The sequence below is a fragment of the Molossus molossus genome, unplaced genomic scaffold (genome assembly GCF_014108415.1).
Source record: "Molossus molossus isolate mMolMol1 unplaced genomic scaffold, mMolMol1.p scaffold_m16_p_11, whole genome shotgun sequence".
NCBI classification, from domain to species: domain Eukaryota; kingdom Metazoa; phylum Chordata; class Mammalia; order Chiroptera; family Molossidae; genus Molossus; species Molossus molossus.
In genome coordinates, this window is record NW_023425346.1 from 19,786,790 (window position 1) to 19,930,968 (window position 144,179).

A 144,179-nucleotide genomic window follows, 5' to 3' on the forward strand; every position below is an offset into this window, starting at 1 on the left:
CCCCTTCAGTCCCTTGGCTTCAATTAACGTCAGGGTGCTGATGACTTCCAAATATGTATCACTAGCCAGTACTCTTTCCTGGGTCTCCAGGAGATTTAAGAGAAGCCTGTTTCAGTTCCATTTTTTGAGGCTTCCAGCACATTAAAAAAAATTTTTTAACGCCAAACGGTGACAGAAGTTATAGTAATTCTTTTAACACATACATGATATTTACAAGGTTTAACAAAACTGCTTATTGCTTATATACTGTAGTGTATCTAAGATTGTATGTATTACCTTATTTGAAGGGGATGGGAACCGAGGCTCTGTATCCCTCAGCTCTTCACCAGCTCCAGAATCTGCCTGTCTGCTGGACATCACCACTTATACTTTAGGAACTTCAAATTCAACATGCTTCCTGATGTTCACAACCCTCGTGCGCTAAGAATGGGTCCAGGCCCCGTGGAAGGGGCCCAGTTGTTTGAATACCATCCCTATGTACACGGAAAGGTTGCCGGTGGGTTCCATTCCTGGTCCAGGCAGGCACCAAAGGCAACAGATTGATGTTTCTCTCTTTCTCTCTCTCTCTCTCTCTCTCTTTTTTTTTTTTTAGAAGTGCATATATCTTTTTAAATTACTGTTTTGGATTTCTTTGAATAAATGCCCAGAAGTGGAATTGATGGGTCATAAGGTAGCTCTATTTTTTTTTTTAAACTCATCTTTATTGTTGAATGTATTACAGATGTTCCCCCTATTTTTCCCCATTGACCCTCCTCCTCCCCAATCCTGCCCCCCCTTCCCCATCTTCCCCACACTACTGTCAGTGTCCATTGGTTATGCATATATGCATAGAAGTTCTTTGGTTTATTTCATCCCACCCTCCCTCCCCACTTCCCTTTGAGGTTCATTAGTCTAACAACCAATTTGTACTTCTTAATTCCTTCATCTTTTCACCCATCCCCCTACCCCACCCCCCATCTGGCAAGCAACAAAAAGTTCTCTGTATCTATGTGTCTGTTTCTGTTCTGCTTGTTTGTTTTGTTTGTAGATTCAAATGTTGATAGATATGTATTCATTGCCATTTAAAAATATTTTTTTCTTTATTGATTTTTAGAGAGAGAGAAAGGGAGAGGGAGAAATAGAAACATTGATGAGAGAGAACATTGATTGGCCGCCTCCTGCCATGCCCCCCACTGGGGATTGGGCCCACAACCTGGGCATGTGCCCTGACCCAGGAATCGTACTGGGACCTCAGTCCGTGGGATGACTGACACTCAGTCCACTGATCCACATTGGCTGGGCTAAGAAGGTTTCTTTTCTTCGTATGTTTAGGATAGATTAGGGCAGCAGAAACAGATTGAAGAACTCTCAGAAGAGATAGTGGGGAAGCCTTGGGAGTAGATGCAATCACAGAGAACATCCGGAGAAAGAGAAGAAGGCAGGTCCCAGCATGAAACCCTGGGGAATACCAACATTTAAGGGGATGCTGAGGGAAAAAATGCCATGAGAGAGACTGGGAAATTACAGCCAGAGAAATAAGAGGAGAATCTGCAGAGTCAAGATAGCTAGTTGTTGTCAATGGTGAATGTTGGAGAGAGATCAGGGAGGGTAGAGACTGAACATGGTGGAAGGGGTTTCAGGAATGTGGACAGGCGGAAGTAAGATTGCAGGAGAGTGGACAGAGTGAACGGAGGTGAGGAAGCAGTGACTAGCAGCCACTCTTTATTAAGTTGGGCTGCAAAGAGAGTAGATTGTGAGGGACCTGCCCTGCTCTGTCTTGGTTGAGAGGCCCTTGTCACTAGCTTGGGTGCTTTTGAAACCATTGGCTAGTGGAACAAAGGTGCAAGGAGAAAGATATCCAGCCAAGTCAGTAGTTTCTTCCTTCCTCTGTTAACCCAGAAGAAGAGGGGAAGACTACAAGGGCCCCAACTTGTGAGAGAATGAATGTGTGCCTCATCCCAGGGAGGCCTCCTGCTACTCCCTCATCCGCTTGTATAGCTGGGGTCACTGCCTGTGGTAGGAAAGGTCAGGGCTGTTGAGATTCAGTTCTCTACCAGTGCAGCCCTTCACCCTGGAGTAAGGAGAACTTTTTTCCACAGGGAAATCAGATGGGCTAGCAGCTTCACTGAATAGATAACCCTTCGCTTTCAAAAACTTGGCCTTAGCCATTCCCACGTCTCTTCAAAAGGCAAATACAGGGAAATCTTTTGCTCTACAGAGATGTATGCAATAAAGGAGTATTCACTTAGAACTTTGCACTGGAATCTAGTTGTATCTGGAAGGACATTTCGAAGGCCAAAGTGGCATAGCTTAAACAGTTAAGCACATGAACTCTGGATTTTAATCCTGGCTGCACTACTTACGTGATCTTGAGTATGTTACTTAACCTCTCGATGCAATGGGTTTTTATAGGATAACAGTAGTACCTGCTAATATGGCTGTTGTAAGGATTAAATAATGTGTGTAAAGAACCAGTTTCTACTCCACCAATAGTACCTCAGAGTTCCTGCTCTCCATCTTATTGCAAACAATAAGTATGTGTGTCATCATTTCCAGTTTGATATCTCACTGGTGTTTCAGTTGGATGCCAGGGAAGATGAATATGTTGAAGAGATTAACTTTTAAAAAGTTATTTGGAAAAAGAGTTTCTTAAAAGATTACTGACATTGAAAGTACAGCACTTATTTGCTCTAGGGACAAGATGGCATCATGATCCATGAGAAAGAGCGGCAGCCACCAGTCCAACTTTCTGGGCAATAATTAAGAGCCTGGTGGCTCACTTTAATTGAGCAAGGTACAGACAAACAATGATTTGAAGAAAGAGTGGTACAAAAAGGTATGACTGCAAACATTCACTTAAAGGAAAAATAGTTTTAAAAAAGTCTTAACATGTTTCAGCTTGAGTTGAAGTTTTATTTCAGAAATGCTCTTACTATAAATAAGTTAAAGAGCCCTGGCCGGTGTGGTTCAGAGGTTAGAGCGTCGGCCTGTGGTCCAGAGAGACCCGTGTTTGGTTCACGCTGAGGGCATGTATCTCGGTTGCATTTTGTCCCCGGCCCTGGTTGGTCGTGCAGGTGGCAGCCACTCGATGTGTCCCTTTCACGTCGATGTTTCTCTCTCTCTTCCTCTTTCTCCCTCCCACTCTATCTGAACAAAAAATGGTAAAAAATGTCCTCGGGTGAGGATAAAAAAAAAAATAAGTTAAAGAGAAATGGAAAAAATCTGAAATGTAGAAAGTTATGCAATATAAGAGATGATCCATGACAGAAGCCTCAATACAAATTTGACTCTACCCTAGCAGAACCCTTGGCTCTCCCCCATGCAACAGCCAAAGAGAACTTCCTATGGAGCCTGCTACCCTTAGCCATTGCAAATGTCAACAACTTAGTTTGAAAACTACTGTGCTGGGAGATAGACCTACTCATTGTTTAAATATGATTTTCTTTCATATTATAATCATCTTCTTCAAGATGGTCCCAGTGAATTTACATGTGAAAACCCCTTCTATGTAAACACATGTCAAGAATGGACAAAAATAAAATAAGATATAGGCAAAATATTTTGTAGGACAGTATGATAAAGAATTTATTGAAAGGCATAAATGATAGCATATCTGCCACCAGAGAATGTAAGAATAAAAATAGACATAAATGAAATAAGAAATTTTAGAAATAAAAAATATAGTCATTGAAATATAAGACATAATAAAATAGAGGCCCAAATTTAGCTAACTGGAGTTTCAAAAAAAATGGAGAAAATGGTAAAGAAATAATATTTGAAGAAATACTTGCTGATAATTCTCCATAACTGAAAACAAATGGGGGTCCTGGGCAAGAAGAACACTGAGCAAGGTAACTGTTGACTAGATCACAAAGAATTGGTAGACTATAAAAGATAAAGAGGCACTTAAAAGGTTCCATGGAAAGAGGCCAGATTATCTACAAACGAAAAACAACTATACTGACAGCAAACAGCTCATAGGCAACAAGAGAATTTAATGGTATAATATTTCAAAGTGCTAAGGGGAAATAATTGCTAGCCTAGAATTTTATTCTAAGCCAAACTATCACTCAAGAGTACAGAACACTTTAGAGTTTATAATCAACAGACCCTAACTTAACGAAACATTAAAGGAGGTACTTTAGTAAGAATAAAAGTGAACCCAGATGAAATGTAAAGATATAAGAAACATGTCTAATAAAACAGTAATAATTTTAAAATTGGAGAATAGACACAAAAAGATGAGATTAACTTTTTAAAACCATACTATGAACATTATCCCATTAAATACAAAATTTTCTGTCTCAAAAATCAGGCTGTAGGCCCTGGCAGGGTTGCTCAATTGTAGAGTGCCATCCTGATATGCCAATGTTGCATGTTCTATCTCTGGTCAGGGCACATATAAGATGCAACCAATAAGTGCATAAGTAAGTGGAACAACAAATCAATATTTCTCTCCCTCTAAAATCAAACAAACAAACAAAAAACCAGGCTGGTATGCCATAGATATCCAAAGTGGAAGAAAAAATATATAAAAAAGAAAATTATGGTTATAAACATAGATATAAAATCCTTAAATATAAAATTAGCACCTGTAAGCGGACTAATTTTAAAAGTTAAGAATGCATATTATTATAATCTCGAGAGTAAGCACTAAAAAAATTTAAAGAAGTTTAGTTAAAATGCCAATAGGAAAACTAAAATAAAATTCTAAAAAATATTTAGTCTTTTATTTATTTCTTTTTCTTTTTATTTATTGATTTTAGAGAGAGAGGAAGGGAGAGGGAAAGGGAGATAGAAACATCGATGAGAGAGAACATTGGCTGCCTCCTGCCTGCTCCCCATGGGGATTGGGCCCACAACCTGGGCATGTGCCCCGACTGGGAATCGAACCGGTGACTCTTGGTGCATGGATTGGTGCTCAACCACTGAGCCACACCAACTGGGCTAAAAAATATTTAGTCTTTTAAAAGAAAGACAGGAAAGCAAAAATGAGGAACAAAAAACAGAGGAGGCAAGTTGGATACAATAAAGTGATATATACAAATCTAACCATATAGATAATTACATTAAATCTTTTGGAATCAACTCTTCAATTAAAATGTAGAGATTATCAGAATGGACAGATAAGACCCAACTATATGCTGTCTGTAAGAAACTCACTTAATATAAAGACACAGATAGGCTAAAGATAAATGAGGGAAAAAGATATAACATGCAAATAATAAGCACAAGAAGATGGGAATGGTTATATTAAGATCAGATAAAACAGATTCAGGAGAGCATTACCAGACTTACAAAGGGGCATTTTATCAGACAAATGGGCCAGGTCATCAGGAAGACTTAAAAATCATAAGTGTATATGCCTAATAACAAAGCTTCAAAATACATGAATCAAAAATTTACGGAATTAAAGGGAGAAGGTTCTGAAAACATCTGTCCAATTTGAGCAATTGATAAAACTAGACAAAAACAAACAAACAAACAGCAAAGACACAGAAGTTCTGAACAACTCTATCATCACTATATTACTACACTTAACAAAAATAGAATACTAATTCTTTCCCAAAGCACATGGTTAGATTTACAGAGATGTGATTAACTAGTTAGTTACATAGAACACTGAAAATTACAACACATTGCAAAGGGAAATTAAAGAAGACCTAGAAAAAAATAGGATAATATTTCATATCCATGGATTTTAAGACTTGATATTGTTAAGGTGGCAATTATCCCCAAATAAATCAATAGAATCAACATGATCCAAATTACAACCGTGGCAGGATTTTTGAACAAAATGATAATAAAAATTTAAGTGAAAGGCACAGGACTTAGAATAGTTAAAATAATCCTGAAAAAGAGGAACAAGATTGGAGGACTTATACTCTCTGATTTCAAGATTTACTTAAAAATGCAAAAATCAAAACCCTGTGGTATTGGTGCAAGAACAGAAATATAGATCAATGGATTAGAACAGAGTTTAGAAATATACCCAAACTGTTTACGGCATACCACCTGAACGTGCTCGGTCTCTGATCTCGGAAGCTAAGCAGGGTTGGGCCTGGCCAGTACTTGGGTGGGAGAAATATACCTGTATTTATGTTGTCACCTTTTCCATAAAGGTACCAAGGTAATTCAGCAGGGAAAGAATAATCTTTTCAACAAATGCTGCTGGATCAATAAAATACCTACATGGGGGAAAAAAAGAATCTTGACACTTACAAATACAAAAATTAACTTGAAATAAATCATATACCTAAAAGTAAGGGCTCAAATTATTAAAAATATAGAAGAAAACATAATGGAAAATACTTGTGACATTGGGTTAGGCAGAGACTTCTTAAACAGATCACAAAAAACACAACTATAAAATTAAAAACAACTCAATAAAAGAAATGAGAAAAAAAAAATGAAGACACTTCAAAGAATTTACGAATGGCCAATAAGCACAAGAAAAGATGCTCAGCATCATCAAAGAATTTACGAATGGCCAATAAGCACAAGAAAAGATGCTCAGCATCATTAATCAATAGGAAAATGCAAATTAAAGTCTCAAAACAAAACAATCGTAAGAATAACTAAATATAAAAGACTGATATTTCTAAGTGTTGGTGATGATGTGGAGCAGCTTAAACTCTTCCTGCTGGTGGAAATACAAAAAGGTTCAGTTACTTTAGAAAACAGTATGGCAGTATCTTATAAAGTTCAACATCTACTCATATAACCTAGAAATGTCACTCCTAAATATCTACCTAATAGAAATGGAAACATGTCTACACAAATACTTGCAAACAAATGTTCATGTTTACAGTAGCATTATAGGTTAAAAACTGATGCTACTTTTGCCCTGGCTGGTGTGGCTCAGTGGATAGAGCATCAGCCTACACACCAAATAGTAGCAGATTTGATTCCCAGTCAAGGGCATGTCCCTGGGTTGCAGGTTCAGTCCCTGGCGCCTCTCAGGCTGCATGTGGGAGGCAGCCAATCAGTGTGTTTCTCTCACATCAATGTTTCTCTCTCTCTATTGCCCCCCTCCCCTTTCTTCCTTCTACTCCCTCTTTAAAAAAAAAAAAAAATCAATGACAAAAAGATATTCTTGGGTGAGGATTAACCAAAAAAACAAAACAAAAACAAAAACAAAAAAAACCAAACTGATGCTACTTTTATGTCCATCATCTGCTAAATAGATAAGCAACTTATATAGCATAATCTATTCTCTCAAATACTACTTATTCAGCAATAAAAAGAAATACACTATTATACATACAACAACATGGATGAATCTCAGAAACATCATGCTTTTTTTTTTTTTTTATCCTCACCCGAGGATATTTTTCCATTTTTGTACAGATAGAGTGGGAGGAGGGAGAGAGAGGAAGGGAGAGAGAGAGAAACATCGACGTGAAAGGACACATCGAGTGGCTGCCACCCGCACAACCAACCAGGGCCGGGGACAAACTGCAACCGAAGTACGTGCCCTTAGCGGGAACCGAACCCGGGTCTCTCCGGACCGCAGGCCGACGCTCTAACCGCTGAGCCAAACCGGCCAGGGCAGAAACATTATGCTTAAAGAAAGAAGTCAAACACAAAAGACTATATGTTATAATGTTCCATTTATATGAAACTAGAGACAAAAGTAGATCTTTGGTTGCCAGACATGGGAACAGACAGCAATGGAAATGTGTAGTTTAATCATGATAGAGGTTACCTACCTGTATAAAAGTGCTGTATATATTAGCAAGTTGAATTCAGTAGTACATACATAAAATAATACATAATGATCATGCAGTATTTATTTCAGAAAACTATCAGGAATTTCTACTATTGTAATCCACTATATTCAAAATTAAAGAAAAAAAATGTAATTTTAAACACAGATAAAGTATGAACAGATTCAATAGTCATTTGTAACATAAATGCTTAGCAAAGGGAATCTTCATTAACCTGATAGAGGGTATCTATTAAAAACCTACAGAAAATATCACACTTAATCTTGAGACTTTACAAGTATTTAAAGTTAAATCCCAAACAAGAAAAGCATGCCCTCTTACTGCTTTTATTCAATATTCTACTAGAGGGCTACTTTACTTATGCAATAAGTAAATACTATATAAAAAACCTTAACTCTCCTAATATGCCAGACATTATTCTATGTGAAAGGAACTGTTTTAATCCTCACCTGAGGATATATATTTTTCCTATTTATCTTCAGATAGAGCGGGAGAGAGGGAGAGAGGGCGAAGGGAGAGAGAGAGAGAAAGAGAGAGGAAAACAAACATCAATGAGAAGAGACATATCGACTAGCTGGCTCCTGCAATGACCCTGACCAGGGCTGGGGACGAACTGCACCAAGGTACAAGGTACATGCCCTTGACCAGAATCATACCCGACTCATGGTCTGAGGGCCGATGCTCTAACTGCTGAGCCAAACGAGGCCATTTCACACTTTTTAATACCTACAGCAGTCCTATGAGATAGGATTATGCAAATAAGGAAAGTTGAGGATAAGTGAGTTAGTCATACTGCTAGTAAATAGCAAAATCAAGATTTGATACCAGGCAGTGTAGGCACAAAATCCATACTTTTTACTACGATGCTATCCTTCCTCACATTTATTTGTCTACTTTGAAAATACAAGATACTCATTTACAAATAAGAGGTCAGGATTGTTGCTGCATTAAAAAAAAAGCAACATATAAAAACTGGTGTTCTTTTTTTGTTGTTGTTAATCCTCACTGGAGGACATTTTTCCATTGATTTTTTTTTTTTAGACAGAGTGGAAGGGAGGGAGGGAGAGAGAGAAACATTGATGTGACTAGGGCCGGGTATTGAACCTGCAACCCAGGTACATGCTCTTGACTGAGAATTGAACTTGTGACCCTTCCATCCCCCAGCCGACGCTCTAACCGCTGAATCAAACCAGCAAGGGCTAAAAACTGATGTTCTTATGCTTTATTAGCAAACAATTTATTTTATTATTATTTTTTAATCCTCACCCGAGGATATTTTTCTGTTTATCATCAGATACAGCGGGAGGGAGGGAGAGAGAGAGACAACGACGTGGAAGAGACACATTGACTGGCTGCCTCCTGCAAGACGTGGCCACTGCTGGGAACGAATCACAACTGAGGTACGTGCCCTTGACCAGAATCAAACACACGACTCTGGTCTGCTGGCCAATGCTTCAACCACTGAGCCAAACTGGCCAGGGCTTAACACACAATTAAAAAATGTAATAAAAAATATTCCCATTCCCAGTTTAAAAAATTGTAAGTTATTCTAGCATAAACTAAACATTAAAAAACAATTTCAAAAGATATTAAGGAATGCCAATATACTTTATAATTAAATAAAAAGTACCAAAAAATGAAGGGACATACAATGTTCATTCATTAGAGGTTTAAAGAGAAGAAAACTCAAAGTCTTTTCCAATTGTTTTATAAATTCAAAGTAATTCCAATAAAAATCCCAGAATATATCTATCAAATAAATCTTCAAAACAGCACTAGACAATGTTCATAGAAACATAAACATTTAGTTATTGTGTTACCCCGCGGACCAGTGAATCACAGGTTCGATTCTAGCCAAGGGCATATACCTAGGTTGCGGTTTGTCCCTGGTCTTGGTCTGAGTTGTGTAAGAGGCAACCAGTTGATGTGTCCCTCTTACGTTGATGTTTTTCTCTCTTGCTCTCTCCCCCTCCCTCTCACTCTATCTGAAGATAAATGGAAAAATATCCTCAGGTGAGGATTAAAAAAAAAGTAAAATATTAGAAGCAAATATAGCCTGGCCGGTATGGCTCAGTGGGTTGAGCGTCAACCCATGCACCCAGAGGTTGCCAGTTTGATTCTTGGTCAGGCTGCATGCCCAGGTTGTGGGCCCGATCCTCAGTGTGGGGCGTGATGGAGGCAGCTGATCGATGTTCTCTCTCATCAATGTTTCTCTCTCTCTCAAACCAATTAAAAAGAAAAAAAGAAGCAAATATAACAATGTTAAGATTTTCTAAAGATGGTATCAAGTGCAGGGGTATCTGTTTTGTCATGCTCCAATCTGGTTGGCATGTTTGAAATATAATAAAAATAATAAAAATAATTGTATTATTTTAAGACTGTAAACCATTTATTTTGAAAGAAGTTATAGTTCTATTAATTTGAGAAGCATAGGTTTAGGGACATTTCATTTGACTGTTTTAGGGCCTGGGGATTACACAATACAGGAAAAGATTAATGGTAGTCCATTTTATTCTTGTGTGGCTTAAACTTATTAAACACTGTTGGGGTGCCTACTATACTCCAAAACTCTGGTAGGATATAAAAGATATTAAAATTGTATCTCCATTTTCAAAGAGCTTATAATCTAGATGATGAAATAAATAACTTTGAAAAATAATGAGCAGGTATTTACTGTCCAGGGGTAAAGCCCTACCTTTCTGGGTTATTTTTCTTTTCCTGTAGGAAAATACTTGTGTTACATTGTTTTCTTCCGGCTCATTCTATATTGAGTCACTGTAAAATGAACATTAGCATCAACATATTTAGTAATTTAGAACAGGGGTGGGGAATGTCTGGCCTGTGGGCCATCTGAGGCCCTTGAAATCATTTGGTTTGCCCTGCCAAGGCAACCACAGGAGGGACTCGCAATTCAATAAATCTAGGAGCTTTTTTCAGAGCAACATAAATTTATACTAAGTGAATTATAATAATAACATAAATTTTAAAAATATGTTTTTATTGATCTTTTAGAGAGAGAGGAAGGGGCATAGAGACAGAAACATCTATATGAGAGAGAAACATCAATTGGCTGCCTCCTGCATGCCCCACACTGGGCATCGAGCCTGCAACCTGGGTATGTGCCTGACCAGGAATCGAACCAGGACCTCTCAGTCCATGGGACAATGCTCAATCCACTGAGCCACACCAGCTGGGCATAACATAAGTTTTGAGGGACAAGCAAGGAATGTCCATGACGGGATAGATGGGACATATACGAGTACATGATGGGACAGACACATAAGCTTCTTGTCAGCTGCCCTTGGCCTGTCTGCCTGTATTGTGGTGACTCAGAGGACAGCTAGTGCCAGGCAGGCTGGGAGCGTACATGTTGCAAAAGTGTTAACACACTGGCAAAACTACGGCAATCCTGTGATGATGAGCCCAGATGCGATGAGTTGATTCCTTGAGACGTTGATGACCTTGCCTCTGATGATTGACCATGATGTTGTCCGCTTCTTTGTTAACACAGATGATAACTCCAATTCACCTTAATCCACATGTCTATGATCAACAATCCTTGCAAAAACGGAATCTTAGAGATGAAGATTAAGGGAATTACAGTACACAGAAAAGACCTCAAGAGTCCATGATACAAATGTTGGATATGCTCCAAATCCAAGACACAGGATTAGAACAGTGATCAAAGCAAAATAATCACGTAGCTGGTGACACACACACTGGATAGTTATTAAAATTTAACTGGTGTGACATCCTACAAATGGCGACTACAAAGAAAAGTTGATTCATAGTGTCAATCTTTCCAAGAGAAATGGACAAATGATTCTTTTTTTGTTGAAGTCAAAGGCAAACCCGTGTGCCTACTTTGTGGCGATATGTTAGCAGTAATGAAAACCAATTAGGAGGGTCATTATAGCTCAAAACATGCTGAACTCAATGAATCGGGAGGCCAAATGCATCTGGATAAAATCAATGCTCTTTGGCGGAGTTTAGAATCACAACAAGCCGCTTTCACTAGGCCTCGTTGTGACAGAGATGTTATTCAGATGAGTCATATACTGAGCAAGCTAATGGCAAAGAAGCTGAGGCCTCATGTAGAGGGAGAGTTTGTGAAAGAGTGCATGGTGGCTGTTGCAGAGTTGTTAGCGCCAAAGTAAAATCATTTGAGTGTTACTTTGTTTTGGAGAACCACCTCAGGTCAGATTATTGACTTAGCACAAGATATTGAAAAAACACTGAAGGGTTCTGCAGAAATCCAATTTTTCTCTCTGGCTTGTGACAAGACAACAGACATAACAAATATACCCTAGTGGCCATTTTTGTTCGTGGGATAACTGAAGAGTTTGACACGTGAGAGAAACTGCTGTCACTGGAAGCCATCCATGCATGACACTACAAGAAGTGAGGACTTGTTTGAGAGTCTTGTTTGATCAATGTAAAAACTTTTCATTGATAGTTCAATGAGCTAACATTTGAAAAGAGGTCTTGCTACAGATGGAGCTCCAGCCATGGTTGGTTCACAAAAAGGGTTAATTGCATTTGTCAAGAAAGAACTGAATCGTCTCAGTCTTGATCCAAGTGATTTAATTATATGCCACTGCATCATACACCAAGAAAGTCTCTGCACAGTCGTTGCGGCTCAACAATGTGATGTCAGTAGTATCATACATAAATTTTGTCAAAAGCAGAGGGGTTTAACAGCCGCCAGTTTGAGGAGTTACTGAATGATCTTGACTCTTGAGTATGGTGATTTTATCATGTGACGTGAGGTGACTGAGTCGTTCCTCCTGACTGTGCAGGTGGATGATTCGGTGTTTGGCTGGGGTCTTTGGCAGAAGCAAGGAGCTTGAAAGAGTCCTATTGAGGTTTGGTTCCAGTTGTGGAAGGGAGCTGAGAGTCGTTACTCCCTCATTGAGAAGCAGTTTGCGGCCGTGTACGCAGCCCAATTAGCCAGTGAAAGTGTCACTGGTCCTTGTCCTGTCACAGAGCAAACTACCCACCCGGTCAAGGGGTGGTTACAGTCTTGGGCTACTCGACCACGCACAGGGGTGGCTCAAACTCCCACTTGTTATAGCCAGTGATAGAGGAACTAATTTTACAAGCCACTTGGTCCAAGCCTGGGCATGGGACAATGCCATCGATTGGCAGTTACATGTCCCTTATAGATCTCAGGCTGCAGGCATGGTAGAGAGATTCAATGAGCTCTTGAAGGAAAAATTACGAGCCCTAACACCACATTGGAGGCGTTGGAAAAGACACCTGCCCATAGCGGTGAGGCTATCGAATGAACAGCTGCAGAAAATAGGTAAAGCCCCTCTGGACAGAGTCACCGAGGGCACTACCCACATACTACGGGTGTCACCTGGAAAGGAAACTGACTTAAAGCTCTCCCTGAGTGGAGGTGCCATTATTTTACCTGCTCCCACGGCGGTGGCTCCCGGACACGCAGAACAATGGATGTGGCCTTGGCAAGTAAAAACCTCTGAGGCCCCCTGGATAGCTCTGATACAACCCTGGGGTTAACGAAAAAGGGCTCTCACTCACCCTGGTTAGGACGCTGGCCCCTGACAGTACTGGCCACATTGCCTCCTGAGGCGAAAGTTTCCCTCTTGCGTGGTGCACCAGCCATTCGCCTGTGGCCCACACCTTTATATTTAGTAAACATGGAAGAGGAGCCCATGCCCTCTATGCCCAGACTACAGGTGTGGTACCATCAGCTGGGAGGGGCCCCTCTATAAGTTACCATCCTATCACAGGACGAGCAGGTAGCATGCATCTTACCAGAGGGTTGTGATCTGCCAACGATGGTTTCATTATCTGCTTTGTCTTACCGCCCAGGCTGACCACTGGGAAGTTTGCTGTCCTGGGCACACACCTTCGCCAAGGTGCACAATGTGTCACATTGCTGGGTCTGTACTGAGCTCCCATCTGACACTTCGGGCAACCTTCCCTGGCGAGTAGCTAGAGCTACACTTGAGAATTGGATGACCCTCCGCAACTGGAACCGCACCAGCACTGAATGGAATGCCTGCCTCTGGGTGCCTGAGACTCTTTTGTGCCAGACTTATTACAATGAACGTCCCTTACTCGAGAAAGCTGTATACAATGGTTGGGGGTGGATGATGGGGACCCATGTAGAATTATTGCAAGTAGCTCCTTTCTGTATAGAGCAAGTGAATTACTCTGTCCCTAATCATACAGTAGTTGGATCCTCAAGGAATTGTGTCAGAATATCTCCCGTAGAGAGAATACCAACTACTGGTGGGATGGGAGGAAATTAGTGGGCACTAAGCCTACCGACTTTTTGCCAGACGATGCTTTCTGGATCTGTGGACGCTATGGATGGCCCTACCTTCCTGCTCCCTGGACAGGACAGTGTACCTGGGGGTGCCCCTTTATACAGGGCTGCCCCACACCCACCTTAACCGAGACCCGCTAACTGGGACCCTGTTTGTCATAGATGGCACCGAGAGAAAAGAGCTGCCTGGTGGTTCTACCCCTTGGCTTTGTTTATACCTGGGGGTGGGACAATAGCTGTAGAATTGCAAGTAGCTTTGGCGCAACATATGCCCAAGTCTTGAAAGTTACTCGCACATCCCTAGCTTTGCTGATAGACGAAACTACGCAAATGCATAAAGTGTTACAGACCAGGATGGCTTTAGACCTCCTGACTGCGGTCCAAGGAGGAACTTGTGCCCTTTTGCATGTTGAATGCTGTGTTTATATCCCAGACCATCAGCAGCAGATACAGGAAGCCCTGAAAGAAATGGACGCTGGTTTCAGCGATACAGGCTCTCCAGGAAGACCCCCTGACACAATGGTGGACCAAGCTGGGGAGTTCCTGGAGATGGGCCCTACTGCATCTGGCAGGCCTCACTGGAGGTCTCTGGTTCTGTGCTGCAGCCTGTATTGCAGTTGTGGGCTCTGGGCGCAGGGAAATGCTTTATGGGTCAAGTCCTGACACCCCAGCCTCTAGGGGGTGGAGTGTTAGGGCCTGGAAGCCTGGCCTGTTGTTGATAGAGGCCATGGTTCAGGACATAACCCCAGAACTGGCTGCGCAGGCGCTGACCACGTTACCGTTATATAAGTATGACACAGCAAAAGCTTAGGACGCATGACCACGCACGGTCTCTGCACTGCCTCCCCCCCCCAGTGTTCTACCGCACGCGTGTAAAAGCCACTAGCTGTATTGAATAAAGCTCCTGCCGTTTGTTGACCCTCCTGGTGTGGGCTCCACATGCTTTCTTTACCTTGGGTCTCTCACCGCCGAAACCCCCTGGAAACCCCCAGTCTCTGGTTTAAGTTATTTACATAAACCAGTTACATATTTTTTCTTTTCCCAAATGATAAATGCCAAGAACCAGTTATAAAATCTGACTGCTGTGAAGCTACACAAAGACAACTATAATTAGTTTTAAAATTTTATTGAAATTCAGGTTTAGAATTTAACAATTTAATACAGTATTATGTTGAATATTTTCTAACCAGTATTCTCACCTGCTTCACATTATTTCTGGACACAACTTTTAAGAATTGGTACTTTCTAATTTTCCATATGCCAGTTATACATTCATTCATTAAAATCTCAGATACATACCTAAAATTGTTATCTCAATGTAAGAATTAAAAAAAATAAACTCAAATGTTGAAAATTTAAGACACTAATATTACAGCCACTGTAATATAGAAAATAAAAAATTTTACAATCTTAACTGTTTAAAATTGTTAATTTTATTGTAGTAATGCAAATATTAATTTTTAACATAATCATGTGACTTTTTCATTAAAATGTTTAACTATTTCCTACTGAAGCATGTCCAAAGTTATAAAAATCTTTTCTTTTAAAGTAACCTATATTGAATTAGTCCAAAAGTAATTGTGGCACTTTAGATAAGCATATTTTAAGTACCCAAGGTGCTGCCTGATCAATAGCAGGTTACTGGACAAAATATAAAGCATGGGTTTCTTTAAGGAGTGAGTCGTTTGGGATCACGGGGGAACATTGAGGTCTGACGAACATTGTGCAATCCCAAAAACAGCATAGTCACTCGTTCCAACCCTAGGGAAAACAAAATAAATATTAATTCTTTTTCTGAAAACCTGTCAGAATCTTTCTTATTGAAAACTACCAACATAATATCGCCCATCAACAAAATACTTTTCCTTGTTAGGAAGGAAAATGACTTCTATTATTTTGAGTTTATTTAAAATGAAATGTTTTTAGCCCTGGCCAGTTTGGCTCAGCGGTTAGAGCGTCGGCCTACGGTCTGGAGAGACCCGGGTTCGGTTCCCGCTAAGGGCTCGTACTTCAGTTGCAGTTTGTCCCCGGCCCTGGTTGGTTGTGCGGGTGGCAGCCACTCGATGTGTCCCTTCACGTCGATGTTTCTCTCTCTCCCCCCCACTCTATCTGTACTGAATGGTTTATATATAGTATGCTACAATCTATATAAAAACATATTTTTAAAAGTGTGTATATTTTTGATTATGCAAAGACTATTTTGTATAGAGAGGTGAACACACACTCCTCTATACCCTTTTAATGTGAAATTTTTGTAAGTATATTATCTACTCATCAAAAAACCCCCAAACAACAAACAAAAATTCAACAAAACTATAAATTCAGAATTCTGAATTTTTAAGAGTATTTGATACAGACATCTAAAATCTGAGTTAAATATTTACTCATTTTAAATCACGGAGCAGTAGATTACATATACTCTAGAGGTGGTCCTAAAAGTCATTAAAATGTTACATTTCTACAAAAACATTTAGCAGCAATATGAGCTTATTCAAAAGACAGCTTTAATTTGGGCTAATTTGAATGAACTCATAGATGAAAGAAAACAGGGTACTGAATGTATAAGACATTTTGTTTTTAAACTATTAAGACAAAAAGAATGGCTAGAACTTTATTACAATACTTTATTTTTAAAAATATTTTGGTATGTGCCCCTAGCAGGAACCAAACCTGGGACTCTCTGGTCCGTAGGCCGATGCTCCAACCGCTGAGCCAAACCGGCCAGGGCTTTTATTTATTTTATTTTTTTATTAATTTAGAACTCACTAGTTAGATGTTCATTTTGTTCTTTGGAAATCAAATTTTTATTTAGTCATAACTCATTTTAAAACTTCTTGTAATTCAAATTTGTATTACACTTAGCATTTATGGACTTATTTATAAGCAATAACAATATACAAAATTTATTTCTTGTACTCTAATGCTGAAGAAATTTAGTTAGAATTGAATGAACACTTTGCCAAATGAAATCTGGGTTGGAAATATTATTGTCATAATATTAAGGAATATTACCAATGCCTCCACCACCATGAGGCGGGGCGCCAAAGCGGAAGGAATCGATGTATGCCTTAATTTTCTCCAAATCTAAAAAAACAAAAGCATAATTTATCATCTTATTTAGCTTTAAAAAGGTACAAAAGCAGCTATTGCTAAATGAAGAGTTAAACAAATGACTTTTTACCAATTCCGTGATGTAAGGCTCTCTCTGTTAGCAGCTGAGGATCATGTATTCTTTGAGCTCCAGACAGTATTTCTTCTCCTCTCATGAACATGTCATAAGAGTTGGACTGTTTCTGCAGGAAAAGCAAATAAACCAAAAACATCACGTTTTGAAAGTGGCTATCATTCTATTTCCATTACACATGTGGAGAAAAAAATCTCTGTTGTATGAACAGCAAGTTCATTTTTTCCTACAATTAATGATGTAACTACTCCAATGTACGTAGTTTTTAAAAACATTTTTAAATTTATTGATTCTAGAGAGAGAGAGAAAGAAACATCGATTTGTTGTTCCAACCATTTATACATTCATTGGTTGCTTCTCGTATAAGCCCTGACCAGGGAATGAACCTGCAACTTTGGCATATTGGGATGAAGCTCCAACCAACCTGGCCAGGGCACCAGTGAACATATTTTGTTTCAGTAAAACAGGATTGAATTAGTGAGGGCCGAATAATAACTTCTTCCTTGCCTCCATCAGATTTTATGCTCCCCTTCTCCCACGCTTTCCAATATCAAATCAGAGCACCATACCTAACTTATAAGATGTAGTGCTGATTCTTACTTCCCTTTATCAACAGTAATGTTTTGAAGTGGGTCACTTTTGGAACTTCAAATTATCAATTAAAATTTCTTTTTTATCTTAAGGGAATCAAATTATACATCAATTTACCATAGCTTAACCATTCCCTATCAGGTTTTAATGTACTTTCCCTGTCTTTCAATAAACCAGTGGTTCTCAAAGTGAGATTCCTGGATCAGTAGCCTCAGTATTACCAGGAACTTGTTAGAAATGCAAATTATCAAGCTCTACCCCAAAGCAACTAATCAAAAAGTCTGGTGATGGGGTCCAAGGGATTATGATGCACACTAAAGTTTGGGAACCACTACAACGGAAAGATAGTAAAAGGCCACAAGACATTATTTAGATGAACTCCCAGAATAGAATGTGAAGTCTTAGTTCAAGGTCAATAACAGATTTTCTAATGTCTGCAATCTAGTAATACTATTTATTATTTTATATGGCGCTTTTCACTCATAAATCTTCAAAAAATGACACACAAAAATTATTTTTAGTGTAAGTTTCTGGAACTAATTTGCTAGAATATTCAGATTTCACTTTGACTTCAATTGACAGAAACTAGTAGTAATCCATGTAATAGGACCACTGAAACTGAAAATTACTAAAAACCATTATTCCCACTGTGCAATTTGACATAGCGACAATAAAGTTTTCCCTCTTCCCCAAAACAGGTTATTTAAAATCAAATTACTTACAGAATTTCTTGGGTCTGGCATGGTATAGAAAGGTCTTACAGCCAATGGGTATTTATCAAGAATATAAAAATCTGTATCATACTATAAAAAGAATAAACATGATTAAAATAGATTTTAAAAAAGTTTAATTAAAAGTAAAAAGAAGGCTAACATTTTGGTAATTAACTGTCCTTTATTTATAGTTTTGTGCTTCAAAATTACTATAATTACACTGTATATACACTAAGTATTCTGTTTCTTTCAAGTAATATCTGTAGCCTATAGTGTTTTTCCATAATGTTATAAATTCTTCCAATACTTTTTAGGAGCTGCTGACTATAAAATCATAGTTCAGATGTTCATTTTTCTTTTCTAGGGGAACATGTAATTTCTCTCTAATTTCTCCCACATTGAAAATTATACTGCAATAAACTTCTTTGATTTTCATTTTTTCCTTTGCTATTCTAGTTCATTTAGTGTTTCGGATGCATTTTATAGCTGTGTATGTTAAATTATCCCTAATATATTTGAGTTTTACGAAGAGTAACAAAAATTTTAAATCTATAAATTATTTTGAGAAAACTACCTTTATAATATTCATCTTAAAAAAAAAAACAACCTTGATTACCTTCCCAATAATTAAAATCTTAGTTTAGATATCTAAAAGAAATTTGATAGTTTTCTTCGAATGAAAACTATAATAGAAATAAGTAACATTAACATGAAATTATGACAGTTTTTAGAATACTTACTATGTGACCTAGATATAATTAAAAAGAAACCAATCACATTTCAACCGTTTTGATGTTAAACATTTTTGCTAAAACCGGAATGTAGAGGGAATGTCAATAAAGCTGACAAACTGAAAGTGGCTCTGCTGAAACAGCATTTCAAAGGTATAACTTCAATACTGTGCAGTTTCAGAAATATACTTTAGTTTCCTCAGCAGTTTAACAGTTTAGATGAAACCAGCAGGAGGCGTTCTAGGACTGTTTGCATTTTTATACACAATTTTCTTAATTTAAACACCATACTTAGTTTGTATTTATTCTGGAATCATACTACCCTAGGAAAATTAGTCCCCTCTGCAACTAGCAGGGACTAATAGTACTAGGATATATTTCAGATTGAGAAAAAGAAATCCAGCGCATGTACAAGAGGCCTACCTTTTCCTTTACCAAACGACCCAACAGTTTTTCATTTGGCGTACTGGAACAACAACAACATGAAATCAGGTGTTGAATTAGCTCATAAAGGGTTAATAAAGCACTTCTTCTATTTGGAAGTTCCCAAAGAATAAAAAATTCAGCAAAAATACACAATTATCTACCCTGCTCCTTTTAAAAAAGGTAAGTATTACTGAAAACTACTTATAAGTGCACCTGGTACAGTGACTTGCATTTAGTAGGTGCTGCTCAATAATATTTAAATAAAACCATAAACAGAATTTATTATTTCACTGTTCAGAAAGAACATGAGTGAAAAAATTTCCTACAATCACATATAATAAAAATCTACTATACGAACTTAGGCTATTTTTGCCATTAAATGGTTCCACTTTAAAATGGTCTCTCCTTTTTGTTACTTTTATCAAAGGTTTATAAAACAAAAATCAATATTTGAGTCTTTAAAATATAATAGTGTTTATATAAACCAGTTACAGTTCTATATCCAAGGGGTTGCTACTTTAGCATCTACCCTATTTAAGAACAATTTCCAAAATACTTACAAAATTATTGTCTAACTTAAAGTAATTATAGAATGTATGGTTTGCCTTAGATAGCAATGTAGGGTATGTGTAAAATCATATATATATATAGATATATCTTTTAAACAAACAAAGTAGAGTTTTGAGTGAAATGTTTTTAAAAAGCCCTAAAAATGACAATAATCATTCCTTTCCCTCTTACAGCCATATGAATTGTTGTGATGCCTTAAATATTTTAATGTAAGGACCCTAGAATAAAATATAAGTAGATAATAATAATTTGATATCTTTATTAAAGTATATAATTTGTTTCAAAATTATGAGTTGTATGATCTGAATTTAGATAATATAGTATTGTACATCAAATAAAGAATAGTGATTTTTATAAACTTTTGGAGATGTTAACAGTTTTATGCCCTAATCCTGTGTGGGGATGGATTTAGACTGCTGTTTAACTTTCTCTAACACCACTGACTGAAAAAGAGGTAACATATTAAAAGACAAAATCACAGGCAAAAGTCTCTATATTCTTTAAAGCATTACAAACTTGAGGGGACAAAAATGGTGTTTACTGAAGCTTAGGCAAATCACATTAAATCATTTTTTCAGATCACATATTACTCAAAAGGTAATAAAATTAAATTTTATCAGCTGGGTAAAAAATTATCATTAATCAATATATATTCAGTCTTGCATATCTTAAATGTAGTTACTATAGTTTTAAAAATCACAAAGACAAACCTCAGATCTTCTTCATCTCCCATTTCAATTCCAGCTTCCCTTAGCATAGCCAATGCTTCACAATACTCTAGTCTTAAAGTGGGCTCCAAAAATTTGAATGGCTCACATGGGAATTGCTTACTCACCGTCTGAATTTCAGTTTGAAACCTATTTGAATAATGATTTAGTTAATAATAATGTGTGAGACAATGTTTTCCCCACTTTCCCCACAAGAGGTCACTGTGACAATATGCTAAAAATCATTAAAAAAAAATTTTTTTTTTTTTTTACACCAATACTGGTGAAATAAGGAACATATATAGATAGCTTTTACTCTTCCACACACTTGCTACACATTTTTTTCTTTTAACAAAAACATTTTAAATATTTCACGGAAGTTGCCCTGGTCGGTTTGGCTCAGCGGTTAGAGCGTCAGCCTGCAGTCCAGAGAGACCCGGGTTCGGTTCCCACTAAGAGCGCGTACCTTGGTTGCAGTTTGTCCCCGGCCCTGGTTGGTCGTGTGGGTGGCAGTCTTATGCTGTTTGTCACCATGGTGGTATTAAAGGATTAAAACTTTCTTTATAACTTGTATCAGCTAACATTGTTAGAAACATAAACTACCCATTTCATAAGGCATTAAAAAATCTGACTCTTTAACTGCTGTGAAAGTAACATAGGTTCTGTTTCTTGAGATATTCAGAAAGTCAGTATAAAGGTAAATATAAATGTAGTTAGGCTGTTCACAATCGGGTAAATGTCCTCACCAAAATGAGGTTAAATAGCTGAAGCCACATGGACTTGGATCCTGAACAGTATGTTGAGTGTGGCTTTTTTTCACTAATCAACTGATTACCTAACTAGCAAGTCTATATATACACATTTTTAATAGAAACTTAGTTTACACATTTCAATTCAAGAATTGCTTTATTCTGAAGAACCCAGACTGATTTGAAATTAAGTCCAATCAGGAATATCTATCTATCTATCTATCTATCTATCTATCTATCTATCTATCTATCTATCTATCTATCTATTTACCTTTCTTGAAGTCCTTTGAATATTTGTACTAATGTGTCAGCAATTTCTTCCACAACTTCATGGTAATGGTAATTAAAAGCCATTTCAATGTCCAAACCAACAAATTCAGTTAGATGTCTGTGGGTATTAGAGTCTTCAGCTCTGAATACTGTAACATTAATAAAAGGAATACAGAAAAACAATGTTTTAAATTTTGGAGAAATTGGGATTTAAATACAACATTCTATTTACTAGTACTCAAATGGTACTATTTTCATTATCATTATAAGGTTGGAAAGACCTTTGACAAGCCATTTGTTTCAGCATTCTCTTGGATGGCAAGTTTATTACAAACTCTTACAGTCACATAGTAAAAGCTGTAACAATGTAAATTAATAAGTGAGATTCACAAGAACCCTGAGGGAATGCAAGATCCTGAGGTGCCGTCTCAATAATTAAAAATATTCCATATAGTGAGTTCTCAATTTTATTAAAACTTGACTCAAGCTACATGCAATCTGTACAAATGAAGCAATGTTATACATATTTCAGCCATTATGTCAGCCCAGCTCTTACTATTCTCACTGCACTTTCTTCCTTTCCAGTCTTCCTGACTCTAGTCCTGTTCCATCTTTCTTTCATGTTCTCATAATTGAATCCTACACTATATTTCCAATGTCTCCTTAATACCAACTAGTCTTATTTTTATTTTCTCTCATGTTAACTAATCTTACCTCTTCTGACTGGATTGCTATCTCCATTGTCTTTATCTCCTGCACTGTTCTTAAAGCCCATTTCAGTTTGAATTCTTTCATAGTGACTCTAGCAAATTTCATCTTCTTTCTCTTTTTTATACTACCTATACCACATAATTGACATCAATCTGCTGACTGTATAGCACAATCAGATTATACGCTGTGAAAATCAGTTGATTATTCCCTGTGGCTGCTATATGTATGCATATCTTGTGTCTTGGGAGCAGGGCAATAATAATTCCCTTATCACCTAAAGCATGGTCAGCAAATCAGTAGCATCAGCAGTACCTGGGAGCTTATGAGAACTGCAGAATGTCAAGTCTTACCCTAAACCTCTTGCATTTTAACAAGATCCCCAAGTGACTTGTGTGCACATTAACATTTGAGAAGCGTTGGTCGAATCTTCTTTTATATACTAGGTACCTAGCACAAGGCTATATATGCAGCAAGGGTTCAACAAATAATTGTTTAATAACTTCAGAATAAGACATTTAATGATCATACCAGTCCCTCTATTACCAGGCATTTATAATTGATCTTAAGCTAACATAAAACTTACAGATATAAAGTAATTTGGTAAGTTTTAAAGGATGAAGTAAAGCTAGTTTTTTGCTTATAATTAGCTTCATAAAAGAATATGCCTCATGATTGTGTGTCTGTGCTTGACTTTTAGCAAATATATCTTTAAAACCAGGTTAAAATACTCTATTAAATCCAGATGTTTGTTAGTAATTTCTAATGGACTTTAGCATAGTATCAATACTAAGGACAGTACAAATAGTAATAGTAAAAAAGAACGGCTTTGGGAGAAAATTGGTAGTAAAGTATACAGAAGTACATTTGTAAACTTACAACAGCAGTAAGGAGCTATCAAGGACAATAAGATACATTACTTGGAAGACTGCAACTACTTCTTCTTTAATATTGATGGAGAGTAAAAAGGACAGTCCAAATGGGAGCTAATTCTAATTACACTTAAGCATACTAAATAATATACTTAGATATATTTCAGAGGGTGTATATGTTTAAAGCGTGCATTTTTAAAATGAGATAGTCCCAAGATACAAGTTTTTTAAAAAAAATTTTTGTTCTTTATTGATTTTAGAGACAGAGGAAAGGAGGAGAGAGAGATAGAAACATCGATGAGAGAGGACATCGACTGGTTGCCTCCTGCATGCCCCCCACTGGGGATCGGGCCCACAACCTGGGCTTGTGCCCTGACCAGGAATCGAACTGGCGACCTCCTGGTGCATGGGTCGAAGCTCAACCACTGAGCCACATCAGCCAGGCTTCAGCATTCTTCTCTAGAAATACATAATGCTTATGATTCTATTCACATGAATGATGCTCAACTGCTTACAGAGTATTGAACGTACTATTTTTTTTAGATATATCTATCCAAGCAATGCTGTCATTTTTTACCTTGAAGTCCAGTGTTTATGTAGTCAGTATATAAAAAGATTTAGCTTTAAAAATGTCTATGTAAAATGTGTTTCTAGCCCTGGCCAGGTGGCTTGGTTGGTTGGAAAGCCGTCCCATACACCAAAAGGTTGCAGGTTTGATCCCCAGTCAGGGCGCATAGGGGAGGCAACCGATTGATGTTTCTCGCCTCAGTGTTTCTCTCTCCCACGCCCTGAAAAAATAAAATCAGTGAAAACATGTCCTTGGTTAATAATAAAAATAAATAAAATGTGTTTCTAAAACCCTAACTGTGGTACAACGAATGAATCCTGAGAAAACCTTAAGTACCAAAAGCTTACCTGGTCCAATACAGAAAACTTTTTCAAAATCAGCACAAATACACATCTGCTTGTACAGCTGTGGGGACTGAGCCAGATATGCATTATTTTTAAAATATGACACAGTAAATACATTGGCTCCTCCTTCACTGGCAGCTGAAATATAAACATTTATGTTACTATAAACAATTGTAAGCTTATCAATGCAAACTTCTAGTAAAAATAGTTTATACTTTTGATTCAAGTACTTCACTTAAAAAAACAACACACACACTAGAAAATAAAAAATTGCAGAGAAACCATAGTCTATGTATGCTTTATATCTGATTCTAAACAGTTTATATTTAGGGAAGATTTGCATCTTTGGCTATACCTTCATTTTACTTCTTTGGATATATACTCTCCCTTTGTACATCAATTTCAAATCTTTTTTTTTTTTTTTAATCCTCACCCAAGGATATTTTTACATTTATCTTCAGACAGAATGGGAGGGAGAGAGACACACAGAGAGAAACATCGATGTGAGAGAGACACATCGATTGGTTGCTACCTGCATGACCCCAACTGAGGCCAGGGACTAACTGTAACCAATGTACATGCCCTTGGCCGGAATCAAACCTGGGGCTCTTTGGTCTGCAGGCTGATGCTCTAACTGCTGAGTCAAATGGGGCAGTGCCAATATAAAAATCTATAAAAGCTATTTAGAGTTGTAAAAACCTTTTTACAAAGGAAAAAAACAGTCTTAATATTTTTCTAATTATCAAGCATTTAATGTTCAATTTTTTTCAACTAAATGCCATTAGCAACATACTTTTTCGTGTTATTTAAGCAACTCTGAAAAAGGTAAAATAATTAAAGTTCTCATATAAGAATGAGAATTCCTGAGATTTTTTTCCTCTCTGCAGTATTTAGTATTGATTTTACAATGCAGTTCATAAAAAACAAAATTGCAATACCAATTTAAAAAGAAACCTACATAATGAAAGTCATTTCTGGTGTAACTTATATAACAACAATCTTGCTTTATGTGTTATTGTCTCACTTTATAGTCACTATCACATAATGATTCCTGAAATAAGGGGATATCATATTATTGATATTAGTGAGATGATGATTGCTGCTATATAGCATCGTCTTTGTAATAAATAGCCTCAGAGCAATAAACCTTGAGGGATACCTGGGATTCTCAAATTAAAAAAACAAAACAAAACAAAAAATGTAATAGTAAGCAACCTGGGGGAAAGCAGATTATTATTATTTTTTCACCCTCACCAGAGGACATTTATGCATTTATTTTTAGATAGAGCAGGAGAGAGAGAAGGAGGAAGAGAGAGAGAGAGAAACACTGACGTGAGAGAGACACATAGACTGGTTGCCACCTGCACTGGGGCTGGGGACAAACTGCAATTGAGGTACGTGCCCTTAGTGGGAACCGAACCCGGGACTCTCCCATCCACAAGCTGATGCTCTAACCGCTGAGCCAAACTAGCCAGTGTGGAAAACAGATTATTTTTAAAAATTAAGAGAAATATGTTAAAGCATACCTGAAATAATTTTAGGAGTTTGAATTTCCACAAAACCTTTGTTAACTAAAGTTTCTCGGAAAAGATGGCAGATGCCAGACTGGAGACGGAAGATTGCCTGACTAGTTGATGTCTATAAGACAATAATAAAATCCAGTTAAGTCAATTTGACACATGAAGGAAGTAAATAAATGATATCTCCTACGTGGTGCAGGGCTTATTGAGAACATAATGCCCCATCTAGAGTGCTACCTGGCATTGCTATGAGGGCCCAGTATTGCCAGATTCATCTTCACTTTTAAAGGAAAGCCATTTAGATCTAATGCGAAAACCCCCATTTTCCAATGGTGACAATAAATTAAAAAAAAAAAAAAAAGATGTGGGTCAAAGAAAAATACTCTCTGGGCCAAATTCTACAGGCAAAATCAGTAACTTGTGTGGATAAATAGCATAGGCAAATACAGTATGATGTTTAACTGCTGTGGCCAAAATTATTAAAACCCTGAGGTTTCTAGGCAGTATATAGAGGACTTTTGATTACATCTAGCGTTTTCTATCTACTACAAATTAATATGGAAAAGGTAAGAGTAGACAAAAAGCAAATGATCAGGGGAAACATGGGTGTATGATCAAGGGCAAACCTGTATGATTGCAGAAAAGTTGTAAAGAACTTACAAGGTGACAAAGAATTTAAGCTTTAGGTGGAATATGTTATGTAAAGGAGGAAGATGTGGTCAAAACATTAAGAAAGAAAGATGACATTGGTTTTACTACAATGATGAAACCACTGAAATCTTTCAGTTGCAACCAAGCCAGAAAGGGAAACAGACCCTACGAAATTACTATATAAACCAAAGGGCCAACCAACTACTTCTTCATTAATTCTGTGCTCAGATCAAATTCGGAGGATTGAGGCTTTAATCTTCACCAGGTTGTTCTAAAACCTGCACATAATTTCTTTCAAAAATTTGTAGTGATATTAGTGGTTATTATGTTTCTACTTGCTTACTAACTTATCTAAAACAGGTATCACCTGGAAGCAAGCCCTTTTATTGGCTTCATGTTCCTTTGTCTTTTTAAAATTATGCAAGTCAATATCCTATGAATTACTACTTGACTGTCCTTGTAGCCTGCAATTATTTTTTGGAGAAGGGTAAGTTGGAAACATAAACTCTCTTTCTTGTATTATCATACTTACATATAAGCAAACAACAATCAGTTCTACTGGCATAATCATGTCACTTAATAAATAAATGAGGCATACCCTAAGATCAATGACTCTGTTGTCTAATCTTGTATCCTGGTTAACAGTAGCTCTTCCTTCCTTAAAAAAAAAAAGAAAAAGAAAAACAGATTTTACTAAAACACTTCTAGAAGCCATGTTTACTTTTAAGTGACAAGTGTGTTTATGTGTTAATATTATGCCCCAATCTAGATCCAAAAAATACGAAGTAGGTTTAGGGAAAAGTTACCGTTAAGAGAGAGAAATGGAAAGAAGAGAAATGAGAATGAACAGGGATTAATGCTTTCTTTCCATTTCACCCCCCAAAACCTTGCCTCCTTATTGAGATATTAGAAAAATTAACCACCTGAACCTTCATTGATTCCTGGATTTTACCTTCTAGTTAAAGACTGAAGGAACAGATAAAAACTGATAGAGGAGTAGTTCTCACTGTATGTTCTGGCTACCAGTGAGACACTTTCATAGAGTCCATTAAGTCAACCTATTTTTCATAACACCTTTTCATTCTCATTTTCTCCTTACTATACTGTCTTCCAAAGGCTTCATAATGTGTGCTACCACAACAAAATTAATGCAGAGACAAATATGAGAATCTAAGTGTTGCCTATTATGCCAGGCATTACAAAGATCTGTAGCTGTATTTATATTATTGTTACTTTTAATAAATTAATATTAAAATTTTTGTTTTAACGTCTAATACTGCAAATATTGACAAAAAACAAAAGCTTGTGAGGTCTATTATTTTTAAGAGTGTAAAAAGATTCATAGATCAAAAAGTTTTGAGAATTGCTGATGTAAGAATACATTTAAATAAAAATGAAGCTCATATCATCAGGTATTCTTCATATAAAAGTAGGGCATCAAGTTTTTTAATGTTTTGCAAACTAAACATACAGAGGAAGCAGTGTTGCAAAAGTATAATTTTTACCTCTTCTCCTTCTATCTCAGGCCGAATAGCATCATCCAGCTGCAGGGGCAAACGGGGTTCAGCCAAACTGATAACATAAATCTGAAAGTGAGAGATCACAAAGCACACAACCTGTTATCTTTTGCTTAAACAAACAAAAATTCTACAAATGACTTAAACATGAAGCAATATTTGCGTACATCTTCAACTAAAACTAACGTGCTAAAATCAAACAATATGGTACATGTTTTTCACCTATAAAATGGGGATAATAATATTTCTTGTCTACCTCTCTGGGTTGTTGAAACAATAAAATGAGACAACATACATACAAGTACGCTGTAAACTCTAAGGTGCATGCCCTTGTGATAAGTAAGTAATAACTGGATTTGAGGAGTCTTGGATTTAAGGCCTCACTTTGTCAAAAAAAGTTGTTAGGCAAATCACTTGACATCAGAACTTCAATATTCTACTATGTGAAATGATTTCTGAAGTAAAAATCAAATGGAATAATGAATATAAAAACACTTTGTTCATATGAAGGGGCCACTAACAAATAAGTTGTTATTATTAACAGCATTTAGCTATTTGTACCACTAAAACTAAAGTCAGCCCAACTCTGCTGTACCTCTCCTTCCTTTTCTATTCTTTTTCCAAATTATCCCTTCATTGCCTTCTTTCATTGAACATGTTATTATCTCCTTTCCTGCTCCTCTCCTGGTTGGAAGTACCAGAGAGTATTCCTTTATGGTGTTAAAATACCTCAATATCCACTCCCATTCCCACATTTTAGTGCTAAAAAGCAGTTAGGTCATAATGGATTAGCTACCCTTAAAAAACATGTTACCCTATTAATAATTATTTCCAGCTATACCTGAAAAACCTGCAAAAGTACAAAAGGAAAACAGACCTTATTTAGTTAATTCAGGAAATTATATTCTTCCAGTTGGTAGATCACATTTAATATTCAGCTGAGACACTTCAAGTGTCAGGATACTCTAGTCCTCCTCATAGTAAAATACTTGTCACCATCTCCTATACCCTAGTTGTAGTACTTGCCTTTGATAAGTTAACAGAAACTTGATCTGTAGTGCAAAGGTGAAGAACAGAAAAGCTACCGCTTATATTTTGTAAATAAAAAAAAGTTTTTTAAATTGACTTTAGAGAGAGGAAAGGAGAGAAAAAGAAACATTGATTAGCTGCCTCCTGCACACTCCCTACTGGGGATCGAGCCTACAACCTGGGCATGTGCCATGACTGGGATTCAAACCCATGACGCTCAACCAACTGAAGCACATCGGCCAGGGTTTGTTTATTTATTTATATCGATTTATTTTTGTTACAGATGTTTGTCCCCCACCCCAGACACCCTCCTCCCCATCCCACCCCATGACCCCCCTAGCATTGTTGTCTGTCCATTGGTTATGCATACATGCATGTAAGTTCTTTGGTTCATCTCATCCATCCCCGCCGCCCCCATCCTCTGAGGTTTTTCAGTCTGAACCATACTCCTTTCTATGTCTCTGGGTCTATTTCATTCATCAGCCCACCTTGTTCATTATATTCCACAAATAAGTGAGATCATGTGGTATTTGTTTTTCTCTGATTGGCTTGTTTCACTTAGCATAATACTCTCCAGGTCCCTCAACATCATCTCAAAGGATAAGAGATCTTTCTTTCTACAGCTGCATAGTACTCCATTGTGTATATGTACCATTGCTTTTTTATTCACTCATCTATTGATGGACACTTGGGCTGTTTCAAGATCTTAGCTATTGTAAATAGTGCTGCTATGAACATAGGGGCACATACATCCTTTTTGACTGGTGTTTCAGGCTTCTTAGGGTATATTCCTAGAAGTGGGATCAGTGGGTCAAATGGCAGATCAATTTTCAATTTTTTGAGGAAATACCATACTGTTTTCCATGGTGGCTGCACCAGTCTGCATTCCCACCAGCAGTGTACTAGAGTCCCCTTTTCGCCACACCCTCGCCAACACTTGTTGTTTGATGATTTGTTGATGATGGCCATTCTGACAGGTGTGAGGTGATACCTCATAGTTGTTTTAATTTGCATCTCTCTGATGATTAGTGATGTTGAGCATTTCTTCATATATCTCTTGGCCATTTGTATGTCCTTTTTGGAGAGGTTGTCTATTTAGGTCCTCTGCCCATTTTTAAATTGAGTTCTTTGTCTTCCTTTTGTTGAGTTGTATGAGCACTCTATATATTTTGGAGATTAACCCCTTATCTGATGTATCATTGACAATTATGCTCTCCCATATAGTGGGTTCCTTTCCATTTTGATGGCTGTTTCTTTTGCTGTGCAGAAGCTTTTAAGTTTGATTTAATCCCATGTGTTCATTTTTTCCTTCGTTTCTGTTGCCTTAGGTGATGTATCAGTGAAAATTCTGCTGCATATGATGTTTGAATCTGTGTTGCCTACATTTCTTCTAGGATTTTTATAGATTCACAAGTCACATTTAAGTCTTTTATTCATTTTGAGTTTATTCTTGTGTACGGTGTAAGTTGATGGTCTAGTTTCCTTTTTTTGCATGTAGCTGTCCAATTTCCCCAACATCATTTATTAGAGGCTGTCTTTACTCCATTGTATATGCTTGCCACCTTGGTCAAATATTAATTGAGCATAATGTCTTGGGTCAATTTATGGGTTCTCTGTTGTTTCATTGATCTATATGCCTATTCTTGTGCCAGTACCAGGCTGTTTTGATTACAGTGGCTTTGTAGTATAACCCGATATCCAGTATTGTGATCTCACATACTTTCTCCTTCTTTTTCAAGATTGCTGTGGCTATTCGGTGTCTTTTTTAGTTCTGTATGAACTTTTGAAGTATTTGTTCAAGTTCTGTGAACTATGTCGTTGGTATTTTGATGGGGATTGCACTGAATCTATAGACTGCTTTGGGTAGTACGGACATTTTAATGATGTTAATCCAATCCACGAACAAGGTACGTGCTTCCACTTCTTTATGTTTTCCTTTATTTCTTTTTTCAATGTCCTGTAGTTTTCCACAAATAGGTCCTTTACTTCTTTGGTTAAGTTTATTCCTAGGTATCTTAATTTTTTTGCTGCAATGGTAAATGGGATTGCTTGTTTAGTTTCTCTTTCTGTGAGTTCATTATTCGTGTATAAGAATGCCGTTGATTTCTTGATGTTAATTTTGTATCCTGCTACTTTTCCAAATTCATTCATTAAGTCTAGTAGATTTTTGAAGTCTTTAGGGTTTTCTATGTACAATATCATGTCATCTGCGAATAATGACAGTTTCACTTCCTCCTTTCCAATTTGGATCTCTTTTATTTTTTTCTTCATGTTTGATTGCTGTGGTTAATACTTTGTTAAATAGGAGTGGTGAAAGTGGGCATCCCTGTTTTGTTCCTGTTCTTAAGGGAAATGCTTGTAGTTTTTTCCCAATGAGTATGATGCTGGCTGTAGGTTTTTCATATACAGCCAGGGTTTTTAAAAAATTACTTTTATACCCAGTAGAAATTCACAGTTTCCTTCACTAGGTTGTGAGCACTCTGATCCCCAGAACCTCACACAGTACTCAGCACAAAGTATATTTTCAGTAACTGCTGGCTGAAAAAAATAAATAGGTGAAAAGTCACTGCTTATGATAAAATTTTATTTAGTATAAAATATTTATGCTTTGTGAGATACTTTATTTTTATTGAGAGAAAATTTGTAAGCTCTCTGGGCTTCATATTTATTATTAACATTTATTAAGTTTATACTAAATGCTAGATTATCAGAATGTTTTAGAAGTACATTTATTTGCTCTAGTCACTAAAATTTTATTTACTAAAGTACTGAAAAGCTATGTTGCTTGGAAGGTAGGGGTTTGTTTTCCTTGGACAGCATACTTTTACATTTATTTGCCTTTGCTAGGTTACAGACTTCCTGGTAGGGTTGGTTTAAAGTGAGAATTGCACAAAGAGAACAAAGTAATTTGGCAAGTTAGGCCAGAAAAAATACAAGCTACCATAAGTTTTGAAGAGTTCCATGACAATCAGTTCCAGTTAAATAACCTTATTCCCAAGTAAGTGTCATGTGTGAGTCTATCTTTTTGTATCATCTGTCAGTCAGTCTGCCTGACTGCTCTATCTTACATATGCCACAGGGTGTGTGCGCATGTATGTGAGCATATGTAAGATAGAGCCATTAGGCAGACTGTTTAAAGAGAAATTTAATGATGCATTTTGTAGATACAAACTAGGCCTGGAACTGAGAACTGTAGGTTCAAAATTACAGGGTTATTTCAACAGCACTAAATATATATATATTCACTTATCGTATTTAAAAAATATTTTAACTATGTTTTAAAAAAAATGTTTTTATTGATTTTGTAGGAAGAGAGAGACAGAAACATTGATGTGAGAAACATCCATCATCTGCCTCCTGCACGTCCTCTCCTGGGGATCAAGCCTGAAACTGAGGCATGTGCCCTGACTGGGAATTGAACCGAGATCTCTCAGGCCATGAGCCACTTACAGTATTTTAAAAGGTGATGATAATGACCACTTCTAGTTTTTATGTCTGAGAAGAAAACAAATGTGAAATAAATCTTGTACAAAAAGAAGTTATTGCTAGAATGTAAGACCAATATGGTACTGTCTCTTGATTTTTCTATATTGTACAATATTAGAAATAAAATAATGATTAAGAATTAGTATAATTAATCAATGTTTAGAAGTATATCATCATAAGAAAGTTCACAGAAAAAATAGGTTCATAATAGTAAATAAAACTTTTCCATGTGTTACATATTTTTCCCTATGTGACTATGGTAGATTATTTGCAAAAATGGCTGCCATAATTCCTTCTGCTCCTGAACTCATCTCATTTTCCAATAACATTGCCTTTCCTACCATCAAAAGGTGAAATCTATATTTCCATCTCTTATTTTTTATCCTCAACCGAGGACATTTTTCCATTTTTTGTACAGATAGAGTGGGAGGGAGAGAGAGGAAGGGAGAGAGAGTGAGAAACATCGACGTGAAGGGACACATCGAGTGGCTGCCACCCGCACGACCAACCAGGGCCGGGGACAAACTGCAACCGAAATACGTGCCCTTAGCGGGAACCGAACCCGGGTCTCTCCGGACCACGGGCTGATGCTCTAACCGCTGAGCCAAACTGGCCAGGGCTATATTTCCATCTCTTAAACCATGTGACTTGCTTTGACCAATGAAATTCTCAGCAAACGTAACCCAAGCAGAAGCTTGAAATGTGTTTGCACACTAAAGCTTTCCTCTCTTGCTGCTGGAATACCACATCAACAAGCCTGAGCTAGCTTGTTAGATGGAGGCCACCAGAAAAGATGTTCCAGAAATATCAGTGAGCCCAGTTGATGACACATAGAGCAGAAGAGCTAATACACAGAAAAGTGAGCAAATAAATGTTTGTTGTTAAGTCACTAAGTACAGGGTGGTTTGTTATAAAACAAAAGCTAATTGATTCAGTAATCAATTTATAAGTCTCAACATTCAATATCAACTCTATTAAGAAAATATAGCTTTAACATGAATAGTTATAAGAACTATTCAAATCTATTTCTGTACACAATTTTTTATATATATAGATATATATATATTTTTAAAATATTTTTTCTTTATTGATTTTTAGAGAGAGAGGAAGGAAGAAGAAGAGAGATATTGAAACATCGATGAGAAAGAACATCGACTGGTCCCCTCCTGCATGCTCCCCCACTGGGGATTAGACCCCACAACCTGGGCATGTGCCCTGACTGGGAATCAAACTGGCAACCTCCTGGTACAGGGGTTGATGCTCAACCACTGAGCCAAACCGGCCGGGTCACAATTTTATATTTTGAAAAAAGTTACCTTTTGAATATGTAACTCTACATCTTGCTGTGTACAGCTTCCAATTTTCTGATTCACTTTTCTTACAACACCTTCTACATCTACGATGCTCTCTTTGTTGATGCTGTCAAAAGAAAAATTTCCCAACTTTAATCTCCTCAGATATCAGAACTCATTTGGTGTTTCAACAGTAAAGCAGAATACACTAGACTCTTCTTTAATAGGGTAAGCCACTTGAGATAAACCCAGTCTATTTAAGAGTAAGCTATTATGCAGCACACCTTGTGAGATTCCTTGAAGAGATGATTTTCTAGATGCCATCATTTAGTTACCATTTATAAAATATTCTGGACATAAAAGTTAATAGGACCAGCACTAAATCATGAAAAGTAGAAAAAAGTCTTACAATTATTTATTAAAGAACATTTCCTTCCCTGTAGTTGAAATTTACTAAGATCAGCATTTCCTATAACAAGAAACACTGGCTTCAATAAATGCAATTACTGGTATGTAATGGAACTAAATAATAGAAGAAGGTCACTAAAAAGATTTCAAGGTAATAAAAGGACATTGGGGTGCTGCAATGAATTCCTCACTGTCCACTGTCATTGACTGGATTTATGGCAGATAGCCTACTGGATCATGTAATCCCATTTAAGAATGTCTATATGAAGCTTAATACTGTATACACTAAAATAAATGCATCTTCTGGGAAGTTTAATTCTATAGCAAGCTTGAATTTTGTATAAAAGACACTCAAATTCTGAAATATAAAATTTATGAAGTAGCTTATTAAACTCACCAATTGATTATTTTTTGATCTGTCATACATAACCAAAAGAGAAAGGGTGTAATCCAAAAATGTGGTTCCCATATAAAATGTATGAGTTTTACTTTTGTGTATATTCTTGTACTGATAGAATGTGTCCCAATATATTTGTGAAAATGAGTAAGATTTAACTTTCAGGTCTAGGACAGTGATGTCAGCATCAAGGCGGCTCAGCTCATATACAACTATCAATTAAAACTCTCAGGTGTTAACTGGAGCTTCAGAGTGAGGTGAAAAAAGAAGGAAGGAAAATACAAGTGTGACAACTGGGAAAGAGTAGATTTCCTGGTCAGCTAGAGTAATAGAAATAGCAAACATGTATTAGGAAAACCTGTCCTGGACTCCCTGTTTATCTCGTTAACTTTTGTATAAACCTCTCGTGATTCAATTCCGTGCCCAGACTCATACAAAATAAATGATCAGAATCTAAACAAAACAAAACAAAAGAGATGTAACTTTCTTTTCTTTTTTTAAAAGTTTTTTTTTTCTTTATTGACTTTGAGAGAGAAAGGAAGGGAGAGGTAGAGAGAGACAGAAACATCAATGAGAGAGAACACTGATTGGCTGCCTCCTGCATGTCCCCCACTGGGGATTTGGCCCACAACCTGGGCATGTGCTCTGACCAGGAATCAAACCAGTGACCTCTTGGTGCATGGGTCGCCCCTCAACCACTGAGCCACACCAGCCAGGCAAGAGATGTAACTTTCATAGTAAAAATTCTATTTATTCTGATAAGGTATTGAGTCCTTAGTAGTTATGGTGCTATTTGACAAGATTCCAGAAATCCAACAATGCTTATTTTACAAAAGAGAACACATTACAGTCCATTTCAATGAACATTTGCTCAGGGTTGGAAAGGATTAAAATGAGAATAGTAAGAAAAAAAAATGTTTATTTCACTTTGCCACCCCGCCTAAAATTTCATAATGTCTACTACCAACTACCTTTTTTTGTTCTTCTTTTATCTTCAGATAGAGCGGGAGGGAGAGAGAGAGGAAGAGGGAGAGAGAGAGAGAGAGAGAAATGCGAGAGAGACAAATCGAGTGGCTGCCACCCACACGACCCCAACTGGGGCCGGGGACAAACTGCAACTGAGGTACGTGCCCTTAGCAGGAACTGAACCCGGGCCTCTCAGGTCCGCGGGCTGACGCTCTAACCGCTGACCCAAACCAGCCAGGGCAGCAGGCTAATTTTTAAGTTGATAATTTTGCATGGCCCATGAATGATATTATAAATATCCAAATGGCCCTTGGCAGAAAAAAAGGTTTCCCACCCGTGCCCTAGAGGGAGGCCTTTCAGACTGTCTTCTTCAAGCCAACTCAAATCAAACACATCTACTCTCAAGAACTGAGCACTAAGCTAATATCTTTCCAGAAAGAAACTGAAATGTAAAGATTCCCCCTGCCTAAGGCTAGCTAAAGTTTCAATTGAAGAAAAATGTTTCTCTTCTTTCTCCCTCAAAAGTACCAGATAATTCCTTGTATACGGGACCTAAAACTTGGAACTAAGTTGACCTTTTGTACTTTATTTAAATCAGTAGTATTTCAAAAGAACTTCTGAAAACCTGACCTATTTCTTAAACTAGGGCCAGAGTTAAACTTCTTTGATCACAAGTCCATACACTGAATCAATTAGAAAGAAGGTAGGATTAATCAGATATACAGGATGCTCACAACTATTTATTTTTTACCATTCCAATCTCAGTATTTCTCCTTATATCTAGCACCTACATGTTGTTAATAGAATAGCCTATTTAGATATTAGTCAAATCATTCCATTAATTTTTAAATCTTAGGTAATTTAGCTGAGCCAAACCGGCTAAGGCTATCTGTAATATCTCTATATCTACATCTACATCCGCATCTGTAGAACTATCTATCTCTGTATTTATATATCCCTATTTATTTATAGACATAAATAAATTTAGAAGAAAAAAAACATTAAAACAAAAGAGTCAAATTTGTTTTAAAGGGTCAGACTAGAACTTGCTGGTTAGAACTAAAAGTTACAGTGTGTATGCAGTAGCTTATTCAAGTATTTCTGATAAGGTATTGAGTCCAGTATTAGATAAAATTCCATTTTGAAGAAAAAGTCTGAAGATTTTTACTAACATTGCACGTCACAATGGCTTAATACTTTATGGTCGGTCTATCTATCTATCTATCTATCTATCTATCTATCTATCTATCTTGACTGTTACCATAAAGAAACCCTATTAAGGTTTCAGTTTTACATTTTGAAACCAATACGTGACTATGTCTATATTTTGAAAGAGGGTTATGTCTAACAGGCAACTAAAAGCCTTGGCAGGAAAAAAACCCATGGTGGAAAGCAGAGGAACTCCTGGGAACTATTTTATTGTAGGAGAAATGGATGAAGTAAATAAAACACATCTTTTCAAGAGTCAAGTCAGCTATTTTTATTATTACCACTGCCTCCCACAACACACTATTACTGCATTCTTTGATACATCTTTCATTTCCCTTTGAGCCTAGATATAATCAATCACTCTACAAACAAGATGAATTTGTATAACCTTGATACTGAAAATGCCCTAATAGGCACTACAGACTTCATGTCATCCATTAGAAACTGTCAACTGTCAATTTAATAGTTAACTTTTAACTTAAACCGTCTTTAGAAAATAAAATGATAAAAAGTACCATTCTTTACACAAAGTTTTTTTTTTATCCTCACCCAAGGACATTTTTGCACTTATCTTCAGATAGAGCAGGAGGGAGAGAGGGAAGAAGAGAAACATCGATGTGAGAGAGACACATTGACTCGTTGCCACCCACAGAACCCCAACCGGGGCCAGGGACAAACTGCAACCGAGGTACGTGCCCCTAGTGGGAACCGAACCCAGGTATGTCTGGTCTGCGGGCTGACGCTCTAATTGCTGAACCAAACCAGCCAGGGTATACACAAAGTATTTTATAAAAATATTTAGAGTTGGCTATCAAGTTTTTAAAAAAAAAAACAAATGATATAATGTATGAATAACTCAAACAATTACAAAACATGCAACTTGGGAGAAAAAAACAAACAGTACTTAGTTATCTGAAGGAATAAAATCCCATCTTTCCAATACAAGTACCATACAGTTTACTACTAGGGCCTCACTAATAACCTTAGGGACACTTTCATTATCTATAGTTCTCTCCATCTTGATTAAAACGTTTTTCATGTCTATAGTATATAAGCAGCAGCAAACTAAAAAAAAATCTGGTAGAACTATTAGAAATAGATACCATAGTTGACTGCTGAATATATTTTTTTAAAAAGAACAAAAACAAAAACAGGAAAGTGGCAAAGAACCACATCATTACCTAGCACAGTAATAGATATTCACAATGATGGCCTGTCATTAAGAAAGTTAAGAATTTTCGAGACTTCCAGTCAAGATGGCGGCGTAGGTAAACGTGGTATTGCGTCCTCACACAACCACATCAAAGTTACAACTAAACTACAGAACAACCATCATTCAAAACCACCTGAAATCAAGCTGAATGGAAGTCCTACAACTATGGAATTAAAGCAGCAGCAGCCACATCCAAACTGGTGCCCTGCTCAGGGTTCCAGTGCCAGGAAGAGAATCCCCATAACTTCTGGCTGGAAAATCCAGCAGGAACTGAGGCTCAGGGAAGCTGAAGCAGCTGGAGCCCCAGGCAGCTCCTTAAAAGGCCCGCAAACGAACTTATCCGACTCTCTCCCTCTAAGCTTGGAGGGGAGGCAGCTCGAGGGGCACCAGAGACATATAGGGAAGAACTGAGCTGTTTGGCACTGGAGCGAGGGCTGGAGAGGGGGCTTTCTCCGGGACAAACGTGTTGTCAGAGGCCTTCGTTCCTTTGGTGAGCCCTTCCCTGGGGCGGCAGACAGAAGCCATATGTGGGACTCCAGCAACCTGGCTCACACTGGTAGCCCCGCCCTGGTGACTCCCTGAGGCCCCACCCCGCCCCACCCAACTTTCAGGCCCACCCAAGCTGTTGCCACTTGCTTAACCACAGGACTGGCCTCTCTTGGATCCTGCTTCAGGTTTTTCCTAAATTCTTTCAAACAAGCAGCATCTGGTCTCAGCTAGCCCCATAGCGCTCGTTAAGTAATACACAGAAGCAAACACAGGGAGGCAGCCAAAATGAGGATACAAAGAAACAGGTCCCAAATGAAAGAACAGAACAAAACCCCAAGAAAAGAACTAAGCGAAATGGAGATAAGCAACCTAACAGATGCTGAGTTCAAAATACTGCTTATAAGGATACTCAATGAACTCAGTGAGAACCTCAGTGAACTTAGTGAGGGCCTCAAGAGCATAAAAAAGGACCAGTCAGAAATGATGGATGCACAGTCAGAAATGAAGGAGGCATTAACTGAAATAAAGAATAATTTACACAAATTCAATAGTAGAGTACGTAAATCCAAGAAGCAAACCATTGATTTGTAATATAGGGAAGCAAATAATGCCCAATCAGAACAGCAAAAAGAAAAAAGAATCCAAAAAAATGAGGATAGTGTAAGGAGCCTCTGGGACAACTTCAAGCATGCCAACATTCGCATCTTGGGGGTGCCCGAAGGAGAAGAGAGAGAACAAGAAATCGAAAACCTGTTTGAAACAATAATGGCAGAAAATTTTCCTAACTTGGTGAAGGAAACAGACATACAAGTCCAGGAAGCACAGAGAGTCCCAAATAAGATGAACCCCAAGAGGCCCACACCAAGACACATCATCATCAAAATGCCAAAGGTTTAAGACAAAGAGAGAATCTTAAAAGCAGCAAGAGAAAGGCAGCTAGTTACCTACAGGGGAGTTCCCATTAGGCTGTCAGCTGATTTCTCAAAAGAAACTTTGCAGGCCAGAAGGGAGTGGCAAGAAATATTCAGAGTGATGAAAATCAGGAACCTACAACCAACATTACTCTATCCTGCAAAGCTGTCATTTAGAATCGATGGCCATATAAAGAGTTTCCCAGATAAGAAAAAGTTAAAGGAGTTCATCACCACCAAACCGTTATTATATGAAATGATGAAGGGTCTTTTTGAAGAAAAAGAGAAAATATATGAACAAACAAAATGGCAATGAATACTTATCTATTGACAATGGAATCTACAAACAAAATGAACAGGTAGAACAGAAACATTCTCATAGATAGAACATTTTGCTGGTTGCCAGATGGGAGGGGGATAGAGGGAATGGGTGAAAAAGGTGAAGGGATTAAGAAGTACAAATTCATTGCTAGACTGACAAACTTCAAAGGCAAAGGGGTTGGGGGTGGTGGTGGGAAGAAATAAACCAAAGAACTTATATACATAACCAATGGACACAGACAATAGTGTGGGAAAAGGCGGGAGGGGGGCGGGAGTGGGGAGAGGGCCAATGGGGGAAAAATGTGGAACATCTGTAATACATTCTACATTCAACAATAAAGATTTAAGAAAAAAAAGAAAGTTAAAAAGGAAGAATGTGTAAAACAGACTTCAAAGATTCTGTTAAAATTGTCAAACTAATTCCAGTACTTGAAGGAAGTAAGCTTCATAGCCTAAAATAATAAGTAATGTCTTATTATTTAATGTTTTTGAAAAAAATGTCAAGTTCTTAGCATACCTCTGTGGTACACTAAGTTATTTGTCCCAAGTCTTCATTCCCCCGTGGTAGTAGTAATCATCCACAACTTTACTGTGGCTTCGAGGTAGACAGAAGGTACTTCTCTGCCCCTAGAATTTGGATTTGGACATATTACTTGCTTTATCAATGAGATATCAGCAACTTGACATGTACTTGTGCAGTTGAACTGCCCTTCAGCATTCCTGATTTTCTCTTGAGAAGATGATGCTTAGGTAGTTGCTGGTCCAAGGAATCTGAGAAATATAAGTAGCAGACCAGGACCCAAACCACAGCTTCAGAACAAGTCTAGATGAGCCAAACTCCGACCCACAGAAGTGTAAGCAAGAAATCAAAGTTTATTGTTGTATGCTGCTGTTTTATTTTTAACAAGTTTTTTAAAATTATGAAATACGTAATACATAAAATTCACCATTTTAGCCATTAAGTGTACAACTCAGTGGCAGTTACAATGTTATTCAACCATCACGACTATCCATTTCCAGAACTTCTTCATATCCCAACTAGAAACTGTACTCATTAAACAATTAACTCCCCATCTTCCCCAACTATCCTTTGCCCTAGGTCTTGGTAATCTCTATTCTATTACCTGTCTCTATGAATTTTACTCTTCTAGGCCCCTGAGAGATGGGATCATACTATCTGTCCTTTAGTGTTTGATTTATTTCACTTAGTGTAACGTTTTTAAGGTTCATCCCTGTTATAGCATGTATCAGAATTTCATTTCTTTCTAAGGCTGAATAATATTCCATTATATGTACATGTCACATTTTGTTTATCCACTCCTCTATGGATGGGTTGCTTCCACCTTTTGGTTATTGTGAATAATGCTGCTATGAACAATAACATACAGTGATCTGTTTGAGATCCTGCTTTCAATTCTTTTGGGTATCTACCTAGAAGTGGAATTGCTGGATCATATAAAAATTTCATGTTTAATTTGAGCAACCTTCATATTTTTTTCCAAAGCAGCCGTACCATTTTACAGTCCCACCAGCAATGCACAATTTCTCCATATCTTAACCTACATTATTTTCCATAAAAAAAAATAAAAAAAAAGATTTTAGAGAGAAAGACAGGGAGAGGGAGAGAAACACTGACGTGAGAGAGAAACATTGACTGGTAGCCTCCTGTACGTGCCTTGACTGGCAATCGAACCTACAACCGTTCAGTGCACGGGCTGATGCTCCAACCAACTGAACCACATTGGCCAGGGGTATTTTCCATTTTTTAAATATTTTTTTATATTGGTCATTTTAATGGGTAAGTGGTATCTTATTGTGTTTTTTGTTTTTTTTTAATCCTCACAGGAGGATATTTTCCATTTATCTTCAAATAGAGTTTGGGGGTGGGGGGCATTGATGTGAGAGACACACATCCATTGGTTGCCTCCCACATGACCCCAACCAGGGCTGAGGACCGAACTGCAACCCAGGTACATGCCCTTGACCAGAACCAAACCTGCAACTCTTTGGTCCATGGGCTAATGCTCTAGCCACTGAGCCAAATCGGCCAGTGATTATTGTGGTTTTGATTTGTGTTTCCCTAATGACTAATGATATTGAGAATCTTTTCATGTGCATAGTGGCTATTTGTATATCTGTTCAACTCATTTCCCCACTCTGAAATAGGGTTTTTGTTGTTGTGAGTTGTAGGAGTTCTACATGTATTCTGGTAAATCCTTTACCGGATATATAATTTGCAAATATGTTCTCCCATTCTGTGGGTTGTCTTTCACTCTCTTGATGGTGCCCTTTGATATGCAAGTTTTTAATTATGAAGTTCAATTAATCTCGTTTTTCTTTTGTCACCAGGGCTTTTGGTGTTATGTCCATGAAGTCACTGCTAAATCCAATGGCATGAAGCTTTTTGCCCCATGTTTTCTTCTAAAGACTCTTATAGCTTTAGCTCTTATATTTAGGTTATTGATCTATTTTGAGTAAACTTTATATATGGTATTAGGTAAGGTCTTTGGCATGTGGATATCCAGTTTCCCCTACACCACTTGTTAAAAAGACTTGTCTTTACACACCAAAAAATCTTGGCACCCTTGTTGAAAATCAATTGACCATATATGTCAGGGTTTATTTCTGTGCTCTCTATTCTAGTCCATTGGTCATATTATACACCTGTCCTTATGCTCTACCACACTGTTTTGATTACTGTAGCTTTGTAGTAAGTTTTGGAACCAGAAAGTGTGTCCTCCAAGTTTGTTCTTCTTTTTCAAGATTGTTTTGGCTAATCAGGGTCCCCTGAGATTCCATATAAATGTTAGGATGAATTGTTCTATTTCTGCAAAACAACAACAACAACAAAAACCAACCAACCAACCAAACAAACAAAAAAACCACTGGGATTTTGACAGGGATTGCACTAAATCTGTAGATCGCTTTGGGTAGTACTGTCATGCTACTGAGTTTTGAAGTGGTTTGTTACACAGGTTTTTTTTGTTTTTGTTTTTTGGTAACAGCTTAAGCTCAAGAAAGTTATAAAAGAAAAAAAAAAAAAAAAAAAAGATACCGTGAGATCAAAGCTATCATCTGATCATAGAAAAGGTCTCTAAAAGTTTTACAGTTCATCATATACATACTGCAAACCAACAGTATGTATTAATACACTGTAAAGATATTTAAGAAAAACCAAATATATAAAATTTTACTATAAAATATTAGGTTTGATTTCTTATTAAACACAGCTGAATTTATCCATTCAGGTGAATACTGTCCTCTTCAAAGTGACTACTCAGGGAAAGAAGGTTGGCCTATAAGCACCCATCAAAATCAGCAACTACCTAAAAACAATCTGAAAATGACTTAGCTGAAATTACCTCTCGGCAAAAAAAAATAAAATAAAATAAAAATAAAAATTAAAAAACCAAATGCCCCGGACAGTTTGGCTCAGCGGTTGAGCGTTGGCCTGCGGACAAGTCCTGGGTTTGGTTCCCACTAGGGGCACATACCACACACACACACACACACACACACACACACACACAAATCAAAATTACCTCTTGGTTTTGTCACACATATCAGTTGTTTGAGGGATCAATCTCATTTATACCTATTATTTACTATCCTTTAGAAACACTGAAGACCATGATAAAAGTCTGGGTGGGAGAATAGAGGAGACATTAAAAAATATATCAAAAGAGAATAGTATTAGAAATGCAAGGAAGTAACATTTCAAAAAGAAGAGAACAGTTAATATATCAACTATTGGATTAATACAGATAGAAGATATCAGTCTTATAGAGTTAACATAGATATAGATAATATATCAACTATAGGGCTGAGTAGCTGTCTCTGAACATGTTTGATAATTATATTATAGAACATATTTATTACTAAAATCCTAATGTTAAATAAACATGTAAATTTAAAAGTTTAACTCCCCCATTATATATCCAATCCCTCTTCCTAAAATCATTGTTTACTATTTCGCCTATGCCTCCACATTTTTTCTCATTTGTAAAAAAAAAATATAAAATGCTTCATAAATTTTCTGTCATCCTTCTATGGTAGTTTTGTTTATTTTCTCTGTATATATATTTTTTTCTTTATTTATTTTATTTTTTTTTATCCTCATTCGAGGACACTTTTCCATTTTTTGTACAGACAGAGTGGGAGGGAGAGAGAGGAAGAGAGAGAGAGGGAAACATCGATGTGAAAGGGACACATCGAGTGGCTGCCACCCGCACGACCAACCAGGGCCGGGGACAAACTGCAACCGAGGTACATGCCCTTAGCGGGAACCAAACCCGGGTCTCTCCGGACCGCAGGCGGACGCTCTAACCGCTGAGCCAAACTGGCCAGGGCTATTTTCTCTGTATTTTTTAATGTTGATAAAACATAGTTTTATTTTTACATTTATAGCTCAAGTGAACCTGACTTAATATATATAAATACCTAAACTATCACTTTTCCCACATCAAATTCCTTTTATGTTCTAGTTCCTGTGTGAAGTACTTTACACATATACCATCTCACTTAAACTTCACAAAGGCCTACAAGGTAGGTATTACTACCATTTTACAGTTGGGAAAACTAAGACTAAAAGGTCAAGTAATTAGTCTAAGACCACACAGCTAGTAAGATCACATACAGGTTACTGCACTAGAGTTTGACTCAAAAATTAGCACCCAGTTTTAAATACTACAGAATGTATCATCAGCTCCCTTTGAAATAACATATTCACATTCTTAGAAGCTCACAAGCTACCAGATTCCACTATAGTTTATGTGAAAGAAACTAGGAAAAACAGGCCCTTTATGGATAGTTTTCAAAATGTCTGAATCATGCTATCTTCTCCAGCAACGCTGATGCATCTTGATGTCCTGCTGTTGTGCCAGCCTCAAAAGAAATTCATCAGAATCTTTGTTGTTGTTTTTTTAACTCATCTTTATTGTTGAATGTATTACAGATGCCCCCCCACCACTGTCATAAGAATCTTTGTATAAAACAACATGAAGTTATTAAAGTTATAGTTAACTTAGAAGAATTCCATAAACTGTCTGGAATTTTGACACAGATTTTAGACCTACTTTTAAAGTATATCTTTATCAAAGTTTTCAATACAAATGTTGAACTGGACAGGGCCAAATACAGAAGTTCTGTTTCTCCTACAATAGATAACTGCCTCTTTATAAACCATCTAGGTTCAGAGTTGCAATCCACAGCAGTATAATGACCTAACCTGTGTTTACCAACTTATCTACATGATGCTCAAGGGGTACCCACATGTCCAGCTCCCTCTAGGCCTCAACTGTAGATGATATATACGTATACTTCTACCATAGCACCCGTAACATGTCTCTGCATGCAGTTGTTCATCTATTTTTACTCTCTTCAAATTAAGTCCTTAAGTATTATATGTTGTGTCCCCAAGCCCAGCAGACGGTCTGTACCAGAGCAGGTGCTAAATAAAAGTTTTCTAAATCAATGAGACTTTTGAGTACAGTATTTTGATATTTTACAATTATAATGCAGCAATCTGAAATTTTAACTTACTAAGTAAAATACTTGTTTTTATGTAAAAGATATAAAAAGAAAAGAAAATAAACAAACCTATATGTAGTCAGGTGACTCATTAGAAAATAGGAAAGATACTTGTGACTCATCAGCTACCAATAAATCACTTAACCACAATGACTAATAGAAAGAAAAAAACACACATGTATACAAATAACAGTCTAAAAAATCTTTTTTTTTTTCAGAATCCAAACATTTCTATGCTGGGAGGGAGGCATATTATGTAAGCACAAATAGCAAAATATAAATTATAACTTTAACAACTGCTTTTCAAATTAACTGTAGTTCTTTACAGCAGTCACTATAATTTAAGCTTTAAACGTCAAAAACTTACATTTACACCAACTGTAGACCTTAATAGCAGTCAACACAAAAAGTCTGCCAGGCCCTGGCCAGTTTGGCTCAGTGGTCCAATGAGTCCCAGGGTTTGATTGTGGTCAAGGGCACAAACCTCTGTTGTGGCTCTATCCCCAGCCCTGGTTGGGGTCATCAGGGAGGTAACCAATTGATGTGTCTCTCTCACACTGATGTTCTCTTTCTCTATCTCTCCCTCCCTATCGGAAAACCAATGGAAAAATATTCGGGCAAGGATTAAAATAAATAAAATAAAATGGCACTAAATAAAAAAAAATAATAAATAAAAGGATGACTTCTTGTCTCAACTCAAACACCAGCTACTAAATATCAGAAAATTAATGTCAACATAAGATGGGGTTCCCAAGACACAGGCCGGAATACCTACCCCATCATCCTGCCTCCAGACAAATTTCATTGAAAGATCTCAAACCATTTTGGATACACAATTAAGGATCTGTTCTTAAAGATCTCCTGGGAATAAAACTGCCAACCCTCCTATGTAACTCATTTGGCTGCTTCATTTCTCTATGCATTCAACCATGAGAAAATTGATCTTTCCAACAAATTGATTAAAATAATGTGTGGAAGAGTCCTGTGGCACTTACATCCAATTGGTAAGTCAACTTTTCAGATATACTGATGAATTGGATACTGAGAAAAGGTAATTTTGGGAAAAACAACTGATCCTACATTAGGCTCTAAATGTTGTTCTTAAGGAAAATACTCAAAAGCTAGACACTGCTAGCGGTACAATCTCGTCAGCAAAGCAAAGACAAGCATCCCAGATTTAATATCTAAAGTAAATGCTAAGATAGTTATCTAATTAATATATTAAAAGTGACCTCATATTTTGCCTTTTAAATGATTAGAAACCCCAGCTGGAACTATCTGATTTGATATTTTTAATAGTGGAGTTGTTGCTTTATTCCACCTGGTATATGGCCAGAGGGAATAGAGTTAAATGTAGGGCCTCATGGAATTAACATATAAATACCATTATTTCCCCCACTGCTGTGTAGGAAGTTTGTAATGTTTTAAATGGACAGTCTCTTTGGGCAGCACTATTCAAAATGGAAACACCTTGAGAATAAATAAACAGTCCTTAGGCCTAGTCCTAGTATTAAAGATAAACATTTCATTATATAAAAACTGATCTAAGACAGAATGAAAATTAAATGAGGATAGAAACAGCCCTTTTCACATGAACACACCTATGCTATTTTCCAAATCAAAGATTCTAGCAGAATGGTTAGTTGGTTCACTAACTAAGCTGCTAGCTTCTCAAAAGTAAATGTTACTAAATATTCATTTGAATTACCTCATGCTTCACTGGTTCTCAAATTTCTGAAGTAAGCTAAAAACATCTACAAGTAAAGATTTTTGCTTTATTTAAATAAATAACATAATCCACCAAAATTTAATTGTTCTTGTTCATGTGTTATTTTTAATCATAACAGAAGTGAAAATATATTAAGTGATGGACTTCAAAGTGTTTTCCACTTTTCTAATTCTAGTTATACTTAGAAACTAAGGGATAAAAAGGAATACATCAATCCTGAAGAGTTCAGAGAAACAATGAAAATAGGTAGCCTATAAACTTTTATTTTTATAATAAAGTACAATATATTCTATTGGGCCAGCTGAGGAATAAAAATCTCTTTTAAGAGTATAGTCAGTTTTGCTCTAACATTTTTTTTTTGGATGTGAATTATTTCCAACACAATTGATATATTAGGGATCAATCTGAGAATAATGAGAATTTTGTGTTTGCCTATGACAGATTTTATCAGTGAGAAACACTAGGTCAATATAGAAAACTATACTGTGGTGAGCTATGCCATATAGGAATACATGAAACACACACCCCACAAACATCTACTTGTGTTATAAGCCACACCATCCACATGGTGGTCCAACTTCCCTTTGGATTTCAGACAGCCGTCCTTCTACCACCTCACAATAATTTACAACACCCACTCCCACAAGGACACAGCATGTCTTTTTAAAGATAAAGTGAGATATTTATTGTTGTATTTATGTATTTCTCACCTGTTCAACATGTATAAAACTATTCTACCTGTTTTTTTAAATTAGGTTTTTAAAAAAACGATTTCATTGATAAAATTTTTGGTTGTGCTACTAACCTGTTTTCCACTTAAACTTTGAGTTTTTAAATTGCATAATTTTACATAGCAGTGATTTTAGAAATGCATCTGTTATGTTACAACAGAACTGACTGTATACTAGCACCACTACGCAAGAAGTAAACTCAAAAGGACACCCAGACCCAAATGTCCCAAGATTGCCTCCCTTGCTGACGAGAGAGCAATTAATTCTAGGAGAGGGTTTTAGTTTGTACAAATGTATAATAAAGAGCCTGACCCAGCAATCCCTCCTCTGGGTATTTACCTGAAAATTTTGAAAACACTTATCACTTCCTTTCTGTGCCTAGAATCTTAGTAAAGGATAAACTCTTATTCTAAAATCTGAGTCTGTGGTCTTATTTTCCATATCAGTTGCATATACCATACAGCTGCTTTGTTGAGTGACTGTGTTTCCTCACATCTAGAGTGATAAGAATGTATAATGAACTGTGGTAGTGCTGATGATGATAAGAAAAAGGCAAAAGAATAAGCAAAGATAGACACAATTATTAAATTTGTCTAGTGAAGTTTAGATTTCATGTTTATAATTATAGCTATATTTTTATATTGAAATTATTCAAGAAAAAACTTTATAAACACAAACTACTTTGTTAATATTATATAAGTTTATACATTATATATAACATTGGTTAACATTACATGTTTCAGGTATATATCTTCATAATATGCTATCTTCAATAAACTATTGTGTGCCTACCACCCAAAGTCCAGTCTCCTTCCAGCACCTTGTATTTGACTCCTTTTACCCTCCTTTGTCCTCCCCTCAACCTCCTTCCTCTCAGTAACCACCATTCTGTTGTATCTATGAGTTTGTTTTTTGTTTTGTTTGTTCATTTCTTGCTTTTTGTTTTATATCCCATATATAAATGAAATCATATGGTTCTTGTCTTTTTCCATTTGACTTATTTCACTTAACATAACACTCTCAAGATCCATCCATGTTGGCACAAATGGCAATATTTCTTATTTTTTTAAATGGCTGATAGCATTCCATTGTATATGTGAACAACATCTTTATCCAATCATCTATCGATGGACACCTAGGTTGCTTCCATGCTATGGCTATCGTGAATAACATTGCAAATACATTTTTATGAATAAGTGTTTTCAAAATTTTCAGGTAAATACCCAGAGGAGGGATTGCTGGGTCATATGGTAGCTCTATTCTGGATTTTTTGAGAACCTCCATACTGTTTCCACAGTGGCTGTACCAATTTACATTCCTACCAGCAGTGTGTGAGCTTTGTCTTTTCTCGACATCTCTCAAACACTTATTTCTTGTCTTATTGTTAAAAGTCATTCTACCAAATGTGTGATGATATTTCATTGTGGCTTTGATTTGCATTTCCCTTATAAGTAGTGATGTTGAACATCTTTTCATATATCTGTTGGCTACATGTATATCTTCCCTGCAAAAGTGTCTACTGAGGTCTTCGGCCCATTTTCTAGTCAGGTAGTTTTGTTGCTGTTGTTGTTGATTTGCATGAATTCTTTATATATTTTGGATATCAGTCCCTTACCAGAGGTACTGTTTGCAAGAATCTTCTCCCACTCAACTGACTGCCTTTTTCTTTTGTTGACTTCTTTAGCTGTGCAGAAGCTTTTTAGTTTGATGAAGTCTCATTTAATTACTTTCCTTGCCTTTGGGATAAAGTTCACCAAAATCCCCTTTGAAGTCAATGCCCACAAGTTTAGTGCCTATGTTTTCTTGTTTCAAGTGTTATATTCAAATATTTAATCCATTTTTATTTAATTTTTGTGTATGGTATAAGATAGCAGTCTAGTTTCTTTCTTTTCCATGTGGCTTTGCAGTTTTGCTACCACTTACTGAAGAGACTTTCTTTTCTCCATTATATGTTTTTAGCTCCTTTATAAGAAATTAGTTGCCCACATATGTGAGTTTATTCCTGGGCTCTCAATTCTGTTCAATTGGTCTGTATCTTTGTTTTTCTGCCAATACCATACTGCTTTGATTACTGTCACTTTGTAGTACAATATGAAAAAAAAAAAAAAAAAAAAAAAAAGAGCATTGTTCTTTATTCTCAGGATTGCTTTGGGTTTTTGGGGTCTTCTGTGGTTCCATACAAATTTAATGATGTTTTTGTTTTATTTCTGTGAAAAATGCCATTGGGATTTTGGTGGGGTTGCTTTAGGTAATATGGTCATTTCAACTATGTTAATTCTTCCAATCCATCAACATGGAATATCTTTCCATTTCTTTGTGTCTTCTTCAATTTCTTTCAACAACGTCTTGTAATTTTCAGTATGTAGGTCCTTTACTTCCTTTTTAAAGTTTATTCCTAAGTATTTTATCCTTCTTGTTGTAATTGCAAATGAAATTGTTTTCTTCTTTTTCTGACATTTCGTTGTTATAGAAACACAACAGATTACATTGATTTTGTATCCTAAAATTTTACTGTATTTGTTTATTGTTTCTAATATATATTTTTTTAATTTTAATTTTTATTTTTTTATCCCCTCTGAGGACATTTTTTTTCCCCCCGCATTTATCTTCAGATACAGCAGAAGGGAGAGAGGGGGTAAGAGAGCGAGAAACACTGATGTGAGAGAGACACATCAACTGGTCGCCACCCACATGACCCAACAGGGGCTGGGGACAAACTGCAACCGAGGTACGTACCCTTAGCGGGAACTGAACCTGGGTCTCTCTGGTTCACGGGCCGACACTCTAACCGCTGAGCCAATCTGGCCAGGGCTGTTTCTAATATTTTTTAGTTGAGTCTTTAGAGTTTTCTGTATATAGAATCATGTTATCTGCAAAAAGTGACAATTTTACTTCTTCAATCCTAATTTGGATGCCTTTCATTTCTTTCTCTTGTCTAAATGCTCTGGCTAGGACTTCCTATAGAATGCTTTTTAACAAAGAAGTGATTCCTTATAAAGGCCACTACCTCTTTAGAGTAGAGAAGACAACTTCATTGATAAAAAAAAATTTAAGTCCTCCACTGGAACTGATTTTAGCGTCAATTTATGACTCAACATAAAATCTTTATTATTTTATATTCAGTTTTACTTTTTAAACCAAAATTATTTTTTCACCAGTTTAGTTCTCAATATCTCAGGAACAGTAGCTAAAAGTCATTATCACCCTCAAGAAACAAAGTAGCTATCTACTACTTGAGGATATATACCAGAATAAACTGAACACTCTAGAAAATATATTTCTGAGGCAGAAAGCAATGGGGCTTCCCTTTACCAGTCATTAACATATCTCAATGACTTAATGGTTGTATTCTAAGAACTGTATTGTGGAGCATTACATTATCTCAGAGAGGCAAAATGACATAGAGAGTATAGAAGCCTTAGAAGCCCGGCTGGTGTGGTTCAGTGGCTGAGCGTAAACCCATGCACCTAGTTGATTCCCGGTCAGGGCACATGCCACTTGTGGGCCCAATACCCAATGGCGGGCATGCAGGAGGCAGCCAATCAATGTTCTCTCTCATCGATGTTTCTATCTCTCTCCCCCTCTCCCTCTAAAATAAAGAAAGAAAAACAAAAGAAGTGTGAGCCCTAGAGTCAAAGAGATCTTAGTCTAAACATTATTTTTTTAAAAAAAATCCTCACCCAAGGATATTTTTCCATTTATCTTCAGATAGGGAAGGAAGGAGAGAAGGAGAGAGAAGAAGAGATATAAAGAAACATCGCTGTGAGAGAGACACATGGACTGACTGCCTCCCACACGACCCTGACCAGGGCTGGGGATTGAACCACAACCGAGGTACGTGCCCTTTGACCAGAAATGAACCTGCAACTCTTTGGTCTGTGGGCCGATGCTCTAACCGTTGAGCCAAACCAGCTAGGGCAGGGCCACTATTTTTAATCTCAATTTTCTCATCTGCAAAAATGAAGAACTAAAAAAGAAAGACAAAATAGTATTTATACCTCACAGTGGTGAGAATCAAGGGAAAAAATGCAAGTATGGCACTTTGCAACTCCATACTTAGTGGATAGTAATAGTGTGCTATTATTGCCACTATTGTCGTAATATAAGTAAACCTGCTTTTTTGTTATTTCCCCTGTATATCACATAGGGAAGCTTCTGGTGACCACTGCACTAAACCTTTACTGAGGTGCAGTGTACAACAGCAAACATAAAAACTCATGCTACATACTAGAAAGCTTGGTAGGATAAAGCAAGGGCAGTCATTATACTGAATTTTAACTGTAGATTAAATTTCTTAAATATTAAAAATACTATTTCACAAGCAATAAAGTCCAAGTGTATATGAGAGGGCTTTTTTCATGGCCTTTCATCATAAAACTACATGGCACCTGTTACAGAGGTCACTGAAGGAGAGTATTCTCCATCATTACACAATTTAATTTATTTAATATACCCAAGATAATTATGAAATGGTTAGCAGCATAACCTTTGTGTGAATAATGGTTTTTACCTTTTATTTCAGATTGTTTTAGGTACCACAGATTTGAGCCCCTAAAAATGCTTTATTATACCAGATTGTTACAATAAAGGCCTAAATATGTAAGAAACCCTATATGTTGATATATGCTGATTGTTACTTGTTAATAGTAGGGATAAACTTTGGAGTTGGGGAAAGCTAGGTGATCAAAACGATAAGTTTAGCTCTGGCTGGTTTGGCTCAGCAGTTAGAGCGTCGGCCTGTGGTCCAGAGAGACCTGGGTTCGGTTCCCGCTAAGGGCGCATACCTCGGTTGCAGTTTGTCCCGGCCCTGGTTGGTCGTGCGGGCAGCCACTCGATGTGTCCCTTTCACATCGATGTTTCTCTCTCTCTCTCTCCCTCCCACTCTACCTAAACAAAAAAGTGAAAAAATATCTTCGGGTGAGGATTAAAAAAAATAATATATATATATATAAGTTTAGGTAGTTATCAGCTCATATTTTCAAACTTTTCCCATTTTATTCCTATTTACTACCCCCCCCACCTCAAATCAGTAATGGTGAAAAAGATACTATTTTAAGCATTTATTTCTGCATATTTACATACGTATTCTAATATAAACAAAACTGTTTAAATTTTAACACTTATAGACACTTGAGTATTAAAAGTTTTCAGTAAAACTGGTAACAAATTTACTAGCCTTCTAGTTGTCAGATATAATCTGTTGAATCTTACTATACTCAATGAGAAATGTGCTCCACAGATTTACATAACCACCCACACTCAAATAAACCATTTTTAAATCTTGGAAAAGGTGTAATATATGATTAATGAGAAAAGAGGACAGGCTATAAAGTTGCCACACACTAGATTTTTGACCAATGCACCTGAAAAAAATGCTTAAATGATGTAAATTAAATTGTACAGTTCATTGAGGAAAGAATTCAAAGTGCCCTAATGTGAGAAAACATGTATTTGCTAGTTAAAAAAAAAAAGAATCTAAAAAAATAAATTATTTTCAAAAATATTAAATCACGCTTTGATAATAAAAATCTATATTCCAATTCTAAGGCAGCCACAAGCTTGTTTTATGTGTCAACTAACTTCTTTCAATTACAGTGAATTAATACCATACTGAATCTCAGACTTTTATATTTCCTAGGCAAGTAGAAATAAAGATTTTAAAACAAGGGTCTTAGGCCCTGGCCTGTTTTGCTCAGTGGTTAGAGCGTTGGCCCACAGACCAATGAGTCGCAGGTTCAATTCCGGTCAAGGACATCTATCTCAGTTGCAGTTTGTCCCTGGCCCTGGTCGGGTCATGCAGGAGGCAACCAGTCGATGTGTCTCTCTCATGTTGATGTTTCTCTCTCTCTCTCCCTACCACTCTATCTGATGATAAATAGAAAAAATATCCTCAGGTGAAGATTAAAAAAAATGACATAAAAAATAAAACAAAAGAAGGGTCTTAGCTCTAATAATGAAGTAAGACTAGCATACAGTAAACAATTTATGAAGTCACATGGTTAGTGGGGAGCCAAGCCTCTGCTCTCTGGCCTTCTGGCCCTCTATTATACCCAGCTGCCCAGGGTGCTTTGTAAAAATTAAAGGTTTAAATCATTCTAGTAGTTCCATAATGACTTATTTTGTGAGCTCATTTTTCTTCACCAAAAACCTCAAGTATTTGAAGTTCAAAATAAGCTTGGTAAGAATTAAGCACTACTCAATATGGCACAGACCAGTGGTTCTTACATTACTATATGGGCTCTCTTGAGTGGAACAAAAAACGTCAGGACCCTCAATGAGTACTTAAATAAATTTTATTGTGTTATTTAAATATCTACAAATATAAAAACTAGTATAAGTGCCTATGCTTATAGCTCTTAGAATCAAAATGAATTTTTAAACAAAAAAACAAATATAAAGACACAAGTCAAATAAATAGCATTAAAGTTTGCAAAAACTAAATTGCTGACTTTTGGGTTTACTGTATAAAGCTGTAACCACAGATCTAGTTCTATATTTTATCTGCTTTTGTATTTTTACTTTAATCCTAGTAATGTGAAGAATGCCTGTTCACAATTACATACATAAAACATTAACTTTGAGGTTGGTTCAGGATAATTAGGCCACATAATTAAGCAAAATTCTGCAAAGAGCAATCCAAGAATGACAACTTAAATAAAGTATCGCTTCCAAAATGGCAGCGGAGTGATTGGAAACTACACAGACCATCTCCCAGGACCAAACTGGAATTACAACTAAAACACAGACAAATCAACGGGAAAAAGCAACAGAAAAGCAGCTTGCAAGGACCATATAACCAGGGACACTGACTCGATCCTACCAGGATCGCGAAGGGGCCAGATGGGGGCTGGGAGCCCACGGTCAGCAGTGGCCTTAGCTGTGAGCAGTGCCCTCGGGTTAAATTCCCAACCGGTTCCACAGCCCAGTGCCCGGACAGAGGCTAAAATAGCCACGGCCACTCACCTTGGGCTCCGGCAGAGGGAGGGCGGACTAGACTTGGAACTGTGTGGGGACACTCGGGATTTGGAGGGTGCACAGAGCTTTGGCTGAGTTGCAGCCACACAGGACAGTAGCCATATTGCTCCTTCCAGGGCTCTGGGGAGAGGCAGCAGCCCCTCCCTCGGAGATTCAACCCCACCCTGTGGGCAACTGAAATGCAAATTGAGGCTTACTAACAACCAGCATCTGCCCCACCCTTGGTAAATCCTTTTACGCTGAGAACCTGAGGGAGTTTTTCAATCAATTAACAACAGAAAACTCTTCAAGTAACCTGGACTGCTAGCCTCCAGGCAAAAAGCTAGAGGATAACAGTACCATTCCTGGGCTAGCAATTCTAACCTGGAAAGTAAGACTTGAAAGTGGTGTTTAACGTGGGTCCTCCCTCGCTCATCTAAACCCAGGAGAGGGAGCCACAAACAGTAGAACACCAATACCCACAGAAAAAACTTGGCAGGCTCCAAAGCCAACTGTGATAGCCAAAATGGTGAAACACAGAAATAGAAGCCGAATGAAAGAATAAAAGACCTCAACCGAAGATGATATCAATGTGGAACATTTAGGCAAGTCTACAGAGCTAGAATTCAGAGCCATGATCTTGAAGAAAATCAACAGCATGAGTAAGGACATAGAGATGCCAAAAATAAACCAATTGGAAATTAAAAACAACCAAGAAGAGATCAAGAGTGACATATCAGAAATAAAAAACACATTGGAAGGTCTAAAGAGCTGAGTAGAGGAAGCTGAGGACCGGATCAATGAATTAGAAGACAGGGTAGAAAAAAATCAACCAATCAGAAAACCAAAAGGAAAAAATGATTAAAAAACAGTAAGACAGCTTAAGAGAACTGTGGGACAACTGGAAATGTAGTAATATTGGCATCATAGGAGTCCACGAAGAAGAAGAAAATAAGCAAGGGTTAGAGAATATATTTGAAGAAATAGTGACAGAAAACTTCCCTAATTTTGTGAAGAAAGAAGGCATTCAAGTTCAAGAAGCACAGAGACACCCAAGTAAGAAGGACCCAAACAGGCCCACACCAAGACACATAGTAATTAAAATGCCAAACATTAAAGACAAAGAGAGAATCCTAAAAGCAGCAAGAGATAAGCAACAGGTTACCTACAATGGAACCTTCATAAAGCTACCAGCTGACTTCTCAAAAGGAACACTACAGGCCAGAAGGGAATGCCATGAAGTAATCAAGGTCATGAAACACAAGGATCTGAATCCAAGACTACTCTACCCAGCAAGGCTGTCATTCAAAATAGAAGGTCAAATAAAGAGCTTCCCAGACAAAAAAAGGCTAAGGGAATACATTAGCACTAAACCAGCACTGCAAGAAATGTTAAAAGGACTGCTGCAATTGGCAGGAGAAAAGGGAAGAAAAACAGAACCACACTAAACAAAAATGGCAATAAATAAGTACATATCAATAATCACCTTAAATGTAAATGGACTGAATGCTCCCATAAAAAGACACAGAGTAGCTGATTGGATAAGAAAGCATGACTCATCTATATGTTGTTTGCAAGAGACCCACCTCACAACAAAAGACTCACACAGGTTGAAAGTGAAGGGATGGAAAAAAATCTTTCAAGCAAACGGAAAGCAAAAAAAAGCTGGGGTAGCAATACTCATATCTGATAAAATAGATTTCAAAATGAAGACCACAACTAGAGACAAAGAAGGCCACTACATGATATTGAAAGCATCTATCCAACAGGAAGATATAACCTTGATACACATATATGCACCCAATATAGGAGCACCAAAATATATTAAAAATCTTCTGGAGGACTTCAAAGGAGAAATCCATAGCAATACAATCATAGCGGGGGACTTCAACACCCCGCTGACATCACTGGATAGATCCCCGAGACAAAAAATTAGCAAGGAAAGAGACTCTAAATGAAGCACTAGACCAAATGGATTTAACAGATATCTACAGAGAATTACACCCCCAAACTACAGAATTCACATTCTTCTCAAGTGCACATGGGATAGTCTCAAAGATAGACCACATGATAGGACACAAAGTAAATCTCCACAAGTTCAAGAAGACTGAAATCATATCAAGCATCTTCTCAGATCACAATGGCATGAAACTAGAAATCAATTGCAACAAAAATATGCAAAGACATTTGAACACATGGAGGCTAAATAGCATGTTGTTAAACAATGAATGGGTTACCGAGGAGATCAAGGAAGAAATTAGAAACTTCCTGGAAACCAATGAAAATAAACACACAACAACACAAAATCTATGGGATGCAGCAAAAGCAGTTCTGAGAGGGACGTTCATAGCACTACAGGCCTACATCAAGAAACAAGAAAAATTTCTAACTGACTGTCTAACTTCACAACTTAAAGAATTAGAAAGCAAACAAAAAGAAAACCCCAGAGGAAGTAGAAGGAAATACGTAGTAAAGATCAGAGCAGAAATAAATGACATAGAGTCCAAAAAAACCACAAAAAACAACTCAAAGGATCAATGAAACAAAGAGCTGGTTTTTCGAAAAGAAACAAGATTGATGGACCCTTACCTAGACTCACCAAGAAACAAAGAGAGAGAACCCAAATGCACAAAATCAGAAATGAAAGAGGAGAAGTAACAACTGACACCACAGAAATACAAAACATGGTTAACAGCTACTATGAACAATTATATGGCAACAAATCTGACAATCTAAGGGAAACAAAAAGTTTTTTAGAAACACACAGTCTCCCAACACTGGACAGGGAAGAGACAGAAAACTTGAACAGACCAATAATAACTAAGGAAATTGAAGAGGTAATTAAGACTCTCCCAGCAAACAAAATCCCAGGCCCAGATGGCTTAACGGGGGAGTTTTACCGAACATTCAAAAAAGAACTAACACCCATTCTCCTCAAGCTATTTCAAAAAAATTCAAGAAGAAGACTTCCAAACTCGTTTTATGAGGCCAGCATAATTCTAATTCCAAAATCAGTAAAAGACACTACAAAAGAAAGAAAACTACAGGCCAATATCCCTGATGAACATAGATGCCAAAATCCTGAACAAAATACTATAAAATCGGATCCAGCAATACATCAAAAAAATTATTCACCATGACCAAGTGGGATTCATCCCAGGGATGCAAGGCTGGTACAATATTCGCAAATCAATAAATATGATACACCACATAAACAAAATGAAGAATAAAAACCACCGTCTATGATCATATCAATAGACGCTGAAAAAGCATTCGACAAAATCCAGCATCCATTTCTGATAAAAACGCTCAGCAATGTGGGAATAGAGGGATCATAGCTCAACATAATAAAGGCCGTATATGAAAGACCTACAGCCACCATCATACTCAATGGGCAGAAACTAAAACATTTCCCTTAAGAAAAGGAATAAGATAGGGATGTCCACTTTCGCCACTCTTATTTAACATTGTACTGGAAGTCTTAGCCACAGCAATCAGACATGAGGAAAAAATAAAAGAGATCCAAATTGGAAAGGAGGAAGTGAAACTGTCATTATTTGCAGAGGACATGATATTATACATAGAAAACCCTAAAGACTCCATCAAAAATCTAAAAGACTTAATAAATGAATTTGGCAAAGTAGCAGCATACAAAATTAACGTCAAGAAATCGACGGCATTCTTCTACACCAATGATGAAGCACAGAAAGAGAAACTGAAAAAACAATCCCATTTACCATTGTGGCAAAAAAATTAAGATACCTAGGAACAAACTTAACCAAAGAAGTAAAGGACCTATTTGCAGAAAACTACAGGACATTGAAAAAAGAAATAGAGGAAGATATAAAAAAGTGGAAGCACATACCTTGTTCATGGATTGGAAGAATTAACATCATTAAAATGTCCATACTACCCAAAGCAATCTATAGATTCAATGCAATCCCCATCAAAACACCAATGACATATTTCACAGAATTAGAACAAATACTTCCAAAGCTCATATGGAACCAAAAAAGTCCCCGAATAGCCACAGCAATTTTGAAAAAGAAGGACAAAGTAGGTGGGATCACAATACCAGTATCAGGTTATACTACAAAGCAACTGTAATCAAAACAGCCTGGTACTGGCACAAGAACAGGCATATTGACCACTGGAACAGAACAGAGAACCCTGAAATGGACCCAAGGCAATATGCTCAATTAATATTTGACAAAGGTGGCAAGAGCATACAGTGGAGTAAAGACAGCCTCTTTAAAAAATGGTGTTGGGAAAATTGGACAGCTACATGCAAAAAAATGAAACTAGACCATCAACTTACACCATACACAAGAATAAACTCAAAATGAATAAAAGACTTAAATGTGACCCTGGAATCCATAAAAATTCTATAGGAAAATGTAGGCAACAAAACTTCGAACATCATACGCAGCAGAATTTTCACTGATATATCACCTAAGGCAATAGAAACAAAGGAGAAAATGAACACATGGGACTACATTAAACTAAAAAGCTTCTGCACAGCAAAAGAAACAACCATCAAAATGGAAAGGCAACCCACTGTACAGGAGAACCTCATTGCCAATGATATATCAGATAAGGGGTTAATTTCCAAAATATATAGAGTACTCATACAACTCAACAATAGGAAGACAAAGAATCCAATTAAAAAATGGGCAGAGGAGCTGAATAGACACCTCTCCAAACAGGACATACAAATGGCCAAGAGACATATGAAGAAATGCTCAACATCACTAATCATCAGAGAGATGCAAATTAAAACAACGAGGTATCACCTCACACCTTTCAGAATGGCCGCCATCAACAAATCATCAAACAAGTGTTGGCGAGGGTGTGGAGAAAAGGGAACTCTAGTGCACTGCTGGTGGGAATGCAGACTGGTGCAGCCACTATGGAAAACAATATGGTGTTACCTCAAAAAATTAAAAATTGAACTGCCATTTGACCCAGCGATCCCGCTTCTAGGAATATACCCTACGAAGCCTGAAACACCAATCAGAAAGAATATATGTACCCCCATGTACATAGCAGCACTATTCACAATAACTATGATCTGGAAACAGCCCAAGTGACCATCAGTAGACGAATGGATAATAAAGGTGTGGTACATATACACAATGGAGTACTATGCAGCTGTAAGAAAGAAAGATCTCTTATCCTTTGAGACAACAAGGAGGGACCTGTAAAGTATTATCCTAAGCGAAACAAGCCAAGCAGAAAAAGACAAATACCACATGATCTCACTTATATATGGAATATAATGAATATAACAGTCTGAGGAATATGGTAGACCCAGAAACATGGAAGTAGGGCACAGACTGACAACTCTCAGAAGAGGGGGTGTTGGGGGGTGGGAAGAGATAAACCACAGATCTTATATGCATGTATGCATAACCAATGGACATGGACAACAAAGCTGGGGATGTGGCGGGGGCGATGGGGAGGAGGGTTGTCAATGGGGTAAAAAAGGAGAAACATCTGTAACAAAAATAAAATTAAAATAAGTAAATAAATAATCAGTTGATAATTTTTAAAAATATGTTTTTATGGATTTTTTTTTTTATTCTCACCCGAGGACATTTTTTCTTTTTTCTTTTTTTGTTAAGATAGAGCGGGAGGGAGAGGGAGAGAGAGGGAGGGGGGGGGAGAGAGAGAGAGAGAGAGAGAGAGAGAAACATCGACGTGAAAGGGACACATTGAGTGGCTGCCACCCGCACGACCCAACCAGGGCTGGGACAAACTGCAACCGAGGTACATACCCTTAGTGGGAACCGAACCCGGGTCTCTCTGGACCGCAGGCCGACGCTCTAACTGCTGAGCCTAACCAGCCAGGGCGTGTTTTTATTGATTTTTTAGAGAGAGAGAGGAAGAAAAAGAGATACATATTGATATGGGAGATACACATCGATCAGCAACCTCCTGCATGCCCCCTCCTACTGGGGACCAAGCCTGCAACCCAGGCATGGGTCCCAACCAGGAACTGAGCTAGGACCTTTCAGTCCATGGGATGATGCTTAACCCACTAAGCCACACCAGCTGGGCAGTAGATAATTTTATAAAACTATCTTGTTCACGTGAAAGTTAGTAATGTAGCATTGTTAACTGAAATTTTTATCAAATGGGTATCTAATCTATAACTAGAACTGGAAATAGAAACATTTTTTCCTTGCATGGAAACTATTATACTATTAGTGATTCTGCTGCCCTTATATAGACAAAAATAGGATTCAATAAATCTGTTTCAATGGGACAGGCTTTTAAAACTTCAGGATGCCTCTTACCTATATCAAGTACCACCTAGTAACCCAACTTGTTCAGTGTATGTCACTATTCAAATACAGTGGAACCTTCATTTGTACAGAACATGGATATCATTTGGCTTTAGCTGGCATGAATACAAATGTAAATATGATAGTAAATGCTAAATGGAGGCACTAAATTCACACAATTATTCTCTAAGTTAGGCTTTAAAATTATATAGAATAATGCCCTATGTAACTCCAAAAGAATATTAAAAATGTACACCAAAATTTAAAACTTCCAGCCTCTTAAGGACATATCTGTGGACCCCAAAGAAATGAAAAGAGAAACTAATCAATGAGGATCATGAAGGACATGGGCTTAAACTAAGTGACAAAGAGTGAGGATTTAATGAATAAAGCCAAAGCATTTAAAATAAGTAGTAAAGCCCAGCTGGTTTGGTTCAGTGGTTGAGCACTGACCCGTGCACCAAGAGGTCGCTGGTTTGATTCCTGTCAGGGCACAGGCCCAACATGTGGGCCAAATCCCCAATGGGAGGCATGCAGGTGGAGGCCAATCAATGTTCTCTGTCATCGACGTTTCTATCTCTCTCCCTCTCCCTTTCTCTCTCTCTAAAATTAATAAAGGAAAAAATAAATAAAATAAAATAGGCAGTAAAGTAATGCCCTGGCTGGTTTGGCTCGGCAGTTAGAGCGTCCACCTCAGGAGAAAGGGTCAATGGTTTGATTCCCGGTCACGGGCATTTGTCGGGGTTGCAGGTTCAATCCCCAGGCCCAGGTCATGTGGGAGGGCAACTGATCAATGCATCTCTATCACATCGATGTTTCTTTCTTTCTTTCCCTCTCTCTCTTCTTCCCTTCCATTCTATCTAAAAATCAATGGAAAAATATCCTTGGGTGAAGATTAAAATTAAAACTCCCCAAACACACAAAAATAAAACAAAACAAACAGTAAAGTAAGGAGAGGCTATTGCAGATTCAGAGTCTGCCCAATCTGAAGAATGTATATTGGGAAGAATGTATATTGACAAATAACATTGTAATGAAGGAACCAGCAGGCAGAATTAATAATGGACATGGTTGGAAATAGAAAGCCATTAAAGGTTTTAGATAAAAACAGCACTTAAAAAGAAACTTCTGGCAAGTATGGTCTTAAGGAGGGGGCAGAAAGAGCATATATGCATCAAGAAATATCAGTTTAATAAATTATTGAACTATTTTTGTTTAAACCCAACTAACATGTGGCAGAAATAATAAAGAACACTAGAGAAAAAAAAAATTAAAACCAAATACCTTAGAAAACTCACTTAGAAAATAACTCACAAACAGAAGCCCTTACTCTAAAATATTTTTAAAAAATATCAGTAAATAATTATAGTATTACTATTATTATGGTACCATATCTGAAAGGAGGATTATCCTTCATGCTTCAAAACAGAGTCCATTTGAGCCACAGTTAAGAATTTTGTAATAAGTTAATATAGTTAGACCACAGCAAATTACAAAAGTTCTTTTCATCTGTTAATGTCAAATAAAGGAAATTCTTTTTATTGTATTTTATAATTTAACAATAACCTCACACCTTAAGTTCTTATTTTATAGAAGTGCCAGCTCACCAAACAACGCCAGAGCAAGTGACCTCAAAGACAAATGTATGTAACTACCTTAATTGTTGTTTTCACAGTGAATCCAATGTACCCATTTAAAATAAAATACACTGTTTACGTTAAGTCTAGCCAGTAAAGAGAATTTTTAGAAAAAGGACTTTGAAGGATGAAAGGAAAATACCAACAAATCTTTTTCCTAAATAAGATCTGAAAGTTCTTCATAATTTACGTTACTATTTCATTTAATTTATTATTATTATTATTATTATTAATGAATAGAGCAGGTCATTTTCAAAGTAAACATTTTTCTGTTCTTGAATTTCTTCTTTAAAAATTGGTACTTTGAGGTCATACACTGATTTCTGAACTACATTAGAAGTAGTCTAAAATCATATAAAAAAGACAAGCTTACTGATATATCAGAAGCACAAAATTATGTTCCTAAGAAAATTATCAACCAACCACAAAAATTAAAAACTCACCATTTTTTACCAGAGGGTCTTAGTCAAGGGAATTTTCTTTTTTTAAAAAAACAACAACAAAACAATGTAGCAAAAGCTATTAATACATTTACTCTTAATTATTCAGGCTAGATACTTTACCTATGAGTAGTGCCCAAGTTAAATAATTATAACCTAAGTATACATGTTAAGCTTATTATATAAAATCGATTCCATTTACCTGTATATAACTAGTCAGAAGCTTTATAATTTGTAACAATTCTATTATGAAAACATCTTTTCCCACAAATTACTAATTATATACAGTCCATTTTTAGGGGACTAAAAATAGTAACATGTTCTTTGTTTTAAAGAGAATAATGTAGTTACAACTTAATTAAGCCTGAATTACATCTAGATCTTGATCGAGTTCAACTTCAGGATTATGAAACCCAAGCTGATTATCCGAATTCTTTTCTTGCCTAAAAGAAACATCCTCCTTACACTACCCCACTCAGCTGAAAGCCTTTCTTTAGTTTACGTATCATGAGGGCATTAGTGAACTAAGTTCTATTTGAGAGACCATTTGCAAATAGCTCTTCCAGCTAGTGCTTTGGTTATATTTGATATGGTCAATTGCTGTTAGTCAAGTCCCAGGAGTTTCTGAGACGATCCAAACAATAATAAATAATTATTTGTGGACTATTTTGATGTGTTTACTTCTAAAGACACCAAATGAATCGACTGTCCTCTTGTTAGTACAATGCCTCTTAGTAAATATTAAGGGTAAGTGGGGTTTTAAAAAGATTTTTAGACTAGAATCTTTTCTTCAGAAACTTAATACTGAGGTTACAATGCAGTTTGATGGAAAAATATACTCTAAATAAAACTGTCATCTTCATATATTAGTTTTCAAAACCAATTAAAATATAAAAGACAAAAGCCAATAAAGTTATTTGTTGATTTGAAATTTACCTTCTCCCAGTATTTTTCAGTTTACTAAATATAATTTAGCATGTATGTCTGTGGTTTCCAGGGGCTTTTTTTTTTTATAAGAAGGGTCTCTACACAAAGTTTATTTCCAGGGACCAGGCTTATTTATGCCCCACCTTATAGGACACAGATGGACCTTAAAAGGCTAGATGATATACACAATCCACAAGCACAAACCTTTAGAGATTATGAAATGAAAACCAGCAAACCTAATACCAGAAGACACAGGTAGAAGAGATGAAAGTGGCAGTCTCTGCAGCATGATTGGGACATAGAAAGTAATGGGGTTACTATACTAGTAGTACTAATAAATATTGAGTTCAGTGAACTGATGTAATTAATGGCATTGGAGTATTTATTTTTATTTATTTATCCTTACCTGAGGACACTTTTCCATTTTTTGTTCAGATAAGAGTGGGAGGGAGAGAGAGGAAGAAAAAGAGAGAGAGAGAGAGAGAGAGAGAGAGAGAGAGAGAGAGAGAGAGAAACATCGACGTGAAAGGGACACATCGAGTGGCTCCCTCCCGCACAACCCAACCAGGGCTGGGAACAAACTAACCAAAGTACATGCCCTTAGTGGAAACCGAACCCGGGTCTCTCTGGACCGCAGGCTGATGCTCTAACTGCTGAGCCAAACCGGCCAGGGTTATTTATTTATTTATTTATTTATTTATTTATTTTTTCTGTAAGAGGGTGAAGAGTATTTATTTTTGTCCCTCACCTGAGGATACTTTTGTATTTATCATCAAATAGAGTGGGAGGGAGGGAGGGAGGGAGAGACAGAGAGAAACATTGATGTCATAGAGCCACATCGACTGGTTGCCTCCCTCACGACCTGACTAGGACCTGACCAGCGCTGTGGACACCGCAACTGAGGTACGTGCCCTCAGACGGAATAGAAGCCGTGACTCACTGGTCTATGGGCCAATGCTCTAACTGTTGAGCCAAACTGGCCAGGGCGGCATTGGAGTTTTTAAAGCAGAATATAAGTACCACTATGATACGATAAAACTAAATTTGATAAATACATCTCTAAACCAAAACCAGTTGCTGAACATCCACTACATTAAAACACTGTGATATGAGATATATCTAAATTTGATAAATAAATCACTAGACCAAAACCCGTGGCTAAGCATCCACTATATGTAAAATACTGTGCTGGGGAAGTCAGGGAGGGCCCAAACATAAATTAGAGTGTTAAATTAGATTATTTTTTAGTTTCTTTCTAGTTTTAAAATAAATAATTCTATCTATATTAACCCATCTTTGAAAGCATACATCTAAAGAACAGACATAAAAATCAATAGAATATTTACTCTAGACTGAATTTCTTTCTTTAAAAAACATTTACGCCTATAAAATACTCTATTACTTAAAATGTAAAGATCGCCCATTTTCCAAGTCTTCTTTGATCATTATCGGGAAATTAAATTCCAATTAAATTGAGAAAAACATACAAACAAAACTACCCATGTATCACCAACGATTACCGACTTAAAGCTGCAGCATGTACAACCACTACACTATCTCTATATCCCACTTCTTGTAAAACTGAACAAAACAACTTGCCTCTACAGGAACTCTGAGCCAGACAGCAAGACTTTTGGGGGGAGAAAAGTAATTTTTACTTTTTTTTTAAAACCCTTGTGTGTCAAACTTAAAAGGTATAACATGGTATAATGTCTGTTTTACTTCCTTCAGGAGGGGATTATTTGCAAAACTCCATTCTTTTATATACTTTTATTCAGTTAGAAAACTTGTTGCTTAATATGCAAATCAGAAACTGATGGGAGGGAGGGAGGAAATGAAGCTCCACAAACACAACAAAATAAAGTTGCTTTGCTATGTCTAGGCTGCCAGGCTTTTTGTTACTCTACTTGAAAGTAAATATGACTTGTCTGTAGAGAGTGCTGCTTCAGCAGTTCCCAAAGAATTTCAAGCCTATGCTCCATATTTTCTCTTTTGTAAGTTTAATGTATTCAGCAACACTAAACCGACAATTTAAATAACTAAAATTTTAAACAAACGGAGCATTGATGTTAATGTATGAAAATGGTCCAAACTCCCGGGAGTCTTGGTTCCCACCATTGTTTATTCTGACAACAGGATATAATTGCTTACTTACTTGGCAGCAAATTTAACCATCTGCTTGCTTGCATGGTCTCCCACTGCCACAAGAGCCTGGACATTAAATTGCTGCTGACGCAGGACTAAGAAACACTGCTTTCCTGAATAAGACAGAGAGAACACAAATGTATTAAGGACATGCTAGCTCATGATTTACAAAGAAGGAAAATGCTTCTCTACTTTAAAATTGGGCCAAAACTTACTATATTCATTAGGTATATAACAAATGTATATCCGGATTTCACAGTCAAAATACTCATACTCAATTGACAAGCTTTAAAGAAACTCCATTCCTACTATGAGTAACAAAAATCCCTTTAACGTGTTTGTTATGAGAACACAGGCAAACACTAATTGAAAAAAGAATTACAAATAAAAAACACTGTTTTGTCATTGCACTGCTTTATTAAACAAATTTCAAGTAACTTCAGATCACTTTCAACATTCATTCAATAGCTAGTATATTCTACAGGCAAAGGCACTGTGCTAACCATGGGAGTTTCAATGATACAACCACAGAAGTAAGTACTAATAAAGAGCTTTGATGTCCCCCTCCTTTCATTTAAGGAACCATCATTCCTTATTCTTTTTTTCTTTTTTTATCCTCACCCGAGGACATTTTTTGTTCAGATAGAGAGGGAGGGAGAGAGAGGAACAGAGAGAGAGAGAAACATCGACGTGAAGGGACACATCGAGTGGCTGCCACCCGCACAACCAACCAGGGCCGGGGACAAACTGCAACCGAGGTACGTGCCCTTAGCGGGAACCGAACCTGGGTCTCTCCGGACCGCAGGCCGATGCTCTAACCGCTGAGCCAAACCGGCCAGGGCCATCATTCCTTATTCTTAACCTTTTGAGAACTATTATTCAAAATAGATTCCAGTCTCAATGTATCCTTATAACGTCCCTTTCCTCCAAAGCAGACCTTTATAAGACTCTGGTCAAGTTTTGAGAAACTGCTTACTCATGTAAAACAAGATAAATCTTTTCAAGACCACTTTTCTCATGAGTTTGTCTTGTAAAACATCAAAAGATGATTTTTTTTTAAAATCCTCAGCTAAGGATATTTTTCTATTTTTATTTTTTCAGGCAGAGTGGGAGGGAGGGAGAGAGAGAGAAACATTGATGTGAGAGAACGACATCGACTGGTTGCCTCCCGTAAGATCTGAGCCAGGGACTGAACCACAACTGAGGTACGTGCCCTTGACAGGAATTGAACCTCAGAAGGACTCTTTGGGTTGGCAGGCCAACGCTCTAACTGCTGATCCAAACACTCCAGGGAGATGATTTTGGTTTTTAAATGGAGAATTATCCTTTATACTGAGAAATTAGCCTTGAAAAAAACAAAACACCCCCCCCCCCCAAATGCAAGCAGACTTATAGTTATTACTTTCAACACAGAGTATTTTGAAATGGAAATCAGACAATCATGAATTAAAAAAAAAAAAAAGACAAAGTGCCAACACAAACATAATCTATGGACTTCCAAGTCATATATGGTATTTTTACCACTAAAAAGACACTCATTTTCTCTTCCCTTTGGAATGTGACATAAAGTAAAAGTTTTAAAAAGAAAGTTCTATGTACTAAATAAATTCAACGGGATTTTAAGTTACTGAATGAATAAATATTGATAAAGTTAGAGAGAAATCTGTAGATAGATCAAAATGACATTATCCCATTTAGAATTAAAGGTTAGCATGACTTGGAAGGCAACATGCATGATTTAGTAAGTATTTTAGCTTTTCTAAAAGGACAGACAGGCAGCACAGATTTAACTGCACTACAAAGCGTCCTGCAATGAACTCTAATGCTACACAAAAGACCTTGAGACAAAGTGGAGAGCTCTGCTGGGCATACAAATGGTGAGCGCAGAAAAATGTCTCCAAGTTAGCACTAGGGGGTTAACATTTAGTGTAAGGGTTTGGTAAAAAGTAAAAGCTCTGAAATCAAAAGATCCAGGATCATATTCAGCCCACCCATCTTATGAAGGAGTCTGTGGGAAAATTATTAAATTACTTTATGCCTCATTCTTCATCTACAAAATGGAAAAAATAACATATAACTCATGGAGTTTTTTTAACTTTTCTTATATAATCTTGAAATTATATAAGTAATATATTTAGAGTTGTGACAGTCAATATTAACTATGAACATTATAAATATTAATGTTAACTACTATTATTAATAGCAGCACTACCATCGGTTACTTATTTGAGGAGTATCATTCCTATTTTACAGCTGGATCACTATGTGTAAAAACCATGCCAGGTGCTTGGAACTCAAAATAAATATTTGTTAGACACTCATGATTAACTATTATGTGAAAACGTAATAAAACCATATATAGAGTATAATCCCAATTTTGTTTGTGTAAAAAGTATAGGCAGATAAAAAGATGCTCAATGTTACCAATTATCAGAGAAATGCAAATTAAAACCAAAGTAAGATTATCACCTCACACCTGTCATAATGGCTATCGTCAATAATTCAATAAACAACAACTATTGGTGAGGATGTGGAGAAAAGGGAACCCCTGTGTACTGTTGGTGGGAATGCAGATTTGTACAGCCACTGTAGAAAGCAGTATGGAGTTACCTCTAAACATTAAAAATGGAACTGCCTTATGACCCAGCAATTCCACTTCTGGGATTTTAGCTGGAGAAACCTGAAACACTAATTCAAAGGAATATATACACCTCTATGTTCATTGCCCCATTATTTACAATAGTCAAGATTTGGAAGCAGTCCAAATGTTCACCAGCGGACGAGTGGATAAAACAACTGTGGTACATTTACACAATAGAATACTACTCAGCTGTAAAAAAGAACGTTTTACCCTTTGCTACAGCATTGATGGACCTGGAGAACATTACACTAAGTGAAACATGCCAGAGAAAGAAAAGTGTCATATGATTTCACTCATATGTGGAGTTTAATGAATGAAGTGAACTAACAAGCAAAATAGAGAAAGACTCACAGACAGAAAATAGGCATATAGCTGTGGTAGGGGTAGTAGGATTGAATTGAAAATAAAAAGAGAAAGAACTGTCCTGCCAGTGTGGCTCTATGGTTGAGCATTGACCATGCACCAAGAGGTCGCTGGTTCAATTCCCGGTCAGGGCACATGCCTAGGTTGTGGGCCTGATCCCCACTGGGGGACATGCAGGAGGCAGTTAATCGATGTTCTCTCTCATTGATGTTTCTATCTCTCTCTCTAATATCAATAAAGAAAAAAAATTTTTTTAAAGAGAGAAAGATCTCATGGACACAGGTTACAGTGGTAATTGTAGGAATGAGGGGATGGGTGGAGGTGGAAGAAGGTATGGGGGGATAAATGGTGATGGGAAAAAAATTAAATAAAAAAAAAGTGTATTAAAATTGATTGTATAGGGAATAAAAAAACACACCAAAATGTGGCTACTAATGGATGGTAAAATTCCAGGGAATTATTCTGTTCATATTTTTCTGTATCATCTGAACTTTCTACAATGTATTACTTTTCAAATCAGAAAAACATATTTTTTAAGACAAGGATACAATCAGAGAGGTAGGTATAGAAGGTAAGGCTTACATATACTGTCTACAAGAGACTCACTTCATATTGAAAGACACACACAGACTGAAAATAAAGGAACAGAAAAAGATATTTCATGAAAATGCAAATAAACAATAGCTGGGGTAGCAATACCTATTCCAGACAAAATAGACTTCAGAACAAAGGCTATATAACAAGAGATAAAGAAGGACACAGTATATACTTCTGGGTATATACCCAAAGAAATCCAAAACACTAAATCAAAAAGACGTATATATCCATATGTTCACTGCAGCATTATTTACAATAGCTAAGACCTGGAGGCAACACAAGTGTCTTTCAATAGATGAACGGGTAAAGCAAATGTGGTGCAAATATACAATGGAATATGACAGCTATAGAAAAGAATAAAATCTTGCCATCTGCATTGACATGAATGAACCTAGAGGGCATTGTGTTGATTGAAATAAGTGTCAGACAAAGGAAAAGAAATGTCATGATTTCACTTATATGTGGAATCTCAAAACAAAATAAATGAACAAGCAGAACAGAAAGAGACTTACAGATACACAGAACATTTTGATGGTTGCCAGATGAGAAGGGAGTCGGGGTGATGGGTGAAAAGGTGAAGGAATTAAAGAAGTATAAATTGGTAGGTACAGAACAGTCATGGGGGTAAACCATAGCATAGAAAATATAGTCAATAACATTTTAATAATTATGCATGGTGTCAGATGGGTACTAGATTTGTCAGGGTGATCACTTAGTAAGTTATATAATGTCTAATCACTGAGTTGTACACCTGAAACTAATATAATATTGTATGTCAACTGTAATTGAAAAATAAAAAATTATCTACATTAAAAAAAAAAAAAAAGATTCAACACAAGCAGTAAGCAGAACTGTGAAGTTCTAGGAAGTTAAATATAGAAGCAAATACACTCCCTAAAATTTGATATGCCTGCTACAGAAATCATAAAATCAATGATTATGGGTGAAGTGAAAAATGTTGATTGTTCTCTTTTGTTTTATTATTATTATTATTATTTTTTGTGGTACGTGCCCCTAGCAGGAACCGAACCCAGGAGTCTCTGGTCCGCAGGCCGATGCTCAACCGCTGAGCCAAACTGGCCAGGGCGATTGTTCTCTTTTAATGTTTAATGTTTATTGTATATAATTCTAAAAATTAAACCTCTTATTTTTAAAAAAGCCAACAGATGGGAGGAAGGGGGTGAAGTACAAAAACAAGCAAATCAATGGAGTGTAAGAAAGAATTGAGAAGATACTCTAATTCTAGATGGAATTCAGAAGTTTAAGAAAAAATTCCAACAAATAAACAGTAAAATAAATGGAACTGAATATTAAAGTATACAAGAGGATGGGAGAACTTGTAAGTTTAAAAATTATAGAATGTCTATATACAAAAAATTAAAAGAAAACACTCAGGGAAAAATATTTGCTGAATGACATATAATCTATATGAATTAATACCTTAATACATAAAGATCTTAAAGCTATGTCAGTAAAAAACACTAAGATCCCAATCGATAAAAGGGCAATGGAAACTTATATGCATATATGCATAACCAATGGATATAGACAATAATACTGTGAAGAGGGGGACAGGAGCAAGGAGGAAGGTGTCAATGGGGTGAAAAGGAGAAACATCTGTAACAAAAATATATATATTAATAAATAAAAAAGGGCAGTGGACTAGAACAGATAACTCTAATAAGGAAAAAAATGTTACCAGAAATAAAAGTAATTCAAATCAAAGCAAACAATGATGACACATTATTTACCTCTCAAATTAGCAAAGATTTAAAAACATGTAATATTATCCAGTGCTTGGGAGAATAATTGAAAAGTGTTCCTTCATAACTTGCTGATGGCCAAGTAAACTTGCCCAATGCTTTCAGAGAACAATTTGGCAATGGGCATTAAAACACTTAAAGATGTTCTCTTAGACTCAAAAAAAACCCAACACATTTCTTAGAATGTATGTTAGGGCAATTAAGTACAGAAAATGTCTCTTAACAGTGTTATTACATAAAAGAACTGAAGTTCTATTATCATTCACTTCATATTTATGTAGTCTTTACTAGTGGAACAGATCTCCTTGTGACTTTAATACTATGGTCTCCAAACTTTCTGTGTTCAAAACACTTTCAATACTAGAATCTTGGTGTTCCACTTAAATAATTTTTTTAAAAGACTCAAAACAAACAAACAAACAAACAAAAAATCAGTACTGGTTTCCTGGTAAATAGAACTATCTGCTTACTTCTTCTACCAAGTACTTTTGAGACCAAGTTCTTGTCAAGTATTAGTAAGCAAAACTGTTCTTTCTTTGGCTCTGGTAAGTAATACACTGCACTGCATGATCTGTTTAGTTCAATGTTCTGCAAGCTATTATTTTATAGTTATCACTCACTGGTGAGTGATGACAGGAACAGTGTGTGCACAACACTTTTTATGAAAATTTAAAAAAAACAAAGGATATACCCGTGCTAGTAAATGTACTCCCCCCCCCCGGAAGGGTTCATAAAAAACAACAGTGATTATTTTGAGGGCAAGAGATTGAGATGGAATGGGGAAGCTAGAATTATGAGACTTCTATTTTTTATTTATTTTATATATTTCTGCATTATTAAAATTTTAATTTATTTTTTATGCTAAGAAGCAAGTATCTAATTTCTCAGTTTAGCAACAAGTACTTACTGCATTTAAGTTAGTACAGAAACCATAGGACAGATAAATCAACTGCTAAATATTACTTATCTTCCTTCTTGGAACTTTCCAACCAGGAGACAGTTTATATAGAAAGACAGAGTCGCCCTGGCCAGTTTTGCTCAGTGGTTAGAGCGACGGCCTGCGGTCCCGAGAGACCCGGGTTCGGTTCCCGCTAAGGGCACGTACTTCGGTTGCAGTTTGTCCCCGGCCCTGGCTGGTGGTGCGGGTGGCAGCCACTCGATGTGTCCCTTCATGTCGATGTTTCTCTCTCTCTCTCCCTTCCTCTCTATCTGTACAAAAAATGGAAAAATATCCTCGGGTGAGGATTAAAAAAAAAAAGAAAGATAGAGTCAACATTCACAACAGCTGAATGAAATCAGTATTTTTGGATAGTCTAAGTTTAAGTCATTAACAGTTAAAATTTTGTGTTGAATTTTGACTTTTAAGTTTTTAGAAACAGCAATTTATTTCTTAAATTTTCAAAGGAGTACTATTTTGTACAATACCCAGAGTGCAATTTTCATTTCTGGGGGGGGAAAAAAAAAGGTAGATGGTCAGGACTAAAAGGTTTATTTTATTTTCATCTTCATTACAGTGATGGCTCCTAATAAGGTGGGCCTTTGTGGAAGAACTAGGTTATCAAAGATGTGAGGCAATCTTATGTTCTGATCTCTTCCTATACTGCCTTTCACCTTGCTGAGCTCCTGATTTCATTATTTAGATAATATATTTTAACTTCCTGATTCCCAACATTAACATTTTCCTTCATTATTTATGTTAATCAGTGAGGAAATTAAGCAGCAAAGACTCATTATTTTAAATACTTTCCATTTGTTATTTCCCCTAAAATATTCTTGCATGGATGTTAGTTGAGATTCTGACATTTGGTATTAAAAATCCTAACTTATCTATTTACCAAAATAAATGAGCTATTTTGGAAGTATAAGTAAGTTTTTAGGAAAAAGAGTATTGAAAGTGGATTATTTAATGCCAATGATTTCCTTGAAGGGAACCACTGATACTTCAATTACTCTTTCAATATGCAGACTTAATCTCATAAGCTTTCACAGTGGAAAGAAACTAATTTTAAATGTATCATTAAGAGTTATAAATTTGCTCCTATATAAAACACTTGATTTTAGCAATGTGATAGTAAACTTAATGTAAGAAGTCGAATTTTAATATTTAAGAATGTATAAAACACTGCCCTTTAAGGTGAGATATATACAGTTGATTCTTGCTATTTGTGGTAGTTATGTTCTATAAAATCTCTAGGAACAATAAATTAGCGAATACTGAAGCAATGTTCCTAGGGGAAATATAGGATTAGGTTCCTGTTAGCCTCTGTTTACAGTATTTTCATCAGTCCATCAATACATAACCTTGTTTTGTTTGTTTCTGTTTAAAGACACCTTATTTTATATATACAGTTGATTCGTTAACATTGAACTCATAAACAGCACCATACCTCATGTTTGAATGAAGCTTATCTAACATGTATTTTCTCCGTAAAGCATATTACAGTCCTCTAGAAAGTATTTCAGTGCTGTGATTGGGGGCCATTTTAAATAGCAGATCACCAACAAAAAGTACAAAACTGAAGAATGTGGCACTAAACAGACTGTGAAAAGGACACCTGTTTATGAGAGCTAATTCAAGAAGGCAGAACTTCACCGTGTTTGACTTCAGCTGGGAATCTATGTACTGGGCAAGTCAAATTTTTTGCCACTCTGCACATGTCTGTGAATGACAGTGAAAGTGCTGCACATATTGATTTTGGGGTTAAAAATACATTTTAGCAAGTAGGTGAGTTTGTAAATACACAATCTATGAACAATTACTTTTTATTATATGGAAAATTTCAAACCAACACAAAAGCAGAGAGAATAGTATAATGAAGCTCTACATAAATACACTTACAATTATGTTTTGAGAAAAAATATTGGTGGAAAAACATCTCATAAAATTTAACATATATTTCTGATAGAAAACTTAGACTAGAGAACTTCTTTCAATACTTTTTGAACTCCACCACTGCTTTCTACTGACATTTTATGCAGAACACCTATAAAGTCATGCAATAACTCATCAGGCGTTTAAATTTCTGCTATGTAAAATATTCTTCAGTGTGTCCTGGCTAGTTTGCTTAGTGGTTAGAGCGTCGGCCAGAGGACTGAAGTGTCGTGGGTTCAATTCCAGTCAAGGGCATGTACCTGGGTTGCAGGTTCGATCCTGGACCCCAATTGGGTTGGTCAGGGTCATGCGGGAGGCAACCAATCAATGTGTCCCTCTCACATTGATGTTTCTTTCTCTTTTTCTTTCGCTCTCTCTCCCCCTCACTCCCCTCCATCTAAAAGCCAATGAAAAAATATCCTCAGGTGAGGATTTCTTTTTAATCCTCACCCAAGGTTATTTTTCTATTTTTTGTTCAGACAGAGTGGGAGGGAGAGAGAAACATTGATGTGAAAGGGACACATCAAGTAGCTCCCACCCACACAACCCAACCAGGGTCAGGGACAAACTGCAACCAAGGTACATGCCCTTAGCGGGAACCGAATCCAAGTCTCTCTGGACTGCATGCCGACGCTAACCGCTGAGCCAAACTGGCCAGGGCCTCAGGTGAGGATTAACAACAAAAATCCTTCACTGTGAGAATCCCTACGGGACTAGAAAGAATCTACTAATTATTATAAAGAGAAACAACATGAAATGAGATAAGCATTTGAAAGAAAAGGACAGAATGATCATTATTTGAAAATGATACCAATGTCTATCTATAATCCTCATGTACTTTAATTATCAATTCATAGTCATTCTTGTCTCAGCTTTAACCCAATCTGTTTATCCCTCAATGCTTGTACTATTTCGAAGCAAACCCCAGCCATAGTATTTCATTCATATATAATTAAGTATGAATCCCTAAGAGATAAGATCTTTTTATTTACTTATTTATTAATTTTTTTTTAAAATTGATCTTAGAGGGAGAGGGAGAGGGAGAGAGAGAAAGAAACATCAATGAGAGAGAACATCGACTGGCTGCCTCCTGCATGCCCCCACTGGGGATCGGGCCCACACCTGGGCATGTGCCCTAACAGAGAATCGAACCAGTGACCTCTTGGTGCATGGGTCAATGCTCAGCTCAACCACTGAGCTACTCCAGGTAGGCTAAATCAACATTTTTTAAAAAGTTAAAATTCCACCAGTATTATTCTCCAAGCTTACTGGATTCATCTACTTGGGGGCAGAATACTGGAAGAATAGACAATAGTAGTGACCCTAAGAGAGTGAGACATGTATAAAATATTGGGATTTAAAAAAGTGAGCCCATATTAATTATGTTAAGTATTTCAAATCACAATGTAAGAAACGCTGTAACACAGAAGGTATTAAATGCTATAGGACGAGTTAACTCTTAGGGAGACAGAAGATGTCTTAGAAAGCTTCTGGATTTTGTTCCTATTCCACCAATTACTATGAGAACTTGGGCAAGTAGTTTTATCATTCTGAATCTCAGTCTCCTCATTTATAAAGTAGAACAGCAATGCCTGTTCTGCCTACATCACAAATCTGTAGGGATGATCAAATGCGAAAAAGTGTGTGAAAAGCATCAAGTTATAAACTAACGTCATTAATATTTTCAGATAATTCTGAACACCAGGCTAGGACAATTTTCCATAAGGAACTAAGGTCCTTATCCATCTTCTCTGTTGTTAATGCTAAATTCTTAATACTGTCCAAGAGAACTTTCTACAATGATAAAAAACATTCTATATTTGTTGCTGTCTGTGCAATATAGGAGTCACTAGCCATTATGACTATTAAGCACTCAAAATACATCTAGTGACTGAGCTATTGAATTTTAATAACAACATGTTGTCAGTGGCTACTGTATTGGACAACCCAGTTTTAGCCTTCTATCTCTTCCACCTCTCTCCCTATCTAAATATTACAAATAAAAGAATATTAACAAATAAAAAGCTTCTTAAAAACAGTAACTTAAAGCATTAGATTTCATCTGAGTCTTTAAGGTCAAATTATATTTCAGGCTGTCTTATAAGAACCTAAAGTTAATTAACCACAGACTAATAATTTAAGGAAAAAAACAGGTGTTTTTATTTTATTTTTAAAGGTTTACTTTGGTCTATGAAATATATGCAAAAAATATTCAGAGTCCTTAACAAAGAGTTTTTTAAGTCATTAACTCAATCTTACCTTTAGCTCTGCTTGTATGAACCCTTGCACGCACCCAAACAACTTCATCAGCTTTTTGTACTGTCAATTCACTAATCCGAACCAAAACTCGATCTGCAGCAAATAAATGAAACCATTTTTGTAATTCAGACTTTACAAAGAGATCATAATTATTTTGATTTGACAGCCAGCGTAAGTATTTGGTATTATCTTAAATAATTTTCAATCCTTTATACCTTTTTAAAAAACACCCTCCAGCCCTGGCCGGTTTTGCTCAGCGGTTGGAGCATTGGCCTGCGGACCAGAGAGTCCTGGGTTTGGTTCCCGCTAGGGGCACATACCAAAAAAAAAATTAAAAAAATTAAAACACCCCCCATATGCAATTTGCCCCTTTTTTTGAATTGTGCTTTCTAAATATATCTCTAAAACCTATACAATCTTCCAGGCCCTGGCCAGGAGGCTCAGTTGCTTGAAGCATCACTGGTACACCAAAAGGTTTTGGGTTTGATCCCTGGTCAGGGTGTATACGGGAGGCAACCAATCGATGTTTCTCTCTCACATCGATGATTTTCTCTCTCTTTCTTGCCCTTCCTCTCTCTCTAAAATATGTATTGTCAGGTGAGGATTAAAATAAAAAATCTACCCAATTCTCTTTTATCTTCACTGCCACCATCCCAAAGCACTTGCCTAAATTACAGCAATAATCTTGTAAGTGGCAATCTCTTGATCCCTTAATCCAGTCTACACTAGAGTCAGAGATAGTTTTAAAATGCAAATCTGCCCTGGCCGATTTGGCTCAGTGGTTAGAGCGTAGGTCAGTGGTCCAGAGACAGGGGTTCGGTTCCCACTAAGGGAATGTACCTCGGTTGCGGTTTGTCCCCGGCCCCGGTTGGGGTTGTGGAGGAGGCAGCCACTCGATGTGTCTCTCTCTCTCTCCCTTCCACTCTATCTGAACAAAAATGGAAAAGTGTCCTTGGGTGAGGCTAAAAAAAAAAAGCCAATCTGCTGAACACTTCAGTGACTTAAAGGGCCAAGTACAGTCTATCTTCACCCTTCTTTGCCTAAGTCAGCAGTTCTCAACCTATGGGTTGCAACCCCTTTGGGGGTCAAATGACCCTTTCACAGGGGTCGCCTAAGACATAACAGTAGCAAAATTACAGTTATGAAGTAGCAATAAAAATAATTTTATGGTTGGGGGTCACCACAACATGAGGAACTGTATTAAAGGGCCACGGCATTAGGAAGATTGAGAACCACTGGGTCCTAGGTGGAAGTGGTATGTTAGCTTGCCTGCCATAGTATGTAAGTCTGCTAGCCATACGGGAGGATTCTCTGCCAGGCCTGGAAAGTTATGGTGGCCCATCCAGGGAAAGGCATGTTGCTCAACCTGAGCTAATCAAGTCCTTCTCTGGAATTTAATATACAAATACTGGGAATGAAGCTCTCCCCTGAGATTGCTGAGCTGAGATGGTCTAGGCCCAGGGCTGCAGCCACCATCTGTCTCACTACCTGAGTTTGTAGCATGAGAGGATGAAGCCAAATAACCTAAGGGAAGCAGAGCCAAGAAGATAGACAGAAAGCCTTGTAGATACTGATTGAGCCTCTAGATCCAATCATGATGTATGCCATCTCACTTTGTTCCCTATAGTTATATAACCCAATAAATTCTGGCTGTAAGTGAGGCCCAACAACTATGTGCCCCAATACTAATAACAAAGTACTCCAGATAGAAAAACCGTGACAAAAAAAACTATCATGTGAAGATAATGATATGAGGCCATCATAATCCAGAAATCATTTTATTTTAAATATGCAATGACTTGAATATTACATTAAAATTTAAGTGTGAATTAAAAACACAGTACATGACATCACATCAAGAGTAGTAAAAGATCTCAAGGGTGCCCTGGCCGGTTTGGCTCAGTGGTTGGAGCGTTGGCCTGCGGACCAGAGTCCCGGGTTTGGTTCCTGCAAGGGGCACATACCAAAAAAAGATATCAAGGGTTATGTTGCCTAACTAACCAAGTTTATCAATATCTTGTGCAGTAAACCTAGTTACTAGAATGCTAAAAATACCTTTTTGGGGGACTATTATGACATCAAAATATAAATAGATATATTTTACACTTTATCTAAATGTACTTATAATTTGTCTCTTGAAGCTAAGATGCAGCTTAGAGTTTGATTTACAGGAGAATATAATGGTTCTCACTGCCAAAAGCAGGGAATGAGTGAGGAATTTTTAAGCCATCGGGCATCACAAGAGAATTTCTACAAAATATTGTCAAAGGAAACCAACTTCCAAGTCTGCTGTATAAACTCAGGCAAAAGAAAGTGTGAAAGAAAGCAGGGGCCGGGGCCGGGGGGATGGGGAGGAGGGTGTCAATGGGGTAAAAAAGGAGAAACATCTGTAACAAAATAAATGAATAAATAAATAAAAATAGGTCAAGTTAAAAAAAAAAGAAAGTGTGAAAGAGAAAAGACAGACAAAACAGCACAGAAATTTAAAAGACAAATTTGGAAATGCCAAAATTAAAAAAGCCAATAACTTACTAACTAGGCAATAAAAATTCAAAATTAAATGAAATATAATATAAACCTTAGACATACAAATAAATGTCATGATTAGGGTAACTTTAATAGTACTTTGAAAAAGAGCAATAGCCCTTCTTTCATGTGGTATTCCAACTAATTAGTACAGGGGTTCTCAACCTTTAACATATCCATACATACTTGAGACACATGTCACACTCCCACAAATATTACGGCTTAGGCAATGATTAGTGGCAGTAGGATTTCAGTTTGAAAAACTACTGCCTTCTTTATACTTTTAAGTCACTGGCATTTGAATGAAGAAATTTGGAGAAATGGAAGCAAATGGGGAAGGAAACTTTGCCTGAACAAAGTATTAGGGTTTTAGCAGAGGTAAAACCAAAGGCAGAATTTTACTGTCACGCCCCAGTAATTGAATTACATAAAGTTTCCTTTCCCTCTGGTGGGGAGAGCTTGTAATTGGAAGGCAGTTGCCAGCCAAATGGAAACAGTAATTATGGTAAGGGGTGACTGGGGTTTACATAACAGACTGAAACTCCAGTGAGCTTCTTTGTGTTAGAGTTCAAGAAAGTCAGTCTAGTTCAGGAAGACAGTTAAGCTAAAAATGGTCTCAAATGACCCCTCCTGCTTGCCCTGGCAGGGGAATGTCATCTTTAAACTATACTGCTTCTATTCCATTTTATACTCAATTATTTTACTTCACCATCTTTATTTTTTGAAAACGGGTTATTTTTAGCAAATTATTTTGGTCTTTTATTGGATACTTTTCCAAATAAAGTTGGGGAAAAAAGTGCTTTTATGATCATGCAATAAATTGAATCCAAAATAACAATAAAACTGACTTGGAGTTATGTTTTATAATATTCAGTTAAGTCTCTAAGTTAGAAGTACTTCCAATAAGCTAGAACTTAAAGGTCTGCAGTTGTACCAAAAATTGAAAGACATAATTTGGGGTAACTACCAAAAGAAAAATGACTGTTAAATAGCTGAATAGGATAATCTGTTGAAATACAAACAAACAAATGAAAAATAAAGGTGAATGTTTACAAATAAAAAATCAATAGCTTTAAGACAAAAAACATGTGGCAAGTCAATTTCAAAGAAATCTAATGAAGTCAAGTTAAAGAAGGTAGCTTCATAAAGCATGCAAAAAGGTTGCATATGATGAAGGCAGTTTATTATTAATTATTCTTTTACTACTGGGCCAGAGTTAAATCTTAAATATTTTACTAAATCACTTAGGAATATGTTTTTAATATAATTTAACACTTAAAATATACTCATTTAATGTACTTTCTTCCCTTTCTAGATTAGGGCCCCTAAACTGACAATGTTTACACAGGATTATGATATCTGCTTCGGTCATTACTGTCATTTAAGTTTTTCAAAGTTATACCAACCTTAACCAAAACTTCATGAACAGTTTTTCTGGAATTACAAGAAAAAAAAGGTTTCTTTATTATCACATAGCTACTAACCTGATTTTTCTTGTGACTGTATCATTGAAGATACTCCATATCTTTCTTTAGCAAAATCCTACAAAAAAATGTTCTTGCATTATGACTTATTTAAAAATGAATAGCATAAACACATAAAAACAAGTAATAGAATGTAAAAATATATAAGTTTTAACCTTCGAGACCATTTTATTACTTCAAAGAGTTATAGTTTTTTTTTAAATAAAATTTTTAAAATTTATTTTAGAGAGGGAGAAGGGGAGAGAGAGAAACATTGATGTGAGAGAGAAACATCCATCAGCTGCCTCCTGCAGCCCTCCGCTGGGGATGGAGCCAGGAACCCAGCCATGTGCCCCGACCAGGAATCAGAACAGGACCTCTCAGTCCATGGGACGGGCGCTCAATCTACTGAGCCACTCCGGCTGGGCCAAAGAGTTGTAGTTTTAGTGTGGAAATCTGTCATATTATTTACATATGTACTCTACAGAAAAAGGATAAGCCCCCAGTTTCTGGTTTGTTTTGAAGATCACTACTCTTGGATGGATATACCATACCTAATAGCACTCTCAGATAAAATTTACACATGTTCAACACATCACAACGACCTTCGTCAAAATGAGAAGAAACTACTTCCAAGCAGGGATATAAATTTCCTCTGTGAAGGGAGTAGGATGAAGTACCAGTTTTATGAACTTTCTACTACAGGAACAGATGTTCAAAGAGAACCAACATTGTTGCGTAAGCTTTCTGAGCACTAGATGAAGATGTTGGACATAAGCTACTGACAACTTTCCTTTTGGAAAACATTAAAAACTCCACCAGCTTCCTCTTTCTAAAAATCAGCTTCAGCCTTACCAGGTTACAAGTGACAATGACAATATGATCGAATTTCTTTTTACAGATTCAAAGTCAGGAACAGGAAACAAGAGATCTAGGGTTCAGACTACTATTAAAACACTACACTTATTAAGTAGACAAGTGATGCATTAGGGCAGCATAAATGGATTACTGTTGACATCTCAGCAACCTTTATCTATTTGATATTATTAAAATGTCCTATTCCTCATGTAGTTGATCACAAATTCGTCATTCCACCATAGAAACGTTAGGAACCAGGCAGTGATTAAAGGCTGCTTTAATACAACACACCTAACTTGTCGGGTGGCATCAAGCTTTCACTTCTGAAAAGCACCGAGACCACTCGGTGCTATGAATCACCCCATTATTTTGGTTCACTTCATCTCAAACGTATTCTCTGCAAACTTCCTCGTTCACGGAGTCGTTTTGAGGGAGGAAGAAAATAAAAACAAGTGTTCTTGAAAGCCGTCACCCGGGGAACGGTCACTGAACACGGCCAGTCCGTTTTACTAAGTGCTGGCCTCACTCGCAAAAACGTTCGGAACACGCGGGCCGAGTGAAAACTGACCACTGGTGGTCATTCCCCTTCTCCGAGGGGACGGACGTGAAGGACGGCCTGACCCAGGGCCTGCGTGCGGCTACTTCCGGGACGGGGTGCTCCACGTCCACGCCCCCCGCACGCTCGGGCGAGCCGGGCCTGTGCGCGAGGCGAGCTGGACGGGGTCTGGCCACGCTGCTCGAGCAAGGGCCCCGGAGCCCCGGGGAGGACCCTGGGCGCCCCGAACCCAGGCCCGCGGCCTGCCCGCCAGGTGCCCACAGGGTCCTCGAGGGCAGGAGCCGGCTCACCCTACCCCCTCCCTCAGCGCGATCCGGCCCAGGGCTCTGTCCTCCCAGGCCCGAGGAAGGGGGAAACCCACTTCCGCCGCGTCCATGACCTCCCGCGGCTTCTCCTGAGTCTTGCGGCTGGCGTTGGCGCTCGGCATCGGGACAACGGGACGGGACAGCGGTCACCACGCTGCCTCGCGGACTTCGGTAGGGCGGGCCAAAGGATCCGCTCCCGCACAGTCTCCGCCCTCCCCGCTCTCGGGTCACAGCACGCGATGTCGCGAGAAGCGCGACTCTCTCGAGATCCCGAGAAGCGGTGAGGCGGGCTGCCTCAGGCCGCCGTCTTCTCTTCTCGCCCCGCCCCTACGGGTGTTCAGCGGGAGTTGAAGGGAAATCCCGGGAATTTGTTACAGTATCGCGGGATTGGCCCTGAGTGGCGAGGTCCAACTTTTCTGCCCTCTCCCAAACTTTCCTGCCCTGCCCGAACGGGAACTTCTACTCTGTTCTCTTTTCAGCCCTCTCTGTCCCTCCCGGCGTCAACCACAGACTGGTCACTAAACTCAGGCCTCTGCTTTTCCTCCCTGGAGTTTCCTGCCTTCACTCTTCGCAGCGGCAGGGGAGCTGCCTGGAGTCACCGGGGACCTCTTCGCTGCTGTTTTGTGTATTGGGTCGCGGGAGTGCTGGGTTATAGGTAGTTGGCTTGCCAAGGTTAGGATAGGGTAGCGGTCCCACGTAGTAAGGTGTAAACACAATGGCTCCCCGCCCCCCGCCCCCCAATTGCACTGATTGCTTGGACCTGTTGCATTGTTAAAGGCAGTGCATAGTGCTGGCCGTCCAATGGGCGAATCTCCCTAGATTAGGCTTAAGAAAAAAGTCATTCATAAACCTTTTATTGCAATGGAAAGTAACTTGGGGGATTGGTTAAATACTGTTTCCCCTGCTAGACATTTTGGCACTCCATTAAGTTTTAAGTATCTCAGTAGTGTCTTAGCTTGGCACAGAGCGGCACAGTTAATGCTTGTTAAGGAGTGCAGGTAGACCCCAGTGCAAATGAAAGGGCTCTGGAGGCTACCTCACTCACATCCTGGGGTACAGTAGTGAGAAGGCAGACATGGTGCCTGACCTTGAGTACTTAACTGTCTGATGGCAGGTGTGAAGTAGGGGTGCCAAGTGCTAGAAAAGTTCTTTGAGGATATTCACTTCAGGCTTCCCTAAGGAAGTGATATTAAGCTAAAATCTGAAATAGGTGTAGGGGTCAGCCAAGTGAAGAGGGGCTTGAAAGAATATTTAAAGCAAAGGGGGTTGGGAGAGAAAGATCACGGTTTTGTTTTGGGATGTAGTGCATCTGAGATGCCTTTGAGACATTCAAGAAGAGATGTCCAGGCCAGAAACTGGCATGATGGGGTCTGGAGAGTAGAAGAGAGGTGTGGGCTACAGATAAATGTGAATAAGAAACCAGCAGGTAGGTGGTAATTGGAGCCAAGGACTAGGAAAGAGAAAGTGTTAACATTGTTAATAGCTGCCTAGACCTCAAGTGATGACTGAAAAATATTTGTTAGATTTAGCAACATAGAGATCATTGGTATTCTTTTATTTTAAAATCCTCACCTACAGATATTTTTCCATTTATTCTCAGATAGAGTAGGAGGGAGGGAGGAAGGGAGAGAGAGAGAGAAAGAGAAACATCGATGTGAAAGAGACACATCGACTGGCTGCCTCCAGCATGACCCTGACCAGAGCCAGAGGAACCGCAACCGAGGTACGTGCCCTTGACTGGAATAGAACCCATGACTCATTGGTCCAAGGGCCAACGCTCTAACTGCTGAGCCATACCGGTCAGGGCTGGTGTTCTTAATAAACTCTGCTTATGATGATGTGTCAGAATGGGCTGAGAAATGAATGAGTGACGAAATGAAAGTAAAAGTGATTAAAACACACCTTTATATAGTGCTTACTGTGTGCCAAGCACTGTTGTCAGTGTTTCACATATACTAACTCATTTAATTCTTACACCAGCATTATCAGAGAAGAACATTATAATTTTTTACATGTGGGGAAATTGAGGCATAGAGAGGTGAAGTAATTGATCGTGGTCTCAGAGCCATTAAGTGATGTATTTCAATTTAGGCAGTGTGGTACCAGAACCCATAGTCTTAACCACTGTACACCACTGCCTTTCCTGTCTTCGGGAGAAAATGAGAAGAGTAGATGTGAAGGGGAGGAAAAATATAATTGGTAGCTAATAGGAATAAGTCAAGTGACTTTTTTTTTTTTTTAAGAGAAAGACACTTGAGTGCATTTAAACTAATGGGAAGGACTCATGAAAAAGAAGATGAATATGCAAGATAGAGAAGGATTGAGAGATGGTATAAGATTTTAAAAATGAGAGTATTCAAAGCATGGGATTTAGGACCATTCTGTCACAACTGGAGAAGAGGAGGTTAGTATAGTTGTAGGTATTTGGTTTCAGGAAAATGAGAAAACTCCCATTTGATGATTTCTGTTTTCTGGAAGAGGCTAAGTCTTGGATGGTGGGGTTGGGATTGGAGGGCAGGAGAAAAAGGAGATAGGCAATTTGAGGAAAATGTGAAAGGTTAAAATAATCCTGGAGGCCATTTGGTATTTGATAGTATTCCTGGGCATTGTAAGGACACATTTGACAAGGAAACATGAGTTGACCTTGGAAGTGAGACTCCGCCAGAACCACATGGCTGGCCTGGTGTGTTCACAAAGAGGCAGATAGTTGCTTCACTCATTGTGGGGTTTTGGTGCTGATGCTGCTCAGCAGAAGGGAACCCAGAAGAGATCTGCCTGAGTAGCTATACAAATGTCATACACATCACAGGCAAATGAGAAGGAAATTTTTATCTGTAATTTTTCGAAAGTCAGGCCGATATTGGGCACATTTATTTATCCTTAAATCAGGATGGAGGAAAGGACAGAAGTACAAATTGTTAAATGTCGTTTCTAGACAGATAGGTCACCCTGAAATTTGAGGAGTGAAATTTGAAGAAAAAGAGTAGAATTTTATTCCCCATTTAATTGATCGATGATTATTTATAAACATCTATACTGTGCCAACCATTATGCTAGGTTCTGGCAATAAAAAAGTAAATTATGATTCCTGTTCTCAATAATACATAGTCCAGTTACTAAGATAGTACATAACTAATGGTAAATAAATGTGAAAATTGTTCTAATATTGGTAAATATGTGCATTTCCAGCCAGAGTCCTAAGATTCACTGTGCTTGGACACATGTCCACCATGGCTGAGGAAATGGAATTTTCCGATTGGCTTAGCCTAGGCAACATGCCCCTTGGAGGTTGGGATAGAGTTAACGTCACTGGAATCACGTGGAAACCCCTGTCAGAAGCTATGGGATAGGGAAATGGATCCTGGAAAAGCAACTATAAATGTCCACAACAAAGGCCAAGCAGATTTTTAGGCTTTGGGTAGATGGGCAGACTGTAGGGGGAGTGCCTCCTTTTATGTGGTCAGGATTACTTGGATATGCTGTGGTAACAAACTAATCCCCAAATATTAGCAACTTAAAACAACAACAGCTATTTCTTTCTCATGTTATGTTCACTGCAGGTTAGCGAAGAGGTTGTGCTCATATAGTTTGATAGTTGCTGCATCTTGACACATACTTTCATCATCATGGAGGCAGTGAAAAGAGAACCTAGCTCTTAAAGTGGCTACCTAGAGGTGACAGTTTCACATTCTGTTCCTATTTTGTTGGCTAAACAAGTCACGTGGTCATGCCTGAGTTCAACAGATTAGGATTTACTTATTCTTTAGAGAGCAGCACTGAATGTTTCTGCTCAATAAAACATTCTGTCATAAGATTCCAACATAGGGTCTGTGACGCTGTCCTATCATGGGATTAAAAAAAATGTAATTCTTCAATTAGATATAATCCTAATGTATGAACTGATGGTCAGAAATCTGAATATAAATCCCACATGTTGTCCCTCTGCTAGGGGATGGGATCTTATTTTTCCATCTTTCCATTGTCCATGAGGCCTCTACATGCACTCTTTAATTACTTTAATCCCCCTTACTTGATAAGTTATTCTTATTTAGTACATAGCCTTGGGGAAAGACTAAATACGTACTTCTGCTATGACCCTCTTGCCTGATAGTGAAGGAAAAGAAGAATTTGCCATATCAATGGCCACATGCCATATGCCTGAGGTCTTGTGAATCTGCTCTAGTAAACATACCACAGCTGCAAGTGAGGCTACAACTTTATTGAATTTGCAGTAGTCAAATTCTGTCAGCCTCCTGAATTTGTGTGTTTTTATGGAGCCAGATTGGTGAAAATAGAACTATGATGGGGACTATCAACTATCAGGTATTTAAGGGTTGCACTAATCTCTGCCATTCCCCTTGGGGATGTGACATTGTTTATAATTTACTATCCTAGCTGAGGACTGGGGAAGAATTTAGAGGTTTCCTGGTAAGGTTCTGCAATGTGATAGCCTTATCCCACAGGCCAAGGAACTATAAGAGAATAGCTCTGGCCATGTCACTCGACCACCTTGCAGGTATCCAAATAAGCCATGTAGACCACAGCTGGCTTGAACTGAAGCTAATTGTCTTGGAAAAATGCCTTGTGATCCTCCCAAAACAGAAGGGGATGAGAAGCCATCTCCCACTCGCTTCCCTACCTCCCGAGAGCCTGTCTAATGAGAGATGGGACTTTGTGCCACTCCCTTCCCACCAATGGCACCTACACAATATAAAACTGCATAGCTGGAGTCTAGAAGTGGCTCCTCAGCAATAGGGTGCCTCATAACTTACATTGTAGTCATATGATCCCTTTTGTTTCAGTATCATCCTTTTTAGTGTGTAGGACAAGGATCATGGGGAACTGGCACTTTTGGCTTCGTCTTTTCACTGTCTAAAGTAACAAAGTGTCTGAATCTAAAAGTGGCTTATTGTATCCTGGTACTGGCATAAAAACAGGCAGATAGATCAATGGAACAGGACAGAGAGCCCAGAAATAAACCCACACCTTTATGGTCAATTAATATTTGACAAAGGAGGCAAGAACTTACAATGGAGTAAAGACAATCTCTTCAATAAATGGTGTTGGGAAAATTGGACAAGTATGTGCAAAAAAAAATGAAACAAGAGCACCAACTTATACCACACACAAGAATAAATTCAAAATAGATAAAAGGCTTAAATGTACATCGCGAAACCATGAAAATCCTAGAAGAAAACATAAGCAGTAAAATCTCAGACATTTCTCATAGCAATATTTTTGCCAAGGTATCTCCTAGGGCAAGTGAAACTAAGGAAAAAAAATAAACAAATGGAACTACATTAAACTAAAAAGCTTTTGTACAGCAAAAGAAACCATCAACAAAATGAAAAGGGAAACTGTTGAATGGGAGAACATATTTGCCAATGATACATCTGATAAAGGGTTAACTTCCAAATTATATGAAGAACTTAAATGCAACTCAACACCAGGAAGATAACCCAATTAAAAAATAGGCAAAGGACCTGACTAGACACTTTTCCAAAGAGGACATACAGATGGCCAATAGACATATGAAAAAATGCTCAATGTCACTAATCACCAGAGAAATGCAAATTAAAACCATAGTGAGCTATCACCTCACACCTGCCAGAAATGGCTACCATGAGTAAGTCAACAAACAACAAGTGTTGGTGAGGATGTGGAGAAAAGGGGACCCTTGTGCACTGTTGGTGAGAATGCAACTGGTGTAGCCATTGTAGGAAGCAGTATGGCATTTCCTCAAAAAATTAAAAATGCAACTGCCTTTTGATCCAGCGATCCCACTTCTGGGAATATATCCTAGGAAACTCAAAACACTAATTCGAAAGAAGATATTCACCCCTATGTTCATAGCAGCGTTATTTACAATAGCCAAGATATGGAAACAACCCAAGTGCCTATCAGTAAATGAGTAGATAAACAAGCTGTGGTACATTTACATAATGGAATACTACTCAGCTGTTAAAAAAAAAAAGGAAATCTTTCCTTTTGCAGCAACATGGATGGACCTGGAGATTATTATGCTAAGGGAAACAAGCTAGTCAGAGACAAATACCATATTATCTTACTTATATGTGGAATCTAATGAACAAAATAAACTGATGAACAAAATAAAAACAGAGACATGAATTCATGGAATAGACTGACAGCTGTCAGAGGAGAAAGGGGTTTGGGGGATTGGATGAAAGAAGGTGAAGGGATTAACCAAAAAGCATATATTCATAACACATAGACACAGACAACACTGTGGTGATAGCCAGAGGGAGGGGGGCGGGTGATTAGGTGGAAATGGGTAAAAGTGGGGGGCGGGGGGCGCAGATGGGGTCAGAAAAAGCCTTTGCTGGAGTGATGGGTGCATGATGCAGTGTGCAGATGATATTTTATTGTGTTGTGCATTTGAAACCTGTATGGTTTTGAGAACCAATGTAACCCCAATAAATTTAATTAAAAAAAATTTTTTTATCCTTACTGAGGACATTTTTGCATTTATCTTCAGATAGAGTGGGAGGGAGAGAGAGAGAGAGAAACACTGATGACACATAACTGGTTGCCACCCACACAACCTCAGCTGGGGCTAGGGACAAACCGCAACCTAGGTATGTGCCCTTAGCAGGAACTGAACCTGGGACTCTCTGGTCTGCAGGCTAATGGTCTAACCTAGCGGTTCTCAATCTGTGGGTTGCAACCCCTTTGAGGGTTGAACGACCCTTTCACAGGGGTCGGAAAATATATATTTCCGATGGTCTTAGAAACTGAGACACTGCTCCTCTATCTGTCTCCAGGTGGGTCTGCCCACATGCAGATATGCCCACGTACAACATGAAGAACCGTATTAAAGGGTCGTGGCATTAGGAAGGTTGAGAACCACTGCCTAAACACTGAGCCAAACCGGCCAAGGCTTAAAAAATGTTTTAAAAATAAAAGTGGCTTGTTGTATCTTTACTGACTGAATCATCCAGGAGCTTGACTTGGCCTCACTTTCATGTGTGTTCCTGGCTTGAACCAATGTGGGGTTCTGATGAATACCAGATGTGTTCATTCCAAACTATACATTTTGGCACCAGGAAAATGATTATGGTCAGGCCCCCAAGGACCGGTTCTAGGTGTTGCTGTTAAGAGGTTTGAAACACAGTTATAATTCCTAATCCTTTGTACAGTAGTCCGTGCTTATCCACAATTTCACTTCTTATATTTCAGTTACCTGCAGCCAACTGCAGCCTGAAGATATTTAATGGAAAATTCCAGAAATAATAAATTCATAAGTTTAAAATTGTGCACCGTTCTAAGTAGCATGGTGAAATCTTGCAGCGTACCACCCTTGACATGACTCATCCCTTTGTCCAGGTCTGCAGGCTGTATATGCTCCCTGCTCCCCGCCTCTTAGTCATTTCATAGCCATCTTGGTGTTGAGACATCATGGTGCACGTGGTCAAGTCACCCTTATTTTATTTAATAATAGTCCTAACAGGAAAAATAGTGATGCTAGAAATTCGAATATGCCAAAGAGAAGCTGTAAAGTGCTTCCTTTAAGTGAAAGAGTGAAAGTTCTTGACTTGACTTTAAAAAAGGAAAGAAACAAGTCTTTTGCTGAAATTGCTAAGATCTACAGTATTAAGGAATTTTCTATTTGTGAAATTGTGAAGAAGGAAAAAAAATTATGCTAGTTTTGCTCTCTCATCTAAAACCGAAAATATTATGGCCACAGTGCATGATAAGTGCTTAGTTAAAATGAAAAGGGTGTTAAAGTTGTGGGTGGAAGACATGAACTGAAAACATGTTGCAATTGATGGCAATGTTTTGCTCCAGAAAACACTGAACCTATACAGACTTCAGCAAAGGATCCCCTGAAACGAGCGACAGTCAAGCCGTTCACTGCAAGTAAATAATCCTCTTTCTGAATTACGGTCAGAAGGTCAGTAGTAGCCTAATACTATGTCACAATGCCTACGTCATTCACCTCACTCCATCTTACCACATAGGCATTTTATTTCTTTTAATCCTCATCTGAAGATCTTTTTCCATTTATCTTCAGAGTGGGAAGGGGAGAGAAAGAGAGAGAAACATCGATGTTGAAAGAGACACGATTGATTGCCTCCTGGACAACCCTGACCAATGCCAGGGACCGAACCACAACTGAGGTACGTGTCCTTGACAGCAATCGAACCCGTGACTTTTTGGTCCACAGGCTGACACTCAAACCGCTGAGCCAAACCAGCCAGGGCTACATAGGCATTTTATCATCTCACATCATCATAAGAAGGGTGAGTATAGCACAATAAGATATTTTGAGAAAGACCATATTCACATAATTTTTATTACAGTATATTATTTTATTTATTTATTTATTTTTATTTTTTAAAGATAGAGGGGGAGGGAGAGAGGCAGGAAGAGATAGAGAGAAATGTCGATGTGAGAGAGACACATCGACTGGTTGCCACCCACATGGCCCCAACCAGGGCCAGGGACAAACTGCAACCAAGGTATGTGCCCTTACGGGAACCGAACCCAGGACTCTGGTCTGCGGGCCAACGCTCTTTAACTGCTGAGCCAAGCTGGCCAGGGCTACAGTATATTATTTTATTTGTCCTATTTTATTATTGGTTATTTCCATTAATCTTTTACTGTGCCTAATTTATAAATTAAACCTTGTCATGGGTATGTAGGTATAGGAAAAAACATAGGGTTTGGTACTATTCATGGTTTCATGTATCCCCTGTTGATAGCAGGGACTACTTTTATGTGATTCTTTTTCCTCTGGTCCTTCTATTTGTTCCTAGTGCTCTAAAATTTCAGTGTTTACCATCTGTGGATCTAAATTCACCACGGTTCTGGATAAGGGCCTGTCCATCTGGAAACTCAGTTTACTTAGTTTTGGGGCATTTTCCTGAAACTTTTCTTTGATTATTCTCCCCCCTTTCCTCTTTTTCTTGAATTCTTATTATTCAAATATTAGCCTTTCTGAGCTGGTTTTCTAATTTCTTATCATTTCTCTCTATTTTCCATCTCCTTGCCTTTTGAACTGACTTTGGGAAATTTCTTCAACTTTATCTTCTAATCTTTCAATTGGGATTTTCTCCTTTCTGCCATCATGTTTGTAATTTCCCAAAGCACCTATCTGTTCCTTTAAAAGAATAGCATTTTGACCTTTTTACATGTATGTAGTATCTCACCCCTCTGAGCATATTAATAAGGTGATTTGGGGAGGGTAATTTTTAAATTATTCTCTCTGCATAGCCCATTTTTTTACACTTTGTTTTTCTGTTTGTTTTTGGTTTCTATATTCCATATTAGAGACCCACCTCAGCTGTCTGATGAATCCTTGTTAATTTATTTTTATTTTCTGTGTACTGTGATCTTTTGGTGGTTCCGTGATTGTTTGCTTATGTTAAAAGTGGGGACTAGAAAGCTAATTAGAAGCTCTGAGCACTTGAATGGGGTTTGTCAATTTTGAGTTTTACTGGACGATGATCTGGTTGGGCCACTTCATGGCCAACCCCAGGTGTCAGTATCTCTATTTCTTTCCCCTCAGCTGGTCACATTGTTCAAGAAAAAACTTTTCTAATTTGCCTGAAGAGTGAAGTTATTCCTGTGTTCTGGGAATATTCAGCATTCAACACACATTTGGTCACCGAATCCCCCTAGTTTTGGTATGGTACCCAGTTCGTAAAGTCCAAGGACTCACCTTTTGCCCTCTCCAGGGAATACATCATGTCAGGGTGGAAGAAGACTCTTGCCAAAAGAGTGGAATAGGGAGGGATACAGGGATTAGACTTCTCATGTAGCTTTCTCCAAATATTTATTGCAATTTCCACTTCCCACCTACTATTCCAAAGATACCTGGAGTCTTCTGACGTTTCTATGGTATAAATAAGGTTGATTCTCAGCTTTCCCGGCTGCTACTTTAGGATTAGGCTTTTCATATCTGCAAAGTTGGTCTGTCTGTCTGTTCTCCAGCTTCCCACATATTGTAAGTGTTGTCTCTCCTTCTACTCTTCCATCCTCTGGATTGTAGTTTTTGTAGGACTAGGGGCAGGAGCAAAACTGGATTTGCCATCTTAGTACAGAAGCCACTTTTCAGGTTTTATTTTCTAATGTCAGTATATACAAAGTTTTTAGCAGATGACCCGTGGTTACCATGATGGATGCCAGTGCTCATTGATTCTTTCAACAAATACTTATTGAGTGCTAGCTATGTGCCAGGCATTAGTCTAGGCATTTGGGAATACACCAGGGAACAATAAAGATCTGGCTCTTGCCTGGCAGGTGTGGCTAAGTGGATTGAGCGTCCTCCCACGGACTGAGAGGTCCTGGTTCAATTCCCAGGCAGGGCACATGTTCGTGTGGGCATGATTCCCAATAGAGAGCATGCATTTCTCTCTCGCATCATTGTTCCTGTCTCTCTAAAAAAAGCAATAAGCCCTGGCCAGTTTGACTCAGTGGTTAGAGCGTCAGCCTGCGGACCAGAGAGTCCCGGGTTCAGTTCTCGTAAGGGTACGTACCTCGGTTGCAGTTTGTCCTGGGCCCTGCGGGAGGCAGCCATTCCACGTGTCCCTTTCACGTCGATGTTTTTCTCTCTCTCTCTCTTCCTCTCTCTCCCTCCCACTTTATCTGAACAAAAATGGTCTCTCTCTCTCTCTCCCTCCCACTTTATCTGAACAAAAAATGGGAAAATGTCCTCGGGTGAGGATAAAAAATAAAATTAAAAAAGCAATAAAAAAAGAATAACATTCATTAAGTATTAATTTGCACACCACTTATCTCATGAAACCTCATCAGTACACTGACAGAGAGTTTGAGTAACATTGTTGCCCAAAGTCATGAAGCAATAAAGAGGAAAAGCCAGAAGTCGAACACATATTTGATTTTACAGCCTGGATGTACTCATTCCATGTAGATTGTGTCCATTTTAAATATATATATATATAATTTTATTTCTTTTTTGTTAACCCTCATCAGAGGATACTTTTTCAATTGATTTTGAGAGAGAGAAGCAAACTAGGGTTGGGGATTGAACCTGCAACCCAGGTACATGCCCTTGACAGGGAATTAAACCCATGACCCACTTCAGTGCACGGGCTGGGACACTGGCCAGGGCTTTTTGCCCATTTTTTATTGAATTTGTTTGGTATTGAGTTGTAAGAATTTTTTTATAAGTTTTGAATATTAACTTCATATTGGGTGTATCGTTGGCAAATATTTCTCTCATTCAGTAGGTTCTTTTTGTTTTATTGATGATTTACTTTGCTGTGCAAAAGCTTATTAGTTTGATGTTGTCCCGTATGTTTATTTTTTCTTTTGTTTTTCTTGCCCAAGGACGCACTCTGTCTTCTAAAGGCCCTTTAGAATAATTTGGTGCATACTCAGGTTTGTGAAGGGCTGGCCCAGTTGTTAAGGATGTAGGAACCTGACTAGCCTAGGTATATATCCCAACTCTACCATTTACTAGTTGTGTGATTTTGGGTACTTTCTAAAACCTCTCTGTTTCAATCTCCTCATATGTAAAATGGGGATAATCCTAGTCCTTATCTTTTAAATTGCTATGGTGATAAATGAGTCCATCCAGGCAGAATTTAGAATAGTGCTTGGTGCATAGTTAATACTCAACAGGTGAACTGCTATAATAGATAACATGTACAGTGATACCTCAGTTCTCGAACGCCTCGGTTTTCGACCAAATCAGGATTCGAGAAACTTTTGTCTCGGAATCCGAACAAATATTTGGAACTCGAACTTCCGAGTTGAGCCGAATGGCGTTCATTCGGCCCAGCGCGCCTTGCTTGCGTCATCAGTGTGAGTGCAGAGAGAGAGTCACGCTTTGTGGAGTCCGCTTTCCTATTGGGTTTCATTGCTTCGGTTCTCGAACAATTCGGTTCTCGACCGTCCTCCTGGAACGAATTATGTTCGAGAACCGAGGTATCACTGTATATGTTGAATCTGAATCTCATTTTAAATTGGGCACGGGAAAAGAGATAGTGGCCAAGCTTACGGGAATTATTTGTAAAGTAAGTACTGGGGACTTCCTTGAGTAAAGCTGATACTCTAACCCCTATTTTGGTTGCTTGAAACCCTTCTTTTTTCTTAACTTCCTGGTTTATGATTGTGACGTGGAAAATGTAGATGGTGCCAAGTTCTTTGGAGTTTATGCAAATAGTATATAGCATACATTGTTATGTTGCTCTTCATCGTCTATGAAGGCCCATTGTCATCAATTTTATATCCTGTTCCCATGAGAACTTTATGTTTTCTCCTCTCTGCATTCTGTTCTTGATGGATTGTCCAGTTTCTCACTTAGACAACTTACTCTCTTTTTTGCTGGCCCATTTCAAACCACCTTATATGAAAAAAAGAAAGTTTTCCATTGAGGCATCTAGATACTCATTTCCCTTGTTTTTCATTTGCTTTCTATCTGAGGCAATTCCAAATGCTTTACAGTGCGCAGCTGCCACTAGACTCTAAGGACATTTTCATTGGTCGAGTTGTATTTTCAAGCTTTGTTTCTTTATATTTGATTGTCTTCAGTATTTTATGTGAGTTGTAAACACACTGGGTAGAAACAACTCAATAAATGACAAATAGTAAAATGAATAATAAAAAGTTATACTCTCATAAAAGGAGAATGAGTGGGGCCCCTCTCCCAAATAAAGTCAGCTAGAGATATCAGTATGTTATAAAAATGCTGGCTAGCTGCTACTTTGCCTTAAAATATTCTTTCGGTCCCAAACTTGTTTTTGTGATCTTTCCTTGGAATATACAATTACTTTCCCTTCTATTTACCTTCTTACTCACTCTAGGGAACATAACCATTCGTTTCTGATCTAGGCCCCAAATCTTGGTGTGATTTCTTATTGCTTTCTCTTCTCCCTAACATTAAAAAAATCTACCCAAATCTTTCTGCTATTGCCTTTTTAACACTTTTCATCCCTAACTTATCTCAAAGACTAGACTTTCTACAATTGTGGGGAACTGGAGAGTTCAGGGTAAACAATAATTCATTTGGCTAGAGTACCTCCAATCTTATTTTGTAATTACATTATCACTCTAGCTATATCCAGAAATTCCACAAAAACCTTTAAAGTGCCTTCCCCCAATAAATTGAAATGTAAAATACAAAGCAAATGTAAAGTATATCACACTTTTAGAAGAATTGTACATGAGCCAGAAGGTGGGGAAAAATCAAAATCTCAGCGATTACAGAACTCTCGTGGGCCTCTTGTCTAACTTCCTGTTCATTATTCAGTTGCTGCTTTGTTCACTTTAACTTGGTTCACGTTAGTTTTTCACTATAAGCCCTCCCCCATTGTTACTATTTAGGGAGTATGTGGGTTTTTTCATGTACCTTTCCTTTAAGGAAAAGTTTTTACTTTTAGAAATGCTTTCCACTGATAATAATTTTTTCTAAACGAATGACCTTTACCTATTCTCATTAATGTTAGTGACTTTAGATCCAAAGGAACCATTTTCCATATTCTGGACAATAACCCTATTTATCATGGATAAACAAGTTATGCTATATTAAAACACTTAATTCCACTTACTTCTTCATTTTAGTAGGTAGCTCTGTGATCCAAACTCAGATTGGTCTTCCTAATTGAGTCACTCGATCCAAGTGTTGTTAAGAAATCTAGTTCCTTAGTTTCCTTGAGCTGTGCTAGACCATGTTTCTAAAGATGGCAGCAACATCCTCCATTGGTACGTTCTGTGCCACTTTTGTGATGTGACTTTGCTACTTCTTCATCAAGAAGTAGAGTTTATTTTCACTTCTTTTGAATCTAGACTGGCCAGTAACCTACAGGTGGCCCTCTGTATTTTTAGGTTCCACGTCTGTGGATTCAAACAACTGTGGATCAAAAATGTTTGGTGGGGAAAAAAAAGTACCCTGGCCAGTTTGGCTCAGTTGGTTGGAGCATCCTCCCATACACTGAAAGTTCACAGGTTTGATTCCCGTTTGGGGCACATACCCAGATTGTGGGTTTGATCCCCAGTCTTCAGGTGTATATGGTAGGCAACAAATTGTTTTCTTTCATATCCATGTTTTTCTCTCTCCCTTGCTCTTCCTCTCTCTCTAAAATCAATAAAAACATATCCTCAGGTGAGGATTAAAAAAAAAAGTTACAGTATTGCTGACATATACTATGTAGTTAGGCTAAGTATGGTTGGGTCTGTACTGAACATATATAGGTTTTTTTTTTCTTGTTATTATTCCTTAAACAATACAACTAGAGCAACTATTTGCATAACATGTACATTGTATTAGGTATTATAAGTAATCTAGAGATGATTTAAAGTATATGGGAGCATGTGCATAGGTTATATACATAAATTACACCATTTTAATTAATTAATTATTTATTTTTTTAATCCTCACCCAAGGATATTTTTCCATTGATTTTTTTAGACAGAGTGGGAGGGAGAGTGTGTCACATCAATTGGTTGCCTCCTGTATGACCCCGACTGGGGCCAAGGATTGAACCCACAAGTAAGTACATGCCCTTGACCAGGAATTGAACCTGAGACTGTTTGGTCCTCTAGCCTATGCTCTAACCACTGAGAAAAACTGACCAGGGAAGCTTACACCATTGTTTTATAAGAGACTTGAGCAGCCGCAGAGGTATGTGACTGTGCAACCTCCAAGGCTGGGCCTTAAGAAATCTGCGTCTTCTGCCTTCAGTGATTATGAAGATGGCTAACTGATAATCTCAATACTAATGAACACTTTTGAACGCTTGTGCTGTACCAGGCACTGTTTTAGGTGTAATATATTTATTAATATATTTAATCTTCAGAACAACTTTTTGAGCTATTATTAGTTCAATTTTACAGGTGGGAAAGCCAAGGCACAGAGAGGTGAAATAACTTGTACCAAGTCCAACAGCAAGTGGTGGAATCAGCATCTGAACCCAAGCATCAGATTCCAGAGCCATGTGCTTATCCACTGCGATGTACTGCCTCCCATACACACCGCCCCAAGTTCATCAGGTTAATCTGAAACTGACTTAGGTGAGTGCACTTTATTTCACTTATGTTTCTTGATCTTTACTTCAGTTAAGAAAGTCCTTTAAGACTTTGATTGCCTCATTTATTTATACTACATTCTGGGCTGTGTCCCATGCTACTACTTACATTTAGAAAAGCCTAGGGTTAGAAATCTAAATGCTTAACCATTTCTATACTCACAGTTCAGGGGATAAGAGAGCCCTTGCCTGGTTTCCCAGTTCCTCATCCCACTGCAGCCACCACAGGGGGCAGCAGAGTGACAGGCAGGCAGTGACAAGGAAGAGGGGCTGAGAGGCAAAGCTGGCAGGAAGGACCAAGAAGGTGCCGAGCTCTTTACTCACCCTCTGGACTGTGAGAGCCAGGTGGGTGCAGAAACCCAAGTCCCTTAGCACCCATTAGACTGAAGGAAGGAATGGCTGCTGCTTCTAATAACAGAGTCAGAGGCAGCCAAAGCCATGCCAGTCAAACACCAAGCAGAGGCAAATGGAAGCCTCTGTGCTTGTTATGCAACGGAAGCCTTAAGAGAGCCCCCCGTGCCACTTTCCAGATGGACTATTGCCTTCGGGTCCCTCCTAGGCAGCCGTTCTAGAGATGTCACTGAAAGGGGATCTAGTTTTGCTTCAAATAGCCTTCATGCCTTTCTGCTTCCTTTCTGTCTGATAACTGCCTCAAGAACTCAGTGGGAAATATAAAAGCTAATTGTAAAATTAGGTAGGTCTGTATTTTCATGCTTTACTCAGAGCTCGGCCTTTGGAAACAGATGGTCCTGGGATCAGTGCCCCATCTCTGCTGCTTAATTGCTGTGTGGCTTTGGGAAAGTTGCTTTCTATTCTGAGCCTCACTGTCCTGAGCTATAGAACGGGTTAATGACATTTACCTTGTGTGGTTGTCGTGAGGAATAAATAAGTCCTATAGGCAAAGCTCTTGGCCTCAGATACACCAAGCAACCATCAGGGTGCTATATTCACATACACAGGTTATATTGGACATGTATATAACCGTGAATTATCATGCAGACTTAGACTGTAAACTGCAAAGGGTGAAGCTGGTGTTTCATGCTCCACTACACAACGTTTGCTCAGGAAAAAGACAGTCATCACAATCTATTTTAGAAATGTTCTATCTTTTAGACTCTTCCTTTTTTACTTTCATTGCTTAAATGCTTTGCAACTGTGTGGTATGAAATTGACTTCTATATGTTTAAAAACTATCTAAGTCTCCATGGAATGTTCTTAATCATAGGAGTCCATGCCCCCCTTGAAATGGTATACAACATTTTATGCGTCTACATGTAGGTACATTTTGGGAGGGGAGATGATTCATAATTATCAACAAGCTCTCACAAGGGTCCATGCTTGGTAAAGACTAAAAAACTCTAATATAGAAACAGTCTTTTAAATCTTCTTCTACTGAGCCCTGGCCGGTTTGGTTCAGCGGTTAGAGCGTCGGCCTCGGTCCTGAGAGACCCGGGTTCGGTTCCCGCTAAGGGCACGTACCTCGGTTGCAGTTTGTCCCCGGCCCTGGTCGGTTGTGCGGGTGGCAGCCACTCGATGTGTCCCTTCACGTCGATGTTTCTCTCTCTCTCTGTTCCTCTCTCTCCCTCCCACTCTACCTGAACAAAAAATGGAAAAATGTCCTCAGGTGAGGATAAAAAAAAAAAAATCTTCTTCTACTGAAAGTAACTTGGAGGGCTTCCCTGACTTAAGGCAAAGCAGGCAAAGCTTTGGAAAACACTAGAATGGCTCCTGTCTTTCAGCCAAGGCCCAGCCTCTTTCCCCCTGTGTGTCAGTACTGAGTGGGAGGCTGCTCCTAAGGACACAGGTAATGCTGTACAGACAGAGCCACATGGATGAAGGGGTGTTGCCTTCTCGAATTACAGCTGACAAAGACCAAAGCCTAACCTCAGCTGCACCTTCTGTCTCTGGGAAGTCACTTATGGTACAGACCTATAATTAGGGTTTGCTACCTGAAACTAATTCTCAGGATGACGAATATCTAAATTATGTCCCCAGACACATACCTGAGACAAAGCCCTAAGGGCTGATGGCCATAAGTGGGGGTGGGGTGGGGGGAGACATGTGGTACTCTTCCTTCAGTGGGAATTAATAAATGAGGGTGATATCACTCAGAATCTCAGAAGGGGCAGGTGTCCAAGAGGCCCTTTTCACTTCTGCAGAGGGGCCTGACAGCCTGTGCCCTGGGCTCTGTGATTGATGCCTCTGACCCAGAATCCCCACACACGAAGAATGGCCACATCAGCATTTTGGGATTTAAGGCCAGCTTCTCTTACCCACAACAGACCTTTTTCCCCAAATTGTAAGGATGATTCAGCTAATTGATTCTACTTTATTTATTTATTTTAAAGTATGTTTTTATTGATTTTTTAGAGAGAGAGGAAGGGAGAGAGAGATAGAAACATAGACGTGAGGGAGAAACATTGATCTGCTGCCTCCTGCACGCCCTCTACTGGGGATTGGGCCTGCAATCTGGGCATGTGCCCTGACCGGGTCAGGAATTAAACTGGGACCTCTCAGTCCACGGGACAACGCTCTATCCACTGAGCCACACCAGCTGGACATTCTACTTTATTTTTGAAGAAAGTGATGTTGGTATAGGTCAATGAAAATACAGGCCTAGGGGAAGGGATTTAAAGTAATTTAAGAGTTCAGTGAGTGATGACTAATTTTGCAAATATTACATCTCTTTAATAGACAAATCATGAATTGTGGAATATACGATGTAAGCCTCGTGGACTGTGTTAGGGCAACATTTTTGATCTGTGTAAATAAATTGAGAGAAATAGTGGGTGCACCTGTTCCTAGCCTGTCCCAAGAATATCTGAAACTCTGGCACAGGATGAACGTCTATTGGTGTCAGTGTGACAATAACAAAACAAAGCTGGCACTGGGGTCAGGAAGTCTTTGGTGGGTGGGGAGCCACTGTCTGCAGCCAGAGCCCAGCATGGCTCTGTGTTCTGATGCCCATCAACCAGGAAAGGGAGTCTCAGGTTTCCCAATGATTTTTCCCCTTCACAAAGCTGTTGTAAAATAAAATACAAATCCTTCCTGAATGTTCCTGGCTTTCCTTCCTTTAGGAAGTTTTCAGTCAATGGGAAACAAAGCCTTATTCAAAGGATTAAAACCATAGTCATTCTATTGTTTACAGCTTCAATAATGTGGCTTTCCTTCCACAGACAAAATTTTCAATTCACAAGTCATCTAAAAAACAGGAAATTTTTGGGAAACACGTGCTTATGGTAACAAACAAGGGATCTATCGTGTGGTACAGAAGTTTACGAAAAGAAGCATCCGATTTTATTTAAGTTGTTTTTTTTTGATGTGCTGCACTTCTAGACGCATTCTAGGAAGATGACTCCGTTCCCACGAGAGTGGGATAGGAGCGGAGGGGAGGCCGATTCTGGCTGTGTTCTCAGGGCTGAGCTGCAGTCAGCCCTGGGAGGACATGGGCTCTGGAGTAGCCTCTCCTCCCTGCTGTCCTCAGCCCTCTGCTTCCCCTCTCACCGCCAAGTCCTGCGCTCTCCCCAGGGAGATGGACGGAGGACGGCTGGAAACACTGGTCAGGGGCAGGTGGGGAAGTGAGGGAGGCAGTGGCAGGCAGCTCTGAGCTCTGCTGTGGGCAGTGGCCATTGAGAGTCATAGAAGGTTACAGAGGTTGTGGAAACAGTCACTACTTTTGCAAGTAGAGGAAAAGTAGGGTTGGTGGGAGCCAGAGATGAAGCAGCGGCACTAACCTGTGAGCAGAGAAACTCACTCTGGAAATCTATTCCAGTTGCTTTTAAATAAACTATCGAGAGAATTCCTGTTTTACTAAGAGTCTTTATTTTGGTGATAACTTTTCAATTTTTTTATCTGTATGCTTAAAGGAACACCATAGATCCTGCTGAATAATAATTTTTAGTTTCTGGAATTCTCCAACATCATGTTTTTTTCTCAGTTCCCTGTCTTCCACTAGCCCCTTTAACTTTTATTCACACCTCCAAAAATAATACCACTTTTTTGGTCAATCTCATGGTGAGGTTATTTTTCCATTGCTTTTCAGATAGAGTGGAAGGAAGAGAGAGAAAGAAACATCGATTGGTTGCCTCTCATATAACCCCAACCAGGGTCGGGGATCAAACCCACAACCCAGATATGTGCTCTTGACTGAGAATCGAACCTGAGACCCTTAGGTCCACCGGCTGACACTCTGACCACTGAGCAAAACTGGCCAGGGCTGCTTTTTCTTAATTAAAGGATGACAGAACCTATTTACTTCCTAACATTTCCTTCTGTCCTCTTGCTACTCAGTGTGGTCTGGATCCCAACAGCAGTATCAGCGACATCTAGCTCGGTAGAAATGTAGACTCTCAGCCCCTTCACTATGACTACTAAGTCAGGGTCTTCCTTTAAGCAGTGCTTCTCAACCTTCCTAATGCCCCGACCCTTTAATACAGTTCCTCATGTTATACGTGGGCGTATCTTCATGTGGGCGGACCCGCCTGGAGACAGATAGAGGAGCGGTGTCTCAGTTCCTAAGACCACCGGAAATATGTGTTTTCTGATGGTCTTAGGCGACTCCTGTGTTTGATCCCCAAATGGGTTGCGACCCACAGGTTGAGAGCCACTGCTTTAAGGGTCTCCTCAGTGATGTTTATGCACATTTAAGTTTGGGAAGGGCGAGTGTATACCATGCTGCAGACCTGACTCACAGTTCACACCACCAGGGCCTGCAGGATCCTACATCTTTGCCCTGCCCACTTCTCCGGTCACACCCACAGCTCTCTAGTGCTTGTTCACTAACTCCAGCCTCCTACCTTTTGCACTCACTGTTCCTTCTACCTGGTCTGCTCTTCCCTCCTCTTGTAGGGCTAACTCCTTTATTTCATTGTGGTGTCACCTTAAATGTTACTTCCTTGGAGGCTTCCCATACCACTCCATATGAGGAACTACTCCCAATCCAGCCACACTCTATCCCATTACCCTGTTTTGTATTTTTCATGGCACTTATTGTTATCTGGAATCATATTTAAATGATTGGAATACATATCTGGAATTTATTTTTGGGTCATTATGCCTGGCGCATTGAAGATGTTCAGTTAATATTTATTGGATGAATGAATAAAGTTTTGGGGATCATGAACAGTGAGAACTTATGCCCAGACAATTCTAAAGTAAGACTAGGAATCCTCTGAACCAACTTAGTAGTTTTCAGTTAATTGGTCTAAGGCCAATGATTCTGAGTGGTCCCCAGACCAGCATCATCATCATCATCCCCTGGGAACTTGATAGAAAGGAAAACTCTTGGACCCCACCTGAGACATACTGAGTTAGAAACCCTGATTCCACAGCTTAACAATTAAATTGTTAGGTCTAGCAATCTGTCTTAACAAGGCCTCGAGGTGGTTCTGATGCACTGCCCTACACAACGCCAACATCTTATCTGTGTAGAGAACCCACAGTGTTCCGAGTCTTTTCGCAAAAAACTCTGTGGTTCTGGACTTCAAAAAAGTCTGAGTAATAGACAAGGCAGGCGTCATTCCCGTTTTAGAGATGAAGAAACTGAGCCCTAACAAATGATTTAGTTTGCCTATGGTCATACAATTTTATCAGAATCACCTGGGATACTTGTTAAACATGAAGGTACCTGGGCTCTACCCTAGACCTACTAAATGAGAATAACAAGGGGTGAGGCTCTGAAATCTGGATTTAAAAAAGCTTTCTCAGAGACTCCAAAGCTCCCAAAAGTTTGAGAACCAGTTATGTTAGATAGTAGGAGAATGGGAATTAGAACTCATAGCCCCTCATTCCTAATGACTGCTCTTAGAATAAGTACAAATGATACTGATCTTTGGTGAAAGTATTTAAACCAAAGTCTCAATAATTTTGTCACTTTTATTAGACCCAAACTCTATGTGCTACCTTTTTTTTTTTAATCCTCAACTGAGGACATTTTTCTATTTTTTGTTCAGGTAGAGTGGGAGGGAGAGAGAGGAAGAGAGAGAGAGAGAGAGAGAGAGAGAGAGAGAGAAACATCAACGTGAAAGGGATACATCGAGTGGCTGCCACCCGCACGACCAACCAGGGCTGGGGACAAACTTCAACTGAGGTACATGACCTTAGCGGGAACCAAACCCGGGTCTCTCTGGACCGCAGGTCGACGCTCTAACCACTGAGCCAAACCAGCCAGGGCCTATGAGCTACCTTTATAAGCTAGAATCAAATGCCATGACCAGGGGCTGTTGGGCATAGGCAGACCTTGTTTTATTGCACTTCACTGATGTGATTTTTACAAACTGAAGGCAAGATTCTCTACCAGCAAAAACATTATGACTCTCTTTCTGTGGGGTCAGGAACTGAACCCACAACATCTCCGAGGTTTGCCTGTACATGATGTAGTGGTGATTATTATGGAATTAACTAAATGGACTGCCAATTAAGGTATGGTGGGTATTGTTAGTTTGAGATACAAGAATTAAGAACTATTTTTTTCTGATATGGGAATTGCTGTCAGATGTTTGATCTGTGTAGTATACTCCTGCAATCTTTTACCAAATGCTATGCTTACTTTCCTTTGTTCACATCTTTTAAATAAAAAGAAAATTTTAGAAAAAGAAAAACTATTTTAAGCCAAAAGCTATGGCTGTTTAAACAATCATCACAACCTCAAACATCATTTATTTACCTGGCTAGCCTGGAAAAGATACTTTTGAAAAGACTTCTTCAAATTGTCAAGTAACTCCCAAATCTCTCTCTCCTGCCCAGACAACTCCCACAAACTCTAGACTCATAAATTCAACTGCATGTGGAACAATTCTCTTTGAATATCCTGTAGACATCTCAAACTTGGTGTGCTCAAAACCAGATTCATTACCACCCATCCATTCTTCCTCCTGGATACACTTTATAAGCTAATGACTATACCATCCACTGCATCAACCTAACCAGAGGTCTAGACATTGTCTCTGGATTCCCTCTCTCCTCCCTCTGGATGGCCAACCAGTCCTTTCATTTTACTCTTAGATCTCCTGGTCCTCTTCATCTCCTCCACAGCTCTGCCTCAGGCCTTTATCATCTCTTGCTTAGGCTGCCATGATGGTTTTCAAAGTAGCCCCCTTATCTATCTTCTACCTGACTTCATTTCCCACTGTTCCTTGTTTCAGCACTACCAAACGGTATTCACTCCCTGGTGATACCTTGTGCGTCTGTGCCTTTGCACATGCTACTTCTGTTCTATTCGTTTTTCCTCCCCCACCTCCCGCATATGGTAACTTCTGTTTGTCATGATACTGCTCGGTATTCTCTTCCCTGTGAAGCCTTCCCTGAGGACTCCTCTAGGAAGCGGACTGTTCCCTCCTGTTTGTTATGTGGCCTGCCTTCATTATAGGACCTCACTCACTAGGGTACATGTGTGTTTGTACTCCCCGCCCTTCTCCTTCCTTTTTTCTTCCTCCCAGAGTGTGAGCTCCTTGAAGGATGGGAACATATTAACCTTTGAATCACCATCTCCTGGCACAGAACCTGGCCCACCAGACACTCAAACACGTGCTCAATGAATACTCGGCTAGATTTCTGGATTCCAGAGATGGCTGAGGGTAAGAAGAATTAAAATGTATCGAGCAACCATTATGCATGAAGAGCTTAACACCCATTATTTAATTTTTACCTACAATACTTTGAACTCAATGATATTCTAATTATGTACACATCAAAACTCAGACTCAAGTAATTAAATTACTTGCTTGGGGTCTCACAGTTAGTAAATGATAGTGCTTACAGTTGAATTCAGGCTTTTCTAACTCCAAACTCCGTGTCCTTTTATCCATCCCATGTGGCCCCAAGTGTTACCCTAGCATAAGTCATAGGTAGAATGACTTCTCACTCTCTGTTTATTAAAATATGAAAGCAATTGATCTCTAAAGAGTAGTAGTGATATATCATGTCCAAAGATGGTCCCCAGTGAGTCCTGTCTCCTAGTAGTCATGCCCTTTTATAGTCCTTTCCCAGATATCTAGGCTGGTCCTGTGTAGCCAATAAAATCTAACAGAAATTGGGTCATAAGGTGCCTCCCAATGTCCTCCTGAAACATTTGTTCTGGGGGAAGGCAGCTGCCACATTCCCTGGAACCACCATGTGTGAGAAGTCCAACCTATCCACATGGAGAGAAAGAGATGTCTGACCAGGTCATAGCTTTTCCAGACATCACAGCTCAGGTGCCGGACAGGTAAGTAAAGAAGTCTTCTTAGCTGTCTTGCCCCAGCCATATCTATTCCAACTGCATGAAACACCGCAAGTGAGAACTGTCCAGATGAGCCAAGTAGTATTCTCTCTCACAGAACCATGATAGATCATGATAGATCACACAGAACCATGATAGATCATAAACTGCTCTTTGAAGCCACTCAGTTCTGTGGTGGGTTGGTAGGCAGCAATAGAAAATGAGAACACCATGATTTTTTAAAAAAGAAAATAACCCAGTGTTTTTCTAAGCAAACTTAAAATTTTTTTTTTATTTTCCCTTTATACAAATACACTCTGCAATATAGGTAGATTTCTAGCTCTATCTTCAACAAAATTTATGATCTTGAGCAAGTCTATAATAATGTCACTGAAGGATTAGACTAGTTAATCATGAAATCCATTTTAGTTCCAAAATTGTATAATTCCCTTCAAACTATCCAAGAAAAATTGAGTTTTGTCGGACAAGTGTTAGCCTGCAGTAAAATTTCATAGGCACCAGCATTTTCAGCAAAGCAATGAATGCCAGGGATGTGCTGACTCAGCACAATGCTGTCTTTTAGCAGGAAAAAAATAAGAGTCAGAAGCAACTATAAATCTGACCCTGGGCTAGCTGCTTCTTTCTGAAGCAAAATTCAAAGAGATCATTATCTGTAACAAAAGACTTTAAAGAAGATTCTTACTTTTGCCCCTTAAAAATCTGTTATTGAAGTCTGTGGGTGACTTCAGGACTCTTGGCAGACTATTCAGTGTTGCACGGTTGAATCAGTCTCCGGAAGATCCACACACACAAATGCTAAGTTTAGGGCAAGTGAACTGGGTAGATTCCTAGAGGAAATAAACTCTCGCCTGAGAACAACAGCTGAAGTAAAATCCCATAAGCCAGGAAAACAGCCACACAATCACAGTAACAGGTGGCTGGTTTCAAAACAAATTTCAAGGTCTGACTCGCACAGCACCTGCTCTGGAACCACAGACAGCAGGGTGACTGTGTCTGGGCTCAGTTAGGTCATCCCTGCCATGCTCCGAGGAAGATTAATTGCCTTTATTAGCTAAGTCATGGTAGGTTACATGACTACCTCTCCCTGTCAGAAGGGAAGAAGGGATGAGAGACTTTGGGAACCAGAAGGGAACTTGGAGATGAACTAGTTTAAACCCCTTGATAGTAGAACAAATGAAGCCCAGACAAGTGGAAACTTGCTCAAGGTCACATGACCTATGGAAACAAAACATTACCTACCTCTCCCCTCTGCATTTAAAAAAAAATTTTTTTTTTATCCTCACCCGAGGACTTTTTTTTTTTTGGTCAGATACAGTGGGAGGGAGAGAGAGGAAGAGAGAGAGAAAGAGAGAAACATTGACGTGAAAGGGACACATCGAGTGGCTGCCACCTGCACGACCCTACCAGGGCCGGGGACAGACTGTAACCGAGGTACATGCCCTTAGCGGGAACTGAACCCAGGTCTCTCTGGACCACAGGCTGATGCTCTGACCGCTGAGCCAAACCAGCCAGGGCTCCCCTCTGCATTTTAAGATGAAAAATTTCAGAACCACAGCAGAATTGAAAGAATGTTTACAGGGAACACCTATGTACTCGTTACCAAGATTCCATTGTTACCCTTTTATTAAGCTTGCTTATCATGTATCTATTCATTCTTCTATCATCTACCTTATTTTTTTGATGCATTTCAAAGTGAACTACAAACATTCTTACTCTTTTTCTTAAAGCAACTTTATGTTTTATCATTATTTGACACCCCAATTTTATACACACCATGGAACCAGAAAGTTACCAAAAACAAAAAAACAAACCACTGGACACAATACATGTGGATTAGCATTAGTTAGCCTGAAAGGGAACATGCTTCCTAACTCCAGGGCCCTTGAGGAATCTTACTAAGAGCAAATTCCAGAGAAGGCAGAAATACTCGTCAAAACACGGTGCTGCTTATGTTGTTCCCTCTACCTGGAATCCCACTCCTTCCCGTCCCTGCTGAAATCCTCCCCCTTCCTCCAAGAATGACCTCAGATGTCTACAAGTCACACGGACCACTCTTATATGTGCATTCCTGTTTTAGGGAAAAAAGTTATTAAAAAATTATGAAATGCCACTTTCTTCCCAGTGTCTTTCCTGAACCCTGAGCTTTTCTCTTTTCATTCGAATGCTCACAGGCCTTTCTTGCCACTCTTCCTCCCTCCTTCTCTTGCTACAGCTGAGTGTGTGTATCTCTCAGTGCTGCTGCCACTGCGACTGCTCCACGCCTGCTGTCAGTGTGATGGTTCGTTTCTTTGTGTAGGGGCTGGAGCTGCAGACTCATCTCGGTATCTCCTGCGTTCCTTGCATAGAGTCGTTGAACGCTAAATAACTTCACATGAACAAAATTATGACCAGGCAGCTTTGTGAAAGTCAGATCTCAAGGAATGCTTGTACCAGAGTCACATAAGAGACTTGCTTAATGTACAGATTTCTGGACTTCCCACCCTCAGAAATCCTGCTGCAGGAGGTCTGGGGTGGGGTCCAGAGAGCTGCAGTGTTAGGAAGTGCCCCCCGGTGATTTCAGTGCAGATAGCACAGGGGTTGCACCTGGAGAAATCAGCTTAGAGGCCCACAATCTGTCTTACTTTGTGTTAGGCCTTAATCGCATTTATCTATCTATCTATCTATCTATCTATCTATCTATCTATCTATCTATCTATCTATCTCGAGTGGAAGGCAGGGAGGCAGAGAGACACATTGATTGGTTGCCTCCCGCTCATCCCCGACGGGCTGGGGATTGAATCCGCAACCCTCTGGTTTGCAAACTGGCGCTCTAACTGCTGAGCCAAACTGGCTGGCCAGGGCAGACCTTAATCACTTACAAACCAGCAATAGGACTCTGCCTCTCCCTCGGATCCCAGACAAAGGTATGACACACAAAGCGCCTGTCACGGTTGGGTATGACAGTCACGGCATCACCCTCCCCACAGCATGTGCTGCCAGTCACCACTTCTGCTGTTGCTACCAACTCCCGAGTTTCCCTTTGTCACTTCCCCCTTGCTGCCACCAACTGCCACTACACCTCTTGCCCCCACTCTTCAAGGCTGAGTCAGACCACTGTGGAGCACTTGAGGAAGCACATTTTGGAAGACAGGTCGAGAGTATTCTCATTCTGAATTCACAGTCTGGGAACAAAGGAACAACTACTTCTGAACCCAGCTTCTTCAGAAGCACTGCAAACCTGTTTAGAAAGTTGGGCCCGTGGTTTGAAGTTCCTGCTGCCTTTTATTTTACAATGAGTGGAAACCAAAGTTGAGTAACAGATCTCTTGCCCAAGCACTCAGGGCCACCACAAAGCACAGAGCAACGGGACAGGAGTGACTGCTGCCCTCCGCCAGGCCAAGTGTACTTTCTGTGTAGGGAGTACTGGCTGAAGTCATTGCCACTGTCTGGTCTTAACAGAATATTTTTATACTGTATATGCTGAAATATACTTTCTCTTTGGATAATACTAAGGAATACTATGGGCCAGAAGAGTTGTTTCATGAAGCATAATCTGAAGTATGTTTTGAGTTGAATATACTTGAAATCAATTTCTCTAAGACATCCTCAGCATTGTTATTTTTAGTTCAACTATTTCTCTACTGTGGTGGTTCCCAAACCACAGTAGGCGTCAGAGTCACCTGGAGGGTGGGTTTCTGGATTATGCTGATGTTGCTGATATGGAGACCATGCATTGAGAGCTCCTGCTCGAAGAGAAAGCAAAATAATAGTACTTTTCCCACCAATTGCTGGTCTGCCTGCCTGTTCTTCTACCTCAATGGCTTGGAGCAGTGATTCTCAGCCCTAGCTGTCCACTGGAATTACCTGCAGTCTTTAAAACACAGGGTCTGGGAGCATGCTCAGACCCTACCTTAGATTCAGATAAATCCACAGCTCTGGGATGGGGCCTGGGTAATTTTGAAAAAGATCTCCATGTGACTCTAATGGGTATCCAGGGCTGAAAACCACAGGCACATAGCAACCTCTGGCCTTGTTCCATGTGATTCTCATTTGACAAATACTTATTGACCACCCAATATATGCCATAGAAAATGATAAAGTGTCTAAGAAATGGTCCCTGACCTCAAGTGGAGATAGATCACATGTCCAGACATTAAAAAAAATAATAATAAAAAAGAAGCTGGTGTGTGGCAAGTACCAATTAGAAGAATAAACCATTACTGAGAACGGAAGGCTAGGTGATCCGAGGTGTGTCAGCGCTGTCCTAAAGCTTCGCATTGTCGTGATAAGTTATGTATGCCTTTGCCACATAGGAAATATCTCCCTTTGGTGGGGGAAATTGCTCATTTATTGGTTCATTGAGGATGCTCCAACTGATTCACCATGGTAGGCATGATTGAACTATGGAGATGATGGAACATTAAATCAATAGCTAGTCAGCTGGCAACTATTCTTTTGCTAAGGATGCTATTAAAGTTCTGTTTCAGAAACCCTGTTCTCAGCAGAGGTGTGTCTTTTCATTGAAGAAATAGAACATGAATTATCTTTAGAAACTACTTTAACCTGGGGTTTTAAATAAACATTTCTTATGCATGTAAAAAAATCTGAGTTTATTTGTGCATCAAAAGCCAAATACCTTAAATTTTGTATTTATTTGCATCTAGTAGAATACAAAATCATTTAATGATTCCCTGATAGCTTGCCCACGAAGGGTAAAGTTTCTAGAAAGAAAATATCCCCTTTGGGTGTTACTTATATATTAAAGCATTATTTAATTCATTGTGCTGTTTAATTTGGTTGTATCTTTGTTGAAATTTTGGTTTTGTGTGGGGAACTTTTTCCAAGAATATGAGATTGCCTATGACAACAAAAGAGAATTGTTTTCAAGAAAAGGAAATAAATACTTTTTAAATGGTTACATTTATTTTCATTCAAAGATACTAGAGGTGGCATGGTGGGAGATAAATGAATATGACAAAGTAACTTGCTCTCAAGGAAACTTACAAACTAGTAGAAGGAAAAAATAAGCATAGCTTTGAAGCAAATATGACACATGCCTTTAGAGAAGAATAAATTTTCATGAGGCTTCAAAGAGCTGGAAGAAAAGGAGGTCAAGGTTCAAAGAGCCTCAGATAAAGCGCAGAACTGGAGTTCTGGTGCAGCGCATTACTGCACGGCCAATTTTCAAAGGCCAGCTGTTCCCAGTCAAACGAAGACCAAAGACGAGGCTAGATGCGATCAATAGGAAAATTAGGCCACCCTCCCTTATTTTCCTGATGATGTCATTTCAAGATCAATAGTTTAACAATCCCATTTCAGGAAGGAAAATGAAAATGAATCTGGTGTGTTCTTAGTCACATCTTACGAATAAAATCCAATTTAAAGGATTTTATGTATTGGCTCTATGGCTACTAATATTTTACAAAAATACTTAGCCCCATTAAGGATCAAAGAAATTAAAATCAGAACTGCCATACATGAACTGTTTGTGCCCTATCAAACTGATAAATATTTTAAATGACTACCAAGTGTTGGGGAGTTTAGGAGGAATAGGCCTACTCTTTCTGCCTGTGGGGTGCTCTTGGTTCACCATAGCTGAAGGACAAGCTGTAACCTACACCTCTTCTAGGAATATATTTTAAGGAAATAGTATGGATATATTCAAATGCTCATGGACAGAAATATTCCTCAGTGCTTTATTTGTTATTGGGAAGAATCAGTAAAGAAATAAAGACCCCATAATAGGGTAACATTTGTAAAAGATTATGCTAGGAAGGGAACAGTGTTGGTCCACACACCTAGAAACCTAGAAACCATGGTCTGGAGAAATTTTCCTGAGTGTTTTAGGAAAGTCAGCCCCTTCTACCCAGGATGTTTTATACTTCTGCCAAATAGGAGCACCTGCTCTTTGTGCCCTGCCCTGACCCTATCTGCTTTTTGCCTGCCTGACATTGCACATGCCTTTCCTGCTGTGTGAATGCCTTCCCTTAATCTCTGAGGTTTCACATCTTCAAGACCCAGTTTTGTAAGCCACCTTATAAGATGTTACAATGTTTTCTCCTACATCACCCAGATAGAAGGGTTTATTTCCTCTCAAAGCAAGTTGGTTATCTTCTATGGCCCTTATCACCCCCTGTCCTGTATTAGAATTATCTGAATAAGTATTTTATTTTCTCAAGTAGATTTTGAACAACTTGAAGACAAGGTCTAATATTGTTCAGATTTATGTCTACCATTGTTATAAAACATGTTGCATGGGTATGGTTGTTGAATGAACAAATGTGTGAGTGAATGAATGCAGAAATGCACTTGGAGCCAAATTCTGATGTTCTCCACAGACAGGATGAATGGGACAAGTGCTAAAGATGCTCTTTGGTGCCTTCCCTTTTTGTGGCAGGGGTGCAGAAACCTTCCATCTGAGCCATGGTGATGGGAATAGGGAAGACCAGTACTGAGGAATAGGGTCTGAGAGGGGAGATCAGGGTGATGAACCAAATAGCAATCGCCAACCCTCCTCCCCCTGACTCTCCCCATACTCCCATTTGGTGGAAGAGGAGTAGATTGTATTTGTAACTAAGAGTGGGACCTGATGAAAACCTTTGCAAGGGAAAGTGAGCACTTGTGATCAGTTATCAGTTCTTTTACTACCGCAGTAACATCTGTTTTAATCAGTAGGTCTTAAGGACAGCACATTTGTCAAAGAAATGATGAGGACTACCCGGATAAGTGAGGGGCAAAATAAAAATAAAATGTTTTCATTGAGAGAAAAGAGGAACTTAAAAGAGTTTTAATGACGCACATTGATTTCTACATTCCCAGATTCAATAGACAGCATAAATGCCATTAAGTTGATGGGGAAAATGCCCCCACGCTACCAGTGAGAAAGTTAATATGCCGAGCAGCTGAACTACTGTTCAAAATAGTCAAGCTTATGTCTTGCTAAGGCATTTTCTGTCCCCGCCCGGTACAACCCATACCTACATGTCCTGTTGTACTTAGTAGTGCACCTGGTGGCTTTTGTGGGCTTTCCGGAAATACCTTTACTTTTCGAACAATGCAACAAACTACAACACAAAATACCCACCTAAGCCTGCTGACAACGAACTATGAACTATAGTTCCCTTCTTGGGCAGAGTTAGGTATTTGGGTGATTGGAGTTTGTAAGTTGTGCTATGGCCAAATTCATAAAGAAATTCTTATATTAAACAAATATATATGCATATATATGGAGAATCCATACAGTATCGATTGTACTATCTATGTATATATAAATCCATGTTTTTATATATGTATATTTTTATAATTTTGCCTCACCGAAGTGGGTTATTTTGATCAGTAAACAACAACAAAAACTGCTTTTCACCAAACAAAGGTCTGCTCCCCCTGCCAAGTAGCTGTGATTTACAGACCTAACATGTGAGCAAATGGGAAAGGCTGTGTTTCCAGACTTGGGTAATGAATAAGCTCTGAGGGCTTGAACTTTTCTGCATTCCCACAGACTGCATCCACAGAGCGGTGCTCTTGCCCTGAAAGGAAGGATTTGCTCCTGTTTGGAAGGAAGTAGAATAAATAGAACTGGAAGTGGCAAGGTCACCTTTAATATCATATGAACTGCCTCTGAACAAGCTTCACAATTGCTTTGTTTCTTCCTCCCCCAGAGCTATAAACAGGCCAAGGCAAAGCAGACTCTTCGAGCACGCAGAGTGCGCCCGCCCGGAGGAAGCTCCCAGAGCCTGAGGAAGGGGAGGTTGCAGGCTTCGTGGGCCGTCTGTCCCACACACCAGGGTGACGATTGTGTTCTGTGCAGTGGCCAGAAGGGAAAACTGCTTGTTTTCAAAGGAAGGAGTTATATTGTCCTAAATTCCTGTGTATAAAATATAGGACAAACAAGTTACAGGGGGACTATTTAATTGGAGTATGTGCAATATTTGCCTTTCACTTGGAACTTCCCTACTAACTTTATCACATGGTGGTTGCATAAATGCAAAAATGTTATATTTTTAAATATTTTTTTTCTTTATTGATTTTAGAGAGAGAGGAAAGGAGAGGGAGAGAGAGGGAGATAGAAACATCGATGAGAGAGAACATCCATTGGCTGCCTCCTGCATGCCCCACCCTGGGGATCAGGCCCACGACCTGGGCATGTGCCCTGACTGGGAATCGAACTGGCGACTTCTTGGTGCATGGATTGATGCTCAACCACTGAGCCACACCAGCCAGGTCAAAAATGTTATTTTCAAAACCCTTCTCCCTACGACCCCGTTCAGTTGGTATTCCAAACACGGTGTGAGCTCTGCACTGGAATTCTGCTCCACAGAAAGATGTGTCTTCTTTTTCAGGCTCCTCCAGGCATGAGCAGCTGGGCTTCGCTCTACCTCTCTGTTGTTTCCCAGCACTTTTGGACTGTCTGCTTATTGAAGGGAGGAAAGAATGTCTTGGAGGTGAGGAAAAGGCATGAACCAGGTTGGGATGCCAGAGGGTTGGGCAACAGACAGGACTGGGATTTCCGTGGCAGGGCTTTCAGTCATTTTTAGATGGTCCAATGTATAACTCATCTTGGAAGACCAGATAATGAGCAGTACTGTCACTATCAAAGCAAAACAAAACATTTCAGCCTGGACTTCAAGTCTAAATGAGTCAGCCTCATGGGGCTTAATTACAGATAGTCCGAGGGAGCATGGACCAAACAAAATTGAGTTGGTACTTTGTAAATTGTTATTACTCTCTGTATCTATTCTCCACATTTGACAAAGGTGTCCAGGAAAACATCCTCCTTCACATTTTGAAAGTGCTACAGAGCTAGGAACTGTTATACTGTCAAAAAAGTGATTAAAAGGATGCCAGAAAGATACAATAAAAGTCTCTAAGGGGTAGAAAGAGAAAACTAAAGGGAAACCTCTGTTTAATCTGAATTTGGGCTATTTGTTTACAATTCTAAGGTAATATGAGTTCTTGCGATTGCAGGTAATGGGTCAGAGCTGAGCTACTATGGGAACTGCTAGATGGAGCTAGAGCTGTAATGGGGCCAACTATTTGATCTGTGGCTAACACATAATATCCAGAGATTCTGGTCTCTGGTAGGTGTCTTAAATTAAGTGTCTAGGGAACAGACCTTGAGGCATCAGTGTAGAAATTCTAACAGATGTGCTCTACTAAAATGGTATGCTAGAATGGACCTGACCAGGCCAATCATTCTCTAAAGTGCCTCCTGCACTCTAATAGCTAGAAGACACTCTCCCTGCCTGTGTGAGGGGTGGGTGGGGTGGGGGAGGATGAGCTCTTCTCTTTGTCCTCTGACCATCCAAAACAGCACGGCTAATTGGCTTGTCTAGCAATAAGAATCCTCACAATATATTTAGCATGTGCACGCACACATGCTCACAGTCAGTTCATACCTTCACCTTTTCTAAACTGTGAAAGCAGTGAATCTAGGTTCAACCCTGCCACACTTCTCAGACATTCCCTTTTCTCAGAGGACAGCAGGACCTGATCCAAAGGTATCAGCTGTGCAGTGTGCTGTTATTTCTTTTCAGAGGACAAAGTAGCAACATGTTTATGATAATGAAGCCTGGTTTTATTTTTTTTTTCTTTTCCCTTGTAGTTTGTAGCAGGAATCCAACACCATTTTCTCTTTGGACAGAAAGTCCCCTAAGTCTGGACTATGTGACTGCATGAGCCCTGCTCCCCGTTCATGAAGACTGCCCCCTTCGCAAGAGAATTAATGAGTTTTCAGTGGCCATTTGTGGCATTTGAGATCCATAGGCATCAGGGCTTGATGCATGGTCCTCATCTCCGTGGGCTCCTGTGCAATGATTCTCATCTGTCTTAGTTAGCAAGTGAATTAATCTTGACTTCGGCCTGTGGGGTGTGATTCTTTGTCCTCCCACATATCTTCAACTCACTTCTGTCAGGAGCACTTCTTGTTTCAGGCCCAGGCTCCCCCCATTTTGACCATGTCTCGCCTTTTGTCTTTGAATTACATTGCTTTGATTTTCAACAAAATCTATATTTCTAGTATTGTGGTTCCAGAAAGTTCTCATTCTGAGTTGTAATTTAATTATATGGATCATTAAAGCTTTGAAAGATGCTAAAGGGCAGAACGGGATTAACAAAGTGAAAGTTATTATTAGGAATTTACAAATCACTTAGCGTTTCGACATCACTCCTCGGATGTGGCATTTTGTTGAAAGAGACCTTGTTTTGAACAGTGACAGTGCAGAAGATCTATGCAAGAAACCTGACTTTATTGTTAAAGCACACATGGGGAATTATCAACTAGATGTTATATTAATGTAATAGGTGTAGAGATACGATTAGAAGAAAATTTTATGCATTACAGTGCCACAGCACCTCAGTCTAATCACTCAACTATAGTCATTTCATCCATACTTTCTTTGGATGTAAATGAAATTGGTGTTTCACAATGAAAGTAAAATTGAGAATTATTCTTGCTTATGCCTTCGGTGGGCTGAAGAGTTAAACCGTGGTGACAGCCCTCTTGGTTAGAAAGGTAATGAAAACTTCAGGTAGTTTAGGATTATTCTTATTGCAAGTATTAGTTAAAAGTTAAACTTAGGAAGATATTACCCAAGTATTAAAAGTATTTGAACCATACCATGCTACATAAGGTTAATCATGAAACATTGTATGACTACCACATTTCATTGAGTTTATACTGAGTTTCCATTTTTGTACCTTAGGCAGTGACACCCTGAAAGTTTGCTTGTCTGAAATCAAGAACAGAAAAATATTTCAGGTACACAAAAAATAGGCATGGCTGGAAAATCACAGGTAAGGGGTTAGTCGTGTCAAGTTTAAAGCTACTAGGTTCTGCTGACAGGCCATGCAGAGTAAACGAGAGACAGAATGGTTTCTAATAAAAACACTGACTACCGCTGTGCCCACACTTGACCCCACTCAGCATGCCCTAACTTAACTTGCCCCCTTCATCCAGGCCGCTTCAGGGAAGTGTGCTGACCAGTGAGGAGAGTACACTCACGCGGTCTGGCTTTCACACTGGCCATCAGTTCTGTGATGTGGCTACAAATTGACATGGCTCTATTTTTAAAACAATGTGTGATTGTGGAGATTGTTAATATTGAGTTGCAAGCCGCCACTGGTTGTGTTTTCCAAGGAATGATCAAGTTCTGTGATGACATATCCATAGAGAAAGAAGAATATAGATAAATATAATGGCATGGAGAAAAATCACCTTGAGCTGTCGAGTTTGTACCACCCAGGCATGTAAGAGGGAGAGAAAGAAGATAACTGAACACCAAGAAAACAAACATTCCAAAAATGGGCAAAGAACACTTCTCCAAAGAGGACAAACAGATGGCCATTAGATATATGAAAAGATGCTCACAGCCACTAATCATCAGAGAAATGCAAATTAAAACCAGAATGAGATATCACTTCACACTTGTCAGAATGGCTGTCATCAATAAATCAACAAACAAGTGTTGGCGAGGATTTGGAAAAAAGGGGACCCTTGTGCACTGTTGGTGGGAATGCAGATTGGTGCAGCCCATGTGGAAAGCAGTACAGAGTTACCTCAAAAATTAAAAATTATGACCTACCAATTCCACTTCTGGGAATATATCTGAAGACACCCGAAACACTAATTCGAAAAAATATTCGCACCCCTACGTTCATTGCAGCATTATTTACAATAGCCAAAATTTAGAACCAGCCCAAGTGCCTATCAGTAGATGAGTGGATTAAAAAGTTGTGGTACATATACACAATGAAATACTACTTGACTGTAAAAAAAAACACCTTTTGCAACAGCATGGGTGGACCTAGAGGGTTTTATGCTAAGTGAAATAAGCCAGTCATAGAAAGACAAATACCATATGATTTCACTTATATGTGGAATCTAATGAACAAAATAAACTAACAAACAAAATAGAAACAGACTCGTAGATACATAAAGCAGACTGACAGCTGTGAGCCGGGGGGAAGGTGGGGACACTGGGTGAAAGAGGTGAAGGGATTAAGCAAAAAAAAAAAAAAAGAAAGAACGGGACCCAGACAGCAGTGTGGTGATTGCAGAGGAAAGGGAGTGGGGAGAGGTGGGAAAGGGCCAGGTGGGGATACGCGGTGGTGGAAAGAGGCGTGATGCGTGAGTGCACGATGCAATGTGTAGATGATGCTACAGGGTCGTGCACTTGAAACCTGTATGGTTTTATTCACCAATGCCACCCCAATACATTTAATTAAAAAAAAGAAACAAGATAACTTGTGGTTGTGGGAAAAGCATGCAGATTGGGGGAAGCAGAGAAAGAACAGAATTTGAGAGGGGCCGACAGAAAAGAGAGGAAAAGGGAAGGAAGTACAACCAAACCCCAGAGAGTAAGTGGAATCACTCTAAGAAGAGACTGAAAAAAAACCAAAACCAAAAACAGAAAAACCCCCCAAAAATAGCATAAAATAAATAAGAAAACAGAAACAGAAGAAAACATCACTGTGAGTACAGTTATCCAAAAAGGGAAGCAGAAGGTAGAAAGAAGCGAAGTGTCCAGACTGTACCAAGTGACTTTTAATGGAGGGAAAAGTTTCTTTTCTTTTCTTTTATTTCTTCTGACTTATCCCTTAGAAAAATTCCTTGTTTTATTAATTCAGTGACCAAGGAGCTAATTGTAGATAGCTGCCTCAGAGAAGACTTGAATTAAAAACATCTTCCCTTTTGGAACTTAACTGGTCTAATTAAGTTATTTAAAAATTGCGCCAGAAGGCAAAATTTCCCCTGAATCCCAAATTCTGTTACACTACTTCGAGGAACTGAGAGTTGTATTTTTAGTAATTCTGCACACCAGAGTAATCTGTGGAGCCCTGGAAGGGAAATGTGAGTTCTGACCGTATCTCAGCCAGAAACACATGAAGCGGAACCTGAGGTCACACTCATAACCTATCAGGAATTAAAGGAAGTGATTCCACTTGAAAGACCCTAATGTATGTGAAGACTGCAGAAGATAAATCCTTCCCCAGAGGGGAAGAAAGGGAGAATAAAGGTGGAGGGTTGACCAAGAGGGAGAACAGTTATATGCATTGTGTCTAGGTAAGTGATTATCCTGTGGTGTCCTGCTCAATCTTCCTCTGAATCCATTAAACCGTTGAAGCCACTGCTTAGTTCCTGCACCCAGCTCACAGTGCAGGTTAAAATGTATTTTTGAATGGTCTGAGATTTCCATCGCTACCAAGGCTAGAAAGAGCAAGCTGAGGAAAGGTGAGCCTGACTCCAGGCCGACTCCAACTCCTGGGGAGCATAGGCTGCATCTCACATGGACCTTCCCAGGAAATTCTTCACTGGCACTGTTTGCTTTCAGTTATTTGTCTGAAGAGCACAGGCTGGGCTTGTGCTAGCTGTCAGTTCCCTGCTCCTTAGATCCTGTGCATCCCTATCTGAGCATTTCTCATAGCTTAGTAGAGGGCAGGTAGTGCCTTGTTAAGATTTGGCTTCTGGAGATAGATCACATATTCACATACAGGTCCACCTTGTACTAGATGTGTGACCTTGGGCAAGTTACTTAACCTCTCTGAGCCCCAGTTTCCACATTTGCAGAATGGAGATAATCATAATATCCCTCCTAGAGTAGCTAGAATCAATAAATTAACAGTGTCACATATTTGGAACACTGAATAAAGTGTTAGCTATTAATGTTATTATAAATCCTTTTTTTTTTTTACTAGAATATAAGACTCTAAAAGGCAGGATAGTTCTAAATGTGCATCTCCAATCCCTAGCATAATAGAACATTCACTGTTTATTGAGTGTTACCAGGTGATTTAGGTAGGTTTGGTTTTGGAGATATGATCCACATTCGCTGTTCATTCACTTAGTCACTCAGTAATGTTTCCTGAACTATTAATCAAGTGTCAGGGATCTTGCTGAATGTTGGATGAACCAGAGGGAGAAGATCTCTGCCCTTGGGGACTTCTGCGGTGGAAACTATTATAAAAGAATACACACAAAAGTAACTTATAATTACAATTTGTTTTAAGTGCTTTGAAGGGAAAGACTAGGGAGCTAAGTAAGAGAAGAATCTTTTGTCTTCAAGTCCCTGATCTGCAATACAATGGGGAAAAGATAATAAAAGATAGAAGAGAATTTGTATATGTACTCCTCATATTATGTTAATATGCAGGAGTGATCAAGGTAGAAACATCTGTGTAACTGATCTTTGGCTGGTTCTTCTTATGCTTTGGTTTAATCAACACATAATGCTCTCTGATGTCCATGCTGGTTAGCTCATTTGGTTAGCTAATGAGGTCAAGGTCAGAGGCCAGCAAGGGTCAGTGAGCTTTTCTCCTTTCTGTGGCCAGATTGCACCCTTACCCTGAGTCATCTTTCAAAAGTGGGTGTTTGGTCACAGGAAGGCTGTTTCAAGAGAATGTAGAGAGAGGAGTCCCCAAATCACTTCAAATGCAAAGTTCACTGATAGTAGGCCTCTGCTAGCATTTTCTCAAACTAATGATAGCTTGCTGTATTTTATTATTCTCTATCACTAGGGAAGATCTAGTCCCATTTTTGACAGATGTAGCCAATAAGTTCTACAACTTTTTTTTTTCTTTCTCTCATAAAACTGCCATTTTGCAAGAAGTAAACCACTTTAAGATATCGATGAATGCATACTGTAGACTAAAGCGGTGCTTTTCCAATGGTAACATGTGTAAAAATCACCTGGGTTCTTGTTAAAATGTAGATTTGGTGCAGTATGTCTGGTTGGGGCTTAAGATTCTATATTTCTACCAAATTCCCAGACGATCCTGTTGCTGCTGATCCTTGGGAAGAGCATGGGACTAACAGGAGTGAATCAAAGTCAAGTGTACTAAAGCCACTAGTGAGCTCCACCACTAGTTCAACTTGCTGGGAATGTTTACTATTTAAGGTATTTCATTGCTGATAGATAAGCTCTCCCCAAACAACGTTTCCTTTTAGCTTTCTAAAAAAGTGTCCTATTTTCTTGGGAAGGTAAATATAAGGAAGAATTCAATCTACTTTTGTTTTAGACAATATATATACATGCAAAGCTCAAAGGGCTGGAGCTGGAGCTAATTTCATGTTATGCAGTATAAAATGCCTTTGAAGCACACACAAAGCCTTTTATTTCATGGAGGAGATTTTAGTTTCATCGTCAACCTACTCCACCATATGTGACAAGTGTAGTAAAAATCTTTTGTGTCTTCTGTATTTATTTTTGGTAATAAAAGGAGACAGCTCCTTTTTCCTACTGCCCAGAAGAGGCCTATTCCCTGCTGACATGTCTACGTAACTTCTATTGATACTAAGATGGCCGTGAGCATGAAGTTGCCAAAGAAACTGCTTCTCTGAGGAAATTTCCATGAGTGTGAAATCATGGGAATAAAAACTGATGGGAAAGTCCGTCCAAACTTGTAAAAATTGCCAGGATTCTTATAGGGAAAGAGCCTAGAGATACAATGATTTCCTTTACCATTTAGTGGTATGCATTTCTATTACCTTTGGGGACAATGGTTAAGCTCTGCTTAGTGCAAATTAAATGCTTCATTCATTTTTTTCAAATGCTTTGGGTGGATATATATTTGTAAAATTTATATCCTTTTCAACTTTAGATTACTTAGTTCAATCTCAGCATTTAACAGGCAAGGATATCAAGTATAGAGGAACTAAATGACCTTTTTAAGGTGTTACATCCAAGCTACAGGCAGAGCCCAAGTCTCCTAGTTCTTTCCACTGTTACCTCCATGCCTTGGGTACCTTCAGGTAGTCACAAGGGTAGAAATCCTAAAACACATTGGTTTGAAGAAAAGTTTAGGATTTTCACATATCTTGGTTCTTCAATTTATTCAAGCAGCCAGTCAATCAATACATATTCAATAAGCTTCTACTATGTGCTTAGCATTGTTTTGCATAAATAATTTAATATTTATTTATGGGTTCATACTTTTTGTCAGTAAATTACTCTGGGTGAGTTAGGCACTTTGGGTTGCTGAGTTAACTCCTGGAGCCCCCTTGAGAGGTATTTATTATAATAAACCTTCGCAAATTGAAAACCTCCATCACTTTTTACTCCTTCATCTTATTTCCCCAAGTAAATCAGTGGCTAAGACTCTTTCCCAAGTGCCTCTTACATCATTTCTGTCCTTTCTTCATCGGCTTGTTGAAGGCCCCATTACACAACTGCCACCTCTAGCCTGTGGTTGAGGCTTGGGGCCCCTCCTTCCAGAGATTCCCTCATACCCCTGACAGCCTTATTCTCTTTCCTTTCAACATACTTACCCCATATTTGCTCCCCTGGATTTGCTAGGTAACTGAAGTGAGTTTACCATCATCACCCTAGTTTCCTTCCTATAATCTCTAAGGTTCTTTCAAACTCCTCGGTGCTCCTGATTGTAGCATTCTCTCCCTTCTATTTGTCTGCACATATCTACTAAATCCAGGTTTCCAAAATGTAGTCATCCATATACACGACCGATCTTTCCTGGAACGATACCTGAAACACTGCAGGCAATTAATAAGCACCTACCTCTTCCTTTTCTGTCTATTATACATATACAAGAGCTAAAGGAAGAAGTCCCTAATGATTTTTTAAGTTTCCATATATGTAAAATGGGGACAATAATAACCAATGCTTTCCTAGGATTATTGCGAATGTTTAGCTATTATTACTGAGAAAGGTTTCAAGCTATGAATAGTTAATTTTATCATCTTCTACCAGTTGGTATTATTTTATGTATGCTAGTTACATTTTTTAAAACTAAGTAAAACCTTGAGGAAAAGACAATGTGGTGCCTTTTGGAACTCCCCCCCCCCCCCCCACACACACACTCAATTGCCTGGCATGGACCTGTGATCCCAGGGGGCATCAGCAGTAGTGTTCAGCTGGTCCACACTCATTCAGGCTACTGGCCAGGGTTCATGCTCGCTGCTAGGGCATCTGTTCTACTAGGTCAGTGCTTGTGCCACATAAGTTGACAAATACTTGCATGTCACCCCCTTCTTGACTGATTTATGATAACTGCAGTTTGACATTGGCCAACTGTAAAAGTTAAAGCAGATTCAAGGCTTACAGGCTTTTTTCTTCCTTTCCTTCCACCCACATAATATGAATTCCGTATTAAAAGTAAGTTATAACTGTATACTTTGAATCCCTCTCATGGCCTACCTACTTCATTGTGCCTGGATTTTAACAGAATGCTATGGGGAAGGGATCAGGAATAATGAAACACAAAGAGATGGCAGAGGCTGCAGGTGCAAGGTACGCCTGAATTTCCACACTTAGCCAGTGTGCTGAGACATAGAGCCAAGGGCCTGGGCCTCCACCTGGCTGGTGGTTGGCGATGTGTGGGACTCACACTTGGGAACACTAGCTGAACGACAGGCATTTCACGTTGATAATAGTAAAAAAAAAAAAAAAAAAGTCGGGTATTGCGGTAGTCTTCGCTTCATGCACATCTGGCTCAGCAAGTAAGAATTAGTATCAAATAGCTGATGTGACGCTCTTTGTCCTGATTACACTATTGAAGAAAAATACACTCATAGCTTGGGATATTTTTCCTTTGGAGGGAGATCACTTCCTGCTTTTACATGCAATTTCTTCTAAGCGTGGCTTAAACTTTCTCAACTCACCGCTGACTTTCCCCGAATCCAACCACTGGGTCTGGGAAAAAGAGGGCGGTGAATTAAATGTAAGTCTCATCAGACTGGAGAACACGGGAGCCTTGGGAAATCCCAAGGACTCTGCGCTGACTTCAACCTCTGAAGTTTGGGACTTGGGCAGACATCATAGAAAAGCTGCCTTCATCTGTTAAGTTGTTTGAGTTCCATGGCAACAGCAGCCTTAGAAACTTGAGAGAGAGAGGGATTGGGGAGCGGGAGGATGGTTGAGAAAGAGATAAGAAAAGATGACCAAATAGGCCTGGGATTTTATATGCGGCGCTTAACTTGAGAGAGAAGGAAGCGAGTGGGGAGGAATGCCCAAGACCGCAGCTGGAGTGATCTCATTCCAGCCAAAAGGCAAACGAGGGCCTGGCCGCCAGCTGAAAGCTACAAAGGCGGTAGGTGGGTGGATATGGGGAAGGGAAGGAGGGAGACAACTCGCCCACGCTTGAGAAGCGCTTCAGCTTGCGTGTGACAGGCCCGGGGTTCTGGCACCGGGAAGGAACGCGGCTCAACCCACAAAGGCTCTGGCCCAAAGAATGGCCTGACGCGTAATTCAATGCAGGCTCCATGGCCACACTGGAGTTGTAGCCTTTTGTGTTAGCTACAACAATGGAGGGGGAGAAATCAGGCCACAGGCTCAGAGCGCAGACGGGCTGGTGCGGATGTGTCTCGGCCCTGGCGGCAACGTGTGCTGCCTTTCGGGCCGTTGCCCAGCAACCGGACGCCGCCCGCCGGTGCCTGCCGAGCCCATTGAAAGGCGCGGCAGCCGGGTGAAAGGCAGAGCCGCGCTGTTCACAGGCCAGGCTGGGGAGAGAGGAAACAAAGGACGGGGAGCTGGGGCAGGGGTTGCATGGGACCAGGGGACGCCATACGCGGGAGGACACTGGGAGCCAGCCCTTTTTCCGAAGAGCCTCATTTAGTACTCTATCTTGGCCCAATGTAGGACTACTTGAACAAATATAGCTCTTCCTCCATCTTCAGGTTCACAGCGTTCCTAACCCAAATGGTGAATTAAATTGTCTGACTATTGTGTAAAATGTGTGAACAACCACAAACAAACAGCGAAAACCAAACCGTTCAGGAGGCCGGCTGAAATTCATTTGTTAGGTGGGGATATTTTCCAAAGTAGGACCACGCACCTGGTGAGTAAATAGAGGCTGACGTACCTAAGTGTTTGCTAAATGCAATGTGGTATTCTGGATTGCATCATGAACATTAATGGAAAAACTAGTATTATAAAGTGTGTAATTTAGGCCCCGTCGGTGTGGCTCAGTGCTTGAGCATGGACCCATGCACCAAGAGGTCACCAGTTCCATTCCTGGTCAGGGCACATGCCCAGGATGTGGGCCCAATCCCCAGTGCGGGGCATGCAGAAGGTGGCCAGTTGATGTTCTTTCTCATCTATGTTTCTCTCTCTTTCTCTCTTCGTCTCCTTCTAAAATCAATAAAGAAAAAATATTTTTTAAAAAAGTGTATAGTTTAGGCCCTGGCCGGTTTGGCTCAGCGGTTAGAGCGTCTGCCTGCGGTCCGGAAAGACCCAGGTTCGGTTCCCACTAAGGGCACGTACCTTGGTTGCAGTTTGTCCCTGGCCCTGGTTGGTCGTGCGGGTGGCAGCCACTCGATGTGTCCCTTTCACATCGATGTTTCCCTCTCTCTCTCTTCCTCTCTCTCCCTCCCACTCTGTCTGTACAAAAAATGGAAAAATGTCCTCGGGTGAGGATAAAAAAAAAAGTGTATAGTTTAGTTAGTAATGGAACAATGTTAATCTCTTAGTTTAGACCAGGAGTCAGCAAACTTGTTTTCTGTAAAAGACCAGAAAGTAAAGACTTCAGGCTTTGTGACTCTATGGTCTCTTGTTACAACCACTCAACTCTGCCACTATAAGGTAAAGGTCAACACACAATATGTAAAGGAATGGTCCTGGTTGTGTTCCAGTAATATTTTATTTATGGACACTGAATTTGGAATTCCATACACTTTTCATGTGTCATGGAATATTATTCTTCTTTTAACTTTTTCTACCATTTAAAAATATAAAAACTCGTCTTTGTTTGCAGGCCCTACAAGAACAGGCACCAGATTTGGCCTGTAAGCTGCTGCAGTTTGTCATTCCCTGGCTTAGGCACGTGGGCCATCGTTATGTAAGGAGAAACTGATGAAGGGTATACAAGAACTCTCTCACATTCTTTGCAACTTTTCTGTAAACCTAAGATTATTTCAAAATAAAAATTTATTCAAAATATTTAAATAGGAAGATTTTAAGATGAAATGTTTGGAAAGGGATTTGTTGTGAGGAAGGGGGTAATTCAGAGTTGGTTGTGTGTGTGTGTGTGTGTGTGTAACATAAAAGAATGTGTTTCTTAGTATTTATTGACATATGGTACTAAGACCTCCAAAAATGAAACTCTTTGCTATTCCACTATATTGGTAATCAAGTCACTAACATCAAACAGCCTGAAAACAAAATAGCGTTCCAATAACACAGAACTCTTTGACCCTGAGGGTTGGGCTAAGAATATTTCCAGTTCCCACTGAGCCAGGATGGGAGACACCAGGACAAAGAATCAAACCCATTTTGCTCTGTTAGGAAACTAGAAAATTCTTGGCCAGATCAGTTTTAACCACATACCCACATATGTGCACACATACTCCCTTTTTTTTTTTTTTGCTTTTTTTCCCCTAATCTGGCTAACATCTATATCAAATAGAGCACCCATAAGACTTTGCTTTACAAACCAGGATCTGTTTTCCTTTTCTGACTTTACTAGTGGTATGAATACAGATTGTTCTCTATACTTGTGTAGGAGTGGTGTGGTATGATATTACAAGACCCTCTCCTTGCCTTCTTTCAAATTGAGCTCTAAAACATTCTATCCCAGGCTGGATACTACTGATTAAGAATGGATGATCACAAAGTACGGGAGGGCCTTTAACATAAAGCATACCTTCTTCCTGACTGCAATACTAGAAGTGTGTGGGATGCAGTACAAAGGTGATATAAAAGTTCACAGGTAGCTGCTTGGTGTAACACCAGGCATGGTGGGCAGAGAGAAGCTCAGTAACGGGAGCTGAACTGAATGTGGAGAGACTTGTCGTAGTGTTTCTTGGCAAGATGTGAAGCAACTGGAGCTGTGACCTCAGGGATTTTCCATCAACCCTGTCTTCTAAGTTTTTTTCCTGGTTTTACCCTTTCAAACTACTCCATGTTATGACGTTCTTTGACATTCGTTGTTTCAACCAGCAATGTTTCAGGATGCATTTATTCAAGAACTTTTTTCTAATACTGTATGGGCTTTCCCTGGTCCTGGATTGTGGCTGGGATTATGAAGATAAGTAAAGACAGCTTCTAAGTTCCAGTGTCAAGGGGCTCAGGGGGCAGACAAGTCTGAGTTCTCCAGTGTCATTGGTGGATAGCAGCATAAGGATCATTAGGGAAGGTTTTATTCACAAATGCAATCTCCTGGGCCTGCCCTACACTTACTAATTCAAAATCGTTGTGCCAGGCAAGAGTATTTTAGCAAATTCTTCAAGTGAATATTACATTCACTAAACATTTGAGATCCACTGGAAATATGAATAGATCTGAAAATATCTTCAGTACAACGATAGTGATATAACTGGTTATTATAGAAGCGTAGAAAAGAGGTGAGGGTAGGGTCAAAAGGGAAGCTCCCTAGAAATGACACCTGAGCCTAATCTTAAAGAAAAGGAAAACAAGAGTGGGATGAGGGTGAGGAATGGTGTGATAAAGGGAATGGGAGCAGGAAGCAGAATCCTGACTGTGAAAAATCACACTTCCTTACATAGCTGGAGTGCAAGTAGCAAGGAGGAATAAATGTCCAACGGTGGACCTTCAGGCTAATGCCTGAAAGTATAGATAGACAAATAGTGGAAAACCTGTTTTGAGCAAGGAGATCATCTTTTTATGTCACTCTGCCTAATTATAACTTCAAGTCCATTCCTCCAATAAGAGTATTGGTTTTTTGGTAAAGACTTGGCCTTTCCCCTCCCATTATATTCTCTGTAACACAGACAGGCGGAATGAAAATGTGTTCTATTTTAAAGGGTGATAGCAGATCAGGGCTTATCAGGTCATTTAGGCCACTCTGCTTCTAGACTCAAACATTCCTGGCATTAGAGGTATCTTCCTTTCAATTAGAATAGGGCTGTGAGCTCTGTGATGTGTAACCAAGGGAGGATATGGGTTATTCTTTGGGGCTTTTAGGAAGGCAGGCAATGCCTCTGTTTGTGGGGGAATAGTTATAAAGTAGTTATGGGAAAAAATGTTGTCTCCCCTGGACCTCCTACCTTTATTTCTAGCTTGGCCTATCATTGCATCCTCTCACTGTTTCTGTCTTCTTCCAATGTTTCTTTTTCTGGACTTTAGCAAGTGGCCTTGGCATTGTAAGACTTTGATTCTTCTGAAAATGAGGTGATTGAATACTCAGTCTTATCTTGTTTCCCACGGTTTCATGTTTCCTTCCAGGTTGATCTGGTTTCTTTGACTACCCTATTTTAGGAATGGGGCATTTTGCTTGGTCAAGTGCATGAATTAATGTAGCCAGGGAGATAACCTACACACACACACACACACACACACACACACACACACACACACACACACACCACAAACCTCCTAACAGCTGCAGAGACCATTATCTCTGTTGTTTTCTTCACCAGCTAGAGAAGAATCTCAATTCATCAAAATAGTTGATGACACTTGAAAAGTTAGCACTGACCATTTGGTTCCTGGAAGAGAGAAACATTTGTTTTGTGCTAAAAGTGACCCTTGGCATCTCTCAAAAAGAAGCCATAGATTTAGGTGAAAGCAGAATGGTGACCAGTTTACACAAAAGCAGAGAAGAGGGTTTTGAGGGGTGGAGAACAGGGAGCAAATAAATGCAGTCCTATCCCATCTACCTCCACAGAGCAGTTGTGAAAAAGAAATTCTAGTTCAAAGTATTTCAACCTAGGCACTACTGACATTTTAGGCAAGGTAATTCTTTTCTGTGAAAGGGCAGTTCTGTGCCTTCCTTTGTGATTTTTTCGTCTGAATCTCACCATTGCCTTTATTGTTTGGACCTTATTGTATTAAATAAAGTAGGATGTTTAGCAGCATCTCTGACCTCTACCCACCTACTGTCCATAGCAAGACCCACTGCCTGCCCCCTCCCCCGCCCAGTTGTGATCATTAAAAATGTTTTGAGACATTGTCAAATGTGCCCTGGGAGATAAAAATCAGCCCCTGAAGGAAGCACTGCTCTAGTACAATCGCGTATCACTTTAATAAACCAAGCAGTATCCAAAATGTTTATGGTAGTGAGGGGAAGGCAGGAAGTTCCAGTGGCTGCATATTTGTGGTTGGCAGCTTTCATGGGCAGATCAAGCTTAAGTGGACATGGAGCACAGCTTCACTTCAAGAATGTGACAGTCACAGCTGTGAGTTGTAGGACAGTTGAAAGAAGCAAATCCTTTTGGATACGATATCCTGCAAACATAATATGTGACATTCATTGGTTTTCAGAAGTAGCTTTAGTTTTTTTGTTTCTTCCAAGGCTTGGTGCTGTTGTTATCCTCAAGCATATAATTGCAATTCTTCACAGTTCATAAGAGTTGCAGGATAAACATTTTTTCTCCTTTTCTGTAGTCTGTGGGTCTCCGTCACAATATACTAGTATCCATAAAAAAGAGAAATTCACCTGAACTTGGATTTTACCCAGAGTCAGAGAATGGCCTTTTCCCCAGGTCCCATTAATCTTATGGTGAAAATGAAGCTATAGACTGGTACATCCTTCAGTAGGAAATTCCCATGGTTCCAGACCCTTGGGTGGGTCCTTGTGCTGATTCGGGAGGAAATCCATGCTGCCTTCTCCAAACTGTGTTAAGCCTTTCCTTTGCTCTTATCAGGCTTGCCCTGCCTTGTAATACAATAAGGTCCAAACAATGAAAAAGTAATGGTGAGATTTAGACCAAAAAAATCACAAAGGAAGGAAATTTTGAATTACTGCTTTCACTCAGGCTCTCATTCAACAGGTCCCAGTGTTATCAAAGGATCAGGGAATCATATTACACATCCCACAACATGTAATTATCTACAATATGCTATTATAGGCTTAACATCTTAAACCATTTCAATCCCTGAACTGTTAGGTAGAAAATTTCAGAGCACTAGCCAGCATGTCTTGGAGATTCCGGAAATAAATTATGGGTTCAACTATAAACGTAACTGGAAGTAGTCAAGATCGGTAGTTACAATATCTTTGGTCTTTGATCAAATTTAATTTGGTCTAGACTTTAATGCCTTGCTTAGATAGTCCGACCTTGTTCCATTTTCTTATTGTCATCATAATTGGACATGCATTGACATATTGACATCAATATGCAAGGATTTACTTGCTTTCATTTTTCCAGTACTGACATTAGTTATGTTTCCTTTAAAGCAGCAGTTTAAGTCTGTGGGGATTTTGGTTTTAAGTCAGTTGTAAGTTGGTGATTGTAGTTTCACTCTATTCTCATGGGTGTAACTTAACACTGTTGGGTTTACCTTGGCATGTGAGATAGTCATAATAACATTAAACTTCAAAATCACTAGGACAAAATCTAGGGTTTGAGTTTCCCTAACTCTTTGCAAAGCTGTAACTTAGCTGGAAAATCACATTTCAATTGAACATTTTATAATGCTCTGAGGTATTGCAAAAAAATGAGTGTGAAATGCCGAGTACATTCCATCCTGGTGCTTCTTATTAAGCACATAAAATTCTTGAATGAAAGTAATATAGCAGAGTAATTTGGTTATTAAGGCATTAATAGTATATCTTGTCTTGGTGATAAAGTTACCTTTTGTGACAGTTTTCCTCCCCTGTTTTTTTGTTACAGATGTTTCTCCTTTTTTACCCCATTGGCACCCCCCTCCCCACCCCACACCCGCCCCATTCCCGGCTTTGTTGTCCATGTCTATTGGTTATGCATACATGCATATAAGTTCTGTGGTTTATTTCTTCCCACCCCCCCACCCCCTCTTCTGACGGATGTCAGTCTATGCCCTACTTCCATGTTTCTGGGTCTACCGTATTCCTCAGACTGTCATGTTCATTATATTCCATATATAAGTGAGATCATGTGGTATTTGTCTTTTTCTGCTTGGCTTATTTCACTTAGGATAATACTTTCCAGGTCCCTCCATGTTGTCTCAAAGGATAAGAGATCTTTCTTTCTTACAGCTGCATAGCACTCCATTGTGTATATGTACCACTGCTTGTTTTTATCCATTCTTCTACTGATGGACACTTGGGCTGTTTCCAGATCTTAGCTATTGTAAATAGTGCTGCTATGAACATGGGGGTACATATATTCTTTTTGATTGGTGTTTCAGACTTCTTAGGGTATATTCCTAAAAGCGGGATCATTGGGTCAAATGGAAGTTCAATTTTTAATTTTTTGAGGTAACACCATATTGTTTTCCATAGTGACTGCACCAGTCTGCATTCCCACCAGCAGTGTATTAGAGTCCCTTTTCTCCACACCCTCGCCAACACTTGTTGTTTGATGATTTGTTGATGGCAGCCATTCTGATAGGGTGAGGTGATAGCTCATTGTTGTTTTAATTTGCATCTCTCTGATGATTAGTGATGTTGAGCATTTCTTCATAAGTCTCCTGGCCATTTGTATGTCCTATTTAGAGAGGTGTCTATTCAGCTCCTCTGCCCATTTTTTTTTGTTTTTTATCCTCACCGGAGAACATTTTTTCATTTTTTGTTCAGATAGAGTGGGAGGGAAAGAGAGGGAGGGAGGGAGGGGGAGAGAGAGAGAGAGAGAGAGAGAAACATCGACGTGAAAGGGACACATCGAGTGGCTGCCACCCGCACAACCCAACCAGGGCCGGGGACAAACTGCAACCGAGGTATGTGCCCTTAGCGGGAACCGAACCTGGGTCTCTCCTGACCGCAGGTTGATGCTCTAACCACTGAGCCAAACTGGCCAGGGCTCCTCTGCCCATTTTTTAATTGGGTTCTTTGTCTTCCTTTTGTTGAGTTGTATGAGCACTCTCTCTATATTGGAAATTAACCCCTTATCTGATATATCATTGGCAATAATGTTCTCCCATACAGTGGGTTGCCTTTCCATTTTGATGATTGTTTCTTTTGCTGTGCAGAAGCTTTTTAGTTTGATGTAGTCCCGTGTGTTCATTTTTTCCTTTGTGTCTGTTGCCTTAGGTGATGTATCAGCGAAAATTCTGCTCCGTATGATGTCCGAAATTTTGTTGCCTACATTTTCTTCTAGAATTTTTATGGATTCACGGGTCACATTTAAGTCTTTTATCCATTTTGAGTTTATTTTTGTGTATGGTGTAAGTTGATGGTCTAATTTCATTTTTTTGCAGGTAGCTGTCCAATTTTCCCAACACCATTTATTAAAGAGGCTGTCTTTACTCCACTGTATGCTCTTGCCACCTTTGTCAAATATTTGTTTTTTTATCCTCACCTGAGGACATTTTTCCATTTTTTTGTACAGATAGAGTGGGAGGGAGAGAGAGGGAGAGAAACATCGACGTGAAGGGACACATCGAGCGGCTGCCACCCGCACGACCAACCAGGGCCGGGGACAAACTGCAACCGAAGCACGTGCCCTTAGCGGGAACCAAACCCAGGTCTCTCCGGACCGCAGGCCGACGCTCCAACCACTGAGCCAAACCGGCCCTTTGTCAAATGTTAATTGAGCATATTGCCTTGGGTCCATTTCTGGGTTTTCATTTCTGTTCCACTGGTCTATATTCCTGTTCTTGTGCCAGTATCAGGCTGTTTTGATTACAGTCGCTTTGTAATATAACCTGATATCTGGTATTGTGATCCCACCTACTTAGTCCTTCTTTTTCAAAATTGCTGTGGCTATTTGGGGACTTTTTTGGTTCCATATGAACTTTGGAAGTATTTGTTCTAGTTCTGTGAAATATGTCATTGGTATTTTGATGGGTATTGCATTGAATCTATAGATTGCTTTGGGTAGTATGGACATTTTAATGATGTTAATTATTCCAATCCACGAACAAGGTATGTGCTTCCACTTTTTTATATCTTCCTCTATTTCTTTTTTCAATGTCCTGTAGTTTTCTGCAAATAGGTCCTTTACTTCTTTGGTTAAGTTTATTCCTAGGTATCTTAATTTTTTTGCCATGATGGTAAATGGGATTGTTTTTTCGGTTTCTCTTTCTGTGAGTTCATCATTGGTGTATAAGAATGTCGTCGATTTCTTGACTTTAATTTTGTATGCTGCTACTTTTCTAAATTCATTTATTAAGTCTAGTAGATTTTTGATGGAGTCTTTAGGGTTTTCTATGTATAATATCATGTCATCTGCAAATAATGACAGTTTCACTTCCTCCTTTCCAATTTGGATCCCTTTTATTTTTTCTTCATGTCTGATTGCTGTGGCTAAGACTTCCAGTACTATGTTAAATAAGAGTGGCGAAAGTGGACATCCCTATCTTGTTCCTTTTCTTAAGGGAAATGTTTTTAGTTTCTGCCCATTGAGTATGATGTTGGCTGTAGGTCTTTCATATACGGCCTTTATTATGTTGAGATATGATCCCTCTATTCCCACATTGCTGAGCGTTTTTATCAGAAATGGATGCTGGATTTTGTCGAATGCTTTTTCAGCATCTATTGATATGATCATGTGGTTTTTATTCTTCATTTTGTTTATGTGGTGTATCACATTTATTGATTTGTGAATATTGTACCAGCCTTGCATCCCTGGAATAAATCCCACTTGGTAATGGTGAATAATTTTTTTGATGTATTGCTGGATCCGATTTGATAGTATTTTGTTCAGGATTTTGGCATCTATGTTCATCAGGGTTATTGGCCTGTAGTTTTCTTTCTTTGTAGTGTCCTTTTCTGGTTTTGGAATTAGAATTATGCTGGCCTCATAAAACGTGTTTGGAAGTCTTCCTTCTTGAATTTTTTGAAATAGTTTGTGGAGAATGGGTGTTAGTTCTTTTTTGAATGTTCGGTAAAACTCCCCTGTGAAGCCATCTGGGCCTGGGATTTTGTTTGCTGGGAGCGTCTTGATTACCTCTTCAATTTCCTTAGTTGTTATTGGTCTGTTCAAGTTTTCTATCTCTTCCCATTCCAGTTTTGGGAAACTGTGTGTTTCTAGCAATTTGTCCATTTCGCTTAGATTGTCGAATTTGTTGCCATATAGTTGTTCATAGTAGCTGTTAACAATCTTTTGTATTTCTGTGGTGTCGGTTGTTACTTCTCCTCTTTCATTTCTAATTTTGTGTATTTGGGTTCTCTCTCTTTGTTTCTTGGTGAGTCTAGCTAAGGGTCCATCAATCTTGTTTATCTTTTTGAAAAACCAGCTTTGTTTCATTGATCCTTTGAATTTTTTTTTGGTCTCTAGGTCATTTATTTCTGCTCTGATTTTTACTATTTCCTTCCTTCTCCTTGTTCTGGGGTTTTCTCTTTGTTTGTTCTCTAGTTCTTTAAGTTGTGAGGTTAGAAAGTCAAATAGAAATTTTTCTTGTTTCTTGAGGTAGGCCTGTAGTACTATGAACTTCCCTCTCAGAACTGCTTTCGCTAAATCCCATAGATTTTGTGTTGTTGTGTGTTTATTTTCATTGGTTTCCAGGAAGTTTTTAATTTCTTCCTTGATCTCCTTGGTAACCCATTCATTGTGTAATAACATGCTATGTAGCCTCCACGTATTCAAATGTCTTTGCATGTTCTTGTTGCAATTGATTTCTAGTTTCATGCCATTGTGATCTGAGAAGATGCTTGATATGATTTCAATGTTCTTGAACTTGTAGAGATTTAGTTTGTGTCCTATCATGTGGTCTATCTTTGAGAATGTCCCATGTGCACTTGAGAAGAATGTGAATTCTGTAGTTTTGGGGAGTAATTCTCTGTAGATATCTATTAAATCCATTTGTCTAGTGCTTCATTTAGAGTCTCTGTTTCCTTGCTAATTTTTTGTCTAGAGGATGTATCCAGTGGTGTCAACGGGATGTTGAAGTCCCCTGCTATGATTGTATTGCTGTCGATTTCTCCTTTGAAGTCCTCCAGAAGATTTTAAATATATTTTGGCGCTCCTATATTGGGTGCATATATGTTTATCAAGGTTATATCTTCCTGTTGGATAGATTCTTTCAATATCATGTAGTGGCCTTCTTTGTTTCTAGTTATGGCCTTCATTTTGAAATCTATTTGATCAGATATGAGTATTGCTACCCCAGCTTTTTTTTGCTTTCCATTTGCTTGGAAAAAAATTTTCCATCCCTTCACTTTCAATCTATGTGAGTCTTTTGTTGTGAGGTGTGTCTCTTGTAAACAACATATAGATGAGTCATGCTTTCTTATCCAATCAGCTACTCTGTGTCTTTTTATGGGAGCATTCAGTCCATTTACATTTAAGGTGATTATTGATATGTACTTATTTATTGCCATTTTTGTTTAGTGTGGTTCTATTTTTCTTCCCATTTCTCCTGCTAATTACAGCAGTCCTTTTAACATTTCTTGCAGTGCTGGTTTAGTGCTAATGTATTCCCTTAGCCTTTTTTTTTGTCTGGGAAGCTCTTTATTTGACGTTCTATTTTGAATGATAGCCTTGATAGATAGAGTAGTCTTGGATTCAGATCCTTGTTTTTCATGACCTTGATTAGTTCATGGCATTCCCTTCTGGCCTGTAGTGTTTCTTGTGAGAAGTCAGCTGAGAGCCTTATGGGGTTTCCGTTGTAGGTAACCTGTTGCTTCTCTCTTGCTGCTTTTAGGATTCTCTTTGTCTTTAATTTTTGGCACTTTGATTACTATGTGTCTTGGTGTGGGCCTGTTTGGGTTCTTCTTACTTGGGACTCTCTGTGCTTCTTGAACTTGAATGCCTTCTTCCTTCACCAAAATCAGGGAAGTTTTCTGTCACTATTTTTTTGAATATATTCTCTATCCCTTGCTCGTTTTCTTCTTCGGGGACTCCTATGATTCGAATATTATTATGTTTCCAGTTGTCCCACAGTTCTCTTAAGCTGTCTTCCTGTTTTTTAATCGATTTTTCCTTTTGGTTTTCTGATTGGTTGATTTTTTCTACCCTGTCTTCTAATTCACTGATCCGGTCCTCAGCTTCCTCTACTCTGCTTTTTAAACCTTCCAATGTGTTTTTCATTTCTGATATGCCATTTTTCATCTCTTCTTGGTGGTTTTTAATTTATAATTGGTTTATTTTCAGCATCTTTATGTCCTTACTCATTCTGTTGAGCTTTCCCAAGATCATGGCTCTGAATTCTAGCTCTGTTAACATGCTTAACTGCTCCACATTGATCTCATCTTCTGTGGTGGTCTCTTGCTCTTTCATTTGGCTTCTGTTCTTGTGTTTCCCCATTTTGGTTATCACCGTGGCCTTTGGAGCCTGTCAAGTTTTCCCTGTGGGTGCTGGTGTTCTGCTGTTTGTGGCTCCCCCTCCTGGGTTAAGATGAGCGAGGGAGGACCCACGTTAAACACCACTGTCAAGTCTTACTTTTCTGGTTAAAGTTGCCAGCCCAGGAAAGGTACTGTTATCCTCTAGCTTTTTGCCTGGAGGCTAGTAGTCAAGGTTACTTGATGGGTTTGGGGTTGTCAGTTGATTGAAAAACTCCCTCAGGTGCTCAGTATAAGGCGATTTCACGAGGGTGGGGCAGATGCTGGTTGTTAATGAGCTTCAATTATCACTTCAATGGCCCGCAGGGTGTCGTTGGATCTCTGAGGGAGGGACTGCTGCCTCTCCCCAGAGCCCTGGGAAGGAGCAATATGGACACCGTCCTGCATGGCAGCAACTCAGCAAAAGTGCCCTCCAAATCCTGAGTGTCCCCACACAGTTCCAGTCCAGTCTGCCCTCCCTCTGCCGGTGCCCAAGGTGAGTGGCTGTGGCTGTTTCAGCCTCTGTCCCGGCTGCGCTGTGGAGTCGCCTGTGGACCCGAGGGCGCTGCTCCCAGGTAAGGCTGCTGCCGACCTGCCGACCCTGGGCTCTCAGCCCCCGTCTCGCGCCTTCGCAAGCCTACCGGGATGGAGTCAGTGTCCCTGGTTATATGGTCCTCACAAGCTGCTTTTCTGTTGGTTTTTCCCGTCAATTTGTCTGTGTTATAGTTGTAATTCCAGTTTGGTCCTGGGAGACGGTCTGTGTAGCTCCGTTCACTCCGCCGCCATTTTGGAATCTCCTCCTCCCCTGTTTTAGAATTTTTTTTTTTTTTTTTATCCTCACCCGAGGATATTTTCCATTTTTTTTTGTACAGATAGAGAGGGAAGGAGAGAGAGGAAGGGAGAGAGAGAGAGAAACATCGACGTGAAGGGACACATCGAGTGGCTGCCACCCGCACGACCAACCAGGGCCGGGGACAAACTGCAACCGAGGTACGTGCCCTTAGCGGGAACCGAACCCGGGTCTCTCCAGACTGCAGGCCAACGCTCTAACCGCTGAGCCAAACCGGCCAGGGCTATGCATCTTAATGCAGCTATTAAAACAGGGGAGGAGGAGCACTGGCCGGTTTGGCTCAGCGGTTAGAGCGTCGGCCTGCGGTCCGGAGAGACCCGGGTTTAGTTCCCGCTAAGGGTGCATACCTCAGTGGCAGTTTGTCCCCAGCCCTGGTTGGGTCATGCGGGTGGCAGCCACTCGATGTGTCCCTTTTACGTCGATGTTTCTCTCTCTCTCTGTCTTCCTCTCTCTCCCTCCCACTCTATCTGAACAACAACAAAAGTCCTTGGGTAAGGATAAAAAAAAAAGATGCATAATGAATTTTCTCTGAAAAGACGACCTGTTCCACATTATTTTCTACTGTACGATTCTACCGCAGTGTCTAAAGCTGGATGACAAAGGCCCATTCTTAAGGAGTGTAAATCTAAAGAGTTCACATAATAATTGATGAACTAAAGACTTCTTAAGTCAAACCTAGAAGGATATATTCCAAGTGTTTATTCATAGGTTTATAGGTGATTTGTTAAAAATTTTTTCTTTGTGCTTATCTGTGTTTTCAAAAATTTCAGCAAATAATATATGATGTTGTATATTTCAAAGGCTTTATTATAGGAGGGTTAATGGATCCAGCTTCCTAGCTGTTTCCAGCTATTTATTTAACCACAGAAATCCTGTAAGAATTGTTTCATTTCATGAAGATATTTTGATTAGTTAAAAATACATAAAGGCAATATTTTCATTTTTACAGCTTCTTTTTTAAGCCTTTTTTTAAATCCTCACCCAAGGACATTTTTCCATTTTTTTTTGTTCAGATAGAGTGGGAGGGGGAGAGAGAGAGAGAGAGAGAGAAACATCGACGTGAAAGGGACACATCGAGTGGCTGCCACCTGCACGACCCAACCAGGGCCGTTCAACTGAGGTACATGCCCCTAGTGGGAACTAAACTTGGATCTCTTGGGACTGCAGGCTGATGCTCTAACCACTGAGCCAAACCGGCCAGGGAAGTTTTACAGCTTCTTTAACAAAGAAAGGATCAAGTAATTCTTAGCTTTTGGTTTCAGGATATTCCTAGTGAGATGTGAGTATATTATGTATTCATTTAAGCATCTCAGGTGGATCAAATTGAAACAAATGAAAGGGTTCATTATGCATTCAATTGACTTGTTTTTTTAGACAAAATGCTGCTTGGAATATATTCATATACATCCCTGAATGTTTTTAATTTGCTTAAATATGATTTAAGGAGGTCATATTTACACAAGAGCAGCCTTGTATTGTAAAGGTATGAGAAAATGAACACAGCTACCTGCCACTCAATTTGCTATAAACTTTCTTGTTCTTTCTGTGCACATGGTATCACTCAGTTTAAAAGAAAAAAGAAAGCAAGAAAAAACAAAAAACAAAAACATAAGTAGGAAGCAAAAATGCATATTAATAGCCAGTTAGTCAATAATGTATGTTGAGTACTTAACTATATAAGTCATTTGCCTGACTGCTGTGGAGAGTTCAAAGCCATATACATTTCCTACCATCTCAGAACCTGCCACATAATAGGTGTGTAGTAAACATTTGTTTGGAGTGAATTAATTAATTTATAAAAGATAAACATAATAATGAATGAATAAATGTAGGAATTCAGAGAAGAGTCTCACTGTGGTTTGGGAAGTTTCCACCAAGAAGGTGGAACTTTATCTTGGCCTTGAACTATGCTTATTTCGTAGGTGGAGAAGGCAGAGAATAGATGCTTCAACTTTAAGACCTTGGATTTACAAAAGTCAGATGTTTCCTGAATAGGAGGGGAGGCTGAACTTAGGAAGAGAGAAAAGTGGTCAGATAGGAGAAGAACTGTTCAGCTGCAGAGACAAAACCAGATCTGCTTATTCTGTGTTAGATGGACCCCAAATTATGTCTTGAGGGGACTCTTGAGCCTGTCGTCAGGAAGTTTTTTGAGGTCTTTGGCATTCTGTTTAGTTTCCAGTTCTTGTCTAACTTCTCAGCTCCTCACAAATGTAACTCAGTCCTACCTTGCTACAGGATTCCCTGTCACAGGTGTGAGTTCAGACTCACTGCTGTTCAGAGTTTAATCAAAACTGAGTGAAGGAAACAATTCAAAGGGTAGGTTGTCTGAAGAATTCCTCTAGCTAGAGGTTTTCATGGGAAAAAATACATAGCAAATAAAATATATATATTTATATATATCATGGGTCACATGTGTATCATAGTCACTATGCTATATATACACACAAATACATATATTTTATTTATTATGTTAAATTATATCTACTTCATGTAATAATATGTATCTAGTCACAAATTTATCCTAAACAATAGTTATTCTAATTTCATATCCTTACAACTTGGCACTCATACATTCTAGTCTGTTCTGTTTTGTGTTTCATTTTTTAAAATGCTCATCATGACTCTGAATTCATTTTACAACCCATAATGAGTCTTCCCTTAGACTGAAGAACTTGGCTCTATTAAAGTTTCTTAAACATCAGTGTGCATCAGAATTACTTGGAAAGCTTTCAAAAATACTAAATTCCTGAAGTCCCTTCCCAAGATTCTGATTCATTACATCTTGGGGGAGGCCCAGGAATCTACATTTTTTATCAAGTACCCCAGTTTATATTGATGGTACATAGATCATAGTTTGAGGAACTTGATACCTATAGAGATTTAAAACAAAAAAAAAAATCCATCCCCAAATTAAGGCAGATCAGCCAAAAACCGATCCTATTGCTTGAAGCCTCTCATTTCCATTATTCTTACTAATTTTGACACACTCTCTCTTTTTTTTTTGTTTATTAATCCTCACCCGAGGATATTTTTTCCATTGATTTTTAGAGAGAGTGGAAGGGAGGGAGGGAGAGAGAGAGAAACATTGATGTGAGAGAGACACATCGATTGGTTGCCTCCTGAATGACCCTGATCAGGGCTGGACATCAAACCTGCAACCCAGGTATGTGCCCTTGACCAGAAATCAAACCTGAGACCCTTTGGTGTGTGGGTCATCACTCTAACTGCTGAGCCAAACCAGCCAGGGCAATTTTGACTTTTTTTCCTCATAGTGTTGTACCAACTGCTTATGTTACTGGACATATTTACTCTAAGAATATTGTTGAGGACAATTATTGTTTACCAAAAAGCACAAAATTTTCTGTCTGTACACCTCTTGGTATCAGAAACTATTGGCCTTATCCTGAGAAATTAGTTCTTTAAAAATATCTTATTGACACAATGATTCATGTATTTGTTTTCTCCTCACAGCATGCATTTAAAATTTTTTTTTATTCCTCACCCGAGGATACTTTTCTGTTTATCATCAGATAGAGTGGGAGGGAGAGAGAAAGAGAGACACAGAGAGAAACATCCATGTGATAGATGCGGGAAGCATCAACTGGCTGCCTCCCGCATGACTGGACCAGGGCCAGGGCTGAACTGCAACTGAGGTACTGAGGTACATGCCCTTGACTGGAATTGAACCTGCGACTCATTGGTCTGCGGGCCAACTCTAACCGCTGAGCCAAACCAGCCAGGGCCTCACAGCGTGCATTTTATATAACAACCTTACTCTTGGCTTTATCTTGTTTTCTAACCAAATTATTCCTTTGTTCCAATTTCATAACTAACTTGTCTCCCTCCCTCTCTGAACTGCTTCCACTCCTTTCTGTCTTAATCCCACAGCAGAATAACTTTGACCCTAACTATTATACTTAGTCTTTTTGCCTCTAGTCCCCCACCCCCCACCCCGGTCAGATTGATTTTATTCAGCTATGTTAAACTGTACAGTTTCATCGAAGTCCTATTTGTAGTGATAGTGTTGAACCCAACACTGTCTAACATGCTAGTGCATGATAGAGAAGAAAACTTTTCATACATTGCTGGCTGGTAATTGGGCTACAAGTAAAGCTTGCAAGTAAGACAAAATCTGCTCAATGTTGTGGTTTAATTTTTTTTTCTCTCACCTATTAACAAGATCCTGCTAATAATTTTACTTTATGAAAAAGGAAACTATCACCTTTTTTTTCTTTCTTTCTTTTTTTGTTTTTGTTGTTGTTGTTGACCTGCTTATTTTTTTTCCACTGGAGTTTTTGTTGTTTTTTGTTGCTGTTTGCATCTACAGATTTGATCTTCAGGTTGCTGAGTCCTAATGCAGAGGGCTCTTTTTTTTTTTTTATCCTCACCCGAGGATATTTTTCCATTTTTTTGTACAGATAGAGTGGGAGGGAGAGAGAGGAAGGGAGAGAGAGAGAGAAACATCGATGTGAAGGGACACATCGAGTGGCTGCCACCCGCACGACCAACCAGGGCCGGGGACAAACTGCAACCTAAGTACGTGCCCTTAGCGGGAACCGAACCCGGGCCTCTCCGGACCTCAGGCCGACGCTCTAACCGCTGAGCCAAACTGGCCAGGGCAGAGGGCTCTTTGATATGGATATCAGCTTCTCAGCTTGAACACTAGAACACATATTGGGAAGCTTGCTACTATTTTATATCTCTATGCTTTAGAGAAGTTAGTCTCTCCATAATCCCCCTTGATTGGTATTTCTTTTTTAATTAATTAATTAATTTATTTTTGTTACAGATGTTTCTCCTTTTCTCCCCACTGATTCCCCCCTCCCCCTCCCCCCCTGCCCTGTCCCCAGCTTTGTTGTCCATGTCCATTGTTCATGCATACATGCATATAAGTTCTGTGGTTTATCTCTCCCCCACCACCCCCTCTTCTGGGGATTGTCAGTCTGTACCCAACTTCCACGTCTCTGGGAATATCCCATTCCTCAGACTGTTATGTGCATTATATTCCACAAATAAGTGAGATCATATGATACTTGCCTTTCTCTGTTTGGCTTGTTTTGCTTAGTATAATACTTTCCAGGTCCCTCCATGTCATCTCAAAGGATAAGAGATCTTTCTTTCTTACAGCTGCATAGTACTCCATTGTGTATATGTACCACTGCTTTTTTATCCATTCATCTACTGATGGACACTTGGGCTGTTTCCAGATCCTAGCTATTGTAAATAGTGCTGCTATGAACATGGGGGTACATATATTCTTTCTGACTGGTGTTTCAGGCTTCTTAGGGTATATTCCTAGAAGTGGGATCACTGGGTCAAATGGCAGTACAATTTTTATTTTTTTGAGGTAACACCATATTGTTTTCCATAGTGGCTACACCAGTCTGCATTCCCACCAGCAGTGTACTAGAGTCCTCTTTTCTCCACACCCTCGCCAACACTTGTTGTTTGATGATTTGTTGATGGCAGCCATTCTGAAAGTTGTGAGGTGATAGCTCATTGTTGTTTTAATTTGCATCTCTCTGATGATTAGTGATGTTGAGCATTTTTTCATATGTCTCTTGGCCATTTGTATGTCCTGTTTGGAGAGATGTCTATTTAGTTCCTCTGCCCATTTTTAAATTGGGTTCCCCTTTGTCTTCCTTTTGTTGAGTTGTATGAGCACTCTCTATATATTGAAATTAAACCCTTATCTGATATATCATTGGCAATTATGCTCTCCCATACAGTGGGTTGCCTTTCTGTTTTGATGATTGTATCTTTTGCAGTGCAGAAGCTTTTGAGTTTGATGTAGTTCTATGTGTTCATTTTCTCCTTTGTTTCTGTTGTCTTAGGTGATGTATCAGCGAAAATTCTGCTCTGTATGATGTCTGAAAATTTGTTGCCTACAGTTTCTTCTAGAATTTTCATGGATTCATGAGTCACATTTAAGTCTTTTATCCATTTTGGGTTTATTCTTGTGTAGGGTGTAAGTTGATGGTCTAGTTTCATTTTTTTGCAGGTAGCTGTCCAATTTTCCCAACACCATTTATTAAAGAGGATGTCCTTACTCCACTGTATGCTCTTGCCACCTTTGTCAAATAATAATTGAGCATATTGCCTTGGGTCCATTTCAGGGTTCTCTGTTCTGTTCCACTGGTCTATATGCCTGTTCTTGTGCCAGTACCAGGCTGTTTTGATAACAGTAGCTTTGTAGTATAACCTGAAATCTGTTAACGTGATCCCTCCAACTTTGTTCTTCTTTTTCAAAATTGCTGTGGCTATTCAAGGTCTGTTTCGGTTCCATATGAACTTTTGAAGTATTTGTTCTAATTCTGTGAAATATGTCGTTGGTATTTTGATGGGGATTGCATTGAATCTATAGATTGCTTTGGATAATATGAACATTTTAATGATGTTAATTCTTCCAATCCATGAACAGGGTATGTGCTTCCACTTTTTTAATATCTTCCTCTATTTCTTTTTTCAATGACCTGTAGTTTTCTGTGAATAGGTCCTTTATTTCTTAGGTTAAGTTTATTCCTAGGTATCTTAATTTTTTTGCCGCAATGGTAAATGAGATTGTTTTCTTATTTTCTCTTTCTGTGAGTTCATCATTGGTGTATAAGAATGCCATTGATTTCTTGACGTTAATTTTGTATCCTGCTACTTTTTCAAATTCATTGATTAAGTCTAGTAAATTTTTGAAGGAGTCTTTGGGGTTTTCTACGTATAGTATCATGTCATCTGCAAATAATGAAAGTTTCACTTCCTCCTTTCCAATTTGGATCCTTTTTATTTTTTCTTCTTGTCTGATTGCTGTGGCTAAGACTTCCAGTACTATGTTAAATAAGAGTGGTGAAAGTGGGCATTCTTGCCTTGTTCCTGTTCATAAGGGAAATGCTTTTAGTTTCTGCCCATTGAGTATGATGTTGGCTGTAGGTCTTTCATATATGGCTTTATTATGTCAAGATATGATCCCTCTATTCCCACATTCCTGAGCATTTTTATCAGAAATGGATACTGGATTTTGTCGAAGGCTTTTTCGGCATCTATTGATATATGATCATGTGGTTTTTATTCTTCATTTTGTTTATGTGGCGTATCACGTTTATTGATTTGCGAATATTGTACCAGCCTTGCATCCCTGGGATGAATCCCACTTGGTCATGGTAAATGATTTTTTTGATGTATTGCTGGATCCGATTTGATAGTATTTTGTTCAGGTATTTGGCATCTATGTTCATCAGGGATATTGGCCTATAGTTTTCTTTCTTTGTAGTGTCTTTTTCTGGTTTTGGAATTAGAGTTATACTGGCCTCATAAAACAAGTTTGGAAATCTCCCTTCTTCTTGAATTTTTTGATACAATGGGTATCAAAAGAAGAATGGGTGTTAGTTTTTTTTTGAATGTTCGGTAAAACTCCCCTGTGAAGCCATCTGGGCCTGGGCTTTTGTTTGCTGGGAGAGTCTTGAATACATCTTCAATTTCTTCTGTTGTTATTGGTCTGTTCAAGTTTTTATCTCTTCCTGGTTCAGTTTTGGGAGACTATGTGTTTCTAGAAATCTGTCCATTTCGCTTAGATCCTTGAATTTGTTGCCATATAATTGTTCATAGTAGTTGTTAATGATCCTTTGTATTTCTGTGGTGTCAGTTGTTACTTCTCCTCTTTCATTTCTGATTT

At 38.8% G+C, this 144,179-nt stretch overlaps 1 protein-coding gene across 3 annotated transcripts; it reads right to left on the reverse strand.

The window, feature by feature from the left end:
• Positions 1 to 15,451: 15,451 nt before the first annotated feature.
• On the reverse strand, positions 15,452 to 82,671 carry DARS1 (aspartyl-tRNA synthetase 1). Of its 3 annotated transcripts, XM_036254176.1 has the most exons (16): positions 82,488 to 82,671; positions 80,734 to 80,791; positions 76,724 to 76,816; positions 66,239 to 66,341; positions 33,960 to 34,062; positions 28,117 to 28,197; positions 27,210 to 27,269; positions 25,967 to 26,078; positions 24,444 to 24,578; positions 21,950 to 22,097; positions 20,933 to 21,079; positions 19,650 to 19,692; positions 18,505 to 18,585; positions 17,189 to 17,300; positions 17,020 to 17,091; positions 15,452 to 15,768 (listed from the first exon to the last, which is right to left on the reverse strand). In XM_036254176.1, the coding sequence occupies exons 1-16, from the start codon at positions 82,551 to 82,553 to the stop codon at positions 15,677 to 15,679; spliced, it is 1,506 nt and encodes a 501-aa protein (XP_036110069.1). In that variant the 5' UTR covers positions 82,554 to 82,671; the 3' UTR covers positions 15,452 to 15,676. The 3 variants fall into 3 exon arrangements, with proteins under 3 accessions (XP_036110069.1, XP_036110070.1, XP_036110071.1); XM_036254178.1 differs by lacking the exon at positions 80,734 to 80,791 and having other exon boundaries at positions 15,453 to 15,768; positions 82,488 to 82,644; XM_036254177.1 differs by lacking the exons at positions 66,239 to 66,341; positions 76,724 to 76,816; positions 80,734 to 80,791; positions 82,488 to 82,671 and adding an exon at positions 43,392 to 43,478.
• Positions 82,672 to 144,179: the final 61,508 nt, after the last annotated feature.

Coding starts and splice junctions, on each gene's coding strand:
- DARS1 (XM_036254176.1), bottom strand. CDS start 82,553: ATGCCGAGCGCCAACGCCAGCCGCAAGACTCAGGAGAAGCCGCGGGAG. Junction 34,063..66,238: donor ATGGTTAAATTTGCTGCCAA/GTAAGTAAGCAA, acceptor TTCTTTTGACAG/CATCAACAAAGAGAGCATCG. Junction 19,693..20,932: donor GGAGATGAAGAAGATCTGAG/GTTTGTCTTTGT, acceptor TTGTTGTTCCAG/TACGCCAAATGAAAAACTGT.